The following is a 144,179-nucleotide window of genomic DNA, read 5'->3' as shown; positions in this document are numbered from 1 at the left end:
CATTATCATCTCTGCATGTAAAATCAACCACCAAGCATCATAGATTCCCATAATTCCTGATGGAATTTGTAGTCTTCTGATGTCAGCAAACAGTATTACTCATGGAAACCACCAGAAACACTGGAAAAGTCCTTATGATCAGCTGCTGAGAGCTCAGGCATCCCCCAGCTGGCCCTGACCACACAGACACATCCACTCCACAGCCCACTTCATGCACCTAAACTAATATATAAACAGCAAAGCACATTTTGGAGCTATTCTGATGTTTGACCTGTACCAAAGTATTGAATTTAATATTGGCATTCCTGCATGGAGCTAAGGGTAGAATAACCCGTTCTGCATCTTCCTAGCTGCACTTGCACGGACTTCACAGCTAGAAATAACTTGAAGTTGAAAACAATTTGAAACCAAGACAAAGCAGACAAACAGAAAAATCACAACAGGTATTGTTTAAACACCTAAAGCTGTTCTAAACTTCCAAACATCAGCTACCAAACTGCATTTACTTTCTGCTGCCAGCTGAGAGGCAGCTCCACAGCCCAGTCTGCCAGCCTCTTAAATTAATTAGAGGGAGTTCAGTGATCCACAACCAGGATATTTTCTGCAATCATTGACAATTGGTTTCCATTCAATTCCCAAGGGGCCAAGGCTGCCCTTACTTGTGAGCCAATATTCTCTCACCACTCACACATTCCAGGAGGGCTGACTTCCCACAAGGATTTCAGATCAGAAACTGTGCCACTGATGTCCCAGCTTTCAACAGCCTAATTATGGTATGCATGAACAAATAACACTCCAAGGGGATTTTACGATGCACTGTTTTGTGAGGGCTCCCTTACAAATATATAACATTAATGAGTGAAAATTATCTGACACATGATAAGTCACTTAAATAATGAATATTTACTCCATATGCACAGGTCCAACTGGCTCTAGTGAAAATTTGACATTTTGGATGTGTCACAGAAAACTAAACATAGTAAACTTTTATTAGAAAACTGGCCTCTTTTTCAAAAATTTTACACAAAAAATTATTCTTTAACATTATCCCATTGAATAGAACTTTCTCCCTGAGTTTCACAGGTCTGCTACTGCCTTTTTAAACATGGTCTTTTCAAACAATCATGCTGGGTTCATGAATTGTGTGCTCTGTCATTCTGAGATGAACTCAGACAGCAGGGCAAAAAAAAAAAAAAAAAAAGAAAAATCCAGAAATCCCACAGGACCTATGTGCAGCAGGTATCCCAATAAAGAAGCAATATATTTTCAGGACCTGAAAGAAAGAAGTACTAGCTGCACAAAAACAAGATCCAGTTAAATAATAGGCTGCTCTCCATGTATTTATTGCAGTTAAAACAAGCATCCTCAATGGTACTTCTGCCTTTTAATTTATTGAAGCAAAGCACACAAAATAAGGCTAAAAGGGCTAAGATTTTGACCTGAGATTGAAGTACTAAACATTATCTAAGCCCCTCCCCACCAAGTATTTTAATTTCTAAGGTATGCCATTGAAATAAAATGTCTCAAAGCAGCACATCTTACATTAGATTCTCAAATCAAAACCTGTTGTCATTCTTTCCATATCACATTTATTTCAAACAGCAGACACATTCCCAAATACATTTTAGCCCATGCCAGAGATTGTCTTTAAATACTTAATCCTCAAAATGTTTGACCTGCTAGAGATGCAGGTTAAAGTTTCAGATGCATTTCTAGAATGAAGAGAGGCAAGTGAGTCTCATTTATCACTTGTAGCTTCAAGAGTTTGAGCTTTATAGATGAAAACACTGTGAATATTCCTTGGAACACAACATCAGCACTGCTCAAATAGGAGCAGCTCTCATTAGACTATTGAGCACTTTTTAGGAATATTGTGTTGTTATAAAGGCTGGCAGTTCCTTGGTTAAGATTAAAGTGAGCCATTTCATTACTGAAACCCTGTAAAACACTGCATCTGAAAACCCTTACTGTTTGTAACAGACCCAGCCTTTCAAGCTGAAGAATAATATATTTGTTCATTAGCTCTTAAACTGATTGGATGCTGCAAGCTCTTGTCTGTGTGGGAGTCTGCCCACTTTGGAATTTCAACAGCTTTTTTATGAGCTGCATGTTGGGATTCACAGCACATCTACAGTTTGTCATAGGCAATACCCTTTATATCATTTGATTTCAAAGCTGCTTGCTACAAATCCTCTGCAATCAGGTTGTTATTAATACCTTTAATCTGCCCTCAGACAAGAAATCTAGTGCAGTGTGGTTGTTCCAAGCAGGCTGAACAGTAATCAGCAACCATATCTGATGGATTATGTTCTTTGTACACTATTTACAGTGAGCAAGGAACAGGAAAACACACAAACACTCATGCCTTGTGCTACTGTGCATGCAGGCACTGGTGCTGAGTCCATCTGTATTCTCACCAGTATATTCTCTGCACCCAAAGCAGCTGAAAAGAAATAGAATTTTGGAGGGAAGTGCTGTACTGCCCCTCTAAGGGAGTGAAATATTCACAGCTTTAATCAGGTAACATTAAAGGTGCTGCAACTCGAATATACTGTGCAGTAAATACCAGTTGTGAGCTCTGCTATACGTTTTTTGCTTTTGCATATTGAAAAGGAAATCCAGGAGTTTAGGAACTTAGGAAAAATGAGTATCAGCTTCTGTTCTCCTTCTGGAAAAAAACCCTCATCACTGCTACTTATCTCTTCAACTTAAAATCCCTTCAATTTAAACTGCCATTACAGTTGTAGTTCTGAGATCCATGTAATTAGAAGGCAGTCCTGTGCTACTGATTTAAGAGATTTTTCCTTTCACAGAATTCATTCTGGCAGTTGTTCCTCCTTTTTTGTTGTTGGGGTTTTTTTATGTATCAGGTTGTTGTTCTTTGTTTTTAATGTATAGCAAAAGGCAATCTTCTATGTATGTACTCTAGTCTAGACTCTTGGGCCCATGGTTTCTACAAAATTCCTTTGCTTAGTGCACAAAGAGCACATCTCTGAGGTTCTGGTAAATAGCACAAATTTAGCACGCACACAAAAAGAAAAGAAAAAACAAACCCCACATTCTTTGTCAGTAGGAGCTAAATGAAAATTCATAGCATGGAGTTTTCAAACAATGCAATCTACTGAAATGGCAGCACAATGAACTGAAATGTTGACAAAGATAACAAGAAAACAAGGATAACAAGATTCACTTTGGACAAACACACTTTACTAAGAATGTTCCCTCAAAATCCAAGAAACATTGGTGATGAGGGAAAACTGGGAGTCAGCTTAATAAAAACAGTAACTTCACACAACCAGACTTTACCACTTTTGGCTCATTCTGAATCACTATCACTTGTTAATTTTGACAAATTATTTTTCCTCTTCTACTTGAAGAAACTCTGGCTAGAGACCATTGCAGTTAACTCATAGGTACACAATACATGGGTCAAGGTTGCTCAGTTAGGAAACTTGCTATGGCCATCCTCTAACTCTCAGTTCAAGATCTGGGGATAGGCAAAGCAAAACAATCAGCACAAAGAAAACATAAACCATTAGTTTTCCAAAAAAGCATGAGATTACACAGTGCAGGACTTGTGTGAAAAACAAAGGAAATTCAGCTGAGGAATTTCCCTGCACAGATCTGGCAGTGTTATATATTACCCTGACTGCATTTGGTGAATAAATAAGTAGACTCAAGCATTTGCTGAAGAGGCTGGAATGGGTCAGCCACACTGCAGGGTGCAGGATCTAATTATTGATAATCAACATACACACAGAGATAAATGCAAGTAACCATGTCTCACTCTTACAAAGTTTCTTTGAAAACCCCTTGTCTGAAGTTTTACCTGCCAGATAATAACAGCCATCACTGACACACTGAAACAGCCAGGAGTTATTTTCATGGAAACAAACATAATAATTTTCATCTGCTGCTTATTGATTTTGTTCTACAGCTTAGGCACGGGGGTGTGTGTTTAGTGCATTTGAAATGTTCACTTATACTGATCTCTAGAGGCTTCCAAATCAGGAGAGAAAAATAATCTCTCTCTTACTCTGTCATTTCTATTTATTTAACCACAGGCCTTTATGTAGTTTTCCTTGATGGTATATCTGACTCACAGCTATTTCAGCATGTTACAAGGGAGTAAAAACTGGCACTAGAAAGAGCAGTATATCCTGGGTAAGAGGAGAAAAGTAATAATCTAATATGAATGTAAATAATTACATACTGCATGACAGAAAAGTGAGAGATTTTCAGGTGTGACTCATGATCATTTCACCCAAGTGTGTGCACATTTCAGACCACAGCTCCTGCAGGATTTGCACTGTGGAACAGGGGCTATTTCTGGTGTTTTTTAGAGTTAGTTCAAGTGCAAGAACAGATGAAATGGAGATGTATGTACTATCTCTGCACAAAATGAGATTTTTCAATCATCAAAGCTAATATTGAGCAAAGTTTAGTGAAGATCAAAGCATGAATATCATAAACATATTCTATGTTTACATGCTCTGAGTTTACTCAGTTTTTCCCCAAGTTCACTGTGATCTGTAGTATAGAAACACCAAAAGTACAACAGTAAATTAAGAGGAGGGAAAGAGAGAGGGAAAGAGAGAGGGAAAGAGAGAGGGAAAGAGAGAGGGAAAGAGAGAGGGAAAGAGAGAGGGAAAGAGAGAGGGAAAGAGAGAGGGAAAGAGAGAGGGAAAGAGAGAGGGAAAGAGAGAGGGAAAGAGAGAGGGAAAGAGAGAGGGAAAGAGAGAGGGAAAGAGAGAGGGAAAGAGAGAGGGAAAGAGAGAGGGAAAGAGAGAGGGAAAGAGAGAGGGAAAGAGAGAGGGAAAGAGAGAGGGAAAGAGAGAGGGAAAGAGAGAGGGAAAGAGAGAGGGAAAGAGAGAGGGAAAGAGAGAGGGAAAGAGAGAGGGAAAGAGAGAGGGAAAGAGAGAGGGAAAGAGAGAGAGATCCTGCAGCTCATTTTGGATGATCCTGCAGCTCTCCCTGCTTTTCAGATAAAGGGGTCTGATCATGTCTAATATCACTTCCTAAGCATAATTTGCTCACATCGGTGAGATAATTTGGCAAAAGTCTGGGAAATTTATGGCCTGTTAGCTGGCAAACCTCAGGAAAACACCTCAGGATTGGAGACACAGGAGGGGCTTTGAAAACCATAGCACATTTCTCTTTACCAATAGGCAAACAGTGCAAGGACAACAGGAAATACATGGAATTATTTCACTTGGCAAGCACAAGAATTTATTCAGAAGTGCTAAATAGTTTTGAGGAAAGGCCAAGAGTTAACCTATTTTTGCAAAATGTTCTGCAGGGTGAAACAGCCGTGATGTAGAAATTCTCAGTCTCAATGTAATCTGATCAATGTTTTCAGAAATTCAGCTGGAGCATTTATTTCATGGAAGTCTTCAGAGAAAAAAAAGTTAGATAGCAAGAACAGACAAGGTTACAGTACATGGACTAGTTTCATGTTTTTAAACTCGTTAGGCCAAATGGATTTCATCCTAAAATATTTCATTTGCCAAGAAATCTAGTTATAAGCTCTAAGAATCCAAGGAAGACAGAGCTAGTGCCAGAACACTGGGGCAGAAGAAGTAAATAAGGAACTTATCTTACAAAAGGGAACTTGAGGAAATCATTAAACAGCTTAATTTGAGCTCTACCAAAACTCAAAACAGAACCAAAAAAAAAAGCATCAGCACTAATGGTGAAACAAACAAAATACCCCATTGCAATCAATAAGCTCCTAAAGATAAAATACAATTATATAGCAGGCAACATTGATTTCTTTTTTCCAAAACAAACCAAGTTATACTGTTACAGAGGAAAACCAAGTTTACAAAAGCATCTGGATATCAGGTTTCCTGTAACTTGTCTGTAGGAGGTTTATTAATAGTATTTCATGTGACAGTCCAAAGCAAGCTTGGAAATGAGATGAAGATGAATCTATTGCATGATAAGAGACAAAACGGTTGAACAACCTCACTCAGAGAACAGTTATTCATTATTACCTGTCCAGAACACACCAGGAGGGTTTCACCAAGGCCTGTCAGTCTTTTGGGAATAAAGACTTCTCTTAGCCAAAGATGCATCTAATACAAAGGTAGGGACCAGAGCCATTCTGTAAAAGAGGTTTAGAATTCAGAATGAGAGTACAAAATATTAAAGATGGTCTCTATAAGATATAATACTGCTAAGCTCAAGGAATGATGCAAAACCAGGAATATCCAGCAGTGACTAATACTGGTTGAGCAGCAGGACTGGTGAGGCTTGCTTAGGCTCAGACTCCAAGTTCCATGAGCTGAACAGGGCTGACGGAGCAGCGCTGTGGGATGAGAGCCAGCGCCACCGAGTGCGAAAGGCAGACTGGGAACATGTCCATTCTGTTCACACCAAGGATGTCCCTAATGGGAAACTCCAGCACCACAGGGAGTGGTGCTTAAGGAAACATGTAGACTAACAAGAACAATTCCAGACACTGATCTGTGCTCTGTGGAAGGAGGTTAAAGCAGCTTAAGCCACATTGCAACAGTTAGTAAGCAGAAGCATTGCTCCAGACAATATTTCTCTCAGTTCCTGCCAGAGATCAGCTCAAAATTATCTTTAAAATGAAGAAATAAAATGCATACCTCTGTAAAAGAAAAGTCATGAAAAAGCTCATCTTAGTGAGGAACTCCATGCAGTTACTTACAGTGGATTGGTATCATCTTTACTACTTAAATGGATGTATTTCTTATTTAAGTGCAGAAGCTAGGGTGCAAAACTTTTCCATTCTTGCACTGAGGAACCAACTCAGTGTAGTGCCATTTTCCCAGATCAATTATGATGTTGTACAACCTATCCCTATGCTCACTGTTGATATATTCCTTTAGCCCAGGATGAAACTTCCTCGCTATGGAAGTCAGACATGCCAATCTTATCACATTAAACTATTTCAAAACCTGGAAAAAAGTAGATTCTTATTTTGAATAAATGCCACACCAGAATGAAAAGGAGGCACTTCACTGCTTTCACACCCTAATGACTGCTTGATTAAGGCAGCTATTCACAGTAAGGGAGCCAAGCAGCCTCCACGGGCCATATGCAGCAACACCATGACTTATGGCTTTATATTCTTAAACTGGCCTCTCCAGCACCACCTGATAAATCAACACACAAGTCATTAAATGGTTCATTATCCGAACATTATGATTCATTCTCTCTGCCAGGAAACATAAGAAATGATGGGCATCTTCTACTTGCAACCATGACTGTCCATCAATATAACAGATTAAGTGTATGAGGGAGTTTAGTTTGGTGTAAAGGTCAATGGGATGCTTCATGTGCCAATTTTTCTTCTGCAAGTCTTGACCTCTTAGTAGAGAAAAAAAAGTGTGGGCAAAGAAGAGAATGTGGTTATCTTGCTGTGTAGACAGCTTTTTAAAATAAAATAATCATTGACTTAAAAAATAAGAGCCATGACAGAAGAGAATGGAAACAGGGCTTGCACCTGCTCACCATGAAGTCTGGCACCATCAGTATCCTGTGCTTAGAAAAACATCCCTTTTTTACTATGCATTCACGTTTCAGATCAACCATGACAGCCAGTAAGTCTGAATAAAAACTACCAGATATATAATAAATAAGTCTCTGTCATCACTGTATTATGATGAAGATAACGCAACATCCCTCTAAAGATAAAAGAGTTTGAGAAAAAAACCTCTGGCCTAACATAAGAAAAAGTAGAAAAATGAGTATGATCATTACTTCACAGAAACAATAAACAGAAACACTGATTCATAAAAGGATTTTGTCCCTACCTTAATCACAGTAACTCAAAGCTTTGAATTCAGAATTGAAGAATTATTCTATTCCTTCACAAGATTTTAAGTACAAGAGTTTGACTTTTAATTTAAGAGTGGTTGGGGCTTTTTTTCTGCTGTCAGAAAATCACTCAAAAAAAACCAGCAGAAAAATTTGTGGCATGATACTTACAGGAGATGGGAAAAATTAGGTTTTCCTAAAGATACCAGGGAATTGTACAAAACCATAGTAAGAGCCAGGATTTGGGTTAATTTTGTACCCAGGGGTTTTTATCAGAACCTTTGGTTGGAGCTTTCCACACAAAATTAGATACAGCAAGATTAAAAGGATATTTATGCAAATTACTACATGAGAGTGATGGTATTTATATAAATTATTTTATATGGTTACACTAGGCAGATCTGTTCCTTAAAGGAAAAACATTTCCAGATTTACAGACGACGAGCGTTCCTTATAAAACTTTGCACTTCAGCATCCTCATAACTATGAGCCAGAGAGATGAAGACATTCAGGCACAGATTTTAATAATATCAGTGCACTTTTATAAAGACCCAATTTTCTGAAAGTTGAAAGCCAGGTATTTTTCACCGATGCCAGCTGCACTATAAGTACAAACCTGTTACATTTATTTCTAGATACCAGCTATCATGCACCTCTCAAGAGGTGGAATATAAACTGCCCTAGCAGCAGGAAGGTTATGCTTGAACAGCTGGCAAATCAAGGAGATTGCATAGTCTGGCTTTGAGGCTTTAAAGGATTGCAGCTCTTACTGCCCAGAAAGTCTTAACAAATATCTGCTCCTCTAGCTGGCAGAGCACTCAAACACAACAGGTTCAGGAGGCAGCAGAAAGATTCTTTGCTGTTTCAAGTTACTGATCAGAAATAAGCATGGCTCAACAGGATTAAGTGTCAAAATAATACATAATTTTGAATGGCTGAAAAAATTCTCAATGGAAAGTAGTAATTTGGGAGTTTGAAGAATTTTTTTTTTTTTTTGCTTAGATTTGGAGGTAAAACTCCAAATTCAAAAAACAGTACCATATTCCTAAATTAACTTAGAACTTGCTGCTTCTACATGAAGAGGTAGAATTAAAAAGGAAAAAAGAAATTGCAAAGTATGGGCCTTAATGGTTTCCTTTTAATCTGGAGATATCCCCATAATTTGCTACTGGTAACAGAAGGTAACGTTTCCTGCATTTCTCTTTGGGGAAGTGGGGGGGTTGGAGTTCCAGGGCAAGCAAAACACCTTCACATCTACTTGGCTGAAAAGTCCTGGAGTGCTGCTAGAATCCTGATCATTTTAGGAAAATGTGAGCAGTTTTCAGGTGATGGTCTCAGCTGACATAGAAATTCCTGAGAATCAAGAGGTTTTCTTGATTTTAAAAAAAAAAAAAGAAAGAAAAGAAAAAAATAAATAAGAAAAAAAAACACCATATGTTGCTTTCCTCTAGATATGGTTTATAGATTTATCTCTGCACTAAATGGCAGAACCATCACCCCTCCTAGGCAGGATTCACCTGTTCCTAGAAAAGCAAGAAAGTCACAGCTTTAACCAAGCTCTGATTTCCAGGGACAAGGCCCCCACTCCAGCCAGCTGACTTGACAAAGGTTCCTGGACTCTGGCTGCTCTCGTGCTGGAGATCCATCAAATACCTGAGTGCCAGGCGTTTAATTCTTGGGATTTAATGGCAACCATATTCTGCACTTTGGATTTTTGGGGAAAAAAATAAAGAGCATATCCTGTGAGGCTTTAATTTGAAATGTCAGTGTGTTCTAAACAGTCCTACACTTCCACAAAAGCGTTGATTTCAACTTTATTCCATCTCAGTAAGTGTGCCCAGGAATTAAATGGAAATGGCAGCAACAGAACCGGTTGTGGATGATGTATTTGGAACCAGATTACATAAACCAGTATTATGGATAATTAATTGATGGTCACACCGAGAGATCTGCAATTCTAGATTCACTTATATAAAGAACACCTTATGGTCTATCATTGCAAATCTCTTTTCCTCCAACTTGGAAAAAATTATGTCAAAAAGCAATGAAATGTGACATACTCCTCCAGAGCAGAGATATTAACTTTTTCTGAAACTAGTCTGCATGAAATAAAAAAAAGAAATTAGCATAGAATTAACATTTTTTAAGACTCCTACTATGCAAAATTATGTTATTGAAATGGACAGCAGTGAGGTTTATCTCTTAACTTAGGTCTAGGAAAGGATAACCTCAGAGGGACCAATGGTCCAGCCTCAAAAACTAACCATGATTCAGATGCTTTGTAGAAGTAATAAAAGTGATAAAAGTAGAAGAAGATTTTTCCCTCTGTTCTCCTAGACAGGGCTTTAATGAGACTCAGGAAGGGGAAGGTGTAGGGGAAGGAAAAAAATAATCAGGAAAAAAACACCTTCAGAAAAGATCACATAAAAGAGAAGAGAAGAAAATCAGGACTGATGAAAGGCACAAATAGTTCAAGTTCAGGATCTCCTGATTTTCTACTACAATCTAGTAGAAATTCTTTATTCTACAATTCTTTAAATTGCAAAATTCTAAATTCTACAATTCTTTACATTTTGCCAATTATGTGTTTTCTTTGTCAAAATACAAACTTTTAATGAAAATAAGGGTGAATAAGCACATTATTGAAAACAATATAATATTTAAATGAGATTTTAAACATTTCTGATGTTTCAGAATTTGACATTCAACGTTTAACTATAATGACTAACAATTTTCATGCTGACATATACTGAATTTCACTAGTTAGGTATTTTCTCCCCACAGAGCTGCCTTTTCTGATTTATAGTCCTGCATATCTATCCAGTAATTATTGGCAAATATCAAAGGTGCTGTGTATCATTTCACAGAACACCTTCCAAAAATATTGAGACTGAAATTGTTCCAATATTGAATTCCAGAAATCTGGGGCGTTTTAACCCAATATACAACACTGAAATGTATAAAATGGGGAAGGGGAAAGACGAGAAAAGAAGAAGGGAAAGAGGAGGAGGAGGAGGAGGAGGAGGAGGAGGAGAAGGAGGAGAAGGAGGAGAAGGAGGAGAAGGAGGAGAAGGAGGAGAAGGAGGAGAAGGAGGAGAAGGAGGAGAAGGAGGAGAAGGAGGAGAAGGAGGAGAAGGAGGAGAAGGAGGAGAAGGAGGAGAAGGAGGAGAAGGAGGAGAAGGAGGAGAAGGAGGAGAAGGAGGAGAAGGAGGAGAAGGAGGAGAAGGAGGAGAAGGAGGAGAAGGAGGAGAAGGAGGAGAAGGAGGAGAAGGAGGAGAAGGAGGAGAAGGAGGAGAAGGAGGAGAAGGAGGAGAAGGAGGAGAAGGAGGAGAAGGAGGAGAAGGAGGAGAAGGAGGAGAAAAAAAAGTTGTATGTAGTATCACTTATTTTATCACGTCCTTGCAGAAGGGTTTGCAGGCGGGTGAAGTTTTATCCCAGAGTGCCTTCTAGTGGTTGTGGATCTCAAACCTCAGCTCCAAACAGAAATCCTAGCACCGGTCAAATAATTATTCACTAAACCAATCATAAAAATATACTCACACATGTCTTATGGGAAATATTTGCTGCATGTTAGACCCACAGTTTTCCACAGTAAAGTTTTTTATAAAAATAGAAACATAATTTAGTCATAAAAGGGTATTATTTACCAAACACATACACAAGAAAATAATAGATACTAAAATACAATGCTCCTCTTTGGGAAAATACTTAACCTGAATTGCAGGTTTATGCCAGCTAGGAAAATTAGCAATATTGTGAGTTCATTTTATCTAATAACTCTTAGAGCAGTATTTATTAGAATGATTTTTAACTGTACCAGCTCTATATTTATGTAATATTGAGCAATAAAAGACATAGAAGTTTACACTTGGACCAAAAAAACCTCACAGTCTCAGCTGGAAATTCCCTAATACATAAAATGGTCTGAAATGTGAAAAATAAATGGCCAGACTGCTCAGGAATCATTGTGTTTTCCTCAGCCTATCAACCTGATCTGTAAAGTGTTTTGCAGAAACTTTGTAATTTCATATTTGCACTGCAGGTGTAGCCCCCTGGTTGCTGTGTTTAATGTACTTGCACTAATGGCAGCAGGCTTTGGAACAACTCTCCAGCCTAAACAGTTACATGAAGAAGCAGAAACTGCAGGTGAGGGGGATTTGTGCATCTTCAGGTAATCTCTGAGCTGTGTCAGCACACTGGAGCCACTCTTCACAGATCCTTTCCTTCTCTGGAAACTTTGCAAACCGGTGTCTAAAAGCCATGGGAAACCAAACAGTTTCCAAGGAACACCAAAACATGCTGGGTATGCAGCAAACTGCTGCTGCATTCATTTGAATGTTTCAAAAGCACCTCAGAAGAGCTTAATGGTTACAGAAAATGTAGGGGAAAAGCTTCATTCCAGCTTAGGGATCACTAGTAAAAGTAGTCAAAGCTGATTACAAAATTCTATAGACAAGAAATAAACAATCCTTAGTTTCTAACTCACTTCTGTATCTGCCGGCCACATTATCACACACATCCATCTCAATTACCTTATTTAAGCCCAAAAGTAAATGCTGCTGCTCCCATAATCCCCAACACAGACCTCTCAATCAGGACAGCTTTATAACAGAGGATCTAGCTCTTTCCCGTGACACTGTGTTTAATTTATTTACATTTGCTGAAAAACACACACAAAAAAAAAAACCCTCTGGTAATTTAGGGAATTGTTTGTGCAGATAAAATCTGTTAACTCCAGACACCAGCTGAAGGACCAGCGCCACTGGAGTGCCCTCAGGTGACCTCTCAGACACCCATTTCATAGAAAAAAAGATATATATAAATAGAAAATGAAGCAGCTTTTCTTTTTGCTGTGGGATGACCCAGGTGTGTCCTCAGGGTTGGGATACAGGAGCTCCTGGGTGGGGCTGGGGTGACCCAGATGTGTTCTCAGGGTTGGGATACAGGAGCTCCTGGGTGGGGCTGGGGTGACCCAGATGTGTTCTCAGGGCTGGGATACAGGAGCTCCATGCCCTGGGTGGGACTGGAGCAGCACCCATGTTCCCTCCCAGCTGGGATACAGGAACTCCACTCGGTTTGTTCTCTGTGGCAGCTCTGACCTGCTGGGATCTCTGCTGTGAGCAGGACCCGGTGCCTGGTGAGCCCAGAGAGTGAGGGGTACTTTGGGATTACCCCCAGCTCCCCAGCTGTGCCTGCAGCTGTGTCACCCTGCCCTGGCTCTGACAAATCACCTGTGTGCTTTGTTCCCCATATCCAAGCAGCACAACTCAGCCTTTACTCAGGGTCCCACTCCAAGGAGTTGCTGCCTTTCTCACCTGCACAATCACATAAGAATTATTCACTTTACACCAGCGAGGCTACATTGCACACATCCAAAGGGAAACCCTATGGGAAGGGGAATTGCTCATTAACAATTATTACATCTTATATTACCCTTAACATCTTATTAATCTCACTGAGGCTCCATGAAGACTCAACCAAAGTCACATAAACTGGTTAACTGCATACACAGTTTCTTAATGGCTGTCAGACAACTAAACTGACAAAAGTAAATGCTGTCCCCTTGGCATCAGGGCTGGGTCAGGCAGCTCCCCTATGGCACAGCAAGCCCTGTGGGACCTGGCTCCAGGCTGCTTTTCAGGGCTACAATGACAGAACACAGCACCCCAAATGAAGCATCAGAAACCAAGTACAGGCTTCTTCTCCAAAGACATTTACCCAGTTGCAGTCTGGTTCAGCACACCTGCGTGGAAAGGGAAGCCAGGTGAGGTGATCTGCCATCTCCTGCTTTGGCAATAGTTGTGTAGACAAGCCTTGATCACACAACATCTCTTCTTGCTGGAGCTGAACTGTTTCTATAAACCCACAACTGCTCCTGTCTCCTCCCGTGGTAATTTCTAGTGAATCATAAGTGCAAGAGTTCTCCAGTGTATAAACATTCCTGCATCTCTTTCTGATGTCCCCTCCTGTGTACATGACTATACTTAATAATTTCAGGTTATCTTTAATTGGTACCCACATACAGGGGAAATCTCTAATATATAGCCACACCTGCAATTCCATTCTCTCTAACCCATTCTGCTCATTAAGAAAATTCCCTCTTACTTCCCCTCAATAGTCTGTGTGCTGGTGGTAATATATTCCTTCTAGGTGGGGAAGTGATAACAAGGTGAATTTTCCATACCAACACCTGACCCAACATATCAATAGTACAAGCATAATTCTCTGTTTCAGCTTCTCGTGTTTCTCTCAATATAGCTGTAGTAGATATTGTAATATGTGTATTGTGACAGATTGTACTTTGGCAGCAATTAGAAAGTTTGAAACGTGTGCTGGTATTTTAGGAGCATTTTATTTCAAACCCAAGCATGTTTTCTAAAGATGTTTGCTTTCTGCCCTGTTTCAGATGCATGTGGAGCTTCCACTGCAGCTTTACTCTACCCTGTCCTGCTGCTGGAGTGTTCAACGGCCCAAAGTCCAGAACACAACTTGTAAAAGAAGCTGAGCCATCCACATCTGCTGGTACAGAGACAACACCAGCCACAGGCAACTGAAATCTTAAGCACTTGGAAATCAAGAGGGGGACTTTCAGACATCAGTGGCTTTTTAAATAGGTGCTTTATGGTTCTGAGAAATTCTAGGAAAGCTTTTCATATGCCCAATGCACGTGGGTAGTATTTCCAGCTGAATGTACTGATTAACAAGAGGGGTCCCATCAAAAACAACAAGAAGAGACTGGGTTGGCTTCTACTGAAGGAAGCAATCAAGTAGTATACAACACTAAAAGATAATTATAAAAATGCAGATCTAGAATTAAGGAAATATAAACAGCATTTAAACAAGTGGGAAAGTTTCAATGAGACAATGCATGCATTTGGCAAACACTTTGTTAGCACAAATAAATCCTGACTTTTCAGAACTTAAGTAAAGAACAGCATTGCTACAGCTGAAGGGACTCTCCAAAGATTCCTGACTGAGTGCTATGTGCATTTTTTACACCAGAAAGAAATGGTTTAGATCAGTTAAAATGGAAAGAACATAATGGAGGTTGCTTTACCAAAGTAACTGAAGGAATCCCAGCTTTATGGTTTTGCTCTTTATCTATATATATTATTAAATTGCTTCATAAATAGTCTTCCACTGAAATAAGAGAAAGCTCATCCTTCTGAAGGTAGAGAATCGATGGAATGAATATCCATTTCTGATTGCTATCAGGCAGACAGCAGTTTAGGAGAACACTTAAGCTTTAAAGAACAAGCTTAAATCTTACTGGTGACAATTACGTCCTTTGCTAACTGAAGAAAATGGTTGTAGTACCTTTAATAGAGGCTCATGCTTATGCTCAGCAGTAAGAAAAATAGTACAAGTAAAAGGTAATACTAGAGTAGCCTGGACACAAAAATACATAAGGCAAATAGAAATTACCTGCTGAGTTGGGGTGTGTTATATTTTAAAAAAAAGAGAAATGTTCCTCCAGTTCAAACTTATAACCAGCAGGTCAGACTGTATTTCTGTTTGCCAGGTCTGAGCTGGTTTCACAAGGCACAGAAGGGAATGCATGTGCAAAACCATTTCACCCCAGACATTCCTGGCACTGAGCTGCTACTTTACCAAGTATTCTTACAGTTCTCAGCTGGAAAAGCAGCTACCAAAATGTTTGTAGCTGAGAGCTGCTGGTGCTGGGCCAGGAGCTGGAGGTTCAGTACAGCCCAGGAATCAGCAATTTGGCACAGAGCAGGGAGAGCCAAAGATTTCTGTCTCCCACAGCACACCTGGAAGGAGCACAGGGGGAACCCGCCTGTCAGCACAAACCAGCAGGAGGGTGATGCACATGGCTTCCTCTGTCAAGGGAAGGGAAAGCAGCTTCCAGGAGTCCAAAGCAGTAGGAGGCTAAGAAGGAGTTTGTGCCACTGTAACCTGCTCTCTGTGGTGTTAGAGTGGCACAAATCCCTCCTGTGCCATCACTGGCACATTGCAGAGCCCACCCAGAGAGGTGTGCAGCTGCTCTCCATAGCTGGAACCAAACCCCAGCAGCTCCAGGGGTGGGGATGCTCACCACTGTCAGTGTCCTGAAGGACCCAAACATGCAAGAGACACTGGGCAGTGTCACCCTCCCATAAATCTCCTGGTTATCTGTTATGCCTGGCTGATAGCACAGCTCTGACCCAAGGGTGCTCATTCTAAACCATGTTTACTTTAGATCCTCCTGCAGGAAAGGCCAGTTCTCTCTGATTTTTTGGTGTTAGCTTGTGTTCCTTTGTACATCTGCAGCTCAAATTATGATGGAGCTCTCCCCCATATGGTGCTCTAAGCTTTCCTAAATTGATTACAATTAAAATAGACAGTTCTTTGTGTGATCCTCTTTTCTTAAGCACAGCTAATGCAGATTAACTGTCCACAGAAAGAGGCTTTAAGCAGCCAGTGCAAGGAAAACCTCATTAAACATTACCAGTGGCATCACCATGTATCACTGTCATCATTTAATGCCCTGTGCTGTTTGACAATATAATAAAAATTAGCAACTAAAAATACTTCTGTGCTAAAAGATCCACGTTTTTACTCTCTCTCATGCATTTCATGCGTGCTGTCTCACTGAATCATAGTTCAAACTACAGCACAAAGTAGTCCCTGGGTGTCCTGCCCAAGAATGACCACAGCTGTATCTACTGAAAAATCTGGCTGTACACAGAGCAATAAATTTAAAATTTCTTAACACTGTTCAATCTTAATTTTGTTTCCAAACATATCCAAACACATAAAATGAAAAATGTATAATATGAAAATGAAAACATGACAAACTCTCATATAAGAGCACAACATTTTTCACTCCACTCTAAGGAAAAAAAAAAAAAAAATCACAAAGTGTGAGCACACAGAAACCACAGGACTTTCAAAAATGCATTTCTTTATTTTGTAAAAGGGTTTTATTCTGTTTTGATGAAAAGTCGTGGTCAAGGAAAAAAATTCCAGCACAAGAAGGCACATGAACAGAATTTGTACAACTTACTATATAAAACCCACCAAGTTTTCTGTAAGATAAACTGTGCCCATAAAAAGCAGATAAATGCAAAGGACTGATCCCTAGGATACTGAAAGTGAAATAAACAGTAACCTGCCCTGCTCCATTGTGATTAGTCCTTACAGAACACATTGATGAGTATCTCAGTAGCTGTTGAAAGCACAGCAATCAATGCCTGTGAAATTTTTGCAATTTAAAAATCTTTGCTGCTACAAGCTTTTTTAAGGATGCATTTGCTTGTCTCTGTTTCTCCTCCAGTGACTCACAGAGCTTAGGCTACAGCTGTTTAAACCCACCCAAGACATTCCTGGATAAAAGCATGAAAGGCAAGAATGAATCCGAGGCTAGGGAAAAAGGAGCATGTTTGGTTCTTAATGTTCCTCAACGTGAATCCTCAGGAATTACCAAAACAAAACAGAAGGATTATTCAAGCACAACTAAGCACTGGAATATTTGTCAGTGTTTCCTTAAGAAATGCACTTGTTTATCTATAATCCAATTTCTACATGAAGATTTGGCCCTGCTTTAGGAAAGATGTTTAGTCCCAAACAATTTCATTCTTTATATACTTCAGTATATAAAGAATGAAATCATATATTCTTCCTATGCTTCAGTACCAGAGGAAGTCTATTAGCTTTTAGAACTAGCAAAAGTATGTATTAAAAAATGCTTTGCAACCACTACTTTCTTAAGAAAAGGAATCTTTGATGTCTAATTCTTCAGAAACACAGATACTGATTTTTTTTTCTGGTACAGAGTTGCTAACACATCAAAATAAATGTCATGGTTAAATTTACCTGGACTCATACCAGTATGAGAGCACAACCAGGACAGCCATACACCAGTGATAGAGTACCTGCTCATTTTGAATTGGAAGGAAACATTTTTTCAGACTTGTCTAGTTCCCAATAAAATGATTTAATAACAAACCCCAAAATTAGGATGACAATGTCTGACAGACACAAGCAGAGGGGATGAAGCCATGCTCCCTGCAGGCCACCATCAGGCATGTGAACTTTATCAGAGGAACCACACAAAAACCTGGCAGGACCTGTTCAGGCTCACACAAGGCCTGTGACAGAATTCTTCACAGGAGTCTGCTACAAAGCCCAAATAAAGATATGAGAAGAAGCAAAATACTTGCTCAAAACTACAAACTGTCCAGAGGATAGAAATTAAAGAAGGAATAATTGTTTTACTGTCAGCATGGCTAAAGAGTAACAGTAATACCTCAAGATTCTGTACAGAGCTTTTCTCTGAGATTTGACAGAAAATATGAAAATTTTCTGTCTGTCCAGCTTGGTTGAAAAAACTCACCAAAAACAAAACCAAATGGATGATCTGGAATAGAGACGGGAACCAACATCCAGAGGCACAGATTTGTGGTTTTGTTAGGTAGATTGTGTCCTGCACACAAAATAATTGCTGGGGGAACTGCTGTGTGTGTTCCTGCAGAGCAGGTCCATGGAGCTGTGCCACTGTGCCAGGATTCCTCTGCTTCCATGGCTGGGGGCAGCTCTGCTCCTGAGCTGCACTCTGCCAGCCCCTACAGATCCATGCACCCTATCTCCTGAACAGAGCAACTGCTCGTGGAGGTATTGCTAATTTATCATAATCACAAGATGAATTTCAGGTATATGTTAGATTTTCTGTTAAAGAAAATGACTCCTGTTCTTTGAATGAGTAAGGTCATCAGGAGGCAGCCTTCACCTGCCAGTCTTCTGAATCACAGGGTAGAGCTGGATTTTTTTTTTTTTTAAACACACAAACCTTTTTTATTTTTTCAATAAAATGGAAAAGCTTTTCATGCACATTTCAGTATGAAAGGATATAACTCCCTATTCTTTGCACTGATTGCAGTGCTTATCAAAGAGAAACATCTGCTGGGGCACAAATACTGCAGAATAACCTTCTTTGGGTTAACATTTTCTATTTCCATTATGAATTTTTTTTCTAACCAGATAGCTATAATAAATTTAAGTCAATCTAATGCACTATGATTAAATAGTATTATTTAATGAAGGAGAAAGTTAAAGCAAGACCATACAGACCTCAAGGCTTCTGCAGCATCCATCCACTCCCTGTTGTACATACAGGAGGGGCTCATTAGAGATGGCAAGAAATTGAAACTTTCCACAGAATCTTGATATCTCAGAAAGATCAGATATAACTTGATGTGCAGTAAATGTAGCTTTTAGTTACACAACTAAACTACTTTGCATTGTATGCAGGTGAGCTATCTAAATTAATTATCATTTTTGGCAGCGTCTATCTGTTTTTTCACTTCTAGCAGGTGAGATCCAGAATCACACAGAATAAAGAAGGTATGGCTAGGTAAGCTACAGCAAATCCTCTCCCAAATACATCCATGAGGTCCCTGGGCAGAGCACTCCCACAAACAAACCTGTGCCAAGCTCCCCTGCACAAAAGGACACCTGCACTCTTTGTGCACTCTCTATTTTATAGGAGCTGTTCAGGCTGCAAAGACTGACAAAAGCCCAGAGCAGCTTTGCAAAGTCACTTGTGAAGTTCTTTCCCTTCCTGTGAGCTGGTGGTTTTTGGTAGCTGAACATTTGCCAAGGAAGAAGGCTCGATGTAAAAGCACAATTATCCCTCACCCATGTTCATCCTTTTCCTCCACTGACACACGCTTACTACTCTCCCTTTACTCACTACCCCCCTCTCTGCCTGTACTATTTTACTCAATGAAACTGCTGTGGCTTTCTCGTCTATGCCCTAATTTAAAAGCCCTGACTGTGTCGTGATGTATGAAACTGTTGAGCTTTACAGGCACTGTTTATGTCCACTCACTTTTCCTGGTGTGTTGACCTTGACTTAGTGCAGGTTTAAAAAAAAAACAAAAAAAAAAACAAAAAAAAAAACAAAAAAAAAAAACAAAAAAAAAAACACTAATAGATGTGTTCCAGGAGAGAAGGAGCATAAATGCAGTACCAGGGCTTCTGACAATACAGTCTTACACACAAAAATGACTGAGGAAACAGAGGACTCGGGCAGAGCACTCCCACAGACAAGTGATTTACACAAGGGAAAAGTGCTGTACTTCCCATGGGGCTGGCTTACGTGGGCTTTAAACTGTTTGTGGAGAGACATTACATCGGCATGTTTCCCATCTGAAGCAAAACACAAAAAAACAGAAAGCCACACACAAAGTGAAGTAACAAATTTAAACGAGCCTCCTCTGCCTGTTTCTATAGTAACCAGTGCAGTAAGTGCTGGGCAGAAATCTTAGACTATATGAATTGTTTATGCAATCATATTTTACATGCAGACAGAGCTCTGCCTTAATAAAGTCACTGTATCACAGGAAAGATGTGTGCTTTATTGCATGCATTAGCAGAACAGATGGAATGCAGGGCACCACCATGAACACAGCAAGAGACTGAATTTTCACTCTGAATTTTTAACAGTTCTGGCACACTGCTACTCTACGATGGGTCTGTTCTGGGACACGAAGTGGAGCATTCTGTCCTCAGGGCTGTCAGTCAAGCATATCAGACAGCACTAAACTCACCTGTAGAACATCTAGGTGTTGTTTCCCTCACAAAGTAAATATTTTCCAAAATTACAAATGTTTTTATACAATGAAAGAGTTTAGAGAACATAAAAGTCCTATTAGAAGGACATCTGCAACCCGGAATGAAACCTTAGGAATGTCCTCAGGATGTATAATAGTCAGTCAGCTACGCCTGTTTTGTCTGGGAAGATAATCTGAGAGAAAGTTGAAGCCCCCTGTGGATATATTGTTTCCCCTTTAAAAATGTTGAATTTCTTGTAAAAAGGAATATACTCAAGAGCTCTAGACCTTCCTACTAAAGTTCAAGAAGATACAAAATGGGAAAATTATAGCTGTTTCCCTGCACCTGAAGAGCAGCATTAACCTCTTTTCAGCATTCACAACAGATGTAAAACGTTACGTGCTCCAAAGCAGCACATCTAACAAGAGCACAGCATTTCACCCCCTTACCCCCAGGATGTGACTACTACACTCCAAAACACCATTTTCTTATGGATTTGAAAACACTGAAGCAAGAGAAGTTATGATGCCAGTCTGTGTTAATTCTAAACCCCTTATTAACTCATTTGAAAATAAGTAAAAGCATGTACAGCATTTGGTAAGACGTGTTTGTTGTTCCGTGTTCATTTCTTCTTACTTCTGGCTGAAGCATTTCAGAATTTAGAATAGAGAATTAGTCATAGCAGGCTAAGCTTTATTTTTAATTCTACACATAGTCTGACGTTACTGTAATGGATTTAGTATAAATTTAAATCAAACTCTCTTATTGCAAAGTCAGATAAGTTCCCTTTAAAACATTTTGTCTTCAAGAAAGTTCACCCTGCTATTTTATTTCTCTGAACATTTGGTGGCATAACTGCTTTCTAAGGCTTTTATTCCACTGTTGTTTTTTTTCCTCTCTACTGACACACTTCCCAGGTTAGAAGCTTACTGGTATTAATGACCTTTTCTTCTTTACATTGCTGGATGAGTTTTTCCCCATTATTCGTAGAGTTGCTGTAGAAATAAAACAATAAGTCATTCTGTACTTCAGATGTAGCTTCTAAAACATTTTACTGGTGTTGTCCAAGATCTATGTTCGTAATTAATTCAGGCAGTTAATTCTGTTACAATCACATCTTCAAAAAGCAGCGTGATAAGGCCAGACTTCTGCTTCTGATAACGACCAATAGCCAGCAGAGAGGAAAACAAAACCTGCAATTTTATACAAAGTTTTGTAGAAACAGCATTACTGCAGAAGCAAAAGTAAGGCAGTATGTTCCTGTAAGATACAGTTCAAATTAAAATGGTTCTCCAATCCATAATGGAGCTATATTCTAAAGAAGTGTCCAAAGATCACATGAAACACAATTCAAGGTGGATTCTGAAACTGCTTTTCACATTAGCTAGTCCTGGAGTTAGACTGGGAATAGAAATGGTGGATTTCACCATATCAAAGGAGTCTTATACATATTAATTGGTCTCATCAAGGATCCTATCACAGCTTTTTATGTGCTACAATATACATTTACCAGAGTGAGGATTTCTCTATGCCTTTACTATAATTTCCCCATAACATTACAGAAGTCTCAGACAAGTTTTCCCACTAATACAGCAACTGAGTCAAAGAAAAGTCTATGACAGCCCTACCAAAATAATTACTGGCTTGTTGAAATTATTCTTAGTCAGGGGGAGTAACATAAACATAGATGATGTTTAAATTGAAAGCTGCAGAGTAACATCCTCAAACAGTAGGAATTATCAAAGTTATCTTACATTGAAATGATGAAATTGATTTTTCATTAGGAGTAAAAATACAAGTACCTCATATACCTAATAGAAAAAACAAAACCAATGTTCATGGGAAGGGGGTGTCAGCAATTTTTTTTTTATTGATTTGAAAGAAATTGCAATTTTAAAAGTCCAAGAGAATAATTTATTGTATCGCTTCACTATTCAGCAAACAGCAAGAGTTAGCCTGGTATACATAGCCAAAAAGGCAGAATAAAATTTACCATCATGAAATGTCCATGTATAAATGGATACGCTGAAATAACAACTAAATCTAGCTAATTCAGCTGCTCTGAATTCAATTATTCTAATTAAAATCATCAAGCCTGCCCTGAGACACTTACAGGCCTGCATTCTCATTTTCAAAAGAAAATGCAAAGCTTCACAACTGAAAAGCCATCTATTACTACACGATACAATGCCAAAAAGAAAAGTAAGATAATCTATGAAACGTCCCCCAGGAATGGAACACAAGATAGACATAGCCAAACAGGGAATTCTCCAGACTGTAGTGGCTTACAGTTTGTTTCCACTAAATCAGGGAGCAGAAGGGAATAACTTCAAACACCAGAAAAGTGGTGAGATGCAAGACAAAGTCTTTCACACCTCCTGTCATCCCATCTTAAGGCCAAAAGGTTTCTGCCATTTCTTCCTGTATTTCAAACAAGTCAAAAACAGAAAAGATTCTTCTATACTTGGAAAGACAAAAGTAATCAGGAGTTCTGTCTGCCCTCAACACACCAACACCCAGAAGCAGGGAAAGGATGGCACAGTCTCCCAGGCTGCTTTGTAATTCAAGATCTAATATAAAACCTTACTCTCTCTGCAGGTCTTATCTTGCCTTCTGTGTCACCATTAGCACAAAGCAGACTTTTGGAACTCAAAGGGTAGCACGTTGCAGGTATGTCGAGACAGACACGACTGGCACCAATACCAGTCTTTTATTACAAACCCTACATGCCTTCTCTCACAGCTTCTTTGCAGCAGCTCTGACTCCTTTCCTCACAGGCAGCTCCACACAGCAATGACTCCCTCTCTCCTCTGCACGTTCCCTTCTTCCTTCTACATGACTTGTAGAAGGCTAAACCCCAAGCTGTCCCTCACCCAGCCACCTAACCCTGCCTGTCCCTCACACAGCATCTTACCTTGTCTGTCCCATAACCACATGTGCCTTCCTCCTCACAGCACAGGCAGCAGACTCCATCTCAAACTGCAGCAGACTCAGGTTCTCAAGCTCCAACTGCAACTTACTCTCAACCAGCTAACCCACTCTTTTATAACACCCACCTCATGGGGCAGGCAAGGCTGTCTCCATTTCTCAGCAATCAGTACAGCTGTAATCCATTGAGGAGAATTGCCTTCTGCACTATCCCTACAACCTATCTTCCCATAGTAGCATAGTATAAAGGCTGTAGATATGGTCAGGAACCTGATGCCTGAAAGCCAGGCTGGGAATAAATCCCCATAGACTGGTGTCTATAGAGCAGCTATTTGTTTATTGCAGTGCTGGTGGTGAGGGGGAATCTCTGACCTTCCTGCAGGATGGAGAGTAGCAGGTGAAAACTGTGGGGATGGTGTCTCAAGAACTAGACATCAGAGACATTAAAACTCATTTTCAAGGAACACAGCAGCATTTGCACCAGCTTGTGCAGGAGTGGCTGCAGGCCAGGGATGTTGCTCCTGGTCTGTAGAACTGCAGTGTGTTTGCTATTCAGACATGGATTCCTACATAACCTTAGAATGTTGCCACAATCCTGGACACTTCCTCAAATACTACTTTTTTACCATACCACCTTATGTAACTATCAGCTATTTCAGAGGTACTCTTCCAGCCAAACACCAGCTTTAACCTGCAGTATTTCTCTCCTAAACTGCAGTTGCTTATCAATGAATAGCACTTCCTTATAAACAGTTGCACAGGTGACTGTGAGGACCAAGAATGTGCTCAATACCTGTGACAAACATGCTTCACACTACTGAACACTCACACCATCAAACAAGCACACCAAACCTTCAAAAAGCATTTGAACAAGAGGGCACATTTTGCTCACAACAGGCTGAGGGAGCTGGGCCTGCCCAGCCTCGAGGAGACCTCCTCCCTGTGTGCCAGTGTCCAAAGGGAGGTGTCAGAGCATGGACCAGGCTCTGCTCCCTGGGGCTCAGCACTGGGACAGGAGGAACAGGCAAGAACGGATGCCCAGGAAGTTCCCCCTGAACATGAGGAAGAACTTTCATGTGCACTGAACAGGCTGCCCACGGAGGGTGTGGTGTGTCCCTCCCTGGGGACATTCCAGAACTGTCTGGACCCAATCCTGGGCCACCTGCTCTGGGATGGTCCTGCTGGAGCAGGGAGGTGGGGCCAGATGACCCACTGTGCTCCCTTCCAACCTGACCCATTCTGCCCATTGGTGATAAAGCTGATTTTAAAAACAGAGACAAGACATTGTTGAGAGCTCAGCCAGGCTTAAAACAAAGTGCAAGGGAAAGAAGTCCTATGTGTGCATCACAAAGGCAGCTGACCCAGGAGATTTAAGGCCTGGAGAAGATGGGACAGAAGAACCAAGTGAGTTTCCAGCCACAGTCCTTTAATAGGGATTACACTTGGCTAATAAAAGCATAGCACCATTGCACAACTCTTGGCATGTGACCTGATCAATAACTGTACAAATCCTACTGCAATGCCAACAAGAGTCAGGACAGTCAGAAAAAAAAGATACCAAAACTTCCTTTTCCATTCCATTTGAATTGATTGCCCTCAACAGAGACAAACATGTCCTGTGACATTAAGTTGTCATCAGCTTCTGTAAATCCCAGTTCACTCAGTCTTTTCTTGTGGATCTGTGTCTTCTTTGCAGAAGTAGCCCCAAGTACATTTGCAATTTCAGAGTTGTTTTCAGTTTGTTCAGAAGTCTCAGCTTGCTTACAAAGCTCCAACTCATCAGTGACACATCCAGGTTGCTCCTGCCTGGAGCCCTCTGCACAGGCTGTCTCATCACCTGCCTGGGTAGGTTGTGTATTCCCTAAGGCAGGAAACAGAATGTCATCAGCAGTCATGCAAAGCAGCCACATCATTAAAAAATCCTGGAATTAATTTTCTTCAATCTTAACATTGTCAACTCATCCCACTCTTTGGTTAAGCACTTCATGACAGCCACAAATTTTAAATACAAGTTATGATATATGCAATCCAAAAACCTGGGTATACTAGACTTAGTAGTTTTAGGAGTTTATTCTAGGAAAAGCAAAGTACCTTTAGTTCCTTGTCCTGAAGCATCCTTCATTTCAGAGGGCATTGCTGGTCTGACCAGGACCACACCATATCCATCATTATTGTGGATCATATTATGAACCATGGTTATCTTGGGAGCCTCATAATCCTCATCTAAGAAGTTCTACAGAACAAAAGAGAAACCTAACATGCCATGTCAAGCTAAAGGGACACAAAAATCATCTAGTTTTAAGTAGAATCCATTTTCTGTATTAGCTAGAGCAGAATTATTTGCCTACACAGGAAACACTGTGAAAGGCATTTTCCCCTTTTGGCAGATAAGAAATAAAACCAGGTGGCTGCTGGAGTGGATAAAATGAAAATGGCACACTGCAAAGCTGCTGCAAGGCTGGCTGGCTGTAGGATGGGTTGGTCTTTGCAGAACGGGTTTATCCAGCAAGGATGAAGGCAAGCCCAAGGCAAGCACCATGTCTGACACATAAGTGTTCCAGCATAGCACAGCAGGGTTTTGAGCCAGCCCAAACCTAGTGGCACTAATTGTAGCAGTGATTAGCATTTGGCAAACCAGCACCTTGTGACTGGGACTGACCTTGATCAGTATTCCCTCCTTGCAGTGGTGGATCCCGTTGTGCAGCAGGGAGCACGCACTTCCTGGATAGATTTCCACACCTGCACCCTACAAGATACAGCTGGTAGCAGTTCACCAGTAGTTTAGGCACATATAACACCGAACTTGACCACTCTATGGCACATCTTTGTGTTCATCTACCAGTTTGCACAATGCAAAGTGGTGTTACCCCTCCACCTTCACAGCTTTGTTATCCAGCTCAAGCAACATTGCTCAAGGCTAGGGCCCCACAGCATGGGGCACCAGTGCATGAAGGCCTGCTGAAGAGCAGCTGAACAGCCTTGTCTTACTTGCTTGTGCTTTAGTCATCCCTCTCAATACTTCAAGCCCCATCATTCTTCAAAATATCCAAATCAGAGTCCATTTTTGTGTTTATCATCCCTCTGTAAGAATCAAAAGGGGTCCAAAAAGGGCATTTCACTTGCAGAATAAACAGAAAACTAGTTATGGGCAGAGAAACCAGAAAATCACTAGAAATGTACTGCAGGACGTGAATCAGCTGCGCAGCAATGATTATTTCACAGATATCCCCTGTTACTGCATCACTTTGTTATCATCACACACAAATCAGCCTGAGACATTTCACTAGATTTGATAAGAGGCTACAAGACCCCTGGGACCAATCTTGATTCTGCAATCATTCTACAAATGAATTTGTAGAGGTTCTCTCCAGAGCAACAGAAGCCACACCCTGTGACTGACTGCACTATTTCCAAAGAGAAACCTTTATTTTAAATTGGGAAACAAGCCAAAGTTAAGAATGTGTGTATACCTTTGCCCCATAGAGATCTGAGTTTTTCATCAGTAGCTCAGCTGATGTCCTCACTGTTATTCCAGTGGTTTCACACTGTAACACACAATTCTCCAGCGTGGTTTTCCCATGATGGACATCTACATACACAGAAACAATTATTGCTGTATGAACCAGCTCTGCAAAGACAAAACCCTCCTACACACAGACAAGCTCCTTGCAGCACCTTTGCAGTGTGATATTTTCATTTTATCCACTTCAGGTTCAATTCATTGATTTGCTCATGTGTGGTTTGAACTCATGTTGTTTTTTCTGGTCTAAGCAGGGACACTGGTATGAGAGAGCACTGGTTGGAGACTTGTCTCTAGAGGTTTTTGATTTTTTTTTTTTATGACAGCAATAATTATTTTCATTACATTCCTAAGAGACTTCTGAATTCAAAAGATATTAAATACATGCATACAAGTGTTAATAAACATTTTAGCATGTTTAAAACCCAAATGTCAGTTGAGGAAAAACACTAGTTGGCATCTTCTGCAAAAACAAGGCCACTGCCAATAAACTCCTTGGATACAATGGAGACTTAGTTGGGTGTCAGTTTGAAGGTGCTGGAAACAAAGTTCTACAGCACTCTGACAGCACCTGCTGTTCCTCAGCTGGGGTCAGCTACAGCTGAATATTGCCATGGCAGCTCTTCTGTGGAAAGAATTGCTTCCTTTTCCAGGCAGCCTGACACACGCTGTGGTGCACTCAGAGTCAGGCTGCCTTAACAGCAGAACAGTGATCAAGTTAATGATCTTATCCCAGTAGAAGAATAAAGCATAAGAGCCACAATAGCTTGAAAGTACAAACAGAAGTAATTTTTGACATCCACATTACGAGCAAGTTTTAAAAAGGGAGGGAAGACTTGATATGGATACCCATAGGGCTCCTCCCTATATTTTGTTAAACTGCAACACTGGGTCCCAGCTTCAATTCTAACACTAATTATGAAAGAGTCACAAAAAGGTCAAGATGCTTTTTATACTTACTTAAAATCCCCTCCACAGCATCGTGCTGCACTAATTTCAAATTGGAGATCTTTATATTGGCTCCTGTACAGTCAAAGAAGTTGTCTCCTTTCCCTTGTTTTTCTATCACAACATCATCTGGCAGGCCATAGCCTAAGAGCAGAGGAGAAAGATGCAAGCTCAGAGAGTATCTGGTGACAATGAGGTGCTCAGTACATAACAGAAGTTTAAACCTTGATGTTTAATACCTTGAACAGGATTTTTAACAAGTGGCCAGGCTACACCTTGCATCGCCTCTCTGCCAAGGTACAAGCACTCCAAACTAAACTCAAAAGTTACCTTATTTGAATGGCACACAACAAAATGCAAAGTTATCTGAAAAATAATCAAACAAATGGGTAACTGAGCTCACATTTGTCAAGGCCAAAGCTCTCACTCCCTACAGTTACCAACAGAGCAGGGGGCATGCAGGAATTGAGGACACACAGGCATCTCCAGTCTGCTCTCAAAGGACAGAAGTTCACTACAGCAGGCAGAGGTTCTAGAGAACACAGAGGGGAAAAGCAGTCACACCACAACACTAGGGAAAAAAGTGCAAAGTGCTTGATATTGTTAGAATGCTTCATTCAGCTTCCCTATTTACACAGAATTTGGGGGGAAATTCAGTGTTCCTGTGTTGCACAGGCTTCCAGATTAATTCAGTTTAAAAAGCAGCTTTCACAAGCACATGCCAACATTGATTTACTAAGCCATCCACAGTTGTCAGCATTTAAGCACTTACAGGAAAATTTATGACCATGTAAAGCTTTTATTGCTTGTCACTGACAAGAATCATGATAAGGAAAGCAATAATGCAACATCCATTAAAGCAGCATGAGTCCTATCATTTTCTGAAAGCAAACACAGATAAGAAGTGCCCAAGCAGGATGCCAGCTTTTAACCAAGAACATAAATAAATAAATACTGCCACATGCAAGTGGAAAGGTTAAAACCAAAATGAAAATAAAAACCTTTGAACAAGAGTTGGCAGAAAGTTATAAAGACAGGCAATTTAATGCAAAGTTAAGTGATTGATACTTCAACACATGATATGACCTAGAAATCTTTTCCCACTGTTATTGATTTATGGTAACCCCTAAAGAAGAGGTGGCAGGGGGCAGTTCCAGCATGTAAAAAGAGCACCACAGGACAGCAAAAGTTTAACTTCTCACTACTACAGAAATATGTTGTTATCCAAAGCAGGATTTTTAGGAATGATTGTCCTGCAGAGTGCCTGCAGTTTTCTCTAACTGTGCCTTTAGCTTGCTTTACACTTCCCCTCTGAAGCAGCAGCTCTAGAATGAAGGGAGATTCACCTGCTGCCCAGTGTTGCTCACTGCCCTGCAGGGCTGTGCCCCTGCCTGAGCCTGAGGGGTTCCAGAGCAGCCAAAGGCCACTGCCATCCACTGCCACTGAGCACAGACAGAAGGGCTGATGCTGCAGGCTCCCAGCCAGCTGGAACAACTATAGCACAGGCAGAAGGGAAGTTCTTAGGTGTCTTTGCAACACCTTTTTGTCAGGCATGGAAGTTATCTTTATCATGACTTCCTGAAACGGCTACTGCTTTAACCTTATTCAATTCCTCTAAGTTTTTGTTTATCCCTGATTTACTGATCTTCATACTTTCAACCTTAGTACAGACTGCATAGTGTCTGGGAAAAAATAGAAGCTCTGCTAAGCTTATCTTTCATGAGTCACCCCTCCATCCCAAAAAAGCCACCAAAGCAGCCAGCTGCTCAGATTAGTGCCAGAAAACTTTGTCTTGATGCTCCTACTTCAAATGTTCCTGGCTGCTCCTACTGCTATAATACCTTATCTAACAGGAGTCCTTATAAGAAGATTAAATACCTGACAAGTACTTGTTATTCATAGAATGGTTTGTACTAAAAATACATATTTATATGCCTTGCTTCTTAAAATAGAGAAGTTCCTCCTTTAATGTGTGATACTGCATCATTTGTACTTCAGTTTCCTCAAAGCTAAAAAAGCAATAAATAGCATCATACACAATTTTCATTCTTGAGATAAATAAAGCACTTTATCGAGGTCCCTTGTCCTGCAGGTGCATTGGTTATCACATGGTGTGTCTGGATAAATCAAACACACACTGGAGATGGGCAAGAAGGAAAATTACTCATAAAACAAGAAGGGCAAGAAAAATAAAGACTAGAACAGCAGGAAATTAAACTCTGAGACTTCTTCTCATTAAGAAACTTCGACAAGATAAAAATGCAACTAAATAAGTATCTGAACAGCTGCAGAAGCCCCAGTGATAAACAGACTAACAGTGCAACAGTGTGTGCCTGCCTGAAGCAAAGGACTGAGAAATCAAGAATGCTGAGGGAGAGACAGCAACATATCCTAGGCAAAGCAGAAGTATTTAAAACACAAATATTTTGTAAGAAAAATCCTAAATATCACATCTGGTGTGTCTGTTTGTGCAGAAAACGTGTTAAACAAAAGTTCCCTCCTCCACCCACATGCTTCACACACTGCAGAGCCAGACTGGCAGCCCCTGCTCCCCCATCACCAACATGCTCCAAGTGGCACCAGTAAATCCTAACAGCACCTCCTGGCTCCTTCTCCCTGCACTCCCTGGGGCTGGACAGCAGTGGGGCTCAGAGGCTGCCCCTGAGACACATTCAGACACACAGAGAAGAACAGGGACACTTCTCAAGTACTCCTAACTTGGTAGAAGCCTCTCAGAATTACTTCACTGTTTCCACTATTACAACCATCAAGCCCCTTAGGTTTCTGTTGAATCCTCTCTATTACCTACATAATCACCATTTATGTAGACAAATAGGAGAAAATTATGAATTTGTTATTAATCAGCAAAATATGCAGTTTATCTGCACTACAGCTAATGAAACAGCTCATTCCACCCTGCATCAGGCACAGCTCTGCAGCAGAAACAGGAATACTTTAAAGAAAAAAGCAAATACTCCTGATAAACTCTGCCAAGAGTAAATCCTTTCACAGAGCTAGTTTAAGGCATTCCATTTACTTGTTTAAGTAGCAAAGACTACTAGCAAACCTTCTTCTACCTTCTAGTTCTACTGAATCAGCAATGGAGAACACGCCATCCACAAAATAATGGCCAGGACAGATGATGACCCTGTCTCCTTCATAACAGGCATTTACAGCTGCCAGTGGATCACGGTGAAACTGCAAGAGATAAAAAAAAAAAAAATACAATCAGCTCCCAAAGAATGCTCTAAAAATGGATGCATTTATGCCCATAGAGCTTGCTTTCAATTAAATGTTGCTGCTTTTGCTTAAAAGAAACTCATTCAACGGTACTAATAATACAAAATTTCTACTTTGCATTCAAGAATTGTAGCCCTCTGTGGACAAAACCAGCCTTAACACATGACTTTGATGTTTGTGTCATGACCACTCACCCCAGGAGAAAACTGGGGCATACAGATCAAGGAGCACATGCACCCCAAAGCAAACTTCACTATGGCCTTGGTTCCAGGACAATACTTGTGCCTAAGTGATTTGCCACAAAGAAATAGATGACAGAAGGTAAAGAAAATAAAAACCAAACAATTCAGCAAGTAGATCAGAGCTGGTCTGAACACTCTTGTGTTTACTCTGGTATGAGTCACCCCCAAATAGAGTTCAGATACCACAGTGGTAAATTGTGTCAGGGCACACTGATATCCTTCACAAACCATAGTGAGGGATTCCATACTGAAGGATGACAGCACAGAAAAATTACATATTTATTGCTTCCCAGCAAATTCCAGGGTAAGTATGATAAGAGCACTTTTACAGTTGCTAAGTCAGAAAATCAGATTTATAGCCTAAAAGTTACTCCAGGACCTTCCCCATGGCTCCATTTTGGCAACCTGTAATTCATCAATATGATCAGAATTACAGCAAACCTTTTCATTTGGGTCCAAGGAATTCAGCTTCTTCTTAACTGCTGAAGTAGCAAGTCTTGTCTGAATTCACTAAAACTAAACATGATTGCTCCTAAAATAAATGTATTTCCCACACAGTACCAAAGCAAGAACACTAAACTTCTTTCAAACTCTGGATCATTATCAGCAGCATCAAGGGACATGGGCATTTCAAAACTTAACTCTAGTGTCTTGCCTTACAGCGTTCCATTGTAGAATTGTTACAAGTTCATCTTATTTCCTACACACAGGAAACTGCTCATAGAGTGTACTCAACAAGCACAAATGTATAAAAAGAAATTATTTGAATCATCCAATTTTACCATTTATTGTTTAAATTAGTGATTTTTTTTTTAACTGACAGAACAATCCCACCACTGTATTAACTTGCAAATAAATTAACTTATTCTTCTACATTGCTTCTTGAGAGGAAAAACTATTAGCAAGACAGACAATTCCTGCTACTGCACCTGTATTTCTAAGTCTTCACAAGATTCTGGGCAAAGTTTGTCCCTTGCCAACAGGTGGAGCAGATTTGCTGTCATGGTCCAGGGCACAACATGAATGACCTTGGCACCCGTCGGTCTCAGTCCTTTAGCCTGGATGCTGCCGTATTTTTGGTAACCAAACACGTACCTGCAACAAGAGCAACAGAGCCAACAGCTCTTCCTTCAGTAACCACCTCCTCTGAGTTATGTGATTCCCCTTAGGAACCTCCTTCCTGCACAAACCCGCCAGTTACCTCAGCAGAGGATTCTCAATTAGTTTTAGCTTTTGTTTTAAGTGCTCCACTTTGTCATACAATTTTAGTCCTTCCACCATGGAAACGTTTTCTGCTTCTGAGTCCGAATCACTGCTTGATATGTTGTTCCTCACATCTAAAAACTTCTTATAAAGCTCTTCACATTGAGACAACAAGTTCTGGTAATCAGCTACCAGCCCAGAAGGCACCCGTTGTTCCAGGATGTCATAGTGCCTGCAATTCAGAGCAAGGGGTGAGCACGAGGCACATTCACAATCCTCAGAGACCAGACATGAGACTGGAGAGAACCTGAGGAGTTCTGCAGCAGTATTTAAGTCAAGGTTCTCTGCAGTCTACATCAACACTACTCCATTTTATTTGAAAGCAGCATAACCAGAAAATCTAAACAGACACAAACATTTTACTTTCTAAACAGCTACCCACCTATCTTGAAAGATTGTTCTACAAATCAGAAATTCACCCTAAATAAAGGCATAAGCACAGCCATAAAAAAGAGTAACCATTTAAAAGGTAATATCTAAGCCTTTATTAGAAAAACTGAGGAAGAGTCACACACATTCCTCACAGAGAATTAACAATTTACAAGTTTGCGTTTACATTCAACTCTTGTGGTTTTTAATTCATGCCCAGAGGTAAAGAATGGAGCATCCCATGCCAGTTTTTATTACAATTACAACTCACACCAGTGTGAGGGTAACTATTGCTAGGATTGGGGCACCATCTGATGAAACAGAAAGGCTCAGAAATCAAGTGGCAGCCTCAGTTGTGCTCTTTTTTCGTACAAGATTTTGACCAGCAGACAGTGAATGCTGTTAGAACAAACTTGATTTGGTTTACAAGTCAACAGGGGCTTTTTACACCTAATTGTGAGTCACAATTCCCACATCACACATTCCAGTGTTTCTGCCCTAAGAACAGCAAAGGTGTTGTACTCACAGTCTCAGTCGGGGCTCAACACATCGCACAAAGTAATCAAACTCATCCTCCTCCTCCTCATCCCAGGTCCTCCAGATGGACCTGTAGAAGAACCTTGGAAACAAAGTGTTAAACCATGACAGCAGCGTCCAGGGCACTGGAAACATAGTGTTACCAACTTGAGACTTCACCTCAAAGCATCACCTCTCTCTAAATTCATGGTACTGTCCTGTACACTGCTCAGTACATGCAAAGTCATCTTTCCTGTCTGTTGCTTACCTGCATGAAGAGTTATTTTGTGTGTCTAAGCTCAAAATTCATAATAACCTGTGCCCTACTTCCTCAAAAGGGAGTGAAAGCTAAAACCTGGATTTGAAAACACTGACACTCTTCAGATTTTTGAGGTTGTTTGGTTTCAGCCAATCACCCTTCAGCTAAGCTTTCTTTCTGACAATGTAGGTCATTCCTCCTAATTTAGTTTTTTTGTCCATTCCTACAGCCTATTTGTAGAGAGGTTTCAAACAGCATGTAGTGCCAGAAAGAAAAGGAGGTAGAAAAGATACAGATGATAAAGAAGAAAAAAAAATAGAACATGTGAAGAGACACCCAAAGAATAAAGAGCAAATTTAGGAGAAGAGGCAAAATGCAGAAAGAAGAATGGGGGGAGAAAAATCCAGCAAAGTGTTGTTTAAGAGAAAGAACAGTGTACTAGTCTACAAGCAATACAGTCCGAGGAACTCTGGGGTGAAAAAGAGGGAAAGCAGTCTCCTCAGAGCACCAGTATTCAGAATTACTTTGGAAAGCTTGGCTTGTGGAGCTGCCAGCATGACCCAAGAATTCAGGACAGGACCCACTGGGTACAATTGTCCTACCTGAGATGCTCTATGGCTAGTGCTGTCTGGTCAAACTCTCCTGACTCATCATACACAACCCACAGCTCCTGCAGCAGGATCTGATGCTCCTTCAGCTCCAAGAGCTCCTGCATGCACTCCTGGGTAAAGCTGCTGTCCTGGGACTCGCACAGGAATGGCTCACTGAGCTGCACAACTGCCTTCAGGGCTGGGAAATTCACACCAACCACCTGTGGGAACAAACAGCCAGAAATCCCTCAGAACCACAGATCCAGCTGAGGGAGGGGACCGTGATGTGCCTCAGTCAGGGCCACAGAAGGTCCCAGCTGACCCCACACAAACCAACACAAATGGCACCATAGAGCCAAGGCCATCTCCTCAGCTGAAGTGATAACCCAGAGTTAAGCTTCTCATAACCCCACAGCTGGAGAGCCTTTTCCACATCCAAAACTTCATTCAAATCCCACATAATGCTCATAACAAGGCCAGTAAGTTGCTTCCCCCCTTTTTTGTGTGTGTGTGTTGCTGTTTTTAAAAAATGGCAAAAACGGCATCCTCAGACTCAAACAAATCAATCAATACCTCTCAGCCCTTTGGGACTCCTTTGAGGCTCATTCTTCAAAGTACCCACAGGATACAAATCCAAAGAGATAATCTGGGCCAGTGAAAGTCATTTTGTCACTAATTGGGCAGAAAAGAGCTGAGGTGCCAAAGATTTTCCCTCCTCAATTCCATGTGATAGAACTGCAAGTGTGAACATCCAAGGTTTGCAACACAAACCTGGACATTGAGAGACTTAGAAAAGTCTGTTAGAGAGGTAAATTACGTTAAGTGCAGACAAATGCCTGAGCAGCAGAGATCCACTCACCCCAACAAGGACCTGAAACACATCAGTGCGCCAGATCGCCTGCCAGCCACAGGGCTCAAGGACCTTCTCCAGGTACTCAGCTATGAACTGCTTCACCTCAGAAGCTTTGCAGTCAGCTAGAAAGAAATTGGAGACACTACATTTATGCAAGGAATGGAAGAAAAGGCCTCCAGATCACTGGAAAATTAAAGTCAACAAAATTGAAATGTTCCTCTACCACGTCTAAGGTTGTTCTTCATTCTGTTATGCTCATGCTAACCATTAGCATTTCTGCTGGTTTGTGCTGCTCTCAGAGACATCCAAGACCCAACCTTCCAGACACTGAACGTTTCAGTGCTAATGGTATTAAACATATAACCTATGCCTTATCTTAAACAGATTTACAATACGCAAAAAAAAATTTTAGGAAGACCAGCTAAAACAAGGCATAGAATCCACTACTTACAAACAGTTCTGTCTTTCCATCATTCACATTTTATTTACTTATATCAAAATTAATACCTCCTGGCTCACCAGCTAAAGCATCTGGGGTTATGGCATAAGTGATGGCATGACACTGTATCTTTTCCAGCTCCCATTATTAAAAGTATCTCACAGCTTAATATAATCAATTAACTCCACTTAAACTGAATTCCTCTACTACAAGAAAACTAACACTATCTTATTTTCCTATGAAAAATTATTTTTTATTTAAAACATTACCCAAGATGTAATCCTGGTAAGCGCTGAATCGCTCGTAAAACAAAAGATGATCGGTGTGAAAGATATCAGGAAAAAGCACATTCCCGTCTGGCACAGTCCTTCCCAAAGCAGTCCCTGGTTTGTCACGACTGCCGTAGTCACTCCAGGAGTCAGTACTCCAGTCGCTCTCGGCATCTTCCCGTTGCGGATCTGGCAAGAGGAGCCGGGAGTAAAGCAAACCCCCCCAGCTGTCACTTCAACAGCTCACGCACTCCTTCCTCTGTTCCCAAAGAACTCTTGCCCGGCCCCGGCTCTATCGTGAGCCTGCCTTCTACAGCACGTCTTAAATTACCCTTGCCGAAGCGTTCCAAACCCAGAGTTCCTGGACGCCCACTTCAGCGTCCGTGCTAGGCACTGAGAAACACACGCGACTTGAAGGGAAAAAAATCCACCACATGTTAGCGTTCATTTCCAGAGCCACCCCCACCCTCGTTTCCAGCCCGGCGCCGGCTGCGGGGACTTGGAGCCCAGCGGGCGTTCCCCGGCCCGAACCGCGGCGGAGCAGCCCGGACAGCAGGGCCTGACCCAGCCGCCCCTCGCGTCCGCACCGTGCAGCTGCATCCCTCGGGCCCCGGCTCCCCACTCGCAGCCCGTACCCTCAGCCTGCCCGGCGCGGTCCCGCGGGCCGGCCCCTGCGGCCGGCGAGTCCCTGCCGTCCCCCCGCGGTCCCGGCAGCCGCAGCTCCGCCATGGCGCCCGCTCGGCTTCAAACCGCCCGGGCAACTGCCGGCCGCCAGCGCCGCGCGCTCATTGGCTGGCGGCACGCAGCGCGCCGCTCTGATTGGCTGGCGGCAGCCGTTGGCGCGCGGGTCGCTCCGCAGCCGCCGCTGTGTCGGCTCTGGAGCGGGGAGGGCCCAGCCCGGCCGAACCCCGCGAACCCACCAACCCCGCGGGACCCCGAACTCCGCGAACTCACCAACCCCGCGGGACCCCGAACCCCGCGAACCCACCAACCCCGCGGGACCCCGAACCCCGCGGGACCCCGAACCCCGCGAGCTCACCAACCCCGCGAACCCACCAACCCCGCGGGACCCCGAACCCCGCGGGACCCCGAACCCCGCGAACTCACCAACCCCGCGGGACCCCGAACCCCGCGAACCCACCAACCCCGCGAACTCACCAACCCCGCGGGACCCCGAACCCCGCGAACTCACCAACCCCGCGGGACCCCGAACCCCGCGGGCGACCCGGCGGGCGGGGACGGGCGTTCCACGCGCAGCCTGCGGGACGGGGATGCTGCCATCCGTGCCGAGAGCGCCCGGAGAGGAGGAGCGGCCAAGCCGCAAAAAATACAAAAGCACTCAACAATCAGTAGCCTAAAAAAGACAAAAAAATCAACAACAAATAAAGGAACTAAAACCCCAGCCCACGACTAACAGAACGGAATTCAATTCTCTGGAGCGCCGGGCAGCCCCGCTTTGCTTCCAGCCCTGGCCGGTTCGTACACAGAAAAGACCTGATCAAAATGTAAAACACGGCTCTCTCATGCCCCAGCGCTTCTCCCGAGACCCCTCCTCGTGTGTGTTTCCAGCTGCGGCGGTAAGGGCCGGTGGCGATTAAAGCCAAAGCGATTGCTCCGGAACAGCAGCGGCCGCGAGAGGGCTGCCTTGGATTTCCGACAAGGCGATGGAGCAGCCCCGCGTTCGCTCCGCTAATTCCGCTTGTTCTGCAGCAGCAGCTCACGGTCAGGGTACACCAACAGCCCAAACCACCCCGACGTGACCCGGACATGTTAAGCTCCATTTGTCAAAAAACTCCTCTGCAATTGGTTTCCTTCCCCTCATATTAGAAATATAAACAGTACTCTTATTGTTGGAAACCTTCCACTTTTCAGCTTGCATGTGCATGCAGAGTGAAGACCAACAGTTACTTTCTTCAACTCAGTTATTTTTCTCCCTACAACGTTTATCCATCCAATCTATTACTGAGCAGGAATTAGTGCTTTCCTGAACCCCATTTGGCACGTCAGTCTCCTTTTGCACAGCACAATTTCCATCTACCTCAGCTACTATTTTTTGCACTTCTTCCCAAGCTTATTTTTTCTTGTGTAAGACTGATGAGGTCTGTGTGAAGTCCAGAGGACTGGCAATATTTTACATGGAACAGTGACACTACTGAGTTTGAGAGAAGGAAGAGAAGGTGCTTGCCTTCACACTCTGTTCTCAGCTCTCAGAGCTTTGAATGAAATCTCACTGCTGTTGCTCCTGTAAATGAGATGAATCACTGAGATGTTTCTAAAACCCCCAGCCTTATCTGAGGCCCCAAATAGATATTTTTTCACCTACCGTTTCCCTTGAAATACTTAAACAGTGAGGGGTGCTTATATGCAGAACTCTGCCTTTTGAAATCTGAAATAGGTCCCCACTTCAAAACTTGACACAGCAAATAGAGTTTGAAAATCAGAGAGGTCATTAATTGCTTTACAGAAATTTATGCAAGTGCAGCTCCATAAACCTATGGAAATGCAGAGAGGAACTAGTGTCTTACTAATAAAAGATAATTAATTGTCTTTTGGTATTTCAGTAATTTTAACAGAAGAAACACAGTTGTGGCAGACCCCACATGTGGGATTTGGCTCACCTGGCTGTCCCAGACATGACAAGCAGACAGACCACAGTAGTTCCAATGCAGGTGCCACAAAGGCACCAGCGAGGCTGCGGTGGCTCAAAGCCTGGTGGTAACACACCCCACTGGGTAAGAGGAGCCTCAGCTCTCCAAAGTATAGCTCCAGTTATCACAGGTAAGAGCATACAGGCAACTGGGCCAGGATATCCCTGCCTTCCATATGTGGGCCTATGAAAAAACCCACCCATCTACAAGAGCATATGCAGGATAACAAACTCCCTTGGTCACTCTCAACCAGACCTTCATTGTGCTGCTGATCTCACCGAAGCGATGTCTGTTCATGCCAAATGAAAATTTGATCCAGAGTTAAAAACCTGAAGAAAAAAAGAGTAGAGTGTTTTAGCCAGTGTTCTTATCCAAAATAAAAATAATCTCTTAATTCTAATTTGCTGCTGGTACTAATTCTCTTTTGTGGACATACACATATCTCATTTGAGAGTAGAGACTATTTCTGCTTTAAGAAGTCTTAAAATAGTGTCTTCTTAACCATGTCTCAGTACAAGGCAACCTTAAACTACAAGTGAAATCAAAAGATCAAATTATTTAATTATGCACAGTGAAAAAAAATTGTTAGTTAATACAAGGTTTGCAAATCACAAAATGTCCATGAAATGTGGGGAATAAGTAGCTGAGCCAAGCCAGCAGAGATGTGACAGCACTGGGAAAGAAACAGGTATGCACAAAAGAAAAGAATTTAGAAAGAGACTACTACATACGACAGTAAAACATTCCTGTGTACCTTTCTCATTTTGGCACACATTTTCTTTGTTGCCATGGCAATCGCTGTTGTCTTTCTAGACCTCAGTTTCTGTGCTGTAAAATGCAGATGATATTTTTTACTGCATATGTTTCAGTAATGCATCCTCAAACCACTTTTATGGCAGGGGATGGATGGTGTCACATAACTGTAGATTGCTGTTAATTAGTTGGATTATTACAGACTGGGTTAGATAACTAACCATAGATAGATAACTGGTGTTCTTCGACAGGTATCTCTTCAGTCTTTAGATTTTCTTTTATAGCAGTATAAACTTAAACCACTGTAAACATAAATGCATTAATTCTTACCAGGAAAGTAATTGAATTTTTCAAATCTGTTCTCAATTATTTTCAGAATCTTCTCAATATTGGCTTATTCAGGGAGAGACTGGCTGGCTTTAAGATTGTTCTAACAGCTATTTGATATTAAAAAAAACCAATAATGGCAATGTTTATTTGCATATTTATGTTAATAGACCATTGTTCTCTTGCAATACACTTTACTGCTTCCAAAATTCTTTTGCCTGCTAGGCATTGTGTTTTTCTTAAGCACAAACACGCCTGGTACTACCAACCACTTAATTTTCAGAAACACAAGTTTCAGCAGACTGACCTTGCAAACTGAACCTTGTTGTGAGGAGCCAGTTCAGTTTTGTTACGCCCCAACAATGTGGTCAGAGGCACATGGGGAGGGGTGCATGTGTGCCACGTCCAGGAGGCACCCAGGAGAAGATGGAGCAAAGCCTTGTCTCTGAGGAGACTTTGCCTGGCAGCCAGTTCACGTCTCCCATGGGACAGGCTGTCAGCAGGGCAAGGGGAGTCCCCAGGACACTGTACCCCAGAGACCCTCTGCAATCAGACGGCAAAAGGTCTCTGCCCATGGACTGCAGTGGGGCACTGGACTGGGTCAAAGGTCTCCTGGCAGCAGGCAGGCTTTGGGAGGAGACAGGGCATAAAAATAACTGCATCCCGAGTCTTGGGGGCTCTCTGGGGGCTGTTCCGTCCTTTGCCTTTTGACTTCCTGGGGACTTTTTGACCTTGCTGTTTGAGTGGGAGATTTTGGCTGTGCTTCAGCATTTGAGGCCTGGTGATTCGAGGGGCGGGGTTTTTTGGGTTTTTTTTTGAGACTTGCTTTTTGAGACTTGCTTGCCAAAACTTGCTTTTGAGTCGGGACTTTTTGAGTCTTACACTTTTGCCCTGGCCCCAGCCTGCCTTTTGACTCTCCTGCTCCGGCTGGCTCTTGCTTGCCCTCACATCTGCCCTGTCCCCCTGTGTCCCTGACCAGCTACCTGCCTGCTCCATCTCTGCATCCCTGCCTGGATTTTTACCACCGGTGTCCAGCCCTACCCACCACCGTGATCCTGGCCAGGACCCTCCAGGCTCCTGGCCCTGCTGCCCAGTCGCGCTCACCGCGTGTCCTTGCTGTTCCCAGGCCGGCAGTGAGCACAGCCCTGCCTCCGCACATCCAGGGCACATCCAGGGCCTCCGCTGGGAATGCCCTCTTTTCTCTCCGCCTCCTCTCCCTCTCTCCCATTTTCTTCTTGCTCTGTCTTCTCTAGGCCTCTGTAGTAGGGTAACTCCTTTCTATTTTTCTCTTTCATTACCAGTAAACAGTTCTCAGTTTGCCTCGTTAGGCTTAATTTCGTTCCTGAGCGTCTCTTTTTAAAAGAACTCCTCGCAGTTTCCTACGCTGGAATGCAACAGTTGTGTCCTCTTATCAAGAAGGTGGTAAAACAAGATTTTAGTCCTTTTGCTCATTGAAGAGGATACTGAAGTTCTGTTTTCAAGACCACTGAAGAGCAGACAAAGGAACATTCTAGGAGACCTTGCTTTGAGCAGGGAGATTGGATTAATGACCTCCTGTGGTCCCTTCCAACCTTATCTATTCTGTGATTCTGTGAGAACGCTTCAGCAGAACTGGGTGCAGCTGGCAACTGAGCTAATATAGGTGGGTTTGGGGTTTTTTTTCTCCTTTTTACCTTTCCATTATTTTACATATATTAAGACATATCTGCATCTCAGCCATGCTCACCTGAGGGAAGTTTCAATCTAGACATTGATTTACAGTAGGACTCTACGTAATAATGGAAATTCAAGTTCATGCAGAGTGCTTGACTAAGACTCACCTGCAACAGAACAGCTACTGATCATGTTCCCTTGGGACTGGGAAGGCTCCTTCTTCAGATACTCATTTCTCTGGGAAAAGGCCTTAAAAGATCCAGGAAGCTCTTTTTGAGATGCCTCAAAGTTGTGAGAAGCACTACGGACAAAAGATAAGGCTCATGCAAGGTGTTCCTCAACTGACTGCAGAGTACAATAGGAACACAGCTAAAAAACAAAATGTTTTCTTTGTTTGGACAGAAACAATAGGCAGGCAAATCTTTCCAGCAGATGTTAAAATTGAAATTAATAATTTATGGGAATAAACAGAGACTTTGGGCAAAACCAGAAACCATAAACAGGCTTCAGCTTTATGACTACTGCTGTGAGATTCATGTATCAGGCATTTAACACTGTATAACAGAGTGAATGCTGGTTTTTGCCTTACTACTGTCAAAAATTTCACTGGCATCATTGCCATTACTGACTCCTCAACTTCCCGCCCCTCTAGAGCTGCTGACCACATCTTCAAAAGAACAGCCAAGATGCAGTGATTCAATAACACCAGATGCAGAATGCAACAAATTGTTAGGCACAATTATGTCAGGAAGAAGGCATGATTGAAGAGAATGAAAATCACTTGCACTAGTGATTTTGAATGATCATTGCACCTCTTCATTCACTGTAAACAAAACAAAATTAAATTTAGTAATGATGCAACAGAATGCAGCTGTTAGAGATGGGATATGTTGTTTTGATCTACACTTCCTCTCATCTCAGTTAAAATTTTGAACATGGCCATTTAAAAGCAATTCTCCTACAATTTTGTGATAAGTACTTTAGTACTTAGTTCAAATACTTTAGATTCTTTTTTCCAGAGGACAGCTGTGTTGTTATCTTGACAGCTAATGTGTAGTAATGACGGATTTAGGTCTTAAAAATTAGCTACTAAAGTGTGTCAGAAAAGAGATGAATTAGCCTGAAGTGATTTCTGACAAACACTTGTCAGTGGGTTTATGATTGTCTGAGCAGATGGCATTTTGGGAAGTTGGAGCTGTCTCAGTGTGCTCCCTCCAGTGCCAGTCAGAGCAGTGAAGACACAGACACTTCGGTCTGGGCAGGAGAAACCAGAAGAAAGAATGCAGAATACACTGGACTTGTGGATTTGCTTTTCTGGTGTTGACTCAGTTTTCTGCAATCTGCTTAGCAATTTGTGCATAATCACAACGATCTTACTTCATGCTCCAATAACAACACAATATATAACTACATACACATCTAAATTATAAAGCCAATTCTTGTTCTAACAGAATTCTTAAGATACTTGGGAATTTAAAAAATACATTGAAGGTCTTTCAGGAAAAAAAAGTGTTTCAGACAGAACACAGGTTTTCTGCTCAGTAAAGCAGGTACTGGGGTTCTAGGCATTCTAAGGTCTGTGGTTTATAAAACAATAGAATATGTGACTCAGTGATCCCAAACAACTGCAATTCATTCAATTAGCATCTTGTTAATTAACTTGTATGAAAAAGGGAGCTTTTATTTCAAAAACATATTTTGGTTATTTAGTGAAATGTTTTAATTCAAATATGACAACGAAAAGATGCATTTCAACCTATATATACTATCTTTAAGTTATACCCAAATAAATAAAATAATTATTAAGCAGTGTAAAATAAAGTATTTTTCTTTTGAAAAAAACCCTTTGGTTTTATCCAAACCAATTTCCTCTCTGGCATCCCTTTAATTAGCTGCAAAGCTTACCCTTCAAAACCAGACCTCTATCTATTTAAAAATAAAAATTATAAATCTTGAAGTACTGAATCCAGTGCATTTCTTTCCTTTGTACACATCCCCACTCTGGAACTGTGTCTGTAATGTAGAACATATTCCACTGAGGTGGAAAATGGATCTCGGCCAGCTAAAAATAAAATTAAATTAAACTAAATAAATTCCGAGTTCTTAATGTTGTTTTTATGCTCTTTCTTTAGATAAACCGTTTTTGTTGGGAGCAAGGCAAACACTGTGTGCTGATGAGAATCCATGGCTCTGTCTGTGCAGTTGGGCTCCTCCCCAGACTGCCCTTTAAACAGGACTGCTGCTAGTGAGCTCTCTCCCTTGCCAGCTTCCCTCCTTGCTTTCCAACACAGGAAGAAGACAGGAAATATCCAGCATGTGAAAAATAGTCTAAAGTATCTCTAAAGTTTGCAAAGGCAGTAATTTTTCAAGTCCCTAACATACCATTCTGTAGGTGCCACTGTATGGCCAGCAGGATCTGCAAGGCTCAGTGCAGCTCTCAGCCTCCCCAGCACTGTGCAGAAGTGCTGCAGGATGTGCATCACAGGATGCACAAAGGCTCACATCCAGCGTGGGCCCATGCTGACCCCCACTGCAGCATCTGGACAACCTCATGTGCACAGAGAACCTAATTTCCCACATCACCAGGCACCCACTTCCCCACTGTGCCTGCAGGGAACCAGCAGGGGCTGTGCTCAGGGAACTCTGAGCAGCATGGCCAGGAAACCAATTCAGCACCATGACTTCCACGAGCTGGGCAATGACTGACACTGCTGGGGCCTTTTAGTTACAATTTCTGGAAGTACAGCAGAAAAATGAAATGAGTGATATTGCCAACATGAGTGGCAATATCCCAACTAAGTACTCAAAACAAAAATTCTTCTCTTGCTAATACAAAGGTAACTCCATGTAAATACCAATATAAGACAAAATTACTTGTTGAAGCTCTATGAAAATAACAATATTAATAGTAATTATTAGATAGGTAGAGCTCTTAATTATTGTATTTTATTGCTTTTTCTTTTACTACATCCTTTGAGACCCCCCTCCTCTTATATTCTTGTCTTCTGAACAGGATAGCTGTTATGCTGTTTGAAATAAAGGGTAACTTAAAAGCAAAGAGCATTCCTGATGTAGAAAGCTCAGCCCCGTCCATGGTAGGATAGTGGCCCCACCTGTGGCTGGAACAAAGCTTGGTGGAAGCAAGCAATAAAAATCCAATTCAAGCTGCATTAAAGCACAGGCAGTAGAGGGTGGCCTAATTCCCCCAGACAATACTGCTGTTGTGTACTCAGCACCTGTTCCAGGAGCTGGTGGCACAGGGAAGCAGGGATGTGCCCAGCTGGGTGGGAAGTGCCTGGCAGTGTGGTTTTCCCAGGGGATGAAAACTTTCTTGTGTGTTCATGCCAGTGCTGACGAATAAAGGCTGATTGACTTTGCTCATGCCCATCTCCTTTGTCATCTGTAACTCACTAAATATGCAGCCTCCTGCTAGACAGATGAAACCCCACTATTCCAAACCTTGCTCATAAAAAGCATTTCTTACTAATATCCTTCTCTTGGTATCAAGCATTCTGCAGCACCTGTAAGCACACCCCTGACATGTGCTCATCACTGATTCCCAGTTTTCATCCCAGATTCCTTCCATTCATTAACTGCATTCCAAGTACAAAAATGCCAAGGTTCCCATGTTGTCAGTGGCAACAGTACATCACTCATCCCTACCACAGCACCCTGTGTGACACACCAGCTCCTGTTTTCCTGCTGAAGTCTGGAGGAGTGAGCAGGTACTGAAATACAGCAGATGACCTGAAAAGTCCTCACAGGAATATCATCTATATGCTTCTAACAAATGTGTCCAGTGAGAGATCCTGCTTTTGACAAGGCAGCAGACAGGCTCTCCTCAAAAGCTGCCAAGAAATGGCACAGTCTCAATTCCCTGCATCACAAAAAGGTGTTGCTGTCCAGGAGTTAACACTGGTACTGAGCCAGATCTTCCACCTCTGAGAAGATAAAGCTCAGAGGCACTGAGACAGACAATGGTTTTGTTCAGAGCTCTGCTACTGATAATAGGAAGATAACAGCAAGTGGTTTTCTTTAACTGTATCAAACAAACCTGGTCCCAAATGAAATATCCCATATTTACATACATTTACTTTCTATATGCCTTATCCTTCCTGATCTGTAGCTATTCCCTCGATTTTATCAAACATTGTTCTTTATAGAACTCTCCTAATAAACACATGGCCTGGCTTTTCAAATTATATAATAGATAACTAGCCTGGTAAAAACAACTTGACCCAACTCCTTGCCAGAATGGATACATACTTAGGAATGATAAAAACCAGCAGCCCTTAATAAAGAGCCAGGACCAAAGCTGGCTGTTTTCAGTGTGAATCATACTGCAGTGCCACTTACACTGAGGTGTTGTACTGCATGAGAACCAAAAAGTCCTCCAGAAACTTGCATAGCCAGGACAAAACTCAAGGATAAAGGATGAAAGTGGGGGCTGAAAGTCCAAAACAGTCGCAGAAATCCAAGCAAAACCAATGAGTTTCAAGAGAGGACAGAAAATGCATCTCAGGTATGTCTGTATATATGCATATAAACATGCACAGAGAAACCTTACCCAGTCTAGGAAAAGACAATATGAAATCAGCAATAGAGCAGATTGTAGCTGCACCCAAAAAAAAATCACTAGTGATACAAAACCACTCTTCTAAGTACTGGAAAGAAAAATACAGCAAATATTTTACCTGACTAGAAAAGGGACTGACTCCTAGGAAAATCAGGTTAGCCTAAATACTGTAGATATATGATTTGTTCTTAGACTTTACTCATTATGTTATTCATTTACATATTGAGGAGAGGAGAGGAGAGGAGAGGAGAGGAGAGGAGAGGAGAGGAGAGGAGAGGAGAGGAGAGGAGAGGAGAGGAGAGGAGAGGAGAGGAGAGGAGAGGAGAGGAGAGGAGAGGAGAGGAGAGGAGAGGAGAGGAGAGGAGAGGAGAGGAGAGGAGAGGAGAGGAGAGGAGAGGAGAGGAGAGGAGAGGAGAGGAGAGGAGAGGAGAGTTACTCTAAAGTAAGAAGGCTCAGCCTGGCACCACTGCTCTTTTCTAAAGCATCTCCCTCCTGATGCCTGAAAGCCAGGCTGGGAATAAATCCCCATAGACTGGTGTCTATAGAGCAGCTATTTGTTTATTGCAGTGCTGGTGGTGAGGGGGATTTCTCCACCCAACTCACCCACCTTTGCCATGTGCTGTGCTGTATTCATTTAACACAGTGAGTGTTGCTCAGTGTTACTGTGTCACTACAGCATCATCACCTCTGCACCAGAACTCAATCACACAGTCTGAGCTCATGGTTATTAGACAGTTCTGCACTGTGCTTGCACCTCCTCAGTTCAGGGGTCAGCAGGGGTCTTTGATGAAGGCTTCCAAAACCTTCTTTGCATCTGAACTTTTCAACTTTGTCTTCAGAGCATGCACACTTCCAGTGTTCCTTGGTCTGTCTGATCTGAACCAATCTAAATTCTTTGTTTTGTGGCTAATTGGCTTTGCACTTGCCAATTGCTCATTAGTACTACACCTAGCCATCTCTGAAACAATCCACGTGGTGAGTTTTTTCATCTTTTTTTTGTCTATTCAGCATTAAGCAACTAGTTCACCATATACTGGGCATTACATTGTATAGAAAATTATTTATATCAGGTTAAATAGGCATAAAAAGCTATTATTCAGGTTATATAGTTATCAGGTTAAACAGATATAACTCAAGCAATATAAGCATCTTGTAACTTTGATCTAAGTTATATAAGCATCATGCCAAAGCAGCTACTTACGGCCCTTGTTGCAGGCTTAACACCCTTAAGAGCTACTGCAGAGCCATGAACTTCAAGTGTAACTGAGAATTTAAAAGTGCAAACACCAGCTCAGAAACAGGAAACCTTGCCCAAATAATTTATTCACATATTTTGTTGTTAAGAGTGTTCCTGGTCTGATAAAGTTATCTGGGGATAGAAGCAGATCCTTCAAGACATTAAGGCTTTGCTGCAACCAAAACAGATGGAGACACACAGCCCACAGAAGCAGCAGCTGGAAAAGTGAGTTGCTTCACTTAAAACAGGCAGCAGCTCTGCTGGTTTTAGGTAGTCCTGCTAGCAAACTGGAACAGGAGTGGAGACTGTTCAGGATGGGGTGATGAATGTGCTATTTTGCTGCCTTTGCAGCTGAGAAAAACACAAGCTGTTAAGAGAGCATCCCTCCTGACACTGGCTTAGGAGCCAAGTCTGTATGACATTTTGAATAAGAAAATGAAGCTGCTATCAGCATATCAAATTGTGAGAGTTTGTTAAAGCAAAGACTATGGCCATAGGGAACAAAACAACCCTGATTTTTTTGTAGTTTCATATGACAGATGACTGTGTGGAAAAATATTTTAAGAAGACACTTTCTGGGTTGGTTTTTTACCACTGACCTACTGATTGCCAAGAACCCCATCCATTGTGCATCTCTGCTTCCATGAAAAGTTCCTGTGCAGCCACAACTTCTGCATGATGACTAAAGAAGAGAATCCTAGGAGAGGAAAAAAAGCAAGAAAATCCAACAAACCAAAAGGTGAAGAAGAGACACACAGGCAACTTCCACAGGTGTTGAGGTATTCCATAGGAAGGCCATGGGAGCTTTTTCTTATGGAATAGATCCTTCTTAGCCAATAACCTCTTATTGTTTAAGTGTTCCCATTAAGGCTGGACTCAAAAGGGTAGTCACAGCCTGAACAGATGCATCAGAGCTTGATTCTAACTGTAAGGAACCCTTGAATACCTACACAGGTGATGAGAAGAAAAATCCCAGTGATATCTATCATTGGCAACTGTGATATCATTTCTCATTTACCATAGTGTCACCTCTCACAAAATCCACCATGGATCAGCCACGATCAATGTCAGGGCTAACACCTTTTGAGTATCTGTGAAAAGTTATACCCTTTTCACCTTGAAATTTTCACAAACATTCTTCACCCTGTTCATGGAATAAATAAAGCTATTGCTGCACCAGAGAAAATCTGAAGGTTGATCTGGTGGAAGAAAACTCATTAATCTCTATGATGAGGTGACAAGTTCACACACAGCTTGAAGTGCAGCACCTGTGTTTCCACTCCATTTCAATTGCATTCTTTGTACAAATAATCAAACTGAACTCATCATCAAAGAATGAGTGTCAGATGTAAATTCAGCAGATTTTTAAATATTCTTCTTACAAACACAATGAAAAATTAATTTGATTAATCTACAGTGTGTCCCATCAGACAGACATGGATAGGTGAGTATTCACAGTAACTTCAGGCATCTAATTCAGGTTCCAGTGTTCAATGCCAAGGTCACTCTGGATAGTCTTTGGGAAGCACAGACCACAAACATTAGTGTCTTGATTAACCCTGGGAGGCACCTACTCTATAAACTCAGCAGAATCTGGTAATTTACACCAATACCCCTGCAGAGCAACAAATGAAAAGACATGTAATTCACTGAAAATTTAGACTGCGATGTGAAGTTGCATGAAAATGCTGAAGAGTCTCATTGATTTATATAAATCCCAGTTCACTTTCTTCTTCCGACCATCTCTTAAATATTTCACAGTCAGGACCAAACAAATACTGGGTTTTGACTCTCATAGACAGCATACACAGGCTGTTGTGGTGACTATTTGAAAGCTACAAAAATGCAGAGCAATGTCAGAAGCTGGGGTGGTTTTTTTTTTTTGGGGGGCGGGGGGTCAGACATAATACACACACATTTAAATCCTTGAATTTCTTGATTGAAAGGTCAAAACTTTTGTGAAAGGCTTAGGGAGAAAACATTCATTTTTTTCATAAACAAGATGAGGTCTCTTGGAACATGAAAGGAAGTATAAATGAAATCACAAGTTAAATCAAAATGTTAATATTAATAGCTGAAGGGAGAAAAAAGGGAATGGAATTCCCATCCCTAAACTGGCCCTGAAGGCTGGTTCAATGACTATAAAATACAGTGCAAATCTGAGGGCAAGACAATCCCTCTGACAATAATTACCAGGTCCTGGTATTAGCAAGAAAAGGGCACTTTTATCATCACAGATGTACCAAGCAGAAATGTTACTACCCATTAAAGTTCCCTGTTATTCTGCTGTCAGTTACCATCTGTTAATGAAGTCTTCATGGTCTGACAGTTCATTTTTTCACTGTCACCCAGTGCCACTCTCTGGTTCATGGCACACTGTGAGCTGAGCCTTCATATATTACACATTTTCTGAGCTGAGTTTTCCAGGTTTCACCTCTTACATGATCTTTATCTCCTCCCTAAGTGACATCCTCCTACACAGCCAGCCCATAGCTTCAGAGAATCCTTTGTGGATGAAAAATTACAGACTTCTGTACTGTTCTGACTGTGGAAGAGTATCCTCACGATCAAGCATTTCTTTTGAAGTTTGCAAGTCTCCTGTGAGACACATCAACTCAAATGTTTATCATTAAGAGGTATTTAATGCTAATTATCCTGCCATTCCTCAACTCTCTCTCCAGAGTAATTTTTAAATTTCCATAGATACCAGCTCTGTAGCTCTGTTAAATAGCACCCTTTCAGAAATTTTTTTTTTTCCCCTCAAGAAAAGACTGCTTACACCTAGAAACCTGTACAATTACATTTATGTTTAAACACCTCCTATACACCCTGATGCCTCTCAGATGCTTCTCTCCCTCACTCTACACAGAGTGAGGTGCTTCCAGCGTGTGTGGCATTTTAATAAAAGGTCCACAAATATTCAGCATGCTGAGAGGGAAGCCACAAAAGCTAGTCAAGAGGAAACTCTCAAAGAAACAGATTTAAATTACTTATTTTCTCAATTTTGGATAGCAAAATCTCCTTTGCAAACAGTTGTGTATATGCTGAAATTCTACAATTAGAGCATTCTCCTGGGGAATAAAAAAAAAAAAAAAAAGGCCAGGGATTATTCATCAAAAACCAAAGCAGGTGTCCAAATAATCAGGTTGCAATTCCCTCTTCCCCCACTCTCCCTGCAACAGCTGTCACTGCAGCACCTCTAGAGATCTGGGGAACTCAGATTTTCTCAGTTTTTCTCCTCACTCTTTCAGCTTCCATCCTGAACACAGTATGAAGAGAAGGCTAAATGGTTCTACCTCTGCCACGTCACAGAAGGAAATATGAGCCTCAGACACGTTGCAATATAACCAAATTTCACCCATGTAACTCAAGCATATTGCCTTTTCACCTTTGAATGCCCTGACCTCAGGCCAGGCCTGTGCACTGCCTTCCAACACAAATGGTTAATTTTGATACTCTCTTGAATTTTAAAAAAAGTTTCTGATATCCTCTCCTCCAACACAACAGGTATCTCAGCTTAGTACCTTATGAATGTTTTCAGAATTGATGTTCATTTACTATTTAATCTTGCATTGTCCTGCTAGATGCAGGCTGCTCTCAATAAAAGCCCTGATTATGTTTCCCTTTGATGCAAGAATTCATCATCTGGCTCTGGTTATGATCAAGGCTGAGATTTTGAAAACCAAGGGCTAATATAATAGCATGCAAACCAGATCAGGCTCAGTGACTTAAATCCTGTCTTCCACAGAAAGCTTTGCTGGGAAAACAGCATGAAAAAAAAGCAATCATATAATGAAATTTCCCCAGAACACCCTCCTAGTCTCCAAGGATTTGCAGCACAGGGAATTCTTGAAAATGAAGTTGCAGATTTGTGTGCAATTAACCTCAATGGATAAATTTATGGTCAGCATTTACATGAACGTCCAGTATCCACTATGCCCAGTGACTTCTGATACAGATAAAATGCATGTTTAGAGATGCTGGGGAGAATAATGTGAGTCTGTGCTTATCATCAGCTCGTCATGGAAATACCTTCCTGCCTGGGGCAGGGGAGATGCAGAGAGCAGATGTGCTTCCACCTTATTCCTCAGGAATGCTGGACCAGCAGGAGATACAGAAAGCAGCCATGCCTCCAGCTTGCTCCTGGGGAATACCATCTACTGGTGGAAAAGAAGGTGGTGTGCAAATACACTCAAATGCCAGAAACACTGTTTGCCTAGAACCTGAGTATCACTCTGGCTAGAACTGCTAGATTAGCAGGATTATATATCTGGACATTATCAGTGCAAATGAAAGACGTGATGAACAAGGGGAAAAAAGAACTTTTATAAGGATTAAGGAAGTGAAAATGTGAGAATAAGCCACAAAAATGTGAAATGTGAAATAAGCCACAGTCTGGGTACCTCTGATTTTCACAATGCTCTCATCACCAGTACAATGATAAGAGATATTTTTGGAAGTCTGTTCAGCCATCACCGAGTATAACCAGAGAACATTTGGTCCTCTATAATGTACTTGCAGCCAAGAGACAAAGTCAGGATGACATCCTTTGATGCTTGCAACATAAATGAAATTGCCTAAATGAAATACTGATGCATGAGGTATCCAGGATGGGAAGCACACCAATGCCAAACATGCCAGACTGCTGAACTGGTAATACAGGGTACCAGGAATATTAGATTCTGAATGAATGCAGAAGGAGCAAAAGGAAATAAAACTACTTGTAGTGCCTATATTTTGTTAACATGCTTCTCAGTAATAAAATTCTGGTGTAGCCTTAAGGCAATTGCCTATGGGATGACTATTTCTATTTATTACAGCCTAATTATCCAAGTCCATTAGTGAAATCATATTTCAAATCTCTCATCTGTATTCATCAAACTCCCAAGTCTTACTTCTTGACAAATAGTTATTACAATAATAAAGCCAGACATCGGGGGGATCTCAGGCTCGGGATGTTTGGATTAATTTTTATGGAGTGGGACATGGCAATCACGGCCTTCCCTGAACTGCACAACAGAGAGCAGACCCCACTCACCCCAGCCTGGCCCCTCTCACCTCCCTGCTTCTGCCTCTTTGTCACATGTGGGCACAACATGGTTTCATTAAGCAGCAAGTCACACTAGAAGAGGATGAAAACCAGTTTCTTGATGTGTGAGCAGGAAATGATGTCTCTCATCAAGAACCAAAGGGGTTGCAGTCAGTTTTCTTTATACCAGAGCCATTCTATTCCAAATGCCTTAAAATCAGACTGGGATAACTACACCAGCTGCTGCTACTACACCAAAGATCCCACAGCTGCATCCCTCACAGGACTAAGGTCCAGTGCATATTTCCTTACTGAGGAAAAGAAAATGCCTCCTTGGTAAATGGTAGTAGGTAACGCTGTGTACTCTGAAGCCCTTCCATTGCCACTGATCAAACAGTTGACTTTTCTCTACATGTGTAGGAACAAGAATAAAATGTGAACTGCATCATACGGAGGAAGACTACTAAACATTTTTAAAATGAAGGGAATCAGTAGGCAAGCAAAACCCTGGCTGGCAAAGGGTACAAGGCTAACAGGAAATGCTCGTGGAAGAATTTAGTTTCCCCCATTCATTTAACTAGGATCAGGTCCAACAGCAACAGTTGCTTTCCCAGGTGATAAAGCCTTATAGGTATTTTCTCAGAGAGTCTAAAAATCATTTCCCTTTTCCTGGCCAAAATAGCAATCACTCATGGCAAGAGGATCATTGACAACAACCTCTAAATATAAAATGGGGCTATTAACAAGTAAGTACTTTGACAGTATTTGCAAAACTACTAATGTATAGTTTATTTTAAATAAGTGAAGGTTCCAGCTATGGCATCCCACTCCTGAAATGTGCAACAATTGCCCTTCAGCTTCAGTAAAGCTTTGGTACCAAGGAGCTTGTGGCACACTGAGAAAACTGCCCTGCATGTGAAATCTTAGGACTGAAAGTATCCCTGTAAAGAACAAGAAGAAGAACATTATGTACACTGTGCTATTTGGAAAAGACACGTCCATTTAGCTTTGGTTTCAGATTCAAGCAAAGATCCAAAGTAAATATATTTATTACCTTACTTAACTGTAAGAAGATACCAGCAGAGGCCTTCAGCACCCTCTGGCCCAACAGGCTCTACAGCCAGCTGGAGTGTAGCCCCTCTCCATGTGGTTTCCCAGGTGGTTTTGGAAGTTAATTTTGGTCTGTTCTGGAAAAAGTATTATCTATCATTGCTCTGGATATACTCGCCCACATATGCTCGAGTCATGGGAAATGGCATGATTCAGACAGCTCTCAGGAATTACTGAAGGATGTCTTTGGAAGTGAAAACAATTATCAGTAAATCACAGGGGAGAAAAGTTAAAATTCCAGAACACATCACTATTGATATGCCTTGGAAAACAACACTACCTCTTTCATTTTCTTGGGCTATTGTCATTCCTCTTTACTAAGTCTAATGTTTTATGTTTCTTGCTCTGAGGATTAGAAAAAGATAGAGAACAAAATAGGTTTTCAGAAAAAGACAGCGCTCAAAGGACATACAAAGAAATTCCATCTTAGGGTAAAAGAAAATGGTTGAAGTCTGGATTTTAAGACCTGCTGTTCTGAGAGTGCTGTCCACCTAACGGACACTTGTATCTGCTGTCTACAAGGTCTCTGGACAGGACTAGCACAATAAGTCCCCAAAATGCAGAGTTGTGGACTGAGAGTTCATGTTTTTAGGAAGAGAATTTTTTTAAGGCATCATCCCTTGCCAAAGCAGCAATAACAAAGGAGCATTAAAAGGCAGCAAAGGTAATTATGGGACTTACTGAGAATCTCAAAATTTGCCAGGAGGTAAAACACTACAAAAGCTATTTCACATAAGGAACACAAGTTTACATGCTGCAAACTTAATGAGCTCCTGCAAAATTATTTTATATTAGAGAAGTTAAAGAATATAGCAGTTATTCAGGAAATAATAAAATCTCCCATGTTTACCTGCTGCTTGAGATATTTATTTTTTTCTCTTTTGAATCTCTTGTCCGACTCTTTGTCTTTTATATACCGCAACACAATCAGAGAGCAGTAACTATCACAAGCTTGATCTTGTCCAAGATGAAGTGACTGGAAAACTGCCAATGGGGCTCAAAGGGTAGAGAAAATGAGCCCCCAAACTAGGGGTTAATAATAATCACTGTGGTAACAAGCTCCATTGTTCCTTTCATTTCTGTTTTGCATGGTTTTACTTATTTGCTCTGGAGAGATAATGATATGGGGACATGTCAAAAGAGTATTTTCCTCACACATATTAGATATGCAGAAGCTGTTCTCTAGACTGGCCATATCATAAGCAGTTTAAATTGCAAACTATCCTCAGTGGAGGTCCTGATTTACAGAGATTAACTGACCTGGAATTTGTACTCTAGCATTGACAAAGGTTTGACCTGTCCCCGGAGGAAAAAGCCAGTCCACTGTTACCCTGAGAACACATGTTCCACCCCAGACAAATAATAGAGAAGTTATTCAGCTGCTCTTGTTGTCTTACCTGATGCCCATTGGAATAGTTCTCTTTAGAAAGCTGCTGTGATTGCTTCTAAACTTGTTTCAAACTGCTGCAAATCAGAAGCAAATCTTTCATAAAAGAGGCGTTTACCACATGTGAAATATTGGCTGAGCTAAGGGAAGACTACGCACTGGTTTTGAGCAAGTTCTGTTGTCTTTTCGTGTTACAGGGGCCCTACGGAAGGCAGCAAATCCAAAAGTGCTCTCAGCCCCCACGGAACTCTCATGGAAAGGGTGGCAAAGACCATCCCTCAATGCACATGTATTTTAAGGCAGATGAAGATCCAGTGGGCCAAATCAGGAGAGTAAAGCTGTATTTCCTTTTCTGAATTAGCTTTCAAAGTCAACAAGCCTCAGCAGCCTGAGCAGTTTTTCCAGGGGTCACTGTGTCCCCCTGCTGCTCCCCAGGCCCCCTCAGCCGTCGTGCCAGGGGCTGAGGAGAGCCCGGCCCTTCCTGGCTGCTCGGGGTTTGGGTTCGGGAGCAGAGCTGCCTTCTGTGGCGAAAGCGGCTCCCGACACCTCTGCTGCAATGCACTTCAAACACTGTCCGAGGCCACTGCCCCGTTTGAAAAGAGACGTCTCAGAAATACCTCATTCCTGCAAATGTAGTGGGAAGGAGCAGCCAGGCAGGGCAGCGAGCCCCCGTTAGCGCTGACCCGGAGGGAGAGGCTGAGGCCGAGGCAGCCGAGCTCGGCAGAGGCACAGGATGGACCCCTGAGGGCGAGAGGGCACAGCCCGCCCGGAACGGCACAGAGAGACATGGGGGAGCCCCGCGGGCCGTGGGGACGAGCTGAGGTACGCTGTGGGGAGCAGGGCAGGCAAGCGAGCGGACTGGGAGGGACTGGGAGAGGCGCTGGGAGCGTCCCGGGCGGGCAGCGGCAACGGGGAGCTCCGGCCAGCCCCAGGGCCCCGGGCTGCGGTCTGGGGCTGCGCTCCCCTGTCCCCAGCGCCGCCGCCGGACCCCAGCACGTCCGGCCGAACCGGCACCGACCGCAGCAGGGGGCTGGACTGGGCTGGGCAGGCCGGGGCTGCACCAGGCTGCACCGCCCGGCCTCTCGCTCCGCCCGGCGGGGCTGAGCGGGGCGTGGCGGTGCCGTGGCCGAGCTCCGACTCTGGCTCCGGGCGGCTCCGCGGGCTCTCCGGCGGCACCATGGGTCGGGACGGGCCGTGGCTCAACCTGTCCGGCAGCGCCTGTGCGGCGGCCGGGCCCTTCCCCGCCGGCACCGCCGCGCTGCTGGCCGCGCTCATGGGGCTGCTGGTGTTGGCCACGGTGCTGGGCAACGCCCTGGTCATTCTGGCGTTCGTGGTGCACCGGAGCCTCCGCACGCAGGGAAACTTCTTCTTCCTGAACCTGGCCGTCGCCGACCTGCTGGTGGGTGAGTAGCGGGGCGCCGCGGGGCGGGGGTTGGCTCCGCCCGTGTCACCGCCGAGCTCTGTCCGCAGGCGGCTTCTGCATCCCCCTCTACATCCCCTACGTGCTGACGGGCGAGTGGAGGCTCGGCAGGGGCTTGTGTAAGCTGTGGCTCGTGGTGGACTACCTGGTGTGTACCGCCTCCGTCTTCAACATCGTCCTGATCAGCTTCGACAGGTTCATCTGTGTCACCAGAGCGGTAAGGGCTGGGCAGGGGGTGCCAGCGGTTCCAGGGCTGCCCTTTCAGGCAGGGGGGGGTTGCTTAGGGCACTTGGCTTTCAACGCCCTTGAGCCCCTCTCGAACAGCACGTAAGACTGGGGCGATCGAGGTAGCTCCTCTCAGGACTGGGAATAGTTGTGGGAGTGATCGGCTTTTCCAGAAAGTGCATTTCCTTCTCACTTTTACAGTGCAAGAGTAGTCTGCTTTAGAAACAGGCACAGGCTGTGTCTGCAGAGGGAACAAGGTTTACTTTTTCCTCTTCAGTTGCATCTTGAATAAGTTGTAACAGTATTACCCAGCTGAACCAGGGCTGCGGGCTCAGGACACGGCTGTGCCCCCGCTGGCAGCCGATAGCCCACGGCAGCCCAGCTGAGGCCCAAGGCAGAGACCTCCTTGCAGCGGGTATCAAATTGTCGGGGAAATTGGATGTGGAGGGCTGTGTATGGGTCAAAAGCGGCAGCTTGTAAGTTAACGTCTTGCACAGGATGCAAATGCTATTTCTATGTAATGACCACAGAAATAGCTGCAGCATGCCACTTATTAAAAAGGGAAGATGAGACTTTGCACTTAATTTTCACCTAGACCTTAATGCCTCAAAGTAGTTTGGGTGGTGTCAAAATAACACGTTTCACTTGTTAGTAGGTTTCACACTTCTACACACACTTGGTTATGTTGCACCCACATTTTCTTAAAATGTTAATTTATGTTTGTTGCTCATTTAAATCACAAACAGTACAAAGAGAGGCTGCAGAATCAATTCAGTAGTTTTACCAACTCCTTTTTGAAGAGGGAGAAATGAACAGATTAATTCTTAAACAGTCAACACTCAGAATTCCTTTATTTTCTAGGTTCTGAATTAGCCACGAATTTTTCTTTCATAAACCAATCTCTCATGACTATGCACATAGTATAAATATATAAACTAGATGGTTTCAGAAACAGAAATGGAAACTGGTCATAATAAATGAAAATAATCATCAGTTTTAAAATACTTCAAATTAATCCCTCATATAAAAATCCCTCCCCAAGCAAGAGTACAGAAAATTACTATTGGGTTAGGGCAGTATGAGAACATATAAACAGGAATATCTGAAGTTCCAAATTATTCTCTATCTCAATGAAAATGGTGGCTTCCTCCAAGACTGCTCCTGGAATTATTCATAGCTTTATTAAGGACTGCAAAATCAGACCCAGTTCAGACACACTCAGGTTTGCTCAGCTCTGTGGCTCCTCTACCAGAACAGCACTGGCCGTGGAGATCAAGACAGATGGGGGCAGTAAATCTGAACCCTGTACAGAATTTAAGGCTGAGGACTTCATATTCCAAAGGCTGTGTGGCTGCCTACCATGGAGACATGAAGGGTTAATTCCAAGCCACTACATGAGTATTTGTCCAATGCCTCAGGGACAAATATTCCAGGGAATCAGAATAGAGAAGATGACTTTAATATTCTGATGAATTCCATTGGTGATATGGCTTACTGACCTGGTATTACTGACACACTTACTATTTCTGCACCTTAGCTTCTCTATTTTCTAAATAATGGAAATCAGTTATTCTTCTGTAAAGCACTTTGCCAACCACAACACTCCATCTATACACCTTAACTGCAATCAGGAATTCTGCAAGTACTTCATGAAAGAATTAAATTAAGTATATCAAACAGAAGATGTTGTAATTTTTTGAGTGATTTTCACATTAAGAAAAAATCTTTCTACAAAGCAGAAAGGAAAGAGCTTGCATGATGTTCTGTGAATTCAAACCCTTTTATGTATTTAAAATTACTTTAAAATTCCAAATAAAGGGTCCAATACATATTTTAACCATTTTGTAAACAGGTATCACAGCTAAATCAATTAAATATGAAGCAACTCTTCCAATTCTAGGAAGAGCAGTGGTTATTTGCTTTGAAGATTTTGTTTTTGAGCTTTTAAGATCTGATGCATGGTCTCAGAACTTAGCCAATCACCTTGATCAGGTTTCTTGGAAGGCATATTTCAGAAATAACTCTTCTGTGATACCAGTAAGTTTGGTCTAACCCTCATCCCAAAGCCTGTCTCTCACCAACCCTCACAAGTGACAGAGAGGGCCATGCTCCAACACAGCCACGTAACTGTTTGGGATATGTGTAATGTGTGTGACTCTTGTCCCTCAGGTCAGCTACAGGGCTCAGCAAGGGATGACCAGAAATGCAGTACTGAAGATGATGATTGTATGGATTGCTGCTTTTCTCCTCTATGGGCCAGCCATTCTCAGTTGGGAGCACATTGCCCAAAAGAGCATCCTCCCTGAAGGAGAATGTCATGCAGAATTCTTCTACAACTGGTATTTCCTAATGATTGCCTCTACTGTTGAATTCTTTACACCTTTTATCACTGTTACGTACTTTAATTTAAGTATTTACCTTAACATCAGGAAACGCACATTGCTCCGAAATGAAAAACTCTCACCTGCTCAAGAGGACTGTGAAATCAATTTCCAGAGGGAAAAAAGGGAACACACTGTGTTTTTTGTAAAGCCAACTAACAGAGACAAGCACGAGAAGAAAGCAAGCAGCCTTCTTCACCTAAAGAAGGCTCCAAGACTTCAGGCCTCAGCTGAGCTTGGCAATCAGCCATCAAATCTGAGTGTCAGTCATGACCTTCCACCCCTGCAGGTGGATGTAAAGACCAGGCCTCCCAGGAATGGCTTCTCCAAAGCAACAGAAAGCCTTTGCCAGCCCAGCAGCAAAGTAGACGTGGCTAACATTATGGCAAACAGATTTAGACTTTCCCGGGATAAAAGAGTAGCAAAGTCTTTAGCAGTTATTGTCTGTGTGTTTGGGTTGTGCTGGGCTCCATACACACTCCTGATGATCATCAGGGCAGCCTGCCATGGGCACTGTGTGCACTATTCCCTCTATGAGATCTCATTCTGGCTTCTGTGGGTGAACTCAGCCATTAACCCTGTTCTCTACCCACTGTGTCACATGAGCTTTAGGAAAGCCTTCATAAAACTCCTGTGTCCACAAAAGGCCAAAATTCATCCTGACATTTTGATGTGAAAAGTAGGAAGGCTGAAAATTTGTACATCTTTGATTTCATGGGAGCACCAAAAAAGCCAGTATTGCAATACCTGCAAATATTTATGGGATACTGGTAGGTAGGCACAAGTGTAGATATTTATGAACATGTAGAAATACAGTCATCAACATAGCTGGGAAAATCACAGCAGTGAAAAGAAAGGTCATTTTTCAAAGCTGTTTGGAAAATTACACCAACAGTATGTTTTCTGGTAATGGTGCACTAATGTTGAAGTGCTGAAAACAAAAATAGCATTCATGGCTAATAAGTAGAGTTTGGGCTCTGTCATTTTTAATAACTAAGTATTGCTGGAATTTCAGAAAGCAATAACCTTGAATCTGCTATAGCTTACCCCAAACCCACTTCAAGACATTAAGGGCCTCAGTTAAGTCTAGGATGTTTTTCCCCCATCCACTTAGTGGCAAGCCAGACAAGACATGACCAACAATAAAAATACAGGAAAAGCATGGGACAGGAGGCAGCACAACAGTGATGTTACCAGAGAAGCTGAGCAACTGTAGCAGGAAAGGGAGCACTGATTTGAGTGGAAAAGGTGATGGAAATAGAAAAGAGTGGAATATTTAGTAGAATAAAGTCCAGGAACAGAAGTATATTAGGGTTTTGAGCTTTATAATAGGAGATAAAAGAATTGGTAACCTACACACCAGAAGAGTTTCACTAAGAGTTCCCTCCCTCAGCAGTGACTTCCTGCCCCCACCTGAATCCTGCATTGCCAGGAATCTACTGAGGCCAAAACTCTACTCCTTACAGGGCTGAGGGCATTACTCTATGTTTTGCTGTAAGGACAGAGTAAGCCTAAATAGTCTATGAGATCCATGACAGAGCTTTAGGTAAGCTTCCCTTCCAGTAATTTTTTAAAACAGTTGCAGTTTTACTACTTCTGGCTAGATTAAAAAAATAAATTTTAAAAAAGTCTTGTTTTCCCCTACCCCACCCAATGAATCTTTCCATCCATCAAGTCATTAGTGGTCAAGAAAGCAGCACTTAAAGTGTAGAGATATTTCCCAGGTTATGCATCATGACTGACACCACACAAAGTCTGTTACAATTTACAGCCTTGCTACTGCCCAAGAGTGTCTCTGCCATTGTGTCTGTGCCACGGGAGAGCTCCTACAACTGATCCTGAGTTTGGAGTAGATTTGTCCCACAAGGTGTCACACTGAGAATCACTAATGATACAAGGTTGTTCCAGCATCACCAGCATTTACTACATAACCTAGCAGATGCTTTCCTTGCTGAAAAGTGATAGTTACTGAACAGCTCCAGTTGTCCACTGCCACAGTCAAAATGCATGGTAATACAATCTTAAAGTTTATAAGCAGTAAAATTATTTACTTTGTAAACTTTCAATAAATGTATTTAAGAGCTGTGGAAGAGTTGTAACTGTGTAGCCCTAACAAGTGGGAGAGGGTATAAAAGCATCAGTCTGCAACGTTGGGGTGACTGTAGTTTACACTGCAAAACTGGCATTTCAAAAACACTTCCTAAGTTACAAGAACTGACACTGAGGACTAAACAAACATGGCTAGCAAACACTGTAAACTAGGAGGACATATCCCTACACTATGGATGTATCCACATGAACATCCCTACACTATGGATGTATCCACATGAACATCATCACCACATTCTGCCATGGATATGCTATAACAAAACAGCTTAACAGTTCTCCTAGGAGGAATAGTTTCAACAGATACAGAGCAACACAATTTTTTTAATTAGGATCAGTTATAAGCCTGGGGAAGTAAAGCTTTTAAATTATCTCCCCATTCATTCCTCCTCCCTTCCAAGCCAGACTTACTCATCAGTATATTAGTGATCTAATTTTAGTATCCTCTGCAATTGTTTCCTAGGATTGTATTTGCCTTTTTCAGAAAACAGGTAGCACTAAATTACTGAACAATCCCCACCCAAGTCTCATTTACTATCCAGTCAAGCCAGGACACATCTTGAGAAGGCAGTGGTCACTCAAGGAGTAATGCAATTCAATCAGTTATCTTTAGAATACCACATTCACTAAAGGCAAACCAGACAGGTCAAACTTTCAGCAACTGGCATTAACCCATGGACTGGACCCGCTTCCCAGGAGCTGCCACTGCCTGTGCTCTACTGCTCAGTTTCCTACAGCACTGTCATTCCATTGCCATCAACTCTCTGGCACAGAATCCAGTAGGATTCTTCCTTGCTCCAGGTATGTCATAAAAGCATTCTGAAATGTGAGCACACATCATCTCAGCACCATGTGGAGAAACACTGGGTCTGTATCACAAGCCCCTACATCAGAAATGCCAGCAGCCACCCAGCTCCACCAGGGTAACTATGCCTTGATTTTTTCTGTCCCTACAAAACAAAAGTTTTTTCACTTTTTTCAGAAGGTTCAACATTAGCTTTGGGTTCAACAGTGGGCTCTGAAAACACATGAAACAACAGGTGTTAATAGCAACTTTATTGTTTCACCGGTGCAAAATCATGATACTGAATAAACTTGTGTAATGCATTTTCCCCTAAATTTACAGTAATGAAGGTTATACATATCTATATAGATTGCAATTTCTCTATTTTTTTATACTATTTGGAACAAAATTATCTTGATAAATATGCCCTGTGCACAGTACTGGCCCTCACTGAATGTCACAGAGCCTTAATATGCAAAATATAACTTCTGTTTTTGAACATGGTACTTTAAAACTCTCCAAACATGCATTAATATATTCTAGTTTTAGGGAAAAATATTACACTTAGTCTTAACTCGCATTAAAAGAAAAGCACAAGCAGAATTGGACATACAATAATCCCAAAAATCTGATGCTCTGTAAAGATCAGACACAGTTTCAGCTGACAGTCACTGCCAGTTTAGAGCTCTAGTGCTACAGAAGCAACAGTGAACAGACAGAAGAGAAATCAAAACTGAAGAGCCCTACCATGTCACATGGACTTCAAAGAAAGTTTCAGCCATGCTAACTGATGAAACCTGTAGTTGCTGGTCCAACCTTCCAAATTTGTTAGAGTACTCAACATAAGTGTTTGAAGTGCCAGACTGAACACAAGAATGTTAACTTGACATTTCTGAAAGGCACAACCTAGGAACCTATCTTAAAAAAAAAAAAAGTATGTAAATGAAAACAGGTACAGTGAGTGTCTTTCTAAAGAACAAGACCTTCATAAATTGGCCCCTCAGATTCTGGTGATTCCCTCCTCAGACGCAAGTGCTCCAGTGTGTTGTGAAAGTGTTTGTTAATTTGTTCTGTTTCTTCAGTAGACTCAAGGTTTGGGAGATCTTCTCTGATCTTCTGTATAAGCTGATTCAAAACCTGCACTGTCACCTACACAACATAAAACAGAAGTTAACACCACCTGTGTACAAGTGCACAGACACTAGTTTTAACAGACTTGTCTTTAAGCTATCTGTATTTGGACAATCCTTCAAAATGCTGGTAAGACTGTATGCAGACAAACTGTTGGGGACTGCCTCTGGTTCCTCACAGGACCCTTCTAATTTCAGAGTTCTGTGGAAATTCCCCCACCCCAGCAAATGTGAAAAACTTGTCATAAGCCTGATAGATTTGTAACTATTCCAACAGCATTTATCTCCAGTGTATTTAATACAAATTTAAAAATCTTCAAACAAATGGCACACCCAACCAGACTGTTTATGCACAGTGAGAATTGTTTCTTCCAGAAGTCAGTCAGGATGGTAATATCAGATTTAAAGTTATTCTTAGAGAACAAGTCATGGCTGCCCACAGGCTGAAGTACAACACTACACAAAATGCACCGCAAGCCATCAGAATATCCAAAGAGTATTTTTACATCTGCCAAGTGCTTTGAAATTCAAAGCTTTATTTTCATCTCCATCAGATACTGCATGTCCTCTACTAGAGCACTCCTATACTGAGAAGCCAGTTTAGTTATTGGAAAGTCAGCAAATCCCTCAAATTTCTTTAGGAATTCTCTCAGAACTACAGGGTGTTCTTTAATGTTTGCTCTCAATCAATGACATCAGAGGAGACACTGATCTCTACTTGACCAAGCAGGTTTTTAAACTGCATAACTCTTCTTTATCTGCTAACAGAAAATGGATCGGGTAACTATCTCAGATTACACTCACACACAATTTAAGATGAGTAGATATGGTGTCATATCTATTTTGTGAAATTAAAACTTACATCAACCAGGCAGAGCCAGCAGTGACCATGAATACCTGTAAAGAATTTTCTTTCCCTTATGTGCACATTAAGTTAGGTACCTCTAAAGCTAGAATCTTAATACTTTCTCATCTAAGTTCCAGTAAGTTTTAATCTAAAATATTTCAGGTACAAAAGTCTCATAATATTTAAATTCATAACTGAACTGCAAACATTTTCCCCCAGTGTGAGAAGCAAAAGTTTAATCCAATAATTTTACTAGCACATCAAGAATTTACTCCTCTCTTACCACAAGAACTTGTACCTCTTATGAGGCTACCAGGCAAGCTAAAGAGAATTTGTGGTACAAGTACGAATGAAGAGTTTAAAGGAACACTCTAAAAAAGATGGAACAGAGAATGGATTTCCACTCACCGCCTCATTTTCCTTTTCATAAAAATAGATATATCTATTCAGAATTTCTATGAAAAGCTGGACTTGCAGAGAAGGGTCCATGCACTGATTTGCTATCTTCAGAGCCTTCTTTAGGCATTCCATCACTCTTTTTCCTCCATGAAGCTAGAAGGAACAACACCAAAGTTACAAGAAACAAAAGAACCTAGGGAGTTCCAGTATTTTTTCCCTTACACACAGCATTTCCTGGGGGTCTGCCACAGAAACACAAAACTACACAAACTGCAGAGCAAGCTGTCACTGAAAGCCCACCCTGCCTGACCGCCACCAACATTAGATTCTGTTAAATCACACAGTAACAAACAGCTGCTGAAAGCCTTCAATTATGAGACCAATTAACTCAACTTCGCAGTATGTACCAGAATGCATACTTTGAAAAATGTTTCAAACACTGCTCTTTAAAATGACAACAGCTTATGTGACAAGCCCTGGAGAACACAGGATTTATTTACATTTACTTCAACAACTTGTATCTATAATTTGGAAGTTTAGTAGTTCACACACAAACTGAGCTGATATCATAAACACAAGCAAAGTGTAGCCCAGTCAAGCAGCCTTTAATTAGCTGACGCTCAAAAGCTTGCCTGGTACCTCCACCCTTAAATTAGCATTTTTTCCTTTTTTTTTATTTATGCAGTTTACACTAAAACTAAAGTTTTATAAGTTTCATATATTAGGGTAAATTCCAGCCAAAGCTACTTCCCCAGTGTTATCTACTTTAGAAATGTCTACAGAAGGAAGGCAGAACTACTACTGAGGCAGAATGTGCCCCACTGCTGTCAGATGGTTCTTACCTCCTCTCCATTCTTGTCAGTGTTTCGGCCAGACCAGAACAGATGGGCACAAGTGCTCACAGCTCTGCACTGGTCTGGCTTCTTCAGCAGTTTGGAGGCTGCCAGTGCACACTGAGTTCTCAAAGGCTCATGGTTCTCCTCACTGAAGCACTTCATCCTCTCAAATGTCCCAATTATCAAGGTGATTGCAGCCAGCTGTGCTTTTGAGTCACTGATTTCATCTTCATATAGAGAGAAGGCCTAGACAAGGGACAAAGCAAGATCCAATCAGAACACATCAGAAAAGAAATAAATCACACCTGCTACTGACACAGCAAGAAACTGTCCTGTCCAGTTTGCATTTGTTAAAAGATTCAGGCAGGAAAAAAAAAAATCTTTCATGTAGAGTGTAAAAATTAAGTAAATTCACAGACCAGAAAAAGGTCTTAAAAGAAATAGTATTCAAGTGGTCATAGTAAACAAGTGTGATCCCACATATAATGTGAAGATGGAGTTTTTCCTCATTTCAAGCACCTATTCAAACACACAACTTCAGCAGCCAGAAACAGGCCTTGAAGAAGATTTCGTTCTTTGAAACACACAAAACAGCAGAGCAGGAGTTGATGGCAGGTCAGTGATGACAGAGTAGGTAAGAAATGCACTTGCACTGCTGCTACATGGATGAAGAATCTCCAGAGAATAGACAAATCTTGAACTGTATCTCCAATGGAAAGCATGTAATTGCCATGCTGCTCTCATAGTCAGAGCTGTGCGACAACAGCAACTGATACAACACAGTGAGCAAACTGGGCTTAGCAGCAACTCTGTTTAAAACCATGCATTTAGTAGCAGTATTAAGGGAAATATTAGGACAAAGCTACAACATGGATAACATGGAACACATTGGTTCTTTATATGATGGGTAGGAGGGGAAGGTTTTTGCAACAAGTAAGGCTTAAGATCAAGTTACAAGTTCAAATAGATTTTCAGAGTAGTGTATAGTAGGTTCCAATACAAGGATTTTAATTGGCAAAGCCCAGCATAGCATTTGTGAACACCGTAGATTTTAGAAAACTTCCAAAGAGTGCTTGTGGTCAGGGCAATACCAGCTGGATATCAAGAGCTGGAGACAGAAGCAGTGAAGGAGCATTTTATGCTGAGAAACTACACTCCTCCAGTGAGCCAACTACACGAGCAGGAGGCAGCATTGCAACGTACCACTGTTGTCAGACTGAGTATTCAAATCAGTAGCAATGGAGCTTAATTCCACAGCAGCCTGGGAAGCAAGAATGAAATGAGGAGTTTCTACCTAGTAGCATTGGCTGTCCATCATTTCAGGTGTTTTCATCACACCAGATGGTTCAGTGCTCAACAAACCTACCCAAATCTAATTAAAGGCAGCACAGGACACCAGCTCTAATGGAGACACTCACCTGGGACATGAACTCATAGGCCACAGTTTCGTGATTTTCAAAGCCGATCTCTCCTGCAGCCAGTGCTCCCTGCAGGAAGAGGCGCAGAGGCAGCTCTGCCAGCTCTGCTTTGATCAGAGCACTGATGGTCTGATGAGCAAACGAGAAGATCTTCTGGCACTTCTTTTCCCATTTGTCATCCTAGACAAGAAAAACATGTAAAGGCTTGAACAAGAGCATTGCTACAAGGAAAAGGGAATCTAAATTGTACTAAGATCTGTTAAGTGCTCCAGTCTGTTGCCCTCTGATGCCACTCCAGTGCCCCAGCAGTACAGTGTTGGCTTCAGAGGGTCTGCACAAAGTATTTATTTTATTTACAAAAATTTCACACCCATTTTTCCTACCAGCTCATAGGAGCCTTTCTCAGAAGCCTACACTGAACTGCAGTTAGGACAGCTATGCTTAGCACACAACTGAGCAAAAGCCTAATTAGACAAGGGGAGAAAAATTCTGCTCTGTCCAGAGCAAATGGAAGCAGAGAATTTTAAAATCTTTGTTTTGAAGAGTATTTTAACTAACATTTAAACTTATATCCCCACAATATAACACCCACAATAAAGGAAATACATGTTTAAGGTATCAGAATCAATCAATCAGAAAGCATTTAAGAGCCAAAGTCGATCAGTCATTCTCTTAACATACACTTTTACTACTACTGTGTAAGCTAAAGCAAATGCTTTTTTGTCAGTTTAGAAACACTACAATAATGTAGGTACAGTTTAGAATTTTATGAATTTCAATATCCAAATTTAAATCAGTTTCATGCCATCAGTTCTGGAGTCCACTAAAGGCACATAATCAGTCACTGATTTTCTGCTTCATCACTTCTCAAGTACTAATTTACTATGACTTGATAAAAATGTTCCTTAAACTAAAAAGCATTCAAACCTCAAGAAAAAAATCTGCCTTGAAAAAAAACCCAAACAAAACTAGCCTTCTGTATCAAATCCAAGCATACTTATGTAGCCAGATAAAACGGATTTTTAAGAAAACAAAGCCAAGCAAGCGTACAAGAGCAAGCTAGAGGTGAACTTACCACTTTGGAGTTCTCTTTGTAGCGAAAAGCGAGCTGGTAGGCAGCAAAAACCAAGGGTGGCAGCGTGAAACGAATGCGCTGGTTCCCCCCTGCCCCAAAGTGCTTCCGGGCAGTGTTGAGGATCTACAACAGAAGCACTGTGAGCTCAGAGACTCCTTCACAGAAATGAGCACTCAAGGGAAGCTCAGTGCCCCACCCTCAATGTATTCATAGGTTAGATACAGAATTCATGTAAATAACCTGAACTCACAGAAGTCCGTAATCACCCATTACACACTGGTTAGCCACTCTGGCTAATACACTTGGGACCAGGCTGTTTGAATTTGTATTTCATCTCTCTTCCATACAGAATGGATAATTTAAAATGAGATACTGTGAAAATCCTATAGCCTTGGATTTTTTCCTGCTGCTGCTGTATTGTAGAAAAATTTGATGCAAGCATTTGTGATGCTGAGGGAGTTATTAAGCATTATTACTAAAAGGTGTTAAGTAGCTCATAGAATTGTACCTAAAAGATAATGTGACAAGTCCTTTGATGGCATTTAAGGGTGGTCAGTGTGATTAAAGCAAAGCACTGCTAGATGAGAAAGACTGACACTCAAGCTTGGCAGAAACAGCTTCAACATCTCTAGCGATGTAAATTCTTTTGGGGGAGAAATATCAATTTCCTTGGTGCTAGCATTCTATTGAGGGAAGCTTTGCTCTCTATTAGGAAAAAAAAAAACCAAAACAAAAAACCTCTCCTTTACTCCATCAATAAGGTCCTGAAACATAACTGTCTCCAATTTCTGTAAAGTTATGCTTCTACCCATTACACAAGTTTTATTACACTTCAAGCAAGAATTTTTATACAGACCTTAAAGGCAAGCTAAATCAATGTTAGTGCATAGTTTGCACATCATTCTGTTGCTCTATTCTCACTGTTTATACAGTGAGATGTTGCTGCAACTTCAGGACAGAGTCAGTCAATTTTATTTCAGGCACAAACTGTAACTTCACAGTAGTCCCTAAGCAGGCCTGACTCCGACATGAGCTGTGCCATCTGCAGCAGCATCCAACTTCAGCACAGCTTCTGCCAGCTTCTCCAGTGGACCTGGCATAGACAGAATATCTCTGGCCCTCTCATCTAACACACACTTCTCCAGATAGTTTATTTGAAGTTTAAGTGACTTCCCTAAAGCCAGACATAGCAGATTAACAACAGAGAACTACATTAAGCTGCCACAGATCAACTCAAATGGTTAAAAAATACCATAATGCACAAGTTTCAAGGACATGTCAAATCTACTGTTACAGATGGACCAAGCAGAGGAAAATAATTTGTAACCAAGCAGCAGGACACTACATGCTGTATGAAGACCCCACCCTTACAGAAATTAAAATCCCTAGGGCCAGCCATACTAAGATGTATTTTCTGAGATTCTTTGAAGTCTCTTGGTATCAAAATACACACACAACACAATACTCCAAACAGCACTTGTGATGTTTTCAAGAGATGGTTATATGAAGTTGTCAGAACATTAAGTTCCACTAACTAATACAGATAGTTGCCACCTCACAGGATGAAAACTTTAAATCAACAAATGCTAGTCTTCATCTGATTTTTTCTGAATAAAAAACATATCCTACCACTAAAGGTGTCATACATAATGTTCACTACTGAGTTTGTGGTGCCAGAGCAGTGATGGCCCAGCTCCCAGCTTCACTCAAGTCTTGTACAGTCAATAATGCAAGAACTGTGACTGTTCAGAGAGCACAGACATTGAGAAGCACCAGTCACCAACCAGGTACTGCTGGTCAGGGTCATCAGAACGCAGCAGATGAATAAATCTTCCCACAAGACTTTGCTCATCAGCAAAGTCCTCAGGGTCAGGATCTTCAGCAGGCTGATCTGGTTGATCCTGGATCAGTGTGGATACCAAATTCATGATAGCATCAACCTGTTAAAGGCAACAGAAGCTCTGTTTAAACTACAGTAGTCCATAAGCATAAATTGCCAGCTACTGGGAACATCTTTACAGCCACTCATAGTGGTGATGCTTCAGACATATGTGCCTTACACCCTGAACAAGGGTTCCCCTCAGCACAAGTGGGACAGGGCAGCACAGCACTGCAGAGGAAATTCATATTCCAGAGGCTGTGTAGCCTTTTTTAGATAGCAGACCCAGTTTTAAAGAGATTCAGGGTCTTTGTTCACACCTAACAGATTAGTGTCTAGGCTGAGATGTGGTAAATCAGAAGTAGACTCTAGGATGAGGTTAGGTAAAATGTTCAAAGACGTTTAAGAACACAGAAGGAAGAGTTACCAAGTGGGATAGTCTGTGCAAGGGGAAGCAGGGGCATGCCCTGCATGAAGTCACTATGTGTTTTCAGGTCTTTGAACAGTCAAATACCTAGAATTTCAAGTTAACTTATATCATACCTGTTCTTGGGACACAATTTCTGTGTTATAATCCAATACATTGCTAAGCACATAACAACTCATGCTCTTCCTGGACTCGTAATCAAAGTATTCAAAGAGTGGGTGAAAATGTTTTAGTTTCAGAACTGTCAGGATATTGTTGTAAGTATCAACTGGGATTTTCAAAAGTCTAGTCAGCTCCTTTGAAACAGCACTGCTTGTTGCAATACTGAAAGAAAACATACGCAAAAAAAACCCAATTAATCAATGGTTCACACATGTAGACAGGTTTAAAGTCTGCTTCAGAGTATCATTTCTGAGGTATACAACAACTACCAAGGAAAGGGAACAGGTATCAAAGTAAGTCAGATCTTGTTCTTTGGGAACATGCAGTAACAAAGGCACATCTTAAGTTGCTGCCAGCAGAAGTAGAGAGAGTGGCTGAAAATGCAGCAATAGCAGCACTCTAGGGTGTTGTAAGGGATGCCTACAAAATGCACGTAACATTGTGGTGGCAGTACAGCACAACCTATGCACAGGGGAGAAAGTCCTGGTTAGTCAGGAGTTTATCTCAGTCCAAAAGCACTGACCTTACACATCCAGAGCATGGCTCTGCTAGCTCACCAAATGTGGTGAAATGCAGAAGGCCTGATTTTAGGGTATTATTTGCCATGGCAAAGAAAATGCAAGAGACACTTACTGTTCCAGATTAAGTTTGTTGAATATTTCCACAGTAGTCTCTAACACCTTGTCAACATAGTCCACACGGTCTGGATAGCATTTCATAGCCAAGTTAATGAGAGAAACTTGCAAAGACACCACATCCTCTGAGGGCATATCCTGCCGAGACTGAAATTTAAGACAGCACCAAGTTGATATTAAAGCACAGAACTCTGTAAATAAACACCCCCAAAACAGCATGCAGGGATACCAAACATACCTGTATAACAGTAGCAACCTGCTGTGAAAAGATATCAAACAGTTTGATATCTGCTGGAATACCAGGTCCATCTTCACGATGTGCAAATAAAGCTAACCTGGTGACAGAGCAAGGAAAGCAGCTTGGTCAGGATAGCTTTTTCACTCCTCAGATACAGAGCAAGAAGAGAAAAAGCAAGTCCTTTAGATATATTTGGAAGCTCTATTACAAGCAAAAAGGAAATTAATGGAAGTCAGAATCTTTATGAGCAACTGAGCCTGGTAACTATCAGTCCTGGAAAAGAGTGCTGACAGAAGAGACAAGGTGAAGAAGAGACAGGAAGGACATTTCATAATTTATGTTCTTCAGCTAGAAGCAAGTGCTCTGCTTTTGCTAGCAAATAAAAAGGTACAGAGTAGGCTGATGGAAGAGCAAATAGCCTGCATTTACTCATTTGGTGATATTACTGAAATTAGACACCCAATAGCATCCACCACAAAACAGCCTCCAGAAAAAACCAACCCACATAGAAGGATATGCCAACTTAACTATTCTTTGTTGCTAAAGACCAACCAACACGTTTGAAACTTGCATTATTTGCAGAGTACAAAACACAAAGTGAATTTGAGAAGAATGGAGAAGTGAAGAATAGTTTGGGGTGGGGGGGAACAAGAAATTGCCAACCAGCAAGCCTTCAGGAGATGGTGAGAGGTATTTTTATCTGTAAGACAAGAAAGTCATGCCAATCACCATTTCTGCAAAAATGAGATTAAGGATAGAAAGCATCACTAGAAGAAGACTAACACCTTACCAGAGTTGCAGCTTAAGAAGCTCAGCACTGATATCTTGACTTTGTAATTATTGACATTGCTCTACTCTGAATTAGAAAAAGAACTACAAAACTATTTAGGAAGAGGTGTTGCATTGAATTTTAAAAAATTCTTTCTACAGGGTTTCTCAGTGTTGATTTTGAACGAACTCTGCATCTGAAGGGACACAAGAAAAGCCTGGGAGGCCAAAAAACTTCACTGCCAGGAAAAATAAGACATTGAACTATTCTTATATTTGATTAGGGTGGTAAGAAACAGACTTTCTAAAGCCAGGAATAACCACTCCTTTTCTTAGGGGCACAAGGCAGCTTTCCTTGGCAACAGCTCAGTGTAAAGCCAGCAATGCTACAAGGGATGAACAAGCTGCAGGCAGATGGCAGCATAATTAAAAGTCATGAATGGTTTAGTAAGGCAACAAAGATCCCAAAGCAGCAAGACTATTTGCAAACATTCCTTTAGCAGGAAAGCCCCACAGGAATAAGTATAAAAGTTGCACAAGCTTTTACAGCAGTCACTGGATGTTCAGATACAATTACCCAATGCCAGCTGAAACAAAGATGAGAAATGCCAAGAGGCACAACCTATACAGGGCAGCTTCATATCTTAACTACACAATACTGCAGCTCCTGACCATTGCTGCTACCAGCTCCAGCACAGACACAAGAGCAACACCCTCCCTACACGCATGGATTCCAGGGACAGATCCACTCAAATGCTCCTACACTGGCAGTAATATTACAGCCACAATCTCAAGCTGCCATACCATCAAGATAACCGTGACACTGCCACCTTTCTGTCCTTGTCCTACAGTCCAAAGAGAGAGCTCTGGAAGCCTTCAGTGGCCCAACAAACCCCATCAGAGATAAGGCTGGGAGGACACAGGGTTACTGCTGGTCAGTTACTTCCTGATGTTTGTAACAGTAAGAACTCAAAAAACTTACTGTGGAGGTGATACCAAAGTTTAACACAACAGCAAAAGATGCACAAGGAAAGCCTTCTCACAAGAATGACACTGCCACACTCCAATGCAAGAGCCTAGCAAAACAGTCCATGACCTCTTTCAAAAGTCATCAAGAGAGTCTGAAAAATCAGTTACAGGTAACATCTCTTGAGATTTGGGGTTTTGTGTTGTTTGCAGTTTACAGTTTTGGAGTTTTTTTAAGCTAACAAAACTATGAAAAATCTGAGCCACAGCATCAAAGTGTGGGAACTGTGAACATCTCTGCATGAAGGCAGCAAAGGCAGCACAGAGTCTTTGACAAATGCACAAACACCAAAAGATCTTCCAGTAAAACCAAAGTCTTGAACATATAAATCTGACATAACCTGGACAAAACAAACTACAGAATCAGTAAGTAAAAAAAATTCAAGACCCTAAATTATACCAGTCATGCCCAATACACACAAGTCCTCTCCAGGCAGGAGAGAGGATACAGTAATCCTACCCAATGCTGAATGCCAGGGGGACCCAAGATGGTCCCTGTGGTAGTTGAAGTTCATACACTGGGACATGGACCAGATGTCTGGATGCAACTGCAAAGGACAAGGCTTTTCTAGGGCCTGACCCAAGCCATGCAAGTGCCCTTCCTTTCTGCAGTAAGAAAGTGCAGGTGCTCACTGAAAATCTGTATCTTTCAGGATACAAACTAAGACTTCAGTTTGACCTTAAAGGTAGGTCTTTTCCAACCTAAAGGATTCTATGATTTCTCCCCCAAATCTGAACTCAGTGCAAGCTGTTTTAAGCAGTATCTCCACAGGAAAAACATGCTTTTGGGAGAACAGTAAAGATGCTAGTGGCAAGCTAAGAACCAAGCAGGTAGTTCCACTTCCTACTAGCTCTGTTCTGAAGAAGCATTGTTATGTTCTCTGATCTCTAACCCTACAAAGTAAAGTATCCCTGACAGATCATCTAGCCATTAGGATCTTCCAAGTTTTCAAGCACCTATGACTGATATAGTTGTCTAAGCAGAGCACTGCTGTCACTTCAGTTCTGAAGCATGAAACTGCTCAATACTAAATGGGCTGTTTCCTGGCTTAATCTGTTTACAAGTTTTAATCAGTCCATAAAGCAGAGCCCAGAGAGTAGAAGCTACAGAAATAATATTCTTCATAGCTTTAATTACAGTTGATAGAAAGACATGGAAACAGTGAAGTGGTATAAGAAATCAAACATATTCAAATGATAGAAGGATTATCATCTGCTTGTGCACAACACAAACTTATTTTTGAGTCAAGTTCCGCCCCCTTGGTCACTCACCTGTCAATTAAAGCAATAATTATATTTTTCACATTCACATTTTGGTGCAGCTCAGCACAGGCTCTGAGAAATGGGTTCAGGGTTTGGAGGTGAAATTCATCTGGGAAAACCTGAAGTTTTAGATCAATAGTCATCAAGTTATAAACTGAATTTGCCCATTGTAACACAGAAGAAAAATGAAACAGAATAATTCTAAAGCAGATAGCCACATAGTAAATACACTCTGGCCTATGAAGCTGACCTTGACTGGGTAAATGCATGAAGCAAGAGATAAGACAAATGGGTAACTCCAGGGCCCATCTCTCTATTACAACTCATAATACAGACACTGCTGCTCAGATGCTTACAAGCTACTGCAACAGAAGGAGCACAAAATGGATCCATCTCCACTCTGCACATCTGGTAAAAATACAGAGCAGGCCAATATACAGGACAAGTCCCAGTGATGAAGTTTTCCAGTCCATGAGGAAGATGCCTGAATCTAAGTGTATAGAAGTGTCCCTGTGTCCCATCACTGTAATTGAACTTAAGCAGCTCACCTGTATGATGCACTCCATGAGGTACTCCTGAGCTAAAGCATCTCTACAGTTCACAACTTGCTCCAGTATTCCAGGCAGAACAATCTGGAATGGGAGGAAAAGGTCTTGCAGTGATTTTACAACTACCTTCTAAGTTTATATCCAGACATGCGTTTAATCCAAGCTGACCAGAATTCCTAACAGTTCTCAGCTGATTCTTCACATAAAAGCTTTCTGATAAGAAGTCCTATTTTTCTGCAGTTCCATCCTTCAGAGGAAAAAAACAAATCTACTAATCTCAAAAGGCTGCCCCTTTCATACATTATGCAAGCTTTGATTTCCTACGTCAGTGCTACTGACTTTACTGGCACATACCCAGGGTCTCAGCAGTACCACTCAAAGCTGTTTGCAGCAGCCGTACAGTAGAACTTACAAGGGACAGACTTCCAAATAATACATTTCCTTCACTGTCATTTCACACAGTAACAGTTCTCTTGAATGCTTTGGGAAGCAAAGCCTCACAACTTGTGAAGACTATCCCATAACACAGGATGCATACACATCCCTTAGACCAACCCATTATTCTGCAAGGAAAACGGAAATCGGGAAGGAAAGGTTTAGTTTCTTGCCACTGTTACAGAGAGACTTACAGAGTGCGTGAATCATGTCCTTGGCCTGAGAACACACTGTATACCAGTATTATCAACTTTTCCTCAGGTGAAGGGTTTGAGAAGCACTGGGATTACTGAACTTTTAGCCAAGCTGTAACACTTCCAGCTGCCCATCTGTAACACTTCCAGCTGCCCATCTGGAAGTCCAAACTAGTTTAGCTTGGAAAACACTGGCAGAAGCTAAAGGCTGGACAGCCATCCCACCTGCTTGTATCGCTCCACATTAACCCCTTCCAGCTGACTGAGGCGAACCAGGTTTGTGCCCACAAGGATCCTCAGCTCCTGCCTCTCCCGCTCCCTCTTCTCTCTGTCCCGACTGTGGCCCTGGTGCTGCATTCGCACCCAGAGCTTGTTCATCTCAGCAAAGTTCAGCAGCACAAAATCCATTGAGTCACTGATGTCTCCAGTGGTTTCTTCACTGCAATTGATAAGAGGTTAAGAACAGAAATGCTTGTCAGAGGTATTCATCCTTCCAGCCACTGGTGAACATACAAGTTTTAAGAAGGTTAGAGGGTGTGGAAGTGTGAGGTAGGATTCCTGGGTTCATAAGAAAGGTTCATAGCCTCACTTGGGAAGAACTTCAGTGCTAGAAGGGAATTCTTAATGGACAAAACACCTGTCAAGTCTATGGAATTCTAGCATATCTACTCCTCTCAAATCTGAAGTAAATCACACAAAATTTAAATATGTTCTAATAACAGTAATTTTATCAATTTATAGCCCATCCTTCTTACTCTGCTTGCTCGCCTTCATCTGGTAAGATATTCCTGGTGCATTGCAGGAGATAGTTTCTAAGAAAGAGGCCTCGAAGAGGATGCTGCACTCCACGGCACATCTCCACCAGGTCTTTCAAAATATCTTTCCTGGACTGTGGAAATGACTTGACATAAACAACACCTACTGTTATCAGCAGATACCTGCAAAAGGCACAGAGTGAAACAATAAATCATAAAGTAACAACAACACACTTAAAGGCAATAGTTCCTTTCGTCCATTATTGCAGGATTACCAAAGCACAAAAAAAGCAATAAAATTATCACTTGGGACCCATAATTTTGGGTATTTAGTCAGCCTTCAACTGCTGTTCTCCTCTGTAGCAGAGCACAAGAAGTTTGAACAGCCACTAGACCTCATTACAATGCTCGATACACTGAACATGTAAACGCTCACAAAGTTCTGAATGCTCTCAGACCAGCTCATTTATACTTCCAGCATCCCACTAAGCTGGAAAACAGCTCTGATACATATAAGTAAGTAACCTAAGATGGGGAAGTAGTTAAGCCTCTCACACTGTAGTCCAGCAGGATAGGTACTGGCTTTGTACTCATTCCTTCAGCACTTCTGCACCAGGTAAGAGGCAGTAGGAATATGTGAGATGCAGAAGATGGCTGCTCCAATATGCTCTCCATCTTAGAAAAAAAACCTAAAACATTCAGAACCTACAGGTATTTGGTTCAGAGGCCTCAAACCTCCCTGCCTGGTCCTCTGCCCCATGCACAGGACCTCCATGAAAGCACCACAACTTTCATCAGGGAGAAAGAGTCTACAAGCAGGCAGGAAGACAACTCTGATGGTTACACACAGAGAAGACACTGTGGTAGCCATCAGCCAAACTCCAGAAATTGCACAAAGATGCAGCCTAGTGTGTCCAGAGCCTCTTCCTGGCATGAACATAAGGTCAGGAATGAAAAACTTGAGTACCAAGTAAAACCTAAATCCCAAAACTGGCTATGTCAAAGATGACTTTATACAAAGATACAGCCCAGTCATCACATATTTAAATACAAGTCCCACGGGCCTTCAAGTATAATTTCTGGCAAGTTATCACTTTGCAAAAAAAAAAAATAAAAAAATTCAGAAACACAAAGACTCTAAGAGTGAAGTCACAAACTTTCAGCTTCATTCTCACACTTCTTATTCTCTAAAAAGGCAGGTTATAAAGCAGCTACTGTGTAGGAGAAGGTATGAGAGACAGTTAATAAATGCACAGTCAATCTCCCTGATCAGAGTGTGGGGGTACTTTGTTATCTTCCACTGACCAGCTCTTTATCCAAAACTTCATTCCAAGATTGAAGTGCTTTCATCTTGGTCATGTGCATAATTAACATACTGACAGGAAAAAGTGACTTTCTGTACCTGCACTCTAATCTCATCCACTCCAGATAGGCAGAAATACTACTGACCATTGTAAACTGACTGAGAAGCCAATCACTGTCTGAACCTAGAGCTGGACAACTATTCACCAGTTTAAAAAAGAAAAAGCAAACATACACACACTTACAGTCTTGGAATGATATTTCCAGCATACTGTACTAGCTCATAAAGGTCTGCCACTTTCCTGCCTTTGGCAAATTCATCTGTCAGGTAGACTTCCAAGTAGTGTAGTTCATCAGAAATTGCCATGTCTTTTTCTCATAGTTAAGGATTTTAAGTTAGAATGTCTATAACGTATTTTCATAGTAATTCACCTAATTAGCTAATTAACCTAATTAATTTACCTAATTCACTGATTTAATAGTAATTTGCTCATTTACACCTAGGAAGAAAGATGCTGTACCAAATACAAACATGCCCAAGCAGACAATACTTCTGAACGGTATATACACATCATTGAATACTGAGAGAAAAGTGCTAACAAATATCTGACATGAGATACCATTGTACCAAAAAAAAAAAAGCACATGAACATCCCATTCCAAGTACATTTCAACTAGTTTCCTCTTGAAAGGATACAGAGCTCATAATAGCTCTTTGGAGATAACATAGAAGTCCGCAGCTCCCCAAGCATGTTGGAAGCATGTTTCAGAGCATCCATGAGCTTGTTCTTGTCCTTCAGAGGGAGAAAACGTCTGTTAGAAATGACACTAGGTAAGTGCAGGATTTTTTTATATATTAAAAAAATCTCAAGTGGTTTAATATCTAGCTTATACTACATCACCCATGCTAAGTGAACATTTTACCTGAGGTGATAAGAAGACGCATCTGAAGACAGAGCTACAAAAATAAATTGCAATACTAATGGCAGAAAAATCTAAAATCATTCTGCTTATGCAGCAATCTCTACCCAACACTCAGATTCTATCCAGCAAGCAAAACAGAATGGATTCCTCTCCTCCAAATCTGGTCTGTTGTTTTGCCAGATCTCCCAGAAACCTCTAGGAGACAGACAATATACACTTGCTATCATCACCCTCCCCTCCTTTTCACACACAAAAAATACCTCAGTGAAAGCCACCCCTCACTAGTCTGCATCTAAATTACACTTCTAGTGCATTTAATCACCTGGCATCACAGGATATAACCACAAACCTCTAATCTACCACTTAGACTTGAGCAACCCATCATAAGCAGTACCAGTAAGTTTTGAGGGAGAACAAAAAGAACTGCTACTGTGATCCTCTTAGTGCATTTATACTGCCACTTAATCACAGATAGCAGTGAAAAGCACAGCTGCAGCTACTTAAAGATCTCCAAAGCATTCCACTGAGCACAAAACTGGAAGAGGTGTTACACTTCTTGCTACTGTCATTTGGCTGCAAACACAGTTTGCTTGGCTAACCACATGAAAACATATGGGAATATTTAAGTTTTCATTGCAACTTTAAGCAGTTTTTCCAAATAAAAGCTGAGTCTTCTCAAACCCAAGAAAGCTACGTGTGATTATATAATCTGCCTGAATTGGCTACAATCTCAGCACAATACTAGCCTATGGTGTTTTCCAGTCACATAAGAATTCACATATCTGTCTACTGTTAATCACTACAAAATTGATCCTGTGCAGCAGGCAATTCATCAGCAGCCTCTCAGTCTGACACCAAGAAAAGGCTACACGAAAAAACCAGCAGAATGGTGGACATAAACAATCTCATAATAAAGTTTATCTAAGGTTTATTTAAATGCAAGCATATAAATTATAAAGGTACATCTTTAACTTCTCTTATTAAATACTGGAGCAAAATCAGGATGACATAGTCAAAGAATACCCAAGGCTCATTTTTAAGGAGCCACTGCCTCATTTATTGGCAAAGCCTCTGACACAAAGATACATAAAGGGTTAATTTTCCCCACAGCACTAGAGATTGGTATTGATTTACTGCTTTATTTCTAGCAGACAAGAAGCGTCATTGCATTTCAAAGCCACATTCTTACCAAGCATCTCTTCATCTGAAACGACTGCACCTTCACAGCCTGAATGGCTTCATCCAGGAGTTTTTCCTGTTCATCCTGAGGAGATTGCTGTGTTGTTGGCTGGAGGAAAAAAGAAACCAAACAAACCAGAATTTGATTATTTTTACAAAGCTGTTTATGACTTGACTAAAACTGGATTCCCACACTTTAGAATGCACTGCAAGTGACACTGCAGTGTGACCACTCAAGGGTTGTCAGAAATAGTTGTGTGCCATGTAATGGAGAAGGCTCAGGTGCCCTACAAAAACCTGTGGGGAGGTTACAGCTAGCCTGTGAGCACCACTGCTTCCTGGACAGCAAAGCCATGGGGGCAGTGCAGATCCAAATGTTCCCTTCCAACATTTAGAGGTCAAGAATCCAGTGCAAGTATCTGGGAAGAAAAGCTCCAAGAAAATGCAGAGACACAACTGTGCTGAGAGGAAGCACTCTTGTTACTTCTGTCCACACAGCTTCAAAGCAGTGCCCATACCACACACTGCAACTGCACAGATGCCTTCTGTGCTCACAAGTTCTCAACTGCTATCTGAGACACACCTTTCCATTCAGAACAAGTTTTGGATAAGAAAAGGATAAAGTACAGTGAGTGCATTCCAGAAGGTAGAAGCTACTTGCAGATTAGATCAGAAAGCTGAAAAGAAACAACAACTTTTCATGTGTCCTTGTCCCAGTCACATCATCAGAGTGACTCTCTTGCTTCCCCTCAGAGAGGCACATTCTACACCTTCAACTGAAACTTTCACTATCTTTTGCCTTCCCAAGGTTCATACTGTATTTTCTTAAATATTAAATAAATCCATTGCTTATATTTCCCCTCAATCCAGCTCTAACAGGCCTTCTCCTACTAAAGCTGCTACTCTCCTACCAGAATAATGAAATCAGTTTCTACAAGCATTTTTAACTTATTTGCTAAGATGTCCAAATTTACATAGATAAGAAGCCCTACTATTTTGCCCACCTGCACCCAGCTATCCTAAGGTTTTACAAGGAAACACTGCCATCCACCTCTTGTTCAGGATCAGCCTTCAATACCTCATTTAGAGCATCTCCACTTCTCTCAATCGTGCAGTTTGTTCTCAGATGGCCCCTCTGAAATACTACTGGGGACAAAAGCACTGATGTGGTATCTCAGCTACATCTTCTCTAGTCTTGAAAAATACCAAGCACATAGTGATTTGCACAGCAGGCTCTCTGAGCCTTCAGTTTCAGTAAATTCTCAACTATTTATACTTGTTCCCTTATCCACTGTGCTCAGAAGGTGCCTGGTCTCCTTTTAACTGCATTTCAGAAACAAGCTGGAAGGCCATGAATTACATCACCCCAATGTTTTTTAAAATCTCTATCTTCAGTACCAACTCCCACATGTTCCACGTGTGGAGTCCCGAGAAGCATCTGTTGAGGACTGAGACTAAGACTGAGGCCCTCATTAAAACAGAGAAGTTGTAGTTTAACACCGATTTAATGGTGATAGAGCATTTCACATCCCTGTTATTTCCTGTATTTAATTGGGTTCTTGTTCAGCAGTTGAAATCTCCCCATTATCCTTTTCCACATACAGAAAACAGAGAATGCTCTGCAATACTGTTCTTGCCTTGATCACACCCTAATGAAACTGTGCTCTTGAAGCTTCTCAATTACCTAGCTGGACGAAACCAAGGCTGATCTGACCCAACACTGGTGACAAACCTCCTTCAAGGAGGTTTGAGAAAAAAGGTTCCTTCCAACCAACACTTGTGACTCTGTGTGCCTCTGTAATATTCCTACTATGCACAATAACTAATTAAGTAGTATATTTAGTCAACAGAAAAAGCCATCTCTGCTAATTAGAGTGACTGCACCTCTTACAAAGCTCTCTCACTATATATGTAATTAATCAATGTATATGCAGGTCTTGCAAAAATGATTTAAGCATAAGGAAAAAGCAGCAACCATGGCTAGATGATCCTATTTCCCAGGTAATTCAATAGCTACAAACCCTCAGACAACCTCAAACTGTGAAACAAGTATGTTCTGCCAGCAGAAGTTTGCTGTAATTGCTAAGCTTTAATTATTCAATGGCAGATCAGACTTTTAAGGAACATAAAATGACAGTGCAGGGACTAGTGTGCAGTAATCAATATCAGAACATCACATAACAGACTTGCTGAAATATATTTATGCCAGAACATTGGTTACACTCTACAGTCCCCTGAATCCATACCAGCACTTTAGAGAAAATAAATCACTACTGAGCTGGATGCCATATGCTGTGACCACATCAAATCTCTATTAAAGCACAGCTAGGAACAGTGCAGATATGCTAACACCAACCACAACTTCTTAAGCCCCTTTCTCCTGATGGGCATTAAGTTCACACAGCCACCAGCCCTGCTCTTCCATCCCCAGCTGTTTATGGGGCCAGACAGTGCTGGGAGAGCAGTTTAGGCTATAAACCATCAAAAAAGGCTGTAAGACAAGCCCAGCTGATTAAGAGATTACCATTCACCGGGTTCAGCCTAAAGCCACATAAAACACTGCAAGCAGGGCTATGAAAAGAAGGCTTTTTAACAGCAACACCAAGCCAAAGCATTTCTGAAGTGCATATATATATATATATATATTTGCTACAACCCTAAGAAGTATTTGGCTGAGTCCGTATGCATTGGTTTCCTTATTTTTGGTGTGTAAACATGTTGGTTACAGAATCATGGCTATAACAAGTTTGGGACTCTACTTTTCATGATACCAGCTATGAGCTCAGCAGGTACATTTGCATCTTCTCACAGAACTTTAACCACTGTAGTTTAGCAGCAGTTGGGGAAAATTTGAAGTTTCATTCATTCACAGTGCCAGCTTTACATCAGACTCTGTCTGTATTAACAGAAGACAGAATACTTCCATTTCTGTTCTAAATATAAACAGCCAGGTCCCACACTGTATTCAACACTGGGAATAAGTATTGAATTCATCAACAGAAGTATTTTCATATTAACACAAGATATTAATTTATTTCTTCAGTATCTCTCCAGGATATGGAGAATTAAGAAATAGGAAAATTCAATTTGCATGTGTGCTGATTTGAAGACTGAGAAGGTGATGAGTCTAAACAAAGATGTCTTTACTACAAGGGCACTATACTTCATGTCTGAAGAAAAGACAACTGTAGCAGCACAAGTAGCAAAATAACCTACACTGCTGTCAAAAACATACAACAGGAGCAGTAGTGTCACTTGAGGGATTGTTTGTAGCAGTTTTACTTCTGTAGGAATAGAAAACAACAGTAGCACTAGTGAACGAGTTCCAACTCCTACTTTTCAAAGACTGAATATGTACCAGCTCACCCTCTTCTTCCAACTTAAGAAGGCAAGATACTTTCAGCTTTAGAACTGCAGGGGTTCCCAAACATAACCTGGTTATTATCAAGTATACACAAGATCACATCAAGACAAACACATCCTATTAACACATGCCTGAAGCTTGAGGCTCTGTTGACAAAAGGCAAATGAAGGAAAGAAAACATAGAGCAAAAGCCTACCAGTGATATCCAGCAGGGCATACAGTGAATCACAACACAGTTCTGCCAGATTCCATGTTGAACAAAGCTGTTTAAGTTCTGTATCTTACACTTAAATTACCAACCTAGTAAAGTAAGATGGTATTTTCAAGTGTCATTTCATCAAAAATGCAGCTATGGAGTCCTAGGCCTGTCTACAAAAAACAATCTTGAACATCAGTTTTTGAAGTGGAAGATGCTTTGACCCTGAGCAAAAGCAGCAGTACAGAACATCCTGCCTGGTCAACTACAAGTACAATAAGGTGCAAACCCCTGCCTGAGCACAAGAGAAGCAATTTATAGCAATTATGCAGCTATTTAGACTTCAGAAATGTCTGTGCTATACCCACACTAGATACACTGCAAATGTTGCAGAAGAAATGGACAGTCAGTGTGAAGAGTTTTGCTTTACTTAACTTTTCCTCTGGAGCAACGAGGAAGCAAGTGAGCAGTGGAGAAGGGACAGGGAATTGCTTGCCCCAGCTGCACCAGCAGTTTCTGCACAAGAGACAAAAGCCTTTTGCTAGCATGGGCTACTAAAAGTTACTACCTTCCATATGGAAGTCAAAATTCACAGCAGATGAACTTGGAGGGGACTGGGTGAGGAAAGCTAGCTTTTGGTGGGGGTTTTTTTGTGTCCTTTTTTTGTTTCTTTCAGGTTTTGTTTCTTTGCTTTTTTTTTAATAAAGGCTAGTAAACTAAACTGTATGTTGCCTTGGAAAACGATTTTTTAAAACCCAAACCAGTTTGAAACCAACTGACCAGAACAGTTAATACAAGTCCTCCTGCAGATAAAAATTAGGGAAGTGTATTACTGCCACAGCAAACATTATTCTGGATCATGCCTATTCTCATAACAGCAATTATTCCCAAACATACAAACCAAACATTGCACCTCTTGTGTAAGATTTACTCATATTCTAACACTCAGTTCCACGAGATTCATTTTTGGTTCCATATTTGACACTGAGCTGCGCTCTAGAGAGGGCCCAAAATAAAAACCAATGTGCTGACTTATTTCACTTAAAAATCTGGTACCATGGAATACTCAAGAATGACACAGTACTGCAAGACCGCAGAGTTCAAGGGAGCTTGTCAAGCCTAAAAGCTCATGTTCTGACACACCGTCCTCAAGCTGCATGCAGAGTATAAACAATAATGAGTAAAAGGTTTTGCTTCCATTCCATTCTAAAGTGCATTTTCAGCTAATTTCCAAAAATCCTTTTCTTTCCTTAACTGATGTGCTTACAGCCTGTTCCACATGGCACTTCCTTCTGTTTGCTCACACACCTGTACTGAATACCACAACAAATGACATTCACCCAAGGAGGTTTTCCTGCCTCCTCCCAGTTGGATGTTACTAAGGACTACCTGCCAACACATCACTGCCGAGACATTTCAAATGACTGCTGTCCAAGAGAGGATGGGGGAGCTACAGCAGCAGACCAGGACACTGCCAGCCTACAGCTGAAGCCTGGGTGTACAGTGCACTGCTGGGTAACATTTCAGGGAATGACCAAAAAAAAAAAAAAAATTCGATACCATATAGGAAGCATTTCTCCACAACACTGTAGGCTCCAGAACTTCTATTACATCTTGCAGTATAAGAGCTCAGAGATAGACCAGAGAGATTAAAGCACTTTTCACGTGTTGAAACTGGTACTTACTGCTACAGGAAGCAACAGGACACTATTAAGTATTAAAGAGATGGACTTTTTATTCAGTATATGATCAAAAGCAGCCAGAGCACTCTTAAAACAAGTCATTTTAAAGGTACTTAAGCACTCAGCTTCAAGGTTTAAACCAAGCTCAGCCACAGGAAATCACAGGGGAGGCTAATTTGGTAGAGGGAATTATCCTATGCTTAACACCTGTGATTATCCCATGTTCAACATCTGTAACTTTATTTTTTTCTGAATCACCTGACAACAGCTATTCTTAGAAAGAAGCCATGAGACCAGACTAGTGTCTGGCCAGTTCCCATGGAAATGACAAGCAGAGAAAAGTAGTTTCATTGGTAAATTAATGACTACCACAAAATATTTGTGTGGGGGACAAAGACTGGGGGCTATATAGATTGAGCATTTCTCATCACCCAATTCAGTATTTAACATTTCTCTTTCCAGTAACACTACAGGTTTTGCCCAGCCCCAAAGACACAGGGATCAACATACATACAACTTTAAAAGGAAAGTCTGTTGCAAAAGCCTAGGAACTGAGCAATCCCTTCTTCATAAAGCATTCACTTATCTTCTGCCTCACTATCTATATACTCTTAGTGCTGTTTACACACCACACTTAGGCTAATTACACACTGTGGTGGTTACAGCAAGTGCTGCTTAAAATTTTCTTAAATATTGCATACTACTGAAGGCATATTAAAGATCTTTGTGTTTCATTAGGAAACTTTACTGTCCCCTTATTTTCATGGAGGATTAAAAAGTATTTCTCAGTATGCCTCATTTCCATGTGGAAATTTCAGGTTTCACAGAATGAATGAGGCTGGAAAGATCAAGCCCAATCTGTGGCCGAATACCACCTTGTCAACCTGCCCTTGGCACTTAGTGCCATGTCCAGTCTTTTCCTTAAACACTTAAAGGGACCGCGACTCCACTACCTCCGTGGGCAGCCCATTCCAACGTCTAATCACCAGTTTTGTCAATAAATTCCTCCAAATGTCCAACTTGAACTTTCCCCGGCACATCTTAAGACTATGCCCTCTTATCCTATTGCTAACCGCCTGGGAGAAGAGGCTGAACCTCATCTCGCTGCCTCCCTGCCTAACAAACACCAACATTTGCGGCAAAGAGCGCTAATGAGCTGCGCCCACCAATGCACAACCACCTCTTCTGCCGGAAAAGAAAGGAAGTTTACTCGGAAAGCCTACGACAGCAGGCTTGGAGGGTCAGGAGGGACTGGAGCGCAGGCTGCAAGGCGGACAACTACGGCACACGTGCACAGAACCGGCAATGACACAAGCCCGAGTTTAACACAGGGGCAGCACGGCAAAATAGAGCGAAACTGACCGCCGGTACGGCCGCGATTCCCCAGTAAAACACCACATTCCCCCACGCCTCTACGAGCAAATGGGCTGAGCCCAACGAGGCGGTGACCCGGCCCAGGCCGCGGGCAGCATTACCGCCGGCACAGCGGGCCCGGCCCGCACCTCAGCCCCGCCCGGGCCGGGCCGGACCGTGCGGCCTCCGCGCCCGCTGCAGCCCCGCACCCGGCTGGGCCCGCCGCGCCGCACAGCCCGGCGCGGCCGGTCAGGGCGCTGCCCTGGGCCCAGGCCGGGCCCGTCCCTCGGCCGCCGGACCCCTCCGTCCCGCCGCAGCCCCCCTCGGCAGGGGCTCCCCACCGCCCCCGACCGCTGCCCTCACCATGGTCGCGCCGCCGCCGCCCCCGCCAGCGCCGCCCCGTCATGTGACTGGGCCGCGCGCCCCGCCCCGCCCCGCCATGGCCCGCCGCCCATTGGCCCGCTCCGAGGAAGCGCCGCGCTGCGCAGCCATTGGAGGAGCGGGCGGTGATTGGCGGCGCGGGCGGCCAATGGGCTGCGTGCGCGCCAGGCGCGGCGGGCGATGGAGCGCGGGGCCGTGCGGGCCATGGCGGCCCGGCTGGGCCTGGCCGAGCCCGCCCTGCTCAGGTACCGCGGGACGCTCCGTGCCCCCCAGCCCGCAGCTGGCTCCGTGCTGTTCTCGCCCGGACCGGCGGGCGCTTCCCCGCCGTGCGTCCTGCAAGGCAGCGACGCCCACCGCTCCCCCGGGCAGCCGTACCCGCCTTGGGCCTGTGGATGTGCTGGAAGTCCCAGAGCCACGGGCTCAGTGAAACAGCCGTGGCCTGCCCTGCAGAGCAAAGCTGCTGCTGCTGCTGCTGCGCATCACCAGAGAAAGGGCCGCGTTGCCCCCTCGGCACCCCGGGCCCTAAGGCTGTGCTGCAGCTGGACTGGCTCGAACCTTGGCTCGAGTCCTGCCGGACATTCTGTCTTGTAGCTGCGATTTTAACGAGGGCTTTGTGTTCTGGGTGTTTTGCAGAAAAGCTGAGGAGTATCTGCGGCTGTCCCAAGTGAAGTGCACGGGGTTGATGGCTCAAATGACGGCGACAAGCAGTGCTGTGATGTGTCTGGACCTGGCGGCGAGTTTCATGAAACAACCAGTTGACAAAGTAAGATAGAGCGTGTGACTTGGCTGGCTGCTGCGTTCTGCCTGACTCCACAAAACCATTGTTCTGTAGCCTGTGTTGGGAGCAGGAATGCGAAATAATAACTAACTTTCCCCTAAATCCTGCAGTTCGTTGTGTTAGACCTTTCACTGTTCAATTTGAAACAGTGAAAATAGAGATCACTGCCATAGTCCCTTCATGAATTGAGCTTGCTTTGGTATAATTTCAGCTTAATTTCAACTCTTGTAGTAACAAAAAGTAATGTTAAATTTGAGATCTGTCCCTTTTACTATGGGAAGAAAGCACTTGCTTCAAGAAATTTCACTGTAGGGGTACCTATAAACCTCCATCTCTAAATCTGCCTGGTGACTAGGATTGAGCTGTCAAAGTAATGCCTGGTACGACCTCTTCACGATTGTCCATTTACAGCAGAGGACAATTTAATTTGCCCTGACTCCATGAAGGTGTTGTTCATGTCTTCAACCCAGACTTTGGTAATTTTGTCACTAACTACTTTGTGATAAAGGGGTCATGTCATATATGGAAATGTCAAACCTTACTTCCAGTGAAATGGTCTAAAAATATCACTGCATTAAAAGATGTGGCATTCTTAGGTGGTTAATCCTTCTGTGTGCAGTCAAAAACATACATTATTCATTGCACAAATTTGTGTAATGTAGCAGCTGAACTTAATGGTTCTGTTGGTTGCCTGATTAAGATGTCAGGAAGGAATCTTGCTAATTCTTGGGGCATGTCTTTGCCTTCTTGACAGAGCTATTGTGTTAAACTCTCTGGTTTGAACAAGACCACCTACCAGAGCTCCATGAAGTCTTTGGAGTGTTTGCTAGAGCTGAACCAAAGGCTGGGGATGCGAGACTTGGCTGTACAGTTTTGCTGCTCAGAGGCAGTGAACAAGGCTTCAGAAATCCTGCAGAGGTGAGGAAGCTCTTGTGGGCACACTGGGAACCACAAGTAAGGAAGGTTCTTTGTTCTTTAGGTGTGTAAAGAGCTTGATGTTTGGAAGAGCCAGATATCTCCTGCTGATTGGAGCACTGAGTTGAGTTCTTAGCACTGAAAAACCAGCCATGAGCTCAGCCACTTTTTAAAATACCTGTTAGAAATACTTAGTCTGTGAAGCTCAGCAAGTCATTCCCAGCTGGGAATAGTGTAAAAAATATAGGACTCTTAATCCCTGTATTTTCCCATAGCATCACACTGTCATCTCTTTAACTGCTGACCATGGCGCAGTTCAGAAGTAATGCTCAGTAGAAATAAATCCTTCCTTTTGGGGACACAGATCCCTTAAAATGCACATCACTCTAACTGTAAAACCAATAGGTAGAACTCTTCAGTGGAGATTTAACAGAGTTAAGTAAAATTTTCCATCTGTATCATCTGCTTTAACCAGAGCAGTCCCTGAAGAGCTCTGTTCTGCAGTGCTGTCACCCTGATAGCATGTTTAAATGCTGTTAGGTCAGTCCACAAAGGCTGTGCTTGCTTGGTGGTGCTTAACACAAACTAGAAAAAAATAGCTTGGGGCAGGCGGCCAGTGAAAATTACATTCTTCAGTGCTGCACATCCACTTTGTCATTTTCCATTTAGAAGCCTTCCTCTCTGTAACTTACATATTCCAGAAATCAAAGAAACAGTAATGCTACCTTTCTGTTGTTGGATGGATTTATGCAAAGCATCTCATTGTAAATTTTAAGATGTTAGGGAAAGCTAGAAGTCCTGTGTGGATCAGGAGCACAGGAAGTAGATTTTATGGATATTGATCCAGATCCCCAGTTTAAAATCCCTCTAATTGCAGAAGAGGAGGTCATCCCAAGCCCTTCTTTCCCTCATCTGTGTTGCTTCTCTCAGCTGGTAGTAGCTGTTTCTGCTTGACTGGGCTGTAGAGGCCCAGGTGGTCCAACAGACCTGTTCAAGGTCTGAGTGCCACGTGTGAGACAAATGCAGTGTCCAGTTATCCCTTGCTGTTCCCCAGGTATGAATGCAGCCTCTCTGAAGCACAACGAGCAGACCTGGATTTCTCCAAACCCCTGTTTCTAACAGCTGCACTGTGTACTGCGTGCAGGTGAGTGTAGCCTGGGAGACCTTCTACAGGCTGAAATGCCTGCTGAGACAGCAGCCACTGCCAGCAGCTCATTCATTCAGGGTCTTGCTTAGCATATCCTGCTGCCCTGCTCCTGCAAAGGGAGGCAGCTGGAGCAAACCAGGCTTTTCCTCATAGTGAAGACTGCACAAAGGAAGAACTTACTTGGCTTTCTGAACACCAAGTAGCAGCCGTTCTGAAGAAGGAAAAACCCCAAGAGCTACACCATCTCATCCTGACGGTGTTGTAGCATTTGGGAGGTGGTTCTGATAGCTGTAGGTCCATGTTAGCTAAGAGAGGTGTGTGACTCAGCCAGCACTTAGGAAGAATTTGCTTGTATGCAAAGATCTTCCTCCCTCAGCACTACACCATGTGACAGTCTCACTCAGCAGTACAGGTGCTGTGTAGGTGCAGCTCCTGACAAAGGCTCTCAACACAAGAGTCAAGTTCAGCTTTTTGTTGTAGTGGCATTTTGTCCTGGTTCCCTGAAAATCTGAGAAGTTACCTTTTCCTGAAACAATTCCTTATTTTAGTTGAACTCATGCTGAGTTTCAATTGAGCTGTATTGACTAAGTAGTGTAGGGAGGGGTCTGTTTTTTAGGCAGATTTGTTTCTGAGTGAGACAAGGATAGGCGAGACAAAGTCAGGCCTGCCTTCCTCATTCTCAGAGGCAGTGTTGGTACAGTAATTATCACCTCACCTAAGTGATAGATGCTGGAGTTGCTTTGTACAGAGATAACTTTCTCTTGTAGGTGTTTGAGGTTAAAAGTGGACAAAACTAAAATGTTGGCTACATCTGGAGTGAAAAAAGCAATATTTGACCGGCTCTGCAGTCAGCTGGAGAAGATAAGCCAGCAACTCAGCAGTAAGTTTTTGGCTTTGTCCCTGTAAGACAGCACACCCGTGGCCTTACTGTGCCCCATCCTGTTCCACTGGTGATTTCAGTCTGATCACTTTCAGCCAAATCTGCCCATCCAGTCCAACATGTTTCCTGCAGCCCAGTTCCACTCACACTCCTTGCTTCTGGAGAAGTCACAATAGCTTAGCAAGGACAAAAAGAGGGAAAAAGTGGCAAGGACAAAAATAGTATTTTCCTCTCTTCTCAAATGCTCACTGCTCTTTACAGTCTCTGCTGTTGCAGTTTATTCCTTGCTTCTCCCATACTACCTGACCTGTCTTGGATTCCTCCCTCTTGCCTGGTTTCTGCATCCTGGTTAACATGGCAACCTGACATACAAGTTACCACAAATGTCTTCCTCAGACTGACTCACTCCTATGCTTTCCCCCACTGCAAGATGAGCAAGCATAAGCCTTGCTGTTCTGGTACCAACTCAGCCATTCTCTGGCACCACCCCTCCTCATACATTGGGCAGATGTCAGGAATATTTCTCGCCCATTGATGAGCAGTGCAGCTCTCTCTGCTGCTTTTTGTGGGCAAGAAAGCCTGAAATACAGTATATGCCCTAACATCCTTGTATTTCTGCTGCTTCCTCTTCCTTTTTCCTTTCCCAGGTTTTCATTTCCTACTTTCCCACTGCAAGTTATATTCTCTCACTGTATCATCATACCCTGATGTTTTCTGCAACATGCTGCCTGAATCTGACCCAAAAGCTGCTACTTTCTCCTAAGCTGCTACTTTCTCCTAAGCATGTGCCCTATAAAATTTCCAACATTACTCCAGCACTAAAGCTTCTAAGGACAACTGGGAATTTCTGTAAGAATTCAGGGAAGAGTGTGTATCTGGACAGTATATACCTGGACAGCCCCCTGCCTGTTGTGGGTATCTATAAAAAGTGTGGGAATGGAATAGAAGGGAAAGAAATAATTGATAATCCTGCCTGAGTGACCTAGAAGGGTCACACAGAACACAGGGTGGTTTGGGACAATGAACATTGTGGATCATTGTGGTTACCAATGCAGCAGCATTTTGCTGCTAATTAGCAGCCTGCTAATTAAAGCAGCCACTCAGTCCATGCCATACTTGAAGTGCTGGCACCTCTTGCAGAGCTTGAGCACCAGTCTGGACCGGGGAACTGCTCTGACTGGACAGCAGTACTTGTGGAAGGTGGCACTGCTGTCAAAGAAGTACATTTAAGCCACTCTTGGAGCCCCAAATACCATTCAAAGGCAACTTTCTTGTTTTTTTAGAAGATGTTCCACTGGCTGCAGAGACACCTGACAGCTTGCAGAACACCCTGGAGCAGTGTGAGCAGGAAGAGGGTAAGTTGTGTTTAGCTGTGAGTGAAAATCACCTCCCTGGAGTAGTTCTGAGCTTTCTTGCTGCTCAGTGTTTCAGTTGTGTGATGGGCCATGATGCTCCAGTTCACTGTAGCTCTCTCAATCCTACAAACCTTTTTGGAAGCACAAAAAGCCTGGTAGCAGGACAATGGAGTTTCTACTGAGTGGTCCCAGTAGAATTAAGGCCATCTTCAGCCTCCTCCTGTTCTCTGTACATTTGCTCACTGCCTGTTATCCCCAGCACCATGCTGCCCATGATGGCCTCTCATGGGCTTTCTTGTTTCCTCATAGGCTCTGAAGAGGATGAGGACATGCCATGTAAACGGCCAAAGACTGAAACAAATCAGGACTATGAAGAATGGAAAAAGAAAATCCTGGAAAATGCTGCTAAGGCACAAGAGACAAGGAGCACTGACTCTGTAATGCCACCCAGCAATGTAACTGCTGCTTGCTCTTAATTTTAACTCTCCCTCTGCTTTAACAAGAGATCCAGTAGCATATGAAGAATGGCTGCCTGGTAGACAGCTGATTTTATTTAGGTTTTAAGTATTGATGAATGTTATTTTTAATAAATGACACCACCGGGTGATGGGACTTTACAGGAAATGTGTGTGACTGCTCACCAGGCAGTGACATGAGGGGTAGAATAACTTCATTCTCTTGCTGCAAGAAGCAGGTGACATTCTAATGCTACTTTAAGTGTAAATAAGTTATAAGGTACAGGCCCTTGGGCCCCTGGCTGGAAGCAGTCAGTGAAATAAGAGAAGGGGGACTAACAGTGCCTTGTAAAATTGCAAAGCCAGCAGAGAAATAAAGCCTTATTTTTGTAGGGGTGTTTTTGGGTTTTTTTTAATAAATATTGTTTAGTCAATGAATTTTACTTATTGCCATGTGTATAGGAATGAAATCTCTTGTGCTTTTGTAAGGAGTCCCAAATATTCCAAGAAACAATAAAGGTACTGGAAGGAAAAGCTTTGTATTATGACATCATGTTCTTGGCACTTGGAATGCAAAATAAAAAAACATGGAGGAGATGCATGTGCCTTAAGAAGGAAGATATCCAGAGGAAAAGGATGTTGACTGGGTAACAGATGTTTTGTATCTCACAGTCATAAGCTCAGAGAAGAGCTCTTTGTTGCCTTGCTCTTGCATGTTTTCTGCCTGGCCTGTGTCTGTGCACCTACCCAGAAATACTTTCAGGATTGTTTGGCAGGGGGGCTTAAACCGAAACTGATGAATATTCTTTCATGAAATTTATTAGTGTTAGTTCAGAAATATACAGACTGATGAAAACAATGACATTCAGCATGCAGAAACACTGTGGAAGGAAAACATGAACAAAAGTGGGCCTTCATAGAAGGTGATGAATTATCAACATTCTTCTCTGTCCCAGTTCTGGAAATGCTGCAGAAGTCAGGACTATGTAAAGTGAGAAGCACTTGAGTGGAAAAGATAGCTAGGCTGGAGTAAGCCAGTCTCACAAACGTCATTATTAGCAACCAACACTTCTGCAATTTCAAGAGATGTGAAAGTCCATACAGTTCAAAGGAGCTTTATAGGTGCCTTTGCTGGAAAGCTGCTTTTAGTAATACTAGTTTCCATTTTTCCTAAGAGCCCATCCAGTTCACACTGAGATTTTCAGAATCCAGAACAGGAAACCACAGGTTTAATAAATAGTGTTGTACTTTCATATGAGAGATTGTAAGTGGCTCCCACTCTACGCATAAGAAAAAAGTTTAAAATCCAAAATAAGTTAATATTGTGAAGAAAAGGTTTAATGTTCAAGAGTAAAGTGGGGGGGGGGGGGGGAAGGGCTTCAACCTCCTAACTTGACCAAAGGCAGAGGCAGCACTGTTTTTCCCTGTCACTGAACCTATTAGAAATGAAACCTGTTTTGCATATCACACCATACCAGCTTCTCAGACTGCATTAAAATTTCCAGAGGAGAAAGAAATCTTCAAACTAAAACTTAGCAACTTAAGTGCTGCAGTTCCTGGACAATAAAATGTACTCACAAGTTTTAAAAACATCTCTTTACAACATGAGAACCTTTTGCATAGACCCAACAGTCATTGGGTGATTTCTATTCATGGCAGTTTCACACATCTTCCAGAAGTTCAATCAGTTCAGCTCAATTCAACTTGCCCTAAGAAAGAGCAGCAATGGACTGACTTAAGTTACTTCAAACCAGGGTTCCTCCTAGTTCCTAACTATGCAGTGAATATTTTTTAAAGGGGAGAGTAGAAAAACAAAAAATCAAAACAACAAACCAAAACCATCCAAGCTGGAGTTACACTGAAGCATCTTCATGTTGTGGAGAAATTACCTTTTGGAAAGAAATACAGGAGAAAACCATGTCCGTATCTTTTAAGTAACAAACACCTGAGGGACAAGTTGTGCCACTGTGTGGCAGTTCTCTAAAGCTGGTAACACACATAAGTCAGGAAGAAAAGTCTTTTGAGATCCCGTGCGTGGTGTGAAAGACCAGAAAACGGCCAGGGGTTTTCTGCTATAAACACACCAAAAATACTCGGCAGAATCAAAGCCTTCAGTAAGAAGTCAGCCCCAGTAACAGCCACGTTTTTCCACCACGGTATAGAACAGCTAAAAACTCATAAAAACAAACAAAGTATCTTCTGCTTTTAGAAATCTTGTCTCTCTTCCTTAAGGCACTTCTGGGACTGCAGCACTAACACACAAAATAATTGAGGAAGACAGTCCCAAAGCCTTATGTTACAAAACAGAGATACAAATGTTTGGAGACACCGAGTCCTCCTTCCATGGTTTCGTGTCCATCTCCAGGACTGGTGGTTTTACACAAGCTCATGCAAGCTTGACAGACGTACTCTGAAATCTCTTCAGCCTGTTAGCAGCAGCCACCACATAAAAGTGTTTCTGTGAACAGAACATAACATTCCAAGCATGAGTGCAACCAAAGCAAAGGAACTTTTCTGCAGCTGACAGGGATTTTTCTTCCTGGTAAATCCATTTCCCTCTAGTGACCCCCAGCTTGTGTAGGTTGCAGTGGTTCCTGCACAGCAGCTGGCACTGAGGTTCTTCAGTGTTATTATGAATTGTACAGTGATAGGTCTTTAGATTGTGTCATCTCTAAAATGTGAGTGCAGAAATTTGCCACCAAGCAGTTGGAGTGCAGGACTAAAAAGTGTAAGCCTCTGGTTTAGCTCCTTGGCAAGAAAATGCAACTCCCCAGTGACAGAAGAGAAGGAAATGATCCTCACTGAGTTCGCCTCACAATTCCACTGGCTTCTTTCTAACAAGATCACTGTGTTCACCTTTTAGGATCAATTATCAACAATCAAATAGAGACTCAAGCACAAAATATTACCTATCACTTCATAAAGACTTAGTTCAGGGGGAGACTGGTGTTATCAGTAAGATCCTGAAGAGTTCTCTCAATGGGTTTAAGTCTAATTTTTTTTCCTCTCTCTCACCCTTCCATTCTGCAGTGGGAGGCATAAACTGCCTTAAGTTATCTCCCTATTCCTTAATGCCAACAGATCAATGCAACTGTTAGCAATGGAAGAAGTATAAAGAGGATGAACTTCCAATATAAACTGGCATCTGAAGCCTGTGAACGCGTAGAAAGAAAGATGTAAAAATCTTCTAAACACCAATCAGCGTGAAAATTGTAACCGAACTTGCCAGAAATGGAAGTGTTTTGTCCTGCAGAAGGATAGTGGTTCTCTCACAGGTAAAAATAGACTTCACAAGTGATACTTAGAGCCAAGAAGCCGGTGGGCACCAGCGAGCGCCCCGCAAGAGGAGGGAACGGCTCTGCCCGGGCTGTGCCGCTTTTCCCGGCGGGAGCAGGCTCGGCAGTCTTTGTGTATTTACCTTCCATTTCCTGTGGGCCATGTAGCTCTGCAGCAGCAGCTGGGACCTGAGGCGGAGCTCGCACCGCCGGGCCTTGGCAGGGAGGTTGTTGAGCCACTCGTGCTTCAGGCATTGCGTCGCGCTCATGCGGCAGCTGCAGGGAGGATGTGCCGTGAGAACCCGGCCCCTTCTGCTCACCTCCCCCTGCCCCTGTCCTCCTCTTCACCAGGGACAAAAAAACCGCCCCAGGTGGGTGAACGGAGTGCGGTGCTCATCCCTGCGAACGGGGTCCTGAGAGCGTCCTGCGCTCCCCGGCAGCTGGGTGAGAGGGATGCAGGAGTGCTGCTGGGTGAGAGGGATGCAGGAGTGCTGCTGGGTGAGAGGGATGCAGGAGTGCTGCTGGGTGAGAGGGATGCAGGAGTGCTGCTGGGTGAGAGGGATGCAGGAGTGCTGCTGGGTGAGAGGGATGCAGGAGTGCTGCTGGGTGAGAGGGATGCAGGAGTGCTGCTGGGTGAGAGGGATGCAGGAGTGCTGCTGGGTGAGAGGGATGCAGGAGTGCTGCTGGGTGAGAGGGATGGAGGAGTGCTGCTGGGTGAGAGGGATGCAGGAGTGCTGCTGGGTGAGAGGGATGCAGGAGTGCTGCTGGGTGAGAGGGATGCAGGAGTGCTGCTGGGTGAGAGGGATGCAGGAGTGCTGCTGGCTCTGCAGCGCCTTGGTTGAGTTCATGAGGCAATGGATTGCTTTATTATGCGAATCCAGAACTTTGGTAACAGAAAAGTAACATCTGTGGTGTTACCTGTCTGGCCTGACAGCACAAGCTCATTCCGTGCCTCACATTTAAAAAGCACAATTGTCTATTCTCCCTAAACTTGGATCAAGCTAAGCATACTTTATATCCTGACATCCAACAATGGGCCCAAATGCCACAGCCTGTCCTACAAGGTTTGAAAAATATATGGTAACAGAGGAAGTCTCGAGGTGGAGGTGTTGAGATAGAAGTTTAATTTGCCTTTTTTCAAATCAAAAGCCTGTTCCTAACTCCTGATGTCTGTCTGAGCTGTCACTGAGATGATGAAAGGACAGCTCCTGCCTGCTCACCCCGATTTCAGCAGTCAGGGCAGGGGCTGCAGGTCTTGCACAAGGCCAGACCCACTGTCCCAGCAGGGCAGAGGTGCCTGGGCTGCAGGAGAGCAGAGGCTGCCACACACCTTGGGAACAGCTGGGCCAACTAATCACTGCTCTCTGCAACTCACTGACAACACTCTGCTCTCACATATCATTTCATTCACAGCTTCTAACCAGACTTTGCAGTGTCCCCGTGCACACCCCAATCCCATTGCACAGAAAAACTGAAGACTCCAAAGTTTACAGTCTCACAGCAAATCATCATTACAGTCTGAGAAAAAATGCTTAGATCTCTCCTGCTAGCAATATGCTAAATTTCAGTTAATTCTTTGCTTTTCATAGGAACCTATTGTTCAAAATGGAATTAGTACTAGAACTGATTTGTCTGATTTAGGTAATGATCTGAAAGTTGTTAATATTCTAAGCACTCCTTTGAATTCCCCTCAAACACACAATCTGTTTTACTGTATGCATCATTTCCTGATTTGATTAGTTTTGTATCACTACTCAGCAAGAGAAAAATTTCTGTATCCAGCCAAGCCCCCAGCCATGGTCTGACATCAATATGATCCTCTTCCTCTCTATTGTTTCGTATGTGCAATCACTTTTTATCTCAGTGCAGCCAAGAATGAGAAGCCCCAAGCAGCGTTAAGTTCCAAACGCTCCCTAATATCTCCCAAAAGCCTGTAGACCACTTTAGAAAAGAACAATGCACATTTTCACAGCTGCAGCTTCCATTTATCCTCCATGGCATTCAAGAGGCATTTTTGCAATTTCTGTCAAGGCTTGTGAGAGTCCAGACTAACAATAGAAATAGTTTTTGCTCAGAGAAGCAAAAGCTTTAGAGACAGATTCCTATACTGCAAATCCCTCCAAATTTCCTGTGCTCTGCCCATATTGATGCTACTGCGAAAAGCAACTTTCCTCAGTCAGGGTACACAGACACTTCCCTTTAACAGAGGGGATTCTGAATCACTGAGGAACTGCCCAGCAAGCCCAGAGCCAGCACACAGAAATGTCATATACTAAGTTCTCATTGTTGGCTGCAATCCAAACAATTGGCTGGTAAGAATTTAATATCATTGGTGCTACTGTCCTCACAATCAGACACAGAAGTACCTTTTCTCCTTCACAAGCAGTCTGGAAATAAAGTCTTTGGCGTCCTCCGAGAGCTGTTCAAATGCTTCTGCATCAAAATCCCAGCTGCAATTGACTACATAATTCATTGTCTCTGCATCAGTCTCTCCCAGGAATGGGGACAGGCCACTAAGCCTTCCAGAAAGAAAGATGAGGTAGAGGGAGAAGAGAGTTATCATATGCAAGGTGTGTTTTTCCTTCTATGAATCCTCTGCTTTATAACTATTGTTATCTTACGGAGGAAAAAGGCTCTCAGCTATGGAGGGTTCCACTTCTCAGCCCCTACCATGATAAGGCAACAGTGTGGGGCAATCAAGTGTTGTAATTTAGTGTTACCCCCTAGCAGTTCCCTGAGGTCAGGGAGCACTGTTAATAGGTCCCCAAGGAGTGGATTCAGTGAGGATTTAGGTACATCCTTCAGTGCTTTCCCAGCAAGGGAAGCTAGAGGGACTCAAGAGCTTTCCCAAATCAGGGCCCATATCCATATGTGGCTTGAATTAAACAGAATTCTGAACAATAAATTACTTTTTACAAGTAGTTTCTATGCCCAGATTTATTGCTTCCATTTAATTCAGTTGGGTTTTGGCTAAGATACAAATTTAAAACAGAAATTGATCCAGTTCACAGAAGATGTCAGTGAAAGATTCTGAGATGCAAAACAAGCTCATCAGAAGGTAGAGACTTTGGACAGACAAGCTGTCCATGGTTGCCATCCAGATACCAGAGAAAAGTTTTAGCCCTGTTCATGACAGGTCATTTCTTAGACCCATGGCCCAACACAGATAATATTAATTCTCCTGTGCAGATGCACACCACATCTAAGACTATAAAATTATCAGACTAAAACTTTTAAAATAATTCAAGTCCTCAAAAACACAATCGAAATTAAAATTCTCACATATTTTGGGCAACTTTTTCAGAGTAAAAAAAAAAAAAGACCTGAACAATTTTACTTTGCTGAGTAAGATGATAAGGGAGAAGAACATTTACATATTTATCAAAAGGATCATTTGCTGCTAAGACACTCTGGACACACAGCAAGGTGCCTCAATGAAAAGCTGGGGGTTCTAACAGAATTAATTAGAGGAGTCACAGGCAGATGGGCTCAGTGGCTGCTGCATTGCTGCCCTGCAGGGCCCACTCACAGCATGTATGTGATGACACCCACGCTCCACATGTCTGTGGGGAAGGAAACAAAGTCATAGTTCACCACTTCAGGAGCCAGGAACTCCGGAGTCCCAAAATTCACCTTCAGCTTCTCACAGGGTTTGTACCTGTACCAGGAAAAGAGCCACAGTGAGGAGTGGGGAGCTCATCTCAGCAAGGGAAGAGCAAGGCAAGGCTTTGGGGAGTGTGGCAGGGGAGCAGGACAGCCCAGCCAGCACTGGGGTGACCTCAGGGGAACATTCCATCATTATCACCCTGCCAGAGCAAAGCCAGGAAGAGCAACAAGGACACTAAACCCTGCCAGGGGCTCCCCCAAAGAGTGGTAGCAGCTTTACCCTCTGCCAGGTACCACAGGATGCTTTCCAGCAGATGTTGTCCAAAATCCATAAAACAAAGCATTTTTGATTATACAAGATTTGGAGAGCATTTGATTAGTGGGATGTACCCAGCTACAGCTCAGGGTAAACATCTGCATCACAGATATGAACACAGTATAACTACTAAGGTGGCCCTGAAGAGGATTATTTGGGCTCAGGAACAAGAAACAGTGACCCCATACAGGGGAAAATGACTCTATTCTTTTTGCTATTGGTAAATGGGGAGAGGTTACAAAACTGAACCAGTAACAATTGCCACTGACAGTATTTGGAGTCACATCTGTTCTCAAACAAACCACTACAGCACTGCTTGTAAATCTCTTTCTCCTGGATGGTCTTGTTCACAAAACTGCTTCAGGAGAAGCTTTTATCTTTACCCTCCCAATTTAAAAACCAACCAAACAAAATCCCAAACTCAATGTACTTTTTTTCTTTCACATGTATTTTATGGAAACAAATATATATATATATACACACACATAAAAATGCATGAATGTACGAGCTTTTAGCTTAAGAAAAATATCAAAGGATTCAGAAAATAATTTGAGAAATTTTATTGTTCTTACTATCATAGTAATAGAAATAATTCCTTTTTATTCTAGGGCAATTGACTTATGCTCTCGCAGCTTTTCTTTAAACTCATGCAAGCAAAATAAAAGAATGGAGAAGAGTCCCTATCTTTCTGAGGTTTTCCTATTTCACATGGGATGACTCAAATACGCTTTTTTTTCCCTTTCAATCAACTTAGCCACTTAAAGAGTTTAGCAGATAATTTCTGCAATTAGAACCTGCACCATGAGACCCTGCAGTCAAGAAGTCTCTGGGAGCCTTCACAGAGTCCCTAGAGTAAAATCTCAACATGGGAAATAATTCTGAGATAATTAAAACAGTAGTAAAGCTTTATCCAAGAGAAATGTTATTTGAGAAAGTAATTAGATAATTAATGCACACAGCAGACAACTCATGCCTGCAAAAGCATAATGCTTAGCTCAGTCACACAGAATTATTACAGAGCCATCAAAACACAACCCCCCACCAAAGAGCTACCAGAAACATGTCAGAGGTTTGTGAGTTTGATTTGGTTTTGTTTTTAAAAATAATTCACGTTTTTTTCTTACCTCCTTGCTAATCCAAAGTCAATAATTTTAATCTGGTTTCCTGTGTGATTTACGCATAGGATGTTTTCAGGCTACAAAAAGAGAAGAAGGTATTTTTAAATTAAATGTTTGAGAGAGATACCTAGCAAAAGATAGTATAAAATCCTCACCATAAAAAGCCACAAAAAAAACCAGAAAAAAATGCACCCAAAATTTTGGTGTTTTTTTTTTTTTCTGTGAGAATATTTTTCAAGGTGGGGATGGGGGGGTGATGGGGTCCAAACATATTACAAGTGCAGAACTGTCCATGAGGCAGCCTGGTGTAATGTCATTTGTATAAGGTGCTATATAAACAGGCAGGGAAAAAAACAATTTGTATTTCTGTTTAAAAATATCAGTTATTAAGGCACCATCAGGAAAACATTGTTATTTTGCTGCAGGTTGTTTCCAGGCAGTAAAAAGTACAAACTGTAGAAGATGATTGAACAGGTATTTGTACACTGTTAAAAAGGTGTAGGGGAATGGAGGCAAGATTGTGGGCATTTCTAGCCAAGGAGGTTTTGGGTGGGGTTTTTTTCATCAATGACAAAAGGGGACTGTTTAATGGTACAGAGAATGAAAAGTTGCTGATTTAAGAAAGGCAAAAGCCCAGAATCCTGATGATTTCAAGCAAGCTACTGAATAGACATTGGAAAAGAAGTAATCAATCTCTAAAGCTCCACTTGTTGTAGCTATTAAGTCTATCCCGTTATGATGTGAGTCCACAAAATGAGAAATTACTCCTTAGTAATCAGAGAGTGTGGTGCCTAAACGAGCACCACTAAAGCACAGAGAGCACAAAGAACTGACCTTCAGATCTAGGTGGAGAATGTAGTGCTGATGCAAGTAGTGGACTCCCTCACAAATCTGTTTGGTGAACAGGATGGCATCCAGCTCTGTCAGGTGGTAATTTTCATCTGTGATCCGGTCAAATAATTCCCCACCATCAAGACTAAAATTTTCACATAGAGAAGTATTAAAACCCCTAAAATCTTACATTAGCATGATTTATTTCCAAGTTGGGAATTAGGCTCTGTAATTGAGGGTCCTAACAATACATCCAACATCAAGTGTATCAGCAGCCTCAATGACTTCAAGAGTCATTGAAATTAAGTATCAATCTAAATTAAACAATGGGAAAGTTGTCACTAGTATTTGGGGGGATACACATCAAACCCAAACCTACAAGACCCAGTGATCCTATGGGATGTGGAAAACCTGCTTTATGGAGTACTAAAGTATTTGTTATTCATTCATCTTACTAGTCATGGGAAAACAAGTCTTCAACATACAGAATTTACTAAATGAGCTGTTTCACATGAGCTGACACCTGAACTTAATTCTGCACAGAAGTTAAGAGAAAAATTAGTCATAGATAAAGCTCTGATAAGCTTTTAACCTGAAGAAATTACATTTAAAACATTGTTTTTTCCTTCTGAAAGTGAGATCAACTCTCTCTTAGACTGGGAATCCACTCACTTCTTCACAGCTCAGAATTATCATTCTCTATTTGCTTTAGTGACCTGAGAAAACCCAAACATCTGACAATTCCTGGGATTATTTAAACTTACTATTCCATGATCAAAGTGATATTATTTTTGGTTTCAAAAGCATCATAAAGCTGGATGAGATTCACATGATTTAACTGGTTCATGATGTTAATTTCATTTTTTACTTCCTCCTGAAAAAAATGACAAAGTAACAAAAATGAACCAAATGCGCTCCTTAAATTTCAACATGCCAAAACAGAACTATTTATAAAGCACAACAACAGCTACACCACAGATCTCAAGGGGATTGGGGTTTAATCACGAATACAGGACATGGTGAAGAGTGACAGCCAGCCCAAGATTTGGCAGTATTTGATGGTACCCAAGGATGAGCAGTGGTGCTGGGTCAGAGCTCCCTGCACTGTGGTTACCTTCTCTTTGGCTCCTTTCACTTTTATGATTTTGGCTGCCAGGTTGAGCCCCGTCGATATCTCCGTGCACTTGTGGACTTGCCCAAAACGCCCCCTGCAGATGCCGAGGAAAAGATGGGAAAGCAGCTCAGCAGAGCTCAGCACAGAAACCTCTCCTGAACTATTCTTATCATGAGCAAAAATAGCCCAGTACAAAGTGAACGGGGTTGGGTGGCCAGCAGCATGGAGCTCCTCTTTCCCTCAGCTTATGAAGGATTAGTTTTATCTTTCCAGCCAGTTGTTCAGTGCTTACATTAAAATATTAAGCCCTGTTGGTCCTGCTGAGGTATGATGGCCTGGCCATGCTCTGGCTCCCTTCTGTAACTGGACCCCCTTGCTGTCCTTCAGGGATGTGTTAGTGGGTATATTAACAAGGATATTTCTGTCCTGATCTCAGAACTTTTAAAATGACCATAAGATCAGTAACTGGAGACACTCCAGAGCCTGCATTTCTGGCGTTCTGTAAATTCTCCCCCATGTCATGCAGATATGTTAATGCCCCTTGGGATGATTCCTAAACACCATCTTCCCTGCTGTTGCATCACACTGCTTATACTTATTAAGCCATATTTGTATGTGGATCAATGTGTAAATCAAGCCTTCTTGTCACATAAGTAGGGATACAAGAATACAAAAGCTGAAGCAGCTGCAGACTTCCTATGACTGAAAACTAAACATAAGGTCAAAATAATTATAACTCTTCCCTAGTTTTCTTTAATGTGTAGCTCAACGCAGAAAAAAAAATATTTTGGAAGCTGCCTGAGCTAATGGGCTTTGTTGATTTTTCAAATGCTCTGAATCTGTCTGCCTTAAGGGTACAGGTTCTCTCACAACACTGAGGCCAGGATTATTATAACAAATGAAAGAAACAGTCACCATCTGGGGCACAAAGCAGCCATAAAAGGGACATCCTTGATGTAGGAGCAGCTGTGATCACCCAAAGGGCTCCAGGATGCACCCACTCCCTCTTGCTGCAGAGAGCTTGTGTGTCCCTCATCAACAGACCCTGGGGCCAGCTGCAGAGCTCTGCAGCTCCCTGCATTTCCAGCAGAAGCACAGCATGGGGACAGCCACACTTACCCCACCCCATCATGGGGACAGCCACACAACCCCACCCCATGGGGACAGCCACACAACCCCACCCCATGGGGACAGCCACACACCCCCCACCCCATGGGGACAGCCACACAACCCCACCCCATGGGGACAGCCACACACCCCCCACCCCATGGGGACAGCCACACACCCCCCACCCCATGGGGACAGCCACACTTACCCCCCCAGCACCTGGTGATGACACACGGAGTAGCTCGAGGTCACCTCTGCTTGCTTGACGCTCACGATGCGGTGCTCGAAAGGGGCTGGAGGAGAGGGGCTGTCATCTGCAGGGGAGACAGGCTGTGCTCACTGACAGTCCTGCACACATCAGTGCCCTGTTTCACCTCCTCACACTGCAGATTTCAGCCCACGGGATGCGAGGGGCTTTCACTGCTAAATCCCTTTTACAGACAAGGAATAGAGTCCCAGAACTGAGATCAGGATCCCACCTCCTGAATCTCCGCTCTGTTTTCTGAACAGAGTAAAACCACTGGACACCTTTAAGGGACCAACATCTTAGTTTCTCCATTAACAGAAAGGACCACCAGAAAATATTACCTGAAAGTTTGAAAAAAATTATGTTTACCTTATTTTAATTGTTATGTGACAGCCAGAAAAACCAGCAAAAATACACAGCACCGAGGAATGAGGACAGTGATTGATAAAATCATGAAGCTCCTCTTAGCAGCAAGAATTTTACAGACAATTTCCAAATTAAAGATGCAATTATTAGCATTACAACCATTAAGTTAAGTCTGCTTGTGGTAAGCTGAATTAGTTAACTGTGATTACTTAATATCCAAGGTTTTCTAGGGTAAGGCTTCATTAAACCTGTTTTTATGTCCCCCACTGAAAGGAACTTTATCATTAATCTCCAGGTATCTCAGGCTGCAATTTAACATGTGTTCAACCCTGCTCAGAACGCCAGAGCAGTCAGGTCATCTGCCCACGTCTGTACATCCTGGAACATGCACATGTATGTGCTGCCAGGAGGGAACATTCCCTGAGACAATGCAACCAAGTGTTCACTCAGGAACCAAGAGATCCATGGCCAACAACACAACAGGCCACAACAAGAAACATTTCCTGCACTACTTTTCTGTGTTATGGATCTCCAGTCCATAGTTGCTAAAGTGTGCCTGGTTTGCACACTCTATCTGAACTAAAAAATGCTTCATCTAAAGAAGATAGTTTTTTTCAAAATTCTCATATTTCTCATCACACATATACTTTATGCTATTTTACTTTTTTCCCCAAAACACACTTGAAAAGGAAAGTTACTATTAAAAGAATCTGTGAATTGTTATTCACATAGTCAAAGGTACCCAGTGCAAAACACCCTTGAAGTGTAAGACAGGGGTGTTCTACTGGGCACTGCTCCTGCTCTTATTGTCTGTACAGCAGGCAGGAATAGCACAAAATCCTCAATGTACGAGTTTCAAGAGTAATGGTGAGCAACTCACCAATGATTTCTCCTTGAGTGGGAAGAGCTCTGCCAGCTTCCAGAGACTTGGTCTTCTCTGGTGCCTTTCCTGTAGACTGCTGAGCATCGTGTCTGCTTCCCCCTGCAGTCTCAGGTTCTGTCCTCTCAGATTTGGTATCAGCTGGGGATTTTTCTGCTTTTGCTGTTTCTTGGTGAATTTTCACTTTTACCCCTGGATCTTTCACAGGCTCCTTTGCAGAGGTATTCTGCGAGGTTGTGGGCTCACATTTTAATTCTGATTTCTCTTCAGCTTTTTCACCTGGTTTGGGCTTGCTCAGGTATGGCTGCTGCTTCCCTGTTTGAGGTGCAAGTTCATTTTGCTTATTGTCCCCTTTAACTTCTGAATTTGGCTTGGAGCTGATGTTTTTAGGACTCTGTTGTAGTTTCAATTTGTCAGGCAGCTGTTTGACTCCTTTCAAGTCTGTTGGTGTGGATTTCACTTTGGGACTTTTACCTCTGCTGTCATTTACATTTCCCTCCTTGGCCATCTCAATCTTTTCTTTCATGTCAGTCATATGTACACTGATAGATATCCTGCAGAGCAAACAGGAGACATTTGATATTGATGCAGGTGACCAGCCTGGTTTTTGTAACTTTGTGGGGGAAGAAAAATCTGCAAGTTTCCAAACCCATACATTTCTATAGTATTGATAAAACCTAACTGTACCAATCTTGCTTGGAAAGACTCACAAACACTAAGGGGAGAGCACCAAAAAGCGTGCTGATCCTTTCTCTGTGTCCTCACCTCTCTACATTTTTGCCCTTCTGCTGAACATAATGTCTCACCCTGCAAAGAGTTAATCCCACATTTGAAAACTTACCCACTTTTTGTAATTATTACAGTTGGACTAATAAAAAAAACACTCATCTGGCAGAGAGAGGATAGTGATTGCCTTGACAAATTACAGGCTGATTATCTGAATGGCTGGCTGCTCATATGGCTCTACAAATCCGATGGTTTGTATCCTCTTCCAGCTGGCTGACCTGCATACTCAGCCATCTGTGTTTGGGTCTTCTGATGGGATACCATTCTTTCCACAGCTTTCTCTTAAAAATCTAACTTTGATAAACTCTCTCACTCCATCAATACATCAATACTATTTTCCTTAGCATTTTAACTACTGGAAAAGTTTAATGATTTTTCCCTCTTGTGTTGCCTAAAAAGAATACAGGTTAGAACCAATTCTCTGTGCTCCTAAACTCCATCAAAGACATTAAGGTTATAATGTTTGAGTCAACTGTTACTGCTCTGTCATGAGCAGTCTGATTTTACCAAGGCTGAATTGAAACTTGTGAAGTTGTAAAGTAGATTTTATACAATGGCAAACAAAGACAATTTCTGACATCTGGGAGAGCGTACCTCATTTTCACAAAGGTTATTGCCTCTTTCGGTAGAGCAACCTCATTACAAAAGATGTTATAAAAGAAAATGTTTCTGCTTTTGTAAAACGAGAGTCTGAAATGTCTCATTTTCTGCACCTTTAACACCCTGGTGCTGTGCTGTGGATCCTAGCTGCTCTGGTGAGCTGTGAGAGCAGCTGAAGCCAGCTCGGAGCAAACACTTCCTCTGCTATCTAGACAAGCCTGGACTCACTGGGACTCTCGGGCATTTCTCCAAGCTGGGGAACACAATGTTCCTTCAATGCCTCTGTGTGGGCTTACAAACTTCATTAAAAGTTGCATCCATTTCAGAGATATGTTTACCACCCTCATGTGATTTCACACTCACAACCATGACAATGCCCTGGGCTGCTGCTGCCCCTGGGGTTTACTCCAGCTTCTGCCTCCCCATTACCTGCTGGCCTCCCTCATCCCCAACCCAAAATCTGGGGATCAGACACCAAATTTGTACACATGAACAATGGAGAAATTCCCCACCCAATGTCATGCATACATTTGTGGGTGTGTATGGATGAGTGTCTATCACCCCCCCACACACATATAAACCACTTTACAGCCATCCACCCAGACAAAGAAGGTATTGGCTGTTAAAATCTGGTTGCAGGGTTTTGTTGTTTTTTGTTGTGTGGGCTTATAAAATTTGAAATAAATGGGATTAAAATAAAATCCTAGATAATTAATCCAAAAGAAAATTGACTATGAAACACCTACATGAGGAAAATATTAGCCTGTTGGAGATTAATAAATGTTTAGGTGACCAAGACACTGAAAACACTGAGGACAGTAAACACAAGTTATTTAGTTTTGCCACACACTAACAAATATCTCCAATTCCTTTCACCCCATGGCTATAGAAACCAAGGAGTTGGGAGGGAGTGAGTGGTTTATAACTGCTTGAGCTCCTCTGTGGTGGCCACCTTTCTATGTCAGCACACAGAAGAGCTGATGGCCCAAAGCCCTCCCTCCCATCTGCACAGAACGTGACAAAGGGCACTGAGCCTTCTGCCTCGACCCTTGTAAGGTCTCTGCACTCCTGTCCCATCAGGCAGGAGCTGCCTCCTGTAATGGCCTGGCTTTCCTTCTGTCCCTTGCAGCACATGAGGTTTCAGGTCCCACAGAAAGCCTTACCTGGTGTGTGTCACTTCACAGCCCGTGTCAGACACGGCCCGGGACGTGGAGGGCACGGCTTCCCGCGGCGCCGCGCTCGCTGCTGCGGGTTTGCTCTCATTCTTCCCGGGTTTCTGAGGGACAAGCTGCCTGTGGCACTCATCAAGGCTTGGGGCTCTGTCCACGTTCTGTGCTTTAGCAGGAGCATTTTGGTTGCCTGCATGCTCTTGATGTACGAAGGGAAGACCATTGTTTTGGTTTGAAGCTTTGACATTGATGTCCTTTTGCTGTGGACAGCTCTTAGAGCTCTGTGTTTTGCCAGCACCTCCTACCCCTTGCTGCTGTGCTGTCCTGTCTTTAACCTGGGGTTTGGAGTCTGCTTTGTGGGCTACAGCACTGGAAGTGTTCGCCTTCCCACATGTTCCCTTGATTTCATCCAGCTTTTTCACGCTTTTTGTCTCTGAATAAAATAATCCATTAATAAACTATCCTTGACAAAAGTGATGGCAAAACAGAGAAGGAATAAAGCAACACCCCTCTCAAAATAACCTACAGAGTTACATCTGAAAAGATAGCAAGAATCCCCCAAAAGTTTTAATATCCTTACACCATCAGATACTACTAATGCTCATGGCTTAACACTACAGATTTACCTGCTCTGGTGGTGTTCCAGCAGTGCCACAGATTAAACTTGGATTCCTTAAAGCAAACAAAAAACCTGCAAGGCTCAAGTTTATGGTATCTAAAATCTGAAATCACTTTGTGGGCAAATACAACAGGTAGTTTAAGGTACTGCAGGACCCTCCTGATCCCAATACACCCTCCTGCCCAGTTACAGGGGTAGACACACACCCAGCAGGACTCCAAGGGACACTGGGGCACAGGACAGTGCCCACTTGCAGTTTCCATTAAATGACTAAAAGGTTCTCCATCGCCTTCCAATGACCATGGCTGTGATTATTAACATTCAGCATGCCCAGATCATCAGCAACCAAGGTTTGCTCACAACCCCACCTCGCTTTGGAGTCAGGATTGTGACCGTTTGCTTTGTTTTTGTCACTTCCAAAGTGAAGCTAAAAAAGGGGACTGCCCATAAGGCAAAGGATTCACTGACAATTTGTGAAGACAACAGCATGACAGGGCCTGCTCCACATCACGTTCACCCCTGCTGCAACTCCACAGGCATTAACAATGGATGCAACAGGGCAATGCCCTGACAGATGCACCCTAAATAGGAATCTGGCCCTGACAGGCCAATGAAACTTGCTGATCAAAAGGAGATATTCCCTATGTCAACACATCCCTTTTTCAGAGAGGGGGAAGAGGGAGGGCTGCTCCAGACGTATTAATGGAAAAGAACTTATGAGGTTTGCTATGTGATAGGGCCACTATCTTCACAGTATCTCCAAACAAGCTCTGCTCTCCGAATTCAGCTCACTGAAACCCAGCTCAAAAAAACCCCAGCCCTTCAGCTAAACAAAGGTGCTCCTTTTAATTTCTTTGCCTTCTAGCTTTCTGTGATGCTTGATCCTGGGGATAAATCATCTTGTGAAGGCAGTGAGAACAATTCTGTTTTCCCAATACTGAGGGGCAAAGTTACTCAGTTACATTTGAGTAATTCTAGGCTGTTAATCAAGCAGGCTATTAATTTGCTGTTTGTCTGCTGCACATTGTAGAGTCAAAGCTTGCAGCATGCCCGGAGTGATACATACCTTCCAGAGGCTTCTTGCTTTCAGTCTGGGTTCCTCTGTTACTAAGCACATGCTTAGGTTTTGCACCACTCTCCTCGGACTTATCTTTGGCCTAAAAATGACAGGAGAACACAGAAATTACAGTTCCAGCCACGAGTGCCTATTTCCCACTAGGTTCCTGCAACTATGTAGGCGTTCAGACAGCGAAATGGACACCTCTTCTGAATTATTAGTCAGTGCTGTGTGTACTTCCTTCTTCCAATCTCTCCCTGCCTTTGCAGGCAGGCATCCTTTTCAAACAGTGTAACAGATTAACACACGAGCTAACTGCTCTCCAAAATCTTCACTGTTGGGGTTTCTGCCTCCTGAAGTCTTTACTCCCACTGATTAAAAAGTATGACATGTGAAACGTGAGACAGTAGAAAAAGAAAGGATGCTGTATTTCTGTTGCTTTTTGGCTGGTGACAGAACGAAAGGCAATGTTTCTGAATATATTTGTCAAAACATATTTGTCCCAAGGTATCTAAAAATTAAAATATTTGACCTGAAAAGAGGTGATACCAAAAGAGCACCTCTAGCTTTATATCAACTCTTGTGTATATACTTGACATTTCACATGTCACCTTTAGAATGATCAAAAACAGAAGCAGATTTTTATCTTAAAGCAGTGTTTTTCCCCCAGTTAATTTGAGAGGAGGGATATTTTGTAGCAGGACCACTAAAGACTTCATACAGCAATACGCCTGAAATCAAATTACAACTGACTTTTATGTAGCAAAAAGCATTACACAGGATTAGGAAAATGCATAATATTTCCTGTGGTTGGCATACAGTTAAAAATCTAGTGATGATCTAGCCTCCTATCTTGAGCTATACAAGCAAAGAAGCAACACGTGAAGTATTTCTTCAGGTAACTGATTACAAGACAGCTGCACATCAGCCCTTCACCTGTTAGTAAAAGCAGTTAAGGATTTCATGCACCAACCCTACAGAGTGAACGGGAGCCTCCCCACCTCCCCATTCCCAAAACAACCAAAACACCCAAAGAGTAAAAGTAGGAAAAAATCATTACCCTTTTTATTACAGCTCTAAGCAAACCTGCAACAATGACCAGGGTGAACATTATTCTGGCACAATCCTACATGCAAAGAAAGCCTTGGGTAAGTGACAGTTTAATGCTGGTGCGTTTTTTCTGCTTTTTAAGTAGGAAGTTAGAGGTTTGGAACCCAGGAAGCTCAATTCATAGTCTTTTGTTGACTCCAACCCCACAAAACTTCTTCCATAAGCATTCCCAAGGCATCCCTGGAATGCTGTCAACAAACAGCTTCACCCAGAAATGCAAACACGACCTCCCCACTCCCAGCCATCCTGTGATAAGCAGAGTCCTGGTACAAAGAGCAAAGGCTGGAAAATGGAAAACAGGCAGCAAGTTCTTTTTCTGTGCTCCCCTGCAACTGTGCAGCTCTTTGGACATGTCTGTGCTGCTATCACACAACAGGCTGTAAAAACCAGACCCAAGTTAGCCCATGGCTCAGCACAAGGTAATTTGTTCTTACATTCACCTGTGCTTTGCTCCACGTTTCCCAGCCAGGTCACGTACACACACAACCTCCCTAATTCAAGCTAGTTCAGATATCACTCAGCAGTCTGTGATCAAAGCACTGACTTATCTTAAGGTCTTATAACAGACCTCATGCTCCAATTTCAAAAAGTGTTCATGACCAGAAACAAACAAGGAGGACAGTGATGGCCATATTGCAAACCTGGAATTTGCCATAAAGCCGCTCACTCACTACACCCTGACTGTTCTCCAACCAAGGCACAGCTTAGAGCCTGGGACACAGACCTCCACTCCCTCCCAGTCCACCAGCAGATTATTTCACCTCAGTCTCTATCTGCCTATCCACAAAATCAAGCAAAGGACAGTGTCTGTCCCCAGGCATTTTGCAGGGACTGCAGGCAGTGACTGTAACAACACAGCTTTACCCAAAACACGTCAGACTTTCCCACTTCTCCAAAAACCTGTAGAACTGAAGTTGGAACTGCAAGTATGGGCTTTATCTCTACCCAGATTTAAGGTTGATAACTAATGCATGATTTATTGTTCTCAACACTAATGGAAGCACTTTATAAATTCTTCTGTCTCCTAACAGGCCAGCTCACTTGTCAACCTCTGGCACTTAAGAAAGGGAGACCAGGAGAGCACTGAAAGCCTGGGAAGGCACATGGCCAACAAGCACTACCCCTGTTCTTCTAAAAGGTACCTTCCCATCAAAACATTTTACAGTTTTGGTGAACAATATTTGGATCAAGATACAAATGGACATTTTCATTTGAGCTGAATTCTCATTATTGTAATCACAGCTCTACATACATGAAGATTCTTGGAATTAATAAACATATTCCAGCTCTTGCAGTTTACCTCTCTTTCATTCCCATGAGGGGAATAGAAGCCATACTGAAAAATGGAAACTCCCATTACCTAGAACTAATTCCAGATGTTTGTAACTTTTGAAAAATGAGGTTGATCTATTTTAAAACACCATATCAGTTAAGTACTGGTCTTTCCTGTTCCTCACTCACTGTCCTCAGTAATTAAGAAATGCTTGGGAACTGATGTCTGGGAACTTGCAAACACAAGAACTACTGGATTTTAGGAGTGAGTGATGTCAATGGAGTTGATGAAGTCACAGCTGCATCACAAAAATGTAGTTAAAGACAACTAAGATGTCTAAGGACATGTAAATCTGCTCAGTAACATGACCATAAATCAGCACAGGTCTCAGGAGCTGGTGCTGTGTTCACAATTTGTGAATGAACAAGGGAAATCAAAGCTCCTCTCAAAGAAAAAGCCACAAACAAAAGTTTCTAATATGTTACTCAGGCTTTTCACTGGGGCCTCAATTCAGTCACTAATTTGGGTGACCTTGCCGAGTTTTGAGCACTGGCGGAAGCTGAATTTTCCTTTCCAGTAGCAATTTGCTTCTCACAGTCATTACAGGAGTACCCAGCACCCTTCAGGGACCTCATACACTGTTCTGAGCTTGCTCCCTGCCTCAAGAGCCTTGCAATTCAAAGGTGCCAGCAGTAACCTGTACCAGCAATACAGAAAGGAAAACTTGAATTAAGCATCATGCAAGAGATTGACAAGACAGCCTAAAGCCCTGCTATGTCATAAAGTGAAATGAAGAACAGTAAAACTAAACCAACCTCAACAGGGATTTCCAGCAGACTCCCCTTCTTCCAGGGCACAATGCCTTTGAGAATGAAATCCACTACTTTAGAATTTTTTAATACTTCTCCCACAAATGTAATAACTTTATCCAGGGTATCAACCCTTTTCTCTATCTTTGCCAGCCTCTCCTTATGCTTGGAGGCATCTAGCTGGGCAGCTTTCATCAAATTCAACACTTCTGAGCAGATGCTGTGGACGTCAGCCTGGGCAGCGCAGCGCGGTACCTCCAGCCCTTTCTGCACTGCCCCTGTGTCATCAGGGGCTGCTCGGGCTCCTGACAGCTGCTTAATGCCATTTTCTACATCAGCAATGCCTCTGTCAACTCGCTGCAGTTTGCCTGTTAGGTCTTCTTGGAAATGCAACAGTTTGTCCATCTTTTCATTCAAGAGGTACAGTTTTTTGTCCACCGTACTCAAACTGTTCACTTTTGCAGGCTGAAACTTTGTCAGGGCGTTTCTCTCTGCGAGGTCCAAGCTCCCTCTGGACATTGTGTCCAGACAGCAGGAAATCAGACAGATTAGGCTGGCTTTTCATTAATCAAAAATTAGAAAACGAGGCTCTGAAAGTTCATCTTCTTCAGCTATTCCTATACCAGACAAGCTCACTTACTGGAGTCGCTAGAGCATATCATGAGATAGCTACTGCACAAAAGATTTATTTCTGTGTTATCTGTTTCTTACTGTGTGCTTTCAATGATGGAGGCAATTTGGCACCAGACTGTGTTTTCTTGTGCTTCCTTGACGTCACAAAACCATTTAAAATTCTTTCTCGAGTGGCTGTTGATAGGCAAGCATCTTAACAATGGCCAATGCCTGCACAGGCCTCTGGAGGGAGGGGGATTGTTTTCATGACCAGTTTTAGTCCTGTGATAATGAAAAGGTGCTAGAACACTTCCTTTCATTAAACAGGAAAAAATATAAAATAGACTGACTGGCCTTGTGCTGAAGCTTGGAAGAATTCAGTTTTGTAGCACGGATGCAGAACACCCAGCATAGACACAGGGTGCTCTTTCAGCTGGCTGGCGCTTGAATTTAAAAATAGAGTACAATGACAATGATCTGAAATACATATCTAGCACCAGCATGTCTTTGTCAACTGAAACTTCTAAAATTAAATCTTTCTTCCAAGTAATAAAAACGAACCAAGTAAAAAAAAATCATAATTAAGGCACAACAGAATTATTCTAACTATTAGCAAAGACATTATTAAATCATAAATCTTAAAGGATTTGTTATTGACTTGCTTTTCACTTCTGAATCACAGCATATTTACTATACAAATTACAGCCAATAGAGAGTAGAAGAAGTCACTTCATACTGCACAGGCTCCACGGCCACTGCTCTGAATGCTTTAGAAACATTAATGAATGCACCCTTACAATACCACACAGAAGGGGAGTCAGTTCTCTGCCACAGAGGATGAACTGTGGCATCAAGAGAGAGCAGTTTGTCCCATGCCAGACGTGGCACTGTCACACGACTGTGTCTGGTTCTCCTGGGTCCCTCTGCACTGCTGGGTGTGGAGCAGGGAGGAGAAACAATGGAACCACAGCAAAGCCATGACCTTTGGGATACACAGCACCCCTCTGCCCCCAGTCCCTTCCTCATTTTTTTGTAAAGGGCATATGGAAAGAAAATGTCACTCTTAAAGTGAATTTCCTGTATGACACGGGACATCCCAGACATTACAACCTTTCCTACAGAGTAACAGCAGCATTAAAGTTACCCTCTCAAGACAGTGTTGAGTCCTTGCCACTTCTGTAAGATCAGAATTTTTATTTACAGTTAAAAAAACGGTGTTACACCTACCAAGACTGTTATATAATTATTGCCAACCTGGTGGTTCTGTGACATTTAGAAGCCAATAACCAAACACAGTCAAAGCTGTGAGACTCTGACTGTTCGTCACCTTCATGGAAGAGTTTGAATACCAAGCAATGACTTTAGAAGAAAACGTGGCCCTTTGTGCCATGTCACTGCTCCTGACCAAAAAGGTATTTTAAAGTCACTGGTGTTTTCACAGTGGTGTGGGATAGAATGGTGTAAGTTTTGTGATATTCCATGCAACACAGTAAAATATACAGCTCTGTCTTGAAGGTTGAGGACATGGGCAATAAACACCTTGCAACTCTCCTACTGCAGTTAAAGAATCAAAGCTCTTAGCCAAATGCCTCCAAGGAATTAATTCTTTCAAGCTCACAAACATGCTTGATGACAAAAGATAAAAACAACCAAGATAATTCACTAAATAAAGAGTACCTGCTGAATGTTGTCCTGTTAGGAACAAGAAGGAACTGGGAGTGTCATTAGAGTGCTGTATTTAAAGTCAGACAACTTACAGCAAATACTTCAACAAGGAAGCTTAGCCACAGAAAATCATCCTCATCTGCACACTCAGAACTCAAGGTGCCACCACCAGGGTGCTATTCCAGGCACATGGAATATTATTATTATTTCCAGGCACAGCACTGCCAGGAAATAATTCAAGTACAACCTGGGAGCACAACTGGCCTCTAGGTGTGCTTGTGGCACACGAACAGGAATCCTGCAAAACCTTGAACTGCCACCTTAGTTATTTAACAACTGACAGCAAAAAGCATGAATGCTGCCCAGTTGTTATTATCCAGCATTATTATTCATGTAACTGCTGATTTAATCCACCTCATGTATGATGGACTGTGGTAAATGCTGTGTAAAGCAAAATGTGGGGCTTCAAAAAACAAAAAAAATCCCCTCCCTTTCTCCTCTGGCACTGTGTATTCCAGCTATATGGAACAGATTTCACCACCCAACTGCTCACACAGTACATTGAGAGATGTTTGAGATAATGCTCTACAGAGCGAATTCTGGATAAAAATATGCAGCAAATATTCCTTGCCATTGTAGACTGAGGAACAGGGAAGATAGAGCCATGACTGCCTCCTACTCAGACACAGCTGTTTGACTTCTTATACTACTTACATCAAATTGTGCATCCATAAACAACTGCAAAATTACAGATGGGATGAAGGACAGAGAAGGAAACCTCATCTGGACCAAAGTAAAAAGTTTTCAACATCTGTCACAAAGTTAAGGTCAGCTTTTCTTTATTCTTTTCATTTTCTCCTCCACTCTCTCCCCTTTTGGACTGCTGGCAAACACACAAACAGAAGAAATGGGTCTGGCAAGTCTAACAGTTTGTCCTGCCTTCAGGATGACAATATACTCAAATGCTGGCAAAAACCCTTTTATTCCTTTTGCTTTGAATTAAAAAAGCAGGCAGTTGTTGTTTAGAACATTGATTCAGTGCCCAGTGCTCAGATCTTGCTTGAGCAGCCTGCAGAGAATATTTATTTCCATTGCCAGTCCCAAGCCTTTCAATAGTTACCAAAAAATAAGGGAAAAATCCTAAAATGCCTGACATCACAAAAAGGCACAGCTGTTGAGACAAGGGCCACAGCCCATCAAACTCACTTTTTCTTTCTGAGGAGCTATTGCTTACAATGATATTATGCACTTAGATTCCACAACACAGGGTGCTTCATCTTCAATCCCTGAATTTCAGAGTGCTGCATGAAGAACAAAAGCCAGGGAATGCTGCAGGACTTGTGCAGAGAGCAGAGTTATGTTCAGTCACCCCTGCTGGCATTGCCAAAACTGGTGACCCACAAGACTCCATCATTGTCTGGATGTAACTTGAACGAAGTTTCTGATGACAATTGGTCTCCTGTGGGCTCCTGCTCATTTCTTCCAGGTAACAAAATGTGAGCCCTGGGATCTGGAGGCAGTGCAGGCAACTGCCTTGATTCCATTGTCTGCTGGACTGAAATGAACTTCTCTGATCCCTTCAAAACACCTCCAAAGTATCAGGTATGTCAGGAATGCAGAGAAAAGGAACACACACACTGGAGAAACAGAACTACATGTGACCTTGAACCAGTGATGCCAAAGAGATTTCTATTCTCAAGGGGGAGAAGAGTTAATTCCTCTTTGGCTCACACCTCTCACACGCTCACAGTTGTGAGAGAGAGATGTCAGAAAACAAGAGAAAAATTCAGATTCAATACAGAAAATTTATCATATGGCAGTTTAGTTACAATTCCTCCTTGCTAGGTCTGACCCAAAGGAAGGAAAAAATCCTCAAAGATAGAGTGAATAGAAAACAAAATATATATTAAAAAAATCTACACCATGTACTGAAGTGACAGCAGAGACTTATAATCCAAACAAGAAATGTCACAGAGGTTAAAACCAGCTGCTCAAATAGATCATCTCATTAGATTGTTGCACTGCTTCCAACAACATTGTAAAACTCGAGATGGCTGACGATAAATAAGAAAATGAAAAAATAACTTTTTATATGGCCTATAAAAAGCCAAAGCTTAATACAGAACTTAAAGGCTTTGGGAAAAGTTTGCAGTGCAATAGAGTCCTAAGGAGATGGAGAACTCAATGTAGCAAAACATCAGGAAATTACAAAAGAAAAAAAACAAAACAAATAAGCTCGAAGAAGTTTGGGCTATATCTGATAAACACTGCTCAGGAAAAAAAAAAGTAATTTTTTACAAATATCTTTTACATATTTAGAAACCAGCTGTCAGCTTTTTCAAGTTATAATGAAAATCTACTTAATTTACATCTAATTGCTGCAGCTCATTAACATACAATCCCTAATTTTCTCCCCAGCAAATGAAAGGGTAACTGAACTTTTCTAGCGTACCTAAATTTTTGAAATATGAAACCTAGTTTCCCATGAACAGCACAGAAGGTAAAGTTATTACATCCACAGGGTAATGGTGCAGCAACAGAGCAATTCTAACAACAGCAAGAACAAAGGAGGCATTGGCTCTAATTCAGAGGAATAACTTCCAAAGGCAGGATGCAGTTGGATAAATCCAGCCCGGATAAATCCATCCAGTCCAATGGTTGGCTTGCCTGCTGGGACCAGATCATCCTGGGAACTGGAGCACACCTGCTTTAGATGGCCAAGAACTCCACATTTGATGTATCACTCATGTCACTGTTGCTTGAAATCCACCTGCCCAGTAAAAGGATCTATGGAGCATTGTTGGTATCCCCAGGTGACCCTGGCAAGAACAACTCAATCTTGTCTCTGTCACAACATGTCCTGTGGTGCCAGGTACACTCAGCCTTAACAATCATTATGGAAACTTGGGGTTTCTTTGTATTTAATGAGAGAAAACTGCTAACACAGTGAATTAGGAAATAACCTTGCAAGTCCTGACTTCCTTCCCCGCTTCCATGTCACTATTTTTCAGACAACTGAATCTAAGGATGTCTCCAGGCAGCAGCACAGCTCAGGATAGGTTACTGAACCCAGGATCATGTGCACTATTGTAATGCATCTCAGTCAGGCAGCTGGCAGCAGAGAGCTGAACAGATCAATTATGACATTTCATTTACATCCAAGTGATGAGATTTCTAGATAACACTGTTTACCATTTGCCCACAGTCCTTCCACCAGGTTACCCTGCCCCTCAGGAGACCAACAGGCACCTCCTGTCTGTCCACATTTGCTCATTTGACACCAGAGTTTATTCTCACCACCAAGTCTGTTACTCACAGGAACTACATTAAGAAGCTCATTACTTGGAATTTTCATCCTTTCCATTTATTTTCTTTTTAAGCAGCTATTAAACTATTTGTTTAAACCAACTTGAAGCAGAAGAATGGTAACTGAGAATGCTTCCCTGGTGTGGTGTTAAGAATTCACCTTCCCACTTCCTCCGACAAAGACCTCTACTCTGGAAACTGAACAAAAAAAAGTCATGTTGTTCCTGCTTCCCCTGCATTTCAGTGGTTTTATATCTAATGCAGTCAGTTCCTCATAAAGCCTGCTGATTTTATGGGGCAGCCACAAAAAGCTTCCCTGAGATTCAAGAAGCCCCTTGTTCACAAGATGCTCTCAGCACTGCTGGGAGCTCAGCAGAGAGCCCTGAGGTGCCCACTTGGACACCTCTCAAAAGTTCCTGTGCCAATGGCAGTGTGCTCAGGTACAAGTAATTCTATTCAGTAGGGATCTGCCACAACAGAAGAGTAGCCCTGGCTGTGCAGTAATGCCAACAAGAATAAATCAGTAAAAGCAAATTCTCCTCACTGAAGTGATGAGATAGGGCTCTCAGGATACACATACAGGGAACAGACCTTTTCCATAAGAAAGGGTTATTTCTATCTAGACAGTCAACTTTTCTGGTTTTCCATAAGAAAGGGTTATTTCTATCTAGACAGTCAACTTTTCTGGAAAACAAACTTACATAATCCAGAGTTTGCTCCAAAACACATTAAAACCAGCACAATTGTTCTTGCTGACTTGAAATTTGACTGGCTTCAAATCAAATCCCTCAGAAAAGCCTCTACTTGGCCAGCAACATGCTTTTGGTTTGAGAAGATGCAAATCCCCTGACTGCACTGTGCCTTCTGCACTTCTGCTCCCTTCCTACTTCAGAAGATCTTTTTGGATTCAGTCTGAAAAGACAACAAAAAATGCACACTCAGAACTGTACTGACTTGTTAATTTGTAACCATCATTTCCAACTTCACCTTTCTCACCGCTATGACTGACAATTGTTGTAAGATTATCTCATACCATTTCCTTTGGTTCTCCACTTACATTCCCAAGGCTGAAAGGCAAGAGCTGCGTCCTCCAGCCCCCTTCTGCCCTTCATGGACACTGACCGAGGTACGAGCACCTCGAGCACAATTCCACATTGCAGTGGTTCAGGTCTTTGAGAGGTAAAACACACAAGCACCTCAAATCATGTTGGATTGCACTGGAATCAAGTGATACAAATGTTCACAGGCAGCCTCCAGCCTCCAAAACCACCCAACTGGACTCCAGCATCCTTTGGTACTGCCACACACCCTTGGAAACTCCTCCCAGGTGGAGTTTACAAAAGCAGTTCCAGCCATCAAGTCAGGCCTTGTGTAAGCTGGACTCTCAGGCCCTGATTTTTTTCCCCTCACTCCCATTCCCACCTGACAGCTTCCAGGTGTGGCGCAGCAAACACCAAGTACTGTATTCACTGCTCCTTGCTAATAATGGTCTTTACAGGAATCTAACAGTCAGGGGATTTTTTTAAGTAAGAATTCTTTGACATTGCTATTCCTCACTAAAACCCAAAACACCATGTTAGCAAAATTTTAGATCAAGTAAATACTTGTTTGCCCTAATGAAGTCTGTTATGTGCTGTATTCACCTGCTGATTTAGATCTCTGATACTTTGCTTTGACATCATTCACAAACATGGGAACAACCATCAGTTCAAGCTTAGTCTCAACACAAACTGCTTTGAAAAACAATCAGAATGAAAGAGTTTATGTACAAAAAGCAGTGGTTTTGAAAACTCTTCTCAGTAATCAAAGCTCACACAGAAGCCACTAGCAGTCCTTTAGGCGAATATTTCAATGTCTGGCAAAAAGCTGAGAAATTGCTGCATCCATCTCAGCTGTGAAAAACATCTCCAGCTGAACTTGTAATAGTTTTTATCAGGTTGGAAGAAGTATACAGGAAACAAGAAAAAGAAAGTGATCTACAGAAAAGGCTCCCTAAAGGAACATTATACCACATGCCAGTGGAATGGCAGAGAGCAACTAACAACAGGAATTGAGTTTCTCAGAGCAAGGAATGAGAAGGCAAGTTTTTAAAGTTTATCTCTCTAAAACAGATAGCTTAAGAACAGTTGGGTGTGAATTAGAAGCCTTGAATTATGGCTCCAGTTGTATGACTAAGCACAGTGATCCATTTTTCCACCTGAGGTTAGTTTCTCAGTACAAATATTTAGCAAAACCAGAAATCCAGGGCACATTTGGCACAGCCATTTTTACTCCCAAAACAGTGACTACCCCCCAGTGCTTCTCTGCAAGGCTTCTATCAGGACTCAGGAAGTTTTGCTTCTGAACCACCTTGCTACCTTAAATCAGCAATCAACAGACTCCAGAGTACTCATTTTCCTCAACCACACAGACATTTCTCTGCACTCATAGGAGGCTCCTGAATTAAAACTAATAAATCATTGATTTTGGAATTCTGCTATTAGATCAGTGACAAATTAATCTCAGCTGCATTGCAGAGACAGCTGTAGTGTAAATGCAGACACACTGATTATCAGTGCTAGACTACAAAAACAGCCCCAAGGCCTGGCACCATAAAGCCAAAATCACTCAGAGGAGAGCAAGCAAACAACAGTGCTGATAAAAGATCCAGGATATAAATGGTTTGGATTTCATATTAGCTGATACCAGGAGAATTTGTCACTAATGGGTAGTAGGGCAGTGCCAGCCAGAAATCCAGTAACAGTACATCAAGATCTTCTCAGTATAAGAAATTAGGAGAGGAGTTAAAACACAGGGCTGGATGCTGGAAAATACTGCTGTAATATTCTGCAGAGAGGTCAGCAAGTTACATCTGGCAAGAGTCCCTACATAACATCCCTGAAAATGGTGAAATACAGGGGTCTCCTGCTCTTGTTCCACCACAAAAGGAGAAACGGGAAAATTCCAACAAAGATTCTTCAAACTGAATCAATCTAGTGAAGAGTGGATTCTGCACTGACCATAAAACAGATAAAAGTTCCCCAAAACAAGCTCAATGTCCCACACCAATGACTGGCAGCTTTCTCCCTGCGTTCCCAAGAACAAACCATCCCTCCTCATGCAGTGGGATGACCCAAAGCCATTTGGTAACTTGTGCCAATGTTTTCAGGCCCTAAACCAGAAAATTCTGCATAAAGCAAACCCAGAAACAAGAAAGCCAGTCAGTCATCAAATCTGTAGCAAACTATTTTCTTTTTAGACCAAGATCAATCAAGGAAGACGCAAATCAAGCTGTGCTAATTCTTAAAGGGGTGCTGAGAATTAACCAGAACCCTAAAGCTTCTCACACTGAACTCCTGGGGACTTCAGCTGAAACTGGGAACAGGAACCCACCAAGAAAACATCCAGAACAGAGTTATTTACAGAAAAAGAGCATTTCTTTTCAACCCTGCCCAATCCCACACAGTATCAGTGAACATGCAATGACAGTGCTGGAAGGAATCGAGTCTCTGAAGGGAAGCATTCAGGATCTGAAATCAGAAGTATGCCCAAGATAGGCGAGTCAGAAAGCACATGGACTGCTCAAGCCTGAAAAACAAAACAAGGACACAAATGAGAGAGTGAAAGGTGAGCCACAAATATAGAAGACAACATCAGGAAGACCTGTTAGCTCCTGCTATCTCAATTCAGCCATGGAGAAGGTGAAAACAAACCTGGTTTGTAATGTCAGAGACTATATATAGTTTACTACTTTAGTTTCTGGGATATGAACTGTCTGAAAGGATACTCAACAGAGTATATTTAGATTGCAGACCACTATGGTGCAAAATTTAAATTGGAGCACGTGACTTCTTCCTCTTGAGTTCCCACAAAACCTGGGGAGACAGTGTTAACAATTGAGATGATCAGAAACTTTTCAAGTGTGTATTTTTCTAAAAATCCCAATCCTTCAGAATGATTTACCAATTCCATTAATTTCTTCCAGTCAGTCTCTGTGAGCTCTGCACAGCAGTGTGCACACAGCCTGCCAAGAATCTGGACCCCAGGAGGGTTGTCTGGGCCCTGCAGTACATGGAGTGTCCAGAGCTGGATCCCAGAGCTCCTCTGCTGAGGAGAGACAAGAGTGACTCCCCAGGTAAACAGGAGCCTGAACTGCAGGTGCCAAGGCCTGACATCCATCAGCAGCTCTGCAGTGCAAGAATCAACTCCACAAAACTGGAGACAACTGTTTAAAGAAATTAAAGGCAATTGTTGTGCAGTGCAAGAACACAGAGCTCATGATGTGAACCAACAGCACCTGAGGAGTTCCAAAGAACTCTACACAGGACTCAGAAAAATATCTGTGAGTAGCAAAAGCAGCAAGATGTTAGCCCCTGCGGAAAAACCCCAGAGTGGGACACATACCCCCAATCACAAACATGAATGAGGAGAGGAACATCAAGATTAACTTATGGGAATGACCAGGTGGTTTCAATAATCTCATTAAGTGTCTGTGTCCTAAAAGAAGATAAAAATAAATTAGGTCCAGCAAGTCAGAAGAAAGACAGCAGCACCACTAAAGTTAAAAGGATTGATGTAGGTGAACATCAAAGCTGTTCAGCTCCAGAAAGGAAAAGACTAAAAGGAAAAGACAGGTGACTTGAACTTAAGGCACACGTTAGAACACTCCTGTCACTGCCTCTCCTAAGAGTCCCATTAATTTCAGAGAAAAAAAATGCCTCATCTTATTGCTTGAGCACCAGCTCCCCCCTCCACTGTACCTCTGAGCAATAACAGATTTCCAGTCAATCTGTAAAAACATGCAGGGCACTGTTGCAGAGCTGCTGGGGTTATGAGTCCTTCCACAACAGCCCAGGCAGCAAAGCCAGCCACTTGTTTGAGCAGCAGCAGCAGCAGCAGACCCCCAGGCACTGCACCAGGAGACTCCAGCCCACAAACATGCAAACATCAGCTTCCCCCTGCACCCACTGACATCAGAACTGCACACACCCCCACCAGATCCTGCTGGGACAGGCTCAAACCTGGCCTGTAGGCTGGCACTGGGAGAAGAGGGCTCTCCCTAGGGTTGGTATTAAACTTACACATTAGAGCAGTTCTCACCAGCTTTACTAAGAATTGCACATGTGGTCCAAGACTATTCATCCTTGTATGTTCTCTGCTGCTCCCATCCTCCAAAAGCATCCTTCCCTTTGCAATGTTCCATGAATTTGAGTACTAGCTTTGTGAACAAAACAAAGAATGATTTTCCAGGAGATAAACATAATGAGTTTGGTAAACTGGATGGAGTGATGTAATTCAATGCAAGACACCCAAAACAAAGTTGGTTTTGATTGTTAGTGCACTGAGGACAAGGAAAACCAATAAATCAAACTAAATCTAAGATAACTTTTACCTGTGGACCTTAATATGTTTCCAGAAGAGAAGCACCATTATCACTAATTTTACAGAAAAGGAAATTGAAGTCATGAATATGAAAGAATTACTCAGTCATCCAACAGATCAATTACAAAGAAACAAGATATTCTGAATCTCATTATAGTCTTCATTGCAAAACACTAACTGTGATCTGCACAGAGCCAAGCCACAGAATGCCACAGACACAGATAACTGCAGTACTGACTTATTTGCCCCCAAGACATGACGAGTGCAAAAAACCCTGGCTCATTTGTTTTTAGAGTTCTAGGGCCACCTTCTGTAGTCCTGAAAAGATCTTTCATTTGCACTCCTTCAAAAAAAATCAAGAGAAAATTGCATGTATTTCAGGCTCTTTATTACCTTCAAAAAAAGCTGAACATGAACAACTTAAACACATCATTATCTCTTCAACAAGAGCAACAGTTGAGTAACATATTCAAATTAATAGACCAAAATGTTTTTCTGCTACGTTGTCATAAATAGACAACAAAACAAGCATTCACCAGGATATGAAATGTGTCTGGTCAACTGAGCATTTGTGTTTCTTATGTAATATATGATTAGAAAAAAATCATATTGTACTCTTGGCTATTAAATCCACTATGTGTCATGACATTAGAGGAATTTAAGACTTTGGAACAATATCTTACTTATTGAAATTAGTAAAAAATTTGTCCTTTCTTCAACAGAGACAGAACTTGGTTTATTGCTGTTGATTTAGTTCATTTACTCCATTGGCCCTTTAAAACATAACGATGATTACAAATACGAGCTCTTTAAGAAAAGCCATTATACCTATTATTGAACAAAATATATGAGGAAATCCTTTCTTCAAAATTTTGAAAGAGAACAGCTTCAAAAAACCCACAACAATCTACTTATTCTAATTTAAAATGCAACTCCTACAATCATTTTTTTTAATTCCTTGAACATTTTTATATGCCCATGGAATTCTCTTTAAAGTTGCTTAAGTACATTTTCTGCTACTGGTCTTTTCAGCAGCTCAAAAAGTAGGTAAATGCAAACAGGCTACTGAAAACAAATACTTTTCCTAGGCTTTCTACCACAGTAACAACTGAATGTCACAGGTAGCTTGAGAACACAGTGGGGTTTAATGGGTAGCTTACAAAGGTAGAAAAGCAGATTCCCATTCTCTCTGCCACCAGTGGCGTCTCCACGGCTCTCTGCGCTTACAGGGTCTGTGCTCTGTCCATCAGTGCTTCAGCTTTGGAGAGAGATCCATGCTTTGCTCCTCATACCTTTGCACTGTAGGGTTCTGACCCCTCAGCTTCCCAGGACTACCCCAGAGCACCCTGCTCAAGGTTATTGCACTGCTCTTCCCCACAGGTCAAATGGGCTCATGCAGAACTTGGCTGCTCATTAAATCACCCCAGGGTCAGCCTGCCCAACAGAGTCATTGTCTCAAAACTCACAAACACATGACAAGCAAAGCAAAAAGCAGTAACAACCAACCTCTACATAATTTGAATGTCAGTCCTATACAACAAATCCTATACAACAGTCAGAATAGAAGTTTTATTCTCCCATGAAAAGTAAATTTATTTACAAAGGCAGGGCTTGCAGTCATCATTTCAGAAACACCTCCTTGACACTGGCAGGTGTTTTGCAAGCCAGCAGGCTGCACAACTGGGCCAAGAATGTCAAACACACACAGCACATTACAAAAGGCACAGAAACCAATTCTGTGCTATCCAGCAAGTTTTCAATTTCAAACCAGGCTCACAATAAAGCACCAAGGAGTCCCTTACCGTGAATCTCTTTATGTAATCTGAAACACAAAATCCTCCCATGCTCAAACGTAGGGATCTGTGCAGGGCAGATTCTTGATATAAAGTCCCCATTCTGTTTGTCTTCTCTGGTGGTCACCCTGCTAGCCTGCAGGCTTTTACTGAATAAAACTGCACAGCCTCCCTGGATCCTGCTAGAATTCTGCTTGTGTGATAAACCAGGCATTTCATCTTATCTGACACTACACCAGGCATTTCAATCATTTCACTGCCTTATCAGCAGTACTAAGTTCTATCCATATCCCAGCAGTTCACTTCCTGAATCACTGATAACAGATACTCCAGGGCACAGAAACAACACAAGATGACAGCCAGACCTCTGGAGCCACTGAGCAGTGCCTCCTTTGCATTTCTTTGTTCCTTTGCTTACTTTAGTCCAATTTTACTTCGCTTTAGGTGCAACTTAAGGACAGCACGTTGGTTCCAGCCAAGCAGTGACAAGACTGTCATTTCTCCAAGAGCTATTCTATTTTTCAGTAACACTGATAACTGCTGCAGGATATTGTCTTCAACACAACACAAATACAACACATGTGAGAATTTCTTGCATGTCCAATTTCTTAAGCACAGGAATAGAGGGAACAATGAATGGACTCAAAATGACCATTCAGGAGGGTTCATCCTCCATCAGAATTCACATGCTTATTATGCCTTAAGCACTGTTTCAACATCTGATGCTAAGCACACAGAGCCATTCCCTTCAGTCTCTAAAACACCTTACTCAGTTGCACATGTGTATGTTGCCATGAAGTCCATGTAGGCATATTTGTAAACCCCCTAGATCTAGGATCTTTTCATTTATTTATACCTACACAGTTAAATATTCAGCCACAATGCTCCTCGTGCATTTGGTTCTCAGCTAACGAGCCTTTTTTGTTTTGCCCTGTGTAAGACACACTTTTTTTAAAATGGAGTTCTTACCTGTAAGTTTGTGTCCATGGAGGACAAATATACAATCCTAACAGATACCAAGATGCTGGATGACCTAAGAAGGAAATTAATTCTAGAGAAGTAGAAGAACATCTGCTTTCAGTTTTAATCTGTGCCTTCCTTTCCCATTCAGCCAACAAGCTGTAATAGAATTATCTCTGATTCCAAGTGATCTAACATCAAAAGGAATCCATCAGGCATGGGCACACGAAATGGCAGGCTCTCACAATGGCCCTGCCTTTGAGCAGGTGGACAAGCAGCTCAGGCAGCAGGAGCAGGGCCACATCTGCACTGCTTCAATCCCAGCAGAAGTGTGTTCTACCACAGGATGGGTGCACATGCACTCTCCCCTGAAACAATCAGGTGAGTGATGGAGATAAGATACTGTACCTTTATCATTCTGATCTAAGAGATGTCAGGTCCAGATGTGTGGGTACAGAGCTGGCTGCCCCTCTCACAGCAAAAACAAATGGTGTGCTTCCAGCTGGGTTTGTACAGCAAAACAACAAATATGCTGCTAAAAAACAAAATTAAACCAAGGTAAGTACAGACAAAAGCGGAGTCTTTTTTTTTTTCCCTCACATGAGTGAGGAACTCTTACAGGGCAAAAGCCAGGGAGGAGATGGCTGTGCTTGTTTTACTGCCTGGCAGGGAATGTTTTCCAGGCTATTTAACAAACAAGGGAACAGGGGGTGCTGGGGTACAGGATGACTTGAGCACAGCTCACAGAGGTGAGCTAGTTCTACCAAGATGTCAGATGTTAGTAAAGGGACACAGGCAGCCCAAGGCTGCCTCAGAGGCTGGACTTAAACCTCCAGAAATGAGACCAGTCTCAACTGCTAGACCTCTGTGTAATCCCTAACTCAGTCCCTGTGCCTTGACTTCTCCACCTGTAAAACAGTTAAAACTTTCCTAGCTCACAGAATATTGTCACAGCTTTAAGACCTATTATTACCATTCTGCCCTTTTAAAGGGCAAGAATAAAACACAAATTCTAGGTCAAAACTGCCCCAAGATTTTTAAGACACATCAGCTTAGTGCATGCAGTGGCACAGGAACACTGGTGCCCTCTGAGCTGAAAGCCCTGCCCCTGCCAAACTATTCCACATAGCCAGGGCAGGGATGCTGCTGGCCCTGTGGCAGCACCTCCAGCAGCATTCCTGGCACTGGGAACACCACCCAGCCACTCTCAGAGGAACAGGAGACCATCCACATGGGCACCAAGCTCTTTAATGTGGCCTTCAGCTTTTTTACTACCACTGATTGTGGGAATTAAAGGCCCCCATTCAAGTACCTAAGAAAAGAACAAATATTAGAGCTGCTCAAGAGGTGCAGGGCTTAACAATGACCTTAGACCCAAGGGAGGGAAAGCAGTATTTTTATATTTTTGTGATTTCTTCCAATAGCACAAATAACCATGCAGTTACTCTAGATTTAGTAAAGAGACATTATTACTTAATGTGGCAGCAGAGACATGCACAGCATGCAAGGACCGTGCCATGGGGGGAAGCTTGCATGACAAAGAGAATCCTTCAGAAAATTTGGCAAGAACTCTGGAATGAGCAATGCTCAGCCTGCAACCTTCCATTAGCAGATCTAAATATGGAACCATAGTGTAAAACAACACCTTCCTGCAGTATTTGCATTAATTATTATAAAGAATATAATTATTAAGATGAGTTTCACTGGCTGCTTTTCCTCCATTTAGGTTCTGAAAAGTAATTAATTTGGGGGTTCTTTCTCCCTCAGTTTAATTTCCAATCTCACAATGTCAGTTCTGGACTATGTGATTCGGTGAGTATTAAAGACAATTTAGTAGCAACTATATAACTTTCAATCCCCAACAAGGAAATAGTCCACTTTTCAAAAAGTTAGATGTATTTCTGTGACAATGGACACAGGACTATGTTACCTTTGCCAGTACCAGGTTAAAGTCTAATGGATTTTACATATGAGGAAATACAGATCTTGGTGCCTTGTCCTTGAGCTAGAGGCAAGGAAAGTGATCACTTTGAGTATAGGCTTTGTAGGTGTCACAAGACACCTTTTACTCATAGAATAAATGCAGAACTTTACCAAAAGTCACGCACGTAACATCCAACAAATTAAATCAAGATCAAGGTTAGTACTTCAGCTTTTAGAGGAACTCTTCAAATCGTCTATACTTACACTTCAAAACTTCTCTCTCAAACTAGAGACGTTAGCAGCACATCATTGTGTTTGGAGCACAGACCAAGACAAGGGAAGAGTTAAAGAGGTTTACTAGAACTGGCTTCCCCAGTCAGCTGCTGACAGATTTTCCAAATCCTGCCCTAGCTACAGAGTAAAATCAAGGGGCTCAGCATTTTTGAGGTGACCTCTCTCAGCTCCCAGCAGCAGCCTCTGCTAATTAGGAGGAGGTGGGGTGGTCCACAAACATCCCATTTTCAGGGAATGTATCATATAAATATAAACAACATTACTTCGCTCAAACAGTTAATACAAAGTATCTTCCTTCCTGAAAATGAGGGCAAGTTTTAGTCACTTGGCACATTGCTTATACACACACTTAAGAGTTATGAAATCACTTAAGTATTTTAGAACCTTTTTGCCATTAATAATCAGGGGCAGGGAGCTACTAACACTGATGTCTAAGTGACCATGACTATGCTCTAAGCATGAACCTGAAGTCCCCAGCTCTCCTCCAAAGCTGCCCTGGTAACTCACCCTTCCATTACGCTTCCATCCATGCAACGAGCTGGAGCTCAAAGCCAGCATTCAGGAGTGTCCCCAGGGAAATGCACACAGCTCCAGCAGGCAGGGTGCTGACACCAGAAATGTTCAGGTGCCCTTCTGTATCTGATCAGGGCAAGTAATCAGGAGCCTGTGAAGACTTTGACTGATGAGGCATTTTCCAGAGCAGTCAATTCCAGATTGTCTCTGTGCCAGTATCAGCTCATTGCTAGAGCTGCTCCACTCACAATGGATGAGTATTAAAGGACAGGTCTGCAAGCCTCCCCACCTCATTAATATTCATTTTAGATTTTAAATTCCAGTTACACAAGGACTCATGCCCAAGGCTAGAAGCTCATAAATTATATTCCATTTTTAAACCTGCAGCATGGGCTCTCATTGTTTCAGAAGGAAAACTCTAGCAGAGCCAGTTTTAGGCAAGCTGCTTTTGTTTAAAAGAATACTATCTAAAGCCCTGCTTTAACTTCATTGGCCCACAAAAATTTGCACTACAACGAATCCTGCCTGCAAAGCATAAATACAACTGCCAGCAAATTTTAATTCTGTCATTATTCTGTTTTTATACCAGCTGCCAAAGCAAGTGCATATAATGTCTGCAGCTGAATAAACTCACAAAAGGCAACTTACTGAGAGAAGACTTGAAAATAGCCACAACCACCATAAAGAAACTAAATTAAAAGATAAAGTGACTCAGTATGTACTTTGTCTCCTGGCAGACACGGGTGGGTGATTAAGATGATTTTGCATTGAGAGCTACCACATTACCCAGCAAACCTGGCTTTGAGGGTCAGAAGAAAGGTCCAAAGAAGAAAACATTGAAGTCTTCTCTGTAAGGATGGGGGCCAATTTTTGGGTAGCAGTCTCTTCCTTCTGTGAAACACTGAGCCTTGTTACACAGGTGAACCTGACAGCACCTGTATCCTTCTAGTCTCCACTACTGAAGGAACGAACAGCAAAACCAAAAACAACCTTTTCTCATTTTACCCTTTACAAAAGGTAAAAGTTGCTGCAGCACAGACTTAATGTTCAACCGCCTGTTAGTTTAAAACATGGAGAAGTAACTGAAAAAAAAAGCATTTGACATCATTCTCCTACTTGCCTTTTAAAAAGCCTTCAGCAGAGCAGGCACATTTCCCAGCACGGAGTGAGTAAGCTGCCACTTGCATGGGATGAGAGATTTTGATCAAGCTCCTATTCTGCAGATGCACTATCATGTCCTTTTTACAAAGAATTAACACATCCTTTTGCCCACTCTGAGGCAGCCACAGAGGTGGTAATTACAGCCTCTCATTTAATGGTCCATTAACTAGAGGAGACATTTAAGTGAGTAAGCCCCATAAAGTACACATGAAGCACATTAATATACATGTGGAAATCAGAATTATAGAATCCTCTAGACTGAATTTGAAATTCAAAAGTAAATATTTTAGCTGTACTTTAACTTTGGCAGCCTGGATTGATGACTTTTTTCCTGTACCTTTAAATCACTGTTCCCTAACCAGGCTCATTCTAGCCCTCAAAAACCTTGTCTACAAGATGTTTCCCCATTTTGACTCAGCTCTGAAAAACAAGGATTAACACTCTCAATCCCACTCCAAGTGGCAGTGGGATTTTGTTCACCTTCCATATCATGTCTGAATCTGTTTCCCACAGAAAAGCCCAGTAAACTCACAAGTAAGGGTACAGATGGGGAAGACCAAACAGAGGAACCAAATAACACAGCTCTGGAGAATCCCTTTTTCCAACCACTAGATTTTTAGGTATAAAGGAACTGCTCAGCTCTGGGAAGAGCTGGAATAGCAGTATCCTTACTCCTCTGCAAATGCAGCACCTCTCCAATCGCTCTCCCAAAGGCTGAAACAATGCACTGCTTCCTTCAGTGATATCCTGCAGGTTTCCACCTCACTCTCCCAAACAGCCTGAAAACACTCAGTGTTAATTCCCATCATCAGACCTTTCTCCATTCTCTAGCCAAGTCCAGCTTGTCTTTTTCCTCCCCTCTCCACTCCTGGCTTGCTCTCCCTGGTCCCTGCCTCCCCCCATGTCTGGAGCCAGCTGCAGTCACCTTCCTGCCTTTGCTATATAAGGAAACCCCACTGCAGCCCCAATGCTGGCTAATAAGGAAAACTGCATGCCTGGAACCCCAGAAACTGAAATTCCTGCAAGCATAACACAATCCAATACCAGTCTGACAGTGGCCTTTAAAGTCACCCTGCTTTGGAGTATTACTGCAGTCAGAGTGCAAGGTGTCAAAAGCTCATTAAGATTTTACAGCTTGAGCAGCAATAAAAGCACTAGTAAACTGACAAGCAATAATCAGTAGTAATTAATCTAATATAATCTCAACCCATCTGTTAGTCTCACAAAACATCATTTTATGACTTTCTCAGGTTCCCAATGTTCAAATAATGAATCTTCTTGTTTCCAAGGAATGCATTTGTAACACAGGCATTCAAAACAGACATGTCCTCCCGGTCTTTACCATTTGCTCTATTTTTATTTTTGATCTTTCTGTAGTTGGTAGGAATAGTGTAGTTGGTAGGAGTAGTCTGTTCATTTAAATTTCAAATTTTTGCAATCCATTAACAGCCTAATAAAGATTTTAAAAGACAAGATATTTTGAGACTAATTTTCCTGTGTACTATTGCCATCAGTCTCACCCACTGAAGAGTACAAATTGTTCAAGTATCTGTTTCCCCTTCCAAAGTCCTTTAACCTTTTATTATTTTCCAGAACTACATTTAGATGCACACGCATGAGCTGTAAGCAAACGTGAGCTTCCCTGTTGCTAAGTAACTGTGCCAGAGCCAGCCCTGCCAGTGTTGTAAGCAACAGCACCACAGCTGCCAAGTTTGGAATTCGGTCAGCGTCAAGAAATGTAAGCTAAATACCTTGGATGAGACTCCCAGTCTTCTTAAAATGGGTGTGAGCAACAATGAAAGAAAAATAGGTCTCTAGATGACCAGACTTATGAGTAATCCTAAGGCTGCAGGACACTTTTTCCTATGAGAACACTCAGGTTGTATTTCAGAATGCAGCTATTAGTATTTATCTAAATTAGGCTTCTTGCTCAATCTCCACTCAGCCCATTATACACTGCTTTGAGGGAGTATTTGCAAAACATTCCTCTTTGTAAGTGTCAGAAATAATAATTGTGATCATTCAGCTAAATAAAAAGTTTATTTTAAAAATGCCTTTTTGAAAACCTTTCACCAGATGTCAAGACCGGCCATTGTAAAAAAATCTTAAAAGTAAATTCTAATGCTCATTTTCTAATCTTAAAATAGGTTAACTGCCCACACCATTTAGAAGGGAATTCAAGTTGTGCAATTAAAAACACACATTTTTTTATAGTTTATAATTTATTTTTTTGTTTGTCAACACAATCAGAGCTAAAACTACCTCAGGATCAGGCTCTGAATCAGTACTTGGCAAGACTCAATATTCCTTTGTCTTGAGCATTTCCTGACTTACTGCACCACTTTTCCTTCTTTGGAATTGCTCTGTCCTAAAGAAAAGAGATCTTTGTTAGTTTTCTAAGATGACAGGAAACAGCTTTTATCCTTCATTGTTTCAGAAAGCTACAATAAAAGGCACTTTTACCTTAAGCCTAGGTCCCCAGTGAACTTATTCTAACTTCATTCACCTGAGCTTTCACACCAACCTTTCAGTTTTAATAGTCCCCAGCTGAGAGGCTCATGCCCAATAAACAGCTGCTCTTTCCCAGAGTTTCTTGCACTCATGCCTTGCCTCTGACTCTCTACAACAAAACCTGTACCACCTCCAGCACACTGTGTGTGGTTTCACAGACATTTCATACCTACTCAGGCAGGTTATGACAAGTCTAGATCTGAAGATCCCTGAACTCTGCTGTTAATAAACTCCTTGCCATTCCTTCAAAATGTCCTTTAACACATCAGAATTCTTTATTTGCTGAAGAAATCAACCCCACCAATAAACACTATTTTCAAATACACTACACACTGCTGTGCTAGTAAAACCATTTATTCATTTTACTGAAAACCAGAACTTCTGGGTCACCTCCTTCTCCAGCAAGTTCACTGACCTTGAAACCTTTCTTTGGTGCTGCTGAGTACCAGGAGCTGGGGCCCCAGAGCACCTTCAGAGCACAGACTCCACCTCTCATCACTACACCTGCTCACATGGCCACAAGCACACACCTTTGATTCCACAACTTCTTCAAATAAAGCATCTCTGACCTCAGTCTGAAGATTTCTTTTTATCAGCATGATATTTTCCATTAAATATTCATAAGTTGTTTGTTCCAAGACAAAACAGAAACCACAGAAACTTGGTAAACTGCCAGACTATTAATATTTGTACTCCTGGTATCTGGAACACTCACTGTTCTTAAGAGAATTTTATGGTAGTCAATGCTGTCCAGGATTAAAAATAGTATTTAATTCTTAACTGTTATTAACAAAATGAGTAAGTTATAATTGAGGGAAATAACACACAGTAGAAGACCAAAGGCAGTAAACTAAGACAGAGCTCAGGTTTGACATACAAAGTTAAGAAACACCAAAAAAAGCAGCTTATGGGGGAAGTGAGGGCAGAAGATGAAGAGGTACCTGACCTTTCTGTGGGGAAATGCTGCATGATGACACCAAATGATTCATGTGAACCATGTTCTGGCCTTGAAATTTTAAGCACCTTTGATGAAAGCAGACTTAGGTTTTCTTCTGCAGAGAAAAGGAAATACTGAGATTTATCCACTTTCACTGCCTCCTGCCTAATCAATTCCTTGCCTCTTGCTTGAATGGCACATCCCAACCAACAGCTGGCAGTGCCAGAAACCCTTTTAAAGTAAGTGCAGGGAAAAAAACCCAAACACTTTAGTACATTGATTCACTGATATTTTTAGACCACTATGAACTCACAATATCTGTGGAAATCACACAGTATCTGATCTGCCGAATGCAGAAAAACTGATCTTTATCTCAACCAAAAAACCTGCTTAATAATTTATAATGTTAAGACAACCAGACTTAGAATTCTGTAACCTGTTTTGAAAGAGGTAACCTAAAGAGGAAATAAAATTATTCTATTACTTATTAGAGTTGTCCTACCAACACTTGCAACCAAAGTGGCAACCTCCTTAAAGCACAGGGAAATAACTGGGGAAAAGCAACACCTCTGAATGCTGCAGTTAGATTTGCCAGAATCCATAGTGGAATTAATGAGTAGCCTAATACAAAAAAACTGACAGCACTGTCAGTACTTCGAGGGACAAATTGCTTTTAGACTCACCTGGAAGCATTGGTAGGTAACACGGCTCTGCCACATTTCCATAATAATCATGATGTGAGGCACAGGAGATCTGTGGAGGGGAACAGCTGCTACTGAGAGCCCAACACCTGCTACAATTAGCCCAAGTCCTGCAGACCAAACACTCACTGACAGCTGAAGAATCTTCCAGGTCAATTTTCCTGTAAAAGTCATGTCCATCCTGCTTCCCAAGACCACTCCATGATGCCAATCTAAGCACTGGAAGTGCAGAGTGCCATGAGATGTGCTTGGAACACACACTCCCCCATGCAAACAAAAGCACTTGCACAGCTGCACCCAGAGGTTACAATTCACCTGCACATGTTCATGCACACACAGGGATCCTCCTCAAACACAGCAGCTCAAACAGCCCTAAACTAAAGCATGGCTTAACACAGCCTCCTGCTTACACTGCTTCATCACAGGTTGTCAATACCTTAAAGGTCCTCAGAAGCCAAGCACCATGTCCTGTAAGGCACTAAGAAACTAAACATCCTTGGTAGTACAGTCCAAGATACAAGGAACACAGATCTGCTAATGGCCTACATGTTTCACTCTGAAACACCCCAAAGCCTAGGAAAACTACAAAAGGAAAAAAATCAAAATGCACTATGTAAAATCAACCTAAACACCTTGTTTGGAAGCTGATATTCAAAGCCAGTATCTTATTTTCAGTCTCTTTCTCAATAAATCCTGCCCAACCACAGGGCAATGATAATCTGCAAAGTATTCCCCAATACCTTATCCCAATTTCAATTTTATTTAACCATAACAGTATCAGAACAAAAATAACTTGACAATTAGAAGACATTTGTGACATTTGACCAAAGAAAACTTCCAGGGGACTTACAGGGGAGGTGAAGAGTTTCCTTAAACCATTTTCTATTTGATTGTCAATTTAAAGTTCAGAATTCTCTGGTTCTGATAAATCACCCAACTCCACCAATCCTCACACCTCAAGAACTAATGTCCTACACAAGTGATGAAGAAATGTTTCAGTGCAGACAGCCAGTAACACCCATTAATTAGCAGCATCTTAATTTCCCATGTTAGGTAAGAGTGATGCTCTAAAGAAAAATCATCTTTCAGGTTGCTTTCACTGAAAAGTAAACACTCCTCTCTTCCTGGTCTGGTGGTGAGAATTCCTGAACACCAGTGAGCTGTTTAGAATACGGCTGCCATCTAGGAGCAGAGCAGAGGAAATGCAGAGAAATCTCAAGCCAAAATTTGAACTCTGAGTCCACTTGTTGGTCAGATATGCTATTACACAAAGCTATAAACATTGGAAGCACAGATCTCGGAAAAAAAAAATGGAAAAGAAGTGACAGAAAGCAGAACTTGTTAAAAAGGTGATTTACAAACAGTTTCCAATACAATCCTAAACCATTTAGTTCACAACTGTTTATCCGGTCAGGTAAGTCAGCATGTAGAGAGGTACAGTGGTACTTCATCTTCTTTTGTTCATTAAAAAACTGCAGTCTAATTCACTTTTTCTGAAAAACTCTTTTTCCAAGTGAGGTTGTAGGCTACAAAAAATGAAGTGAAACAAACGAAGTCAGACTGAACCACAATGACAGTCAAAGGCAGAGCCTAAAATCTTACACTGAAACTAGAGTCCCAAAAAAACCTGCACGTAAGCAACTTCCTGAAGCCTTACCATATTTATTCTTGCTTCTCAGAAACCATGCAGTTTCCAAGCGAGTCAGAGCTGCAGTACATAGAATTTTACTCTTGCATCATTCAGCTGTCACTGGCTTTATTTTAGTTTCATAGACCAAGAATAAATACAATTTACAATAATAATCTACCAATGATTTGCCAGTGTTTCATCCACAGATCATCTCTTACACAGAAGGAAGAGCTCTTGAGATCCATCATGTTGATGCCTATTTTGTACAAAGCAGATCCTTTCCAGCTCAGTTACTGACTATGTTCCAAGAAATCTGTCTTGGCACACCAGTTACCAGGGCTTTTGGAAGAGGCTGAAATGTCCTGTGTGTACAGGAAAGAATGGCTTGTTTCTGGTTAGTGGGAAGAGAAAGTCAGATTTTTTGCTTTGCCAAATCCCCTGGCAAAGACCCTCTCCCTCCCTAGGGTGTTTTCAAGGCCACCTGCTTCCATCACAGCTTTCTCAAAGAAACTAGAAGCTATGAGGGGAAGAAAAGTAGCATGAGGATATGTGGGAAAGAGATGACAGGAGAGACCTGGGGAATACGAAGAGAAGAAATACAGAAATAAAACTCAACCACTGCTTCAGGAGAGCCTCCACCAACAAAGGAGGAAAAATGGCCTTGCACATTTGAGAGGTACAAACATGTTTTTCAGAAGTACTGATTAGAAAAGGCACCAATGTAAATGCAGAAATAAACTCAGTTCTCTCACATCCAACATTAACTTCAGTCCTGTGACAGTAACCAGTTCCATGTGAAGGAGCAGGAAGAGAGAGAAACCTGGAGGAAAGCAGGTCAGAGCACCAAAGAGACTGCACTGGCAGCTCCTTCTGTCCCCTCCCAACACAGCACACCATATTCCAGCAACAGCAGCAACACCAGCCTCATCACATCCTTAAGTCAGAACTTCCCTTTTGTCACTTCAACAACTTACCATGCAAACATATTCTCTATCCTTAAAAGTGACTCATCTGTCCTTACTACTGGTATCTGTGACAGGCTACAGCTCTGGGAAGCACAAGTTCAGTGATGAAGAGAAGCAGATCTTGTATTTGCAATTTCTCATTTACTGGAATAAAGACAAATGGGTTTTAGTGGCCTAAGCACATTTCCACACCATCTCTCTCATTCAGTGTTAATAAGGATGCAAATTATTCCTTAGGAGTTAAGAAGTAAAAACCACTTTCCATGCTTCCTGCTTTTACTTACAGTTTGTATTTGATCAGTGCCTTGTGGCTTAACTTGAAGGTATCAGGGCTCCTTCTGTTAATCAGTAACTAATAATTAGCCAGTATTTGATAGTCCAGCTTTAATAAACACCTTGGCTTCTACCCAGAGATCAGTTATGCAGCTGAACCTCATTAGGCAATTCTCATTACTCAATGTGATATTGAAAAGCACCAGTGATACTGAAGAAAATGACATTTAGTTGCATTCTCCCTCCTAGAATAGAGCAAATGAAAGGTGACTAAACCCCAGTGTGACAGATTTTATGAATGTAATTATCTCTCATACCTCCTCCATTAGGATTTTACACAGCTTGAGGCTTTGGGATTTTTTTCTTGGAAAAATAAAGCCCCCTTCCTTCTAAAGGAAGAGTTTTGGCTGAAATTGTACTATACCACTTTAACGAAGACTACTTTGTTGAATGTCTTCCCCAGAACTATTGCTACCAAAACAGCTAATTTTTGCACTCAGACTTCGCTTTGGTACTTACAGTCAGCAATCCAAACACAATACCAGTAAGAATTATGCTTTTAAAAGTTAGACAAAAAAGTTATGGAGAGTAAAAGGAACTACCACATCCTCATGTTTTGGAAATACCAGTCACAGGATGCCAACTGCAGGTCTGCATTTCTGATGTCTCCTTCTCCAGCAAATAATGGGCCAAGAAAGAATATGGAACAAGAATTTACCAGCTGGACAAGGCAGATACTCAGCAAATAATTGTTACAAAACAAGTGTTTAGCTCTCAAACTTCATGAGTCTCACCCCCCAAAGTATATGATTAAAAAAAAAAAAAAACACCTCTACAGAGCAAGACATTATTTTCTAGAGATAATTCAGAACAAATATGAAGTTGTCTAAAAAAATAGTCCTCTCAAATTAAACCACTTCAATTTTCTTCCTACCAGAATTATATCACACCTATTAAAAAATGTAAAACTGAAGTCATACCTAGGATGAATACCAGATTTGTAAGAAGATTAAAACCAACACACCCTGAGTACCACAAACGTACTTAATTCTCAGTTCAATAAAGTACTGGAATATCAATTTATTAAAAAGTTATGTGAACTGTACATACATAAACTGCAATATAGCTGAAAAATCTGAAATATATACTTTTAAAGCAAAATCATTTCTTTCTGAAAATATTTAAAATATTGCATTTCTGGCAGCAAATTCAAAAGAAGTGCTCTGGAATGGGTGCAGTCTCTCTGTGTATTTGTCTGGCATTTGTCTTCAAGGCGTGAAACATGTCTGCTTTCTGATTTTTCACAGAACCATCTTGTGACCACTTTCTTTCTGACTTGTAGAGAGAGAATTCCATTTCCAAGAACAGGAGCAGAAATTTAACAGGAAATGCTATGGTCCTTGTTGGTGCAGACAACACACTCTCTGAGAGTCCATGGCACCTTGGAAATCTGCTAGCCATCCTGCATAAAACTGCATCAGATTGTGCTCACAAGTTACAGAATAAGTCTTTGATTGATAATTTTTCTGTTTATTTCTGCCAAGGCCACTGAAAATACGAAGGCCTTTTCGTCTGAAAGGTTAGCATACATGTCAACTTCTTTTTCTTGTTTCTCTGTAGAAGAAAAAGAAAGTCACTATTAGAAGCTTATTCCATTATTCAAAGTTAATGCAAGTTACACAGAAATTAATAAATTATGTGCAGTAATGGAATTGAAGTTAGACAACCAACTCTTATGCAGAGAGGGAGTGAGAAAGAGGAGCAAGTTACAGAGGCACACAAAGGTGCTGGAAGGGCCACAGAATGAGTCAGTCAAAAGCATGACCGAATTTCTTTAACAAAAGAACAATGAGTCGTTTACATGAACAAGTATTCAAGTGTTCCTTCAGGACTTTTTGGTTTTAGTGATTTGGGTTTTTTTCCTTGACATAACCACCTCCCATCCAAGAAAACAAGGTTATTTACAATATCCTCCTAAATCTTAAAGATTTGCCCCTTAAGTTTACAACTACATGAAAGAAACCCATGAGTTTAATGACAGTGTCAAAGGCCAAAGAGCAGATACTTGGATGAAATCAGGCTCCAAACTTATCAACATGAACATTTCTGGACTTTCTACACTGCAGACTTTCCATCTTATCCCAGCTGCAGAACAAACCTAACACCTCACTGAGCAAGTATAAGCCCATGAGTTCACTGTGCTGACATTGGCTTGCTTCAATGCCACAGACACACAACAGGAAGCCATCAAAGTTTTTGTACTGCAGTGCTCAAATAAAGTAAGTTACACTCAAAAATTCATAAAGTAATACAAATTAAGAAATACTACTTTCGTAAATACCATCTCCTCCAGATCATGACTAGCTCTACCTCAGTTTAGCTAGCCACAGGGAGCTGACACAAATTAAGAAAATAAAGCCAATGAAGAAACACTTGTCAGAAGACCAGGCTTGTAGACAGAAGGAAAAGAGAAATACATTCAGACCTTTCAGCAGTGAAAGTCCATTTCTAATCCAGGTTCCACAGTGGCCTGGATTCATTTACAATCACAACACAAAGCTCACCTGAGGGAGCTCCCTGTCTCACTAACACACAGTCACACAAATCCACACTCTGGCAACTGCTCCACCAAGACACCTCAACTAGCATGGCAAAGCCAAAGAAAAGGCAGCACAGGAAGCAACAGAAAACACCATCAGAAAAAATAATATCCCAGCATCTCCTATCTCCACCTACCCTATGGTTACCCTTCAATGGGTTCACATTCATAACAATGGTTTTAGATTTGGCTTCACATTTGTGTCAGAGCTATGGAGAGAGCTCCAGCAGCCTGCCCTCCATGTAAAATCAAGTGCTTGTGTTCAACAACCAAGTGGAAGAAGCTCCAAAATCCTTTACCACTGTGTTCTGATGTAATACTGATACAGAAACAGCAGAAACCAGCTTTTTGCTGACTTCCTGGCCGTGCAAGGCAATATCCTCTAGTGTATTGAGTTTGAAATGAGTTTGAACATGAGTTTCACTGCCAGTCCTACCCCGCAGTTTAAGACAAATCAGCTTCTGTATGAACACTCTGGGTTGCTCCGCTTCCTCCCTCGCCATTTAAAAATTAACAATGCTGGGAGTTGTTCTGAGCACAGACACTAAACACCCTGGTTATTCCACATTAACCTTTTATGTTTTCATATCTAAGCCCCACCCCTTGTTTCGTACTTCCTGATCCGAACGAATCCAGCCACAACTTGAACATAGCAGCACCCAGCAAAATTAAAAATACTCCCTCTGCCCTGCACCCTGGTGCTGTTAACAGACTGTGGACTTATTTCCCTTCCTCCCAGACCAGCCTTATTCTGAGACTTTGTCTTACTGAAATCTTGATATCAAAGACTAAGAGGGATTAACACAGGTGTGCAAGCTTCATACACTCTCAGGACTATTTTAATTCTCATCAGTAACAAGAGCTCACACCTGCATGACATTTTATCATGCACTACTCCTAGGATACCACAGCTTTCACACACACTCTGAAAACTTGCCACTTCAGTCTTATCTGAGAGTAGTTTCGACTAATTTCTCTATTATGAGCAAAAGAAAAATAGTACTGTTTCTACAAGAGAGCAACATTAAAAACTAGGGGTTTGCTATACAACTAAGAGGCTATTTAGGCAAAACTAGTTTTTCTGGATCACGTCTCTTGCATCCCCAGGTCTCCTGCAACCCCCTTATACTGCAGCCCTTGAAACAGTGATTATGTATAAATCATATATATGATTCCTTCACACATTTTGTATGGATTAATTTTTCAAGACAGCAAGTTACTTCAAATATGCATACTGGACAAGCAAATGTGTGAGTACTGCAGCTGTAAACTACTGGAAAAAGAAAACTTGAATCAAGAAAACGCATTCAGCTTCAATTTTATCAGGATACTGAAAGGTATGTATATAATACCTTTATGAAGATTTGGCTTGCTAAGTAATAAGTCTGCTTTAGCAAGTCTACTACTCTTACTGAGACCTGCCTGCTGGTAACCTCTTTCAGAATAACCAACACCACTTCCTCCAGTACATAAGGGTTTTTGTTTGCTTTACAAACAAACACAATCAGGGTTATTACCCAGATAACAAGGCAACCTGGGAACCAGTCTAGCTGTGCGTCACAGTCCCACAGAGTAAAACAAAGAACACACCTCCACAACAAAACCAGAGTCAAATTATTATGGAGTGTTTGTATTTTCAAAGTACATCGTAGTACATCTGACAAAGAAATTAAGTGAGAATTTTGATTAGCCAAGGCTGCAGGGAGAAGTTCCTGTTTTCCAGGGTCATCACATGGCTCTGAAACATGTGATAGGATAATTTTCTGGGTCCCAGTACTGTCATATCCCCTCCATCTACATCTGCTTCCTCTTTCCTCCCCCTCCATTCCTTCTTGCTAAATCTGCAGGGAAAATAGCTTGTTTTGAAAAGCCTTTTTGCTTATTCTATTCTTAATTGCTATAGCTCTTTGCATTAATGTGAGCCAGACAAGAAAGACACAAAAGAACCAGTCAAAGGCACAGATGTAACTGGGAACAAGCACACTGCATGGAATTGCATGGCAAGCAAGGAAGCAAAGCTACAGATGTCATCGGGGTCTTTAGGAAATAAATTTTCACAGCTGGATGGTCTTCAAATGTACAGATAATCTGTTCTTCCATGTTAAAACAACTGAGGTGTTTTCTGTCTGCCTGTTTTTCCATCTACAAATGGATTAGGAATCAAATATTTGAACAGCCATGCAAGCACTGGCTTCTTTTCAAGTCACTGGGGCAAAAGCACAACCTTTAGTGGCAAGTTAGACATACCCAAAATATCCTCATGACATACAACAGGCAAGGACATAAGATACTGACATCTTGCACTCCACAGTTGACTTTCAACACACACAGACTGCTACAACAACTAGCAACCACTCACACAAAAACCACCTTAACTGTGCTAGAATTACAGTTGCCTAATATACACAAACTACACTATCAAGCAGCAGATCTGGTAAAAGAATAATATTTCTAAAATTCCTGCTAATTACTCCACACATAATAGTTTCGATTTTGTAAGCAACTTGAAAAGGGAGAGGTCAATGTTAACTTGTTTTAGCAGTTACTTACAAAAGGATGAGTTCCCTGTTGAATTTATTTTTATAGCCATGACAGCCTTATACATAATTTTTTTTTTTTTTTTAAATCTGCCTGTTAATCATCACAGTGGTCTACACACAAAACAGTCTTGACATAACCAGAAGTAATTCTAAGTCCTCCTAACTCCTGAACAATAAGATGAGCTGCACGGGGGCAAAGACAATGACAAATGGGTGTGAGTCAAATCCCTGCACAAGAGGCTGAGGAAGAAACAGCCATCAAGGAAAAGGGATGGTAAAAACAAGACCAGAAGATGAAGGCAATCTTATTAAGTAAGATTAGACTTTAAGAAAACACCAAGAAAAGGCACACCACACACACTCTTATGCAAAGATCCCACTATATCCAGAGCTCTACTCTTCTACCTCAAAGCACTGCAGTACTGTCACACTTGGGAGTTTGCAGCAAGAGGCTAGAAAACATTCAGCCTAGTTTTGGATAGGAAATCATCTTCTCTAAATACCCCTCATGGAAATGATAAAACATGTCTTTTCCTTTGGTTGCTTAGGTTTCTTTCTTCTTTATCAGGGGACAGAAAGTATTCACTTTTATAGGGCAACCCAACCAGCTCACTGGAATTTTAAAACAAAGGCTGTTTGTGAACTGGACTATTAATGCCTAGAAAGGATCCTAAAGGTAGCAGACAAAGTCCAGCTGGGGTCAGTAACAAATAGGGAAGCTACACACATCAATAAGCCATATGCAGTAGTGAAGAGATTAGATAATACAAAGTGCATTTCTATTACAGTAAAACAATTGCCATCTGGAAAATCCACAGCAATGAAGTTCCACCTCTTCTTCCCACACTGAAAGCACTAAAAAACCACCAACAAATCCAAATTTATATTTGGTTTTTACATGTAAGAAACATTAAGAAACAGATTTACATTAAACAGCAGAGATATCAAAATTGGTTTTGAGAAGCTAAAAATTTTCAACATGGATTAACACCCTTTTTTTTTTCTTTGAAGGTGGAAAGGAAGAAATAATTGCATTTCTGAGTTATGCCAAATGATGTATTTCAAGACTTCAGGAGTTTTAGGAACAATATCTGCTGAATATTTGTATGAAGTCTTGTTATTCCCCTGTTATCTGCCTTCCAATCTTCTGAAGCCCATGGTAAGTTTTGGATTCATAATTCAGGTCTAAAATTACTATCTCCAAAAACATGGCTAGCAAATGCAGTGTCAATAGGCTCTTAGAACAAGAGGAGTCCTAAGTGCCAGTTACACTCTTGAGGGGTTCTAGAATTACTCCAGCTATGTAACAGCCTCTTTAGTGTATAATGATTAAAAACAGCAGGTCACCAAGGAACCTTAACAGGCAAGGAGGAATTCTTTCCTCCAGAAATAAGGGACCAAAATTCAGGTCATAGTAGTGAGTCAAAATGCTCTTTTTACTTTGGCCCTCCAAAAGGTTTCAAGAAACTTTTAAAGCAATGCAGTCATCCTAACCCCCTCTCTGACAACAGGTATCATTATATGGTTTGTCTTGGTCATACAGAGCAGCAGCACCTCAACAAAAATAACTAAAATAAAAAAAACCTATTTAATACTTCAGTCCAATGGCTTTCAACCTACATGTTGAAACTTGATACAATGGCTAAAAATACAGATTTACATATTTGTAGTTAGTTTCATCAGACACTGAAACTTAAAACCAGAGGTCTCTACACATGCAAATCAGTCCCTTCCCCACATTAAGGTATCAGGTACTGGATGAACTAGTCTAGTTGAATGGTTTGAATGGTATAAAGGTTTACTGATTAAAAAAGATATAAATAAAAAATCCAACAAACAGATTTCTCCAGCTCTCATACCTCTTTCTTCCTCGTGCTTTTTCGCTGAGGCACTCTTAGGTCTTCCTCTTCCTCGTCTGCTATGATCTGAATGGCTGCTAGACCTGGATCTTTTTCGGTTTTCTAAGTCTTTACTTACTGCAGAATTTATCTTCTCTCGCTTAACTCTCTCTGTCCGCCTCCTTTTGGCCTCACTCTTGTTTTCTGTGCAAATGAAGAGAAACGGCATGACCCAGGGCTGTTCTCACCTTTGTTCTTAATTTATTCCTAAATTCTTACCCCCCTCCCTAATCAACCTTTTCCTTTAAAGTGGTCAGATGCCTGTACCTTTACAGAACAATTGCATCTGCACAATATCCATGCAGAAATTAAGGAGTCAGATCCAGAAGGACGCTTCACTTCTTGATTCCAAGGATCAACCCTTTAATTACTTCAAACGCATTCTGCATGAGATGTTTGCTGGTACACAAAAAGCTGTTTCCCAAATAAGATGGGAACACAAACTGCACACATCACAGCCTTTAAGACACCCCACTGTATCTGTTCCACCAGCAAAAGCTGATCATACAGCAAACACCACAGCACCCGGGCTTCTGATGACACAAACAATGAAATCATTGCTGCTGCTCAGACAAATCAAATGCTGCCAAGAGTGCTGTCAGTAAACACCACGCAACACGGCGTACGTGTCCCACCACATCCAACCTGTGACAAGGCCTCCTCATGCTCACTGCTGAACAGGTCTGTGGCCTTCCTAAACTTCAAAGCCATTAAAAGAAAGGAGCATTTACATGAGTTTTATCTGGAAGCTAAGTATCAATTAATGAGCTTGGGTACCAAATATATATAGTACAGTCACCACAGCACACTCATGGATTAGGTGCACATTTGTAAAGCTGCAGCACCACTCCACACAAGCTGTACTGCTGAAAATACTGAAAACATTGTCTAGA

The 144,179-nt window shown here is 42.0% G+C and overlaps 6 protein-coding genes across 8 annotated transcripts in view; 2 read left to right on the top strand and 4 right to left on the bottom strand.

Annotated features, from left to right (window-relative positions):
• Nucleotides 1–24,692: 24,692 nt before the first annotated feature.
• SHCBP1 (SHC binding and spindle associated 1) lies at nt 24,693–36,514 on the bottom strand. The gene is made up of 13 exons (XM_062499971.1): nt 36,415–36,514; nt 35,780–35,968; nt 35,078–35,193; nt 34,231–34,439; nt 33,380–33,472; nt 32,423–32,656; nt 32,151–32,316; nt 30,817–30,937; nt 27,752–27,883; nt 26,742–26,860; nt 25,931–26,017; nt 25,363–25,504; nt 24,693–25,132 (listed from the first exon to the last, which is right to left on the bottom strand). The coding sequence occupies exons 1-13, from the start codon at nt 36,506–36,508 to the stop codon at nt 24,813–24,815; spliced, it is 2,022 nt and encodes a 673-aa protein (XP_062355955.1). The 5' UTR covers nt 36,509–36,514; the 3' UTR covers nt 24,693–24,812.
• Nucleotides 36,515–55,676: 19,162 nt separating this feature from the next.
• LOC134048446 (histamine H3 receptor-like) lies at nt 55,677–59,201 on the top strand. The gene is made up of 3 exons (XM_062500199.1): nt 55,677–55,902; nt 55,970–56,136; nt 58,314–59,201. Exons 1-3 carry the CDS (start codon nt 55,677–55,679, stop codon nt 59,199–59,201), a joined length of 1,281 nt encoding a protein of 426 aa, XP_062356183.1.
• Nucleotides 59,202–61,678: 2,477 nt separating this feature from the next.
• Nucleotides 61,679–86,410, bottom strand: VPS35 (VPS35 retromer complex component). The gene is given in 19 exon segments (XM_062499653.1): nt 61,679–62,564; nt 63,801–63,944; nt 64,634–64,873; nt 66,046–66,225; nt 67,121–67,243; nt 68,905–69,060; nt 69,543–69,750; nt 70,222–70,370; nt 70,462–70,558; nt 73,528–73,637; nt 74,067–74,150; nt 74,921–75,134; nt 75,451–75,633; nt 76,998–77,121; nt 77,450–77,546; nt 78,866–78,964; nt 86,182–86,216; nt 86,219–86,384; nt 86,387–86,410. Coding segments are annotated over 19 exon segments (2,613 nt in total). The 3' UTR covers nt 61,679–62,384.
• ORC6 (origin recognition complex subunit 6) lies at nt 86,002–91,806 on the top strand. The gene is made up of 7 exons (XM_062499654.1): nt 86,002–86,076; nt 86,465–86,594; nt 87,364–87,527; nt 88,579–88,668; nt 89,439–89,551; nt 90,835–90,906; nt 91,216–91,806. Exons 1-7 carry the CDS (start codon nt 86,012–86,014, stop codon nt 91,380–91,382), a joined length of 801 nt encoding a protein of 266 aa, XP_062355638.1. The 5' UTR covers nt 86,002–86,011; the 3' UTR covers nt 91,383–91,806.
• A 1,941-nt stretch (nt 91,807–93,747) lies between these two features.
• On the bottom strand, nt 93,748–112,163 carry MYLK3 (myosin light chain kinase 3). The gene is made up of 14 exons (XM_062499830.1): nt 111,651–112,163; nt 109,513–109,578; nt 108,462–108,552; nt 106,771–107,209; nt 104,222–104,775; nt 102,937–103,042; nt 101,622–101,715; nt 101,272–101,381; nt 100,511–100,652; nt 99,683–99,753; nt 98,166–98,294; nt 97,003–97,155; nt 94,780–94,912; nt 93,748–93,819 (listed from the first exon to the last, which is right to left on the bottom strand). The coding sequence occupies exons 1-14, from the start codon at nt 112,161–112,163 to the stop codon at nt 93,748–93,750; spliced, it is 2,673 nt and encodes an 890-aa protein (XP_062355814.1).
• A 25,159-nt stretch (nt 112,164–137,322) lies between these two features.
• Nucleotides 137,323–144,179, bottom strand: part of C11H16orf87 (chromosome 11 C16orf87 homolog) — a 12,073-nt gene continuing 5,216 nt past the window's right edge. The window contains exons 3-4 of one of the 3 annotated variants that reach the window (XM_062499832.1): nt 143,248–143,430; nt 137,323–137,863 (exon numbers count right to left, since the gene is read on the bottom strand). In XM_062499832.1, coding sequence (XP_062355816.1) covers nt 137,745–137,863; nt 143,248–143,430 — 302 coding nt within the window. In that variant the 3' untranslated portion in view covers nt 137,323–137,744. Of the gene's footprint in view, nt 137,864–142,541; nt 143,431–144,179 lie in introns of those variants that run through there. The other 2 variants (XM_062499833.1, XM_062499831.1) reach the window with 2 other exon arrangements.

This window comes from Cinclus cinclus, chromosome 11, assembly GCF_963662255.1.
Source record: "Cinclus cinclus chromosome 11, bCinCin1.1, whole genome shotgun sequence".
Lineage (NCBI taxonomy): Eukaryota > Metazoa > Chordata > Aves > Passeriformes > Cinclidae > Cinclus > Cinclus cinclus.
Note: the sequence above shows the minus strand (reverse complement) of the source record. Positions and strands in the feature narration are given on the sequence as shown.

Bases quoted from the DNA above. Each gene is read 5' to 3' on its own strand.
- SHCBP1 (XM_062499971.1), bottom strand. From the start codon at position 36,508: ATGGCGGAGCTGCGGCTGCCGGGACCGCGGGGGGACGGCAGGGACTCG. The intron at 33,473-34,230 runs GTAGGACAATTG...TTTGTTTCCAAG, and splicing joins CTAGCCATAGAGCATCTCAG to GTTCTTCTACAGGTCCATCT. The intron at 27,884-30,816 runs GTAGAAGAAGGT...CTCTGCTCTTAG, and splicing joins TGATTCAGTAGAACTAGAAG to GCTATGGCCTGCCAGATGAT.
- LOC134048446 (XM_062500199.1), top strand. From the start codon at position 55,677: ATGGGTCGGGACGGGCCGTGGCTCAACCTGTCCGGCAGCGCCTGTGCG. The intron at 55,903-55,969 runs GTGAGTAGCGGG...CTCTGTCCGCAG, and splicing joins CGTCGCCGACCTGCTGGTGG to GCGGCTTCTGCATCCCCCTC. The intron at 56,137-58,313 runs GTAAGGGCTGGG...CTTGTCCCTCAG, and splicing joins TCATCTGTGTCACCAGAGCG to GTCAGCTACAGGGCTCAGCA.
- ORC6 (XM_062499654.1), top strand. From the start codon at position 86,012: ATGGAGCGCGGGGCCGTGCGGGCCATGGCGGCCCGGCTGGGCCTGGCC. The intron at 86,595-87,363 runs GTAAGATAGAGC...CCTTCTTGACAG, and splicing joins TGAAACAACCAGTTGACAAA to AGCTATTGTGTTAAACTCTC. The intron at 90,907-91,215 runs GTAAGTTGTGTT...GTTTCCTCATAG, and splicing joins GCAGTGTGAGCAGGAAGAGG to GCTCTGAAGAGGATGAGGAC.
- MYLK3 (XM_062499830.1), bottom strand. From the start codon at position 112,163: ATGTCCAGAGGGAGCTTGGACCTCGCAGAGAGAAACGCCCTGACAAAG. The intron at 101,382-101,621 runs GTAACCACAGTG...CATTTTTTTCAG, and splicing joins TGAAAGGAGCCAAAGAGAAG to GAGGAAGTAAAAAATGAAAT. The intron at 94,913-97,002 runs GTACTTCTGTGT...TCCTCCCTGCAG, and splicing joins CTGCTTGTGAAGGAGAAAAG to CTGCCGCATGAGCGCGACGC.